We start from the raw sequence: 144,179 nt of genomic DNA on the forward strand, positions 1-144,179 counted from the left end.
TTCTCAAAGGCAGGGGAAGTATTGTGCAAGAGGAGAAATAGGCTCTGCCCTAACAGTGTCAAACTTTTTTTTATTTCTCAATAAAAAACAGTAAAATAGCCACTTTTTGTTTCTTCTTCACCCAGTTACACAAGCACATTTATTAACCACATAATCCAAGGATTCTTTTAAGTTGCATTGGTCTTCTATACCAGATGAACAAATAATACAGAAAATGTTATTACTATACAGATAGTTTTAAGTTAATTACATGTCATATATAGGTCTTTTAGTTATAATAATTCAACAACTCACTTACCGTGGCACCCACAACACGCTTAAACAGTATTTTATTGTAATACGTTGACTAATATTGACTCATATTACCATGAATTAACACATTATGGTGCATAAAAATATTATCAGCATATGATTTTTATTTGTGCACTACAGAGTAATATTACATCAATGAGGTGAGTGTTTCATCCAGTGAAGCTTCATCCCAGATACGGCTGTTGTACATTTTAGGATCCACTAGATGGCACTGTAATCGATACTCCAAGACTTTGAATATTTTCTTGATCCAGTTAGAGGAAAGCCTCATACACTGTAATAAAAAAAAAAAAACACACACACAGAAAAAAGTTGAGGAGCTGAGAAAGCTCAAAAATCGGCTGAAGTTGGTTGCCTTAAAATTTTAAGTTGGCTCAACTTTTTTTTTTTTTTCAGTGTAGCTTCATGAGGCTTCATTTCACCATCCCTATGTGGGAGAATCGTGATCTCTATTTGAGACAAAGAAATCGTGATTCTCAATTTATCCAGAATCGTGCAGCTCTAATACGAGACGTGAAAGGAGCGGTATATATACACACACAGACATGTCTTCTCTTTGTTGAAACAGAAGTAATGTATTAAGCGTAGAGGAGAGAAAATTGACCTAAAATATCGATCTCATCAGGCTCATATTGATCCGATAACAATACCAACGTTCATATCGATACTATCAATATTAGGATCAATCTGCCCTCCGCTAGAAGAAGAAGGGTTGCTAATGTAGACAAACTCATTCAATGTCACTCATGTGTGGAGTAAAATATAGTGTATTAGGCAAATAAAAGCTTTATTGAGAAATTTAAAAGCAATTATAATACTTCATAGCTTTTAGATATTAAAACTAAAATTATAAAATTACTTTTTTCTGATTCAAATACAATCAGCAGACAATAAAAGTTGTTGATAAAATATAAAAAGATAACAGTGTATTAACCCTCTAAGCGCCAAAGTCGCAAAATTGCGACAAGACGTCATACTTCATTAAACAAACTGTAGTTCCTAATATGGTGTAGTATCTCATTTGTATTCCCTACCACTAGATGGCAGACATGTAGTACTTCGATTCTAGAACAAAATTGTTCGAGGAAATAGCAGAGCAAGTGAGCTATCGTGTCATTGATGCGGAAGCAGTTCAGTTCTTAGCGTCTGAGTAAATTGTGAGATTTGTGAGAGAAAATCGCCAAATGGCTAATAAAAAGTTGTACTGTGAGGACGTGTTGCAAATGTTATTCGCCTGTTCTGACTCTGAAGGGGAATATTTGCCTTTGGAAATGACGATCGGCCGTCTAATGATCGCGCATCTCCCGGTACATCTTTGCAGCGCAATGGCGCCGCCGTAAATGGCGAGAATGTTCACAAAGCACCATCAAGTGATAATTTCGAGCCTTGCCCAACGGGGATGAGGGTGGCAGGGGTGGACGTGGTCTTAGTGTCCATAGGAGAGGCATCGCGTTACTGATGGTCGGCCAGACTGCGACTTTTTTCTGATCGCTACCAAAGGGCCGCCGCAGACAGTACAGGTGCAGTCAGTGAAGGGTAGGTCTGTGCGCTGTGCCATGCAATGAGAGGTACATACTCTCAAGAACTATAAACTGTCACCTAGATACCTGATTGGGCAGATAGCTGGTCAACTGATAAAAAAAATAGGTACATGTATTTTACTATGGCACAGTAATATAGTAATAATTTACTACTTTCTCCTGTTTTACTGTTGATTTCCTCTTTTCATGATCATTTGGAATGAGGATAAAAGACAAAAAAAAAAAACATGCAAATAAGTTCAAACATCCATTCAATATCTATTATTTCCTGAATATTACTGATGAACTGATCAAAAGTAGGCTACTGTTCACATGCTTTTACACATAGTATAGTAATATAGTAATAATTTAGTACTTTCTCCTGTTTTATTGTTGGTTTCCTCTTTTCCTGATCATGTGGAATGAGGATAAAAGACAAAAAACCTAAAAAAACATGCAAATAAGTTCAAATATCAATTCAATATCTACTATTTCCTGAATATTATGAAATTCAAGAGGACCGCCCCCTGATGACATCATAATATGCAAATTAGATGAGTATATTTACACCCCACATAAACTTTAGGTCATGCCCAACATTTTTCTAATTTACAGTAGATCTCTATCTTTAAACCCTTTCAAGCTACAAGCTTTTGAAATCTTGATGTCAAAATCCAGCATTTTTTCAAAAAAACCCTGGCGCCTAAAGGGTTAATAAAAGAAAGTAACATTTAATCAATAATTACATTTAGAGTGAAAACTAATGAGCTGGTTCTCTCTCCTACTGACAAGTATGGATGGGTATCGGTGAGGTTTTTATGGTATTACTATTCTTACAATCCTGCTTATTAAACTTATGGGTTTCATGTTATGTTCAATAAGAAAGTACAATGATATCATTTACATCATGAAGCAAAATGATACACAAGAATAAAACTTTTGGCATTGTTCTTTTTTTTTTTTTGTTATCAACATTTTTTATTTTTCATACATATCATCCAAAATAAAAATAAATAAATAAATTTAAAAAAACAAAACAAAAAAAAACACAACAGACATACTCAATATCTCAAAGTCCAGTCAAAAGGAGGGAGAGGGAAGGACAAGAAAAACACAAAAGTCACTGCTTTATACAGTCACGAATATCAAAGAGAAAGCACTGCCAAGCATCAATGGTAGAAGGCTTGGCCCCATTGATTCGTGCTGTTGTACATTCACAAGTCACTATTTGCAGGAGGCTACGGATCCAATATGTTTTTCCACACATGTGCTGTGTAAACCAGTTTTGTATTATTGTCTTCTTCGCAGCCATAAAACCAGCAAACAACATTCTCTTTTGCATTGAAGTTATACAGAGGCCAGAATCATCATTAAGAAGACACAAACTTGGATTAACAGACCAATCAATTTGTAGTAAGGATGATAAAACCAGGTTTACATGTGTCCATAGACTGACGACAACAGGACATTCCCAAAACATATGCAGAAAAGTACCTGATGATGTAGTATTACATATATGGCAGTTGAGATTCGGTTGTAATTTCATTTTAAATCTTTTGTAAGGAGTTATGTATACTCTATGAATGACTTTGAAGTGAATAAGCCGATGAGCTAGATTTTTAGATGTTAAACTGAGATTAGACCAGACTCTCTCCCAGTCGACAGATAAATTAAGGTCAGATAATTCCCTATTCCAAATAGTTGTAATAGAAAGAGGTTTTGTAATGCAATCAATAATCTTATTATATATTAAAGAAACAGACGGCCGACCAACAGATGGTGTAATCCAATCTTGCATAGGATGAGAGGAGATGGGAGATGCCCAAGGAACTCCATACGCTTTGAGAGCAGAACGTAATTGAAGAAAGACAAAATATGCGGATGCTGGTAGACAAAATTTAGTTCTTAATGTCTGAAATGAACATAGGCCCTAGTTATCATATATATCACCACACGTGTTTACACCTAAAGAGGACCAAGAGGGTTGGACAAATGGACGATTTCCGCATACAAAATTAAAATTGTGCCATAAAGATGTACTGTTACAAAATTTGAAGGTTCCTCCTATCCGACGTTCCACCGTTTTCCAGATTTTAATAGAGTTGGCCACAACCGGACCAAATTTATAATTATCCCCTTTTTTTCCTGTGCCAGTAAATAACATATCTTGGAGTCTATTTACTTTAACCTTGTCAGCTTCAATCACTCTCCAAGAAACTGTAGATTGAGGATCAACCCAATTATGAAGAGCCTTAAGCTGGAACGACCAATAATACAGTTCAAAATTTGGTACAGCCAGTCCTCCTGCGCTATTAGGATGTTATAATGTGGTAAGTTTAATTCTGGGGCATTTATCATTCCAGATAAATTTAGAAAAATTTATAGAAATTATAAAATAGAAATTACGGAGTTGATCTCCTTAAAGTAACCTGGAGGGGGAGAAAGTGGTAGCATAGAGAAAAAAAAATTAAATAGTAACAAATTCATCTTAACAGTGGAGATTCTTCCTTGAAGAGAGACTTTAAGATTCTTCCATCCTTGAATGTCATTTTTGACCTTAACTAAAATATTATTAAAATTGTCTCTGGCAATCTTATGAATGTTTTTATATATGGTAATGCCCAAATAGATGAAATATTCCTTAATAGGGATAAATGAGGGAATAGAAGAATCAACTTTAACATTGTTAATTGGCATTAAAGCAGATTTGCTCCAATTTATTTTATATCCTGATAAGCTACCAAAATTATCAAATTCCTTAATTATACTAGAGACTGAAACATCAAAGTGGTCTAAATATAGAATAATATCATCAGCGTATAACGAAATACTATGATTATGATCATGAATCTTAATCGATACTTCAGATTTCATGATGGCTTGTGCCAAGGGTTCAAGAGATAAACAAAATAATAAGGGGGAAAGCGGACATCCCTGCCTTGTCCCCCGCTGCAAAGGGAACCGGGGATAATATTAGTCATTAGTTATGACTGATGCTGCAGGTGAGTGGTATGTCTTGATCATAGAAATGAAGTGTTCACCGAAGCCAAAACATTGCAGAACTGCCCACATATAATTCCACTCTAGCCTGTCAAAGGCTTTTTCTGCATCAAGTGAAAAGACCGCACAAGGGGTCGGGTGGGAGTCTGCAAAGTCAAGAATATGAAGGAGTCGACGCATATTGTCAGATGCATTTCGCCCCTTGATAAAACCGGTTTGGTCCTCCTTGATCAGACTATGAATTACCTTCTCCATATGAAAAGCAAAAACTTTAGCATAGATTTTTAGATCACATGGGATAAGGGAAATCGGTCTGTAGCTGGAACAATCTAATGGATCTTTCCTGTTTTTAAGAAGTAATGAAATCAGTTATGTTTTTTGATCTCTATGAAATACCCCATGTTCAATTGCAAAATTAAATTAATCAAGCATAAGTGTCCCTACCAAATCCCAAATTTCCAAATATAATTCAGGGGGGAGACCATCTAGACCCGGCGATTTGCCCTTTTGAAGGCTTTTTAGAGAGACGTGAAGCTCCTCCAAACTTAATGGGGCCTCCAAAGATTCTTTATCCACCTGTGAGATCCGAGGCAATTCCAATTGATCTAAATACTGCTTACAAATTGGTTCATGAAAATCTGTTTCGGCTTTACACAGATTCATGTAAAAACCTTTAAATATGTCATTAATTGTCACAGGTTTCGTGGTGACCTGATCATCCGATGATTTTATTGCACTAATATATGACTTAGACTCGCATTCTTTCAACCTAAGGGCCAATAAATGATTAGGTCTCTCTGATTCAAAATAATATTTTTGCCTAGTTCTATGTAAAATAAATTCCACCTTTGAGTGTGAAAGTAAATCATATTCTTATGTTAAAGAGGACAACTGTGTAGCCTGTTGCTCAGTAAAATGTTGTTTTTGTAGGTTTTGCAATGATTGGATTTTATTTTCTAATTGTGTAAACTGGTGAGTTTTCGCTTTGGCAAGAGTAGAAGAAAAAGATATATCGAATCCTCGTATAGCACACTTAGTCGATTCCCACATTATTTGAGGATCCACATCAGAGGGCATATTGATTTCAAGAAATTCCTTAATATATTCTTTTAGTGAAGTAATGAAAGTCTGATTACTTAATAATGATATGTTAAAGCGCCATCTAGGGGCTTTGGCTTTAATATCGGAAAGAGGAACACTGCACAACACAGCAGAATGATCAGATAATAAAATTGGTAATATAGAGATGGAGGAATTAGACGAAATTAAAGATGGGCTGAGAAATATGTAGTCTATCCTAGAGAAAGTCTTATGTCTATTAGAAAAAAAAGTGAAGTCCTTAGCTTTAGTATTCTGAATTCTCCAAAGATCGAATAAGTTGAGCTCCGTGATAAATTTATTCAGTAATTTAGAGGATGGATTGGCTGTTGTATCAGATTGAGATTTATCCAAAGCAGGATTTATGACAGCATTAAAATCACCACCCACCACTAATGGGCAGTCAGTCTGCTCAAGTAATGTTGGTAACACTTTATTTTGATGGTCCCTTTTGAACATTCTGTTGACAATAAGTAATGTTGCAACTACATGTCAACAAACTCTCATAAGAGTATTAGTAGACTGTCTGCTTCATATCTACTAACTCCTTATTGTGTTGGTCTCCCAACAGATATTCTACTGACTATAAGTAACTTTGCAAGAACGTGTCAACTTAATCAAACCCTAAGCCTACCAGTCAACTAATACACTACTAACACTCTAATGAGAGTTAGTAGAAATGTAGGTGCAACATTACTTATAGTCAATAGAATTTGTTAAAGGGACCATCAAAATAAAGTGAAACCGTAATGTTTTGGAAATCTGTGTAAGGAACACAAAGGTCTGTCTCATTCGGACCATAAATAGAGACCTAACCTATTATTATATATTTTGCATCGGATAAAAACAAATCTACCCTTCTCATTACTACCAAGGTGTTCAATTGTTAAATTGAACTTTCGGTTAACAAGGATAAGCACCCCCTTAGTTTTATTTTGAGCGCAGGAAAAAGCCGCTAATTTATAATATTTGTTCTGAAAACGTGCCACGTCAGATAGTTTTAAATGTGTCTCTTGAATTAGGGCACAGGAAATAGATTTACGGTGTAAATATTCTAACACACAGGTTCGTTTAACAGCAGAATTTAGACCATTCACATTCAGTGATAAAATGTTTAGAGTATGCATTGAATATTCATAATCCCAAGATTGTATTCAATAAATGAAAAAAACCAGAAGCACTTCCATTCTGTAAGTAGCATGTAAATGCTGATGTGCATTTTAGATACCAAACTTCCTAGATGAAAAATCCCTTTAGAAATAAGGTAAAATAAATAAAAGTATAAATGTCTGTTGTAAAAAGTAAAAACAACATAAAAACATGAACAACCAACAACCATAAATATGGAACAACTCAGACCGCAGATTACCGAGAACATAGGTCTGACTGAGCAACAAAAATAGTGATGGTTCGTGACCGATCCACTCCAACGCAAGACATGTCTCCCGAAAAGGCCCACACAGCCCAAAAAATGTTTTAATTAAACCTACTCTCAATTAGTCCCCTCCAAAAGAGAGAGAGAGAAAAAAAAAGCAGTGTCAGTCTTACCAGCAACGAGATCGTTGTACTGGATATATAGACAATATCTCAGTAGTAGAGAGGAGAGAAGAAAAAGCAAAAAATAGATTTTAGCGAGCGGTCCATGTCCATCCTACCCTCATCCCCTACTAGGACAGCTAGAACCATGTCCATCCCGGCCATCAAGTTCCTCCCGCTGGGCCGGAGAGACAGCGGCCGCTGTTCCCCCGTCGCCGCCCCACAGAGCCACGGCATATGTCTTCTGCTGAGACAGGGAGCTGATAAAATCCTCCACTTTCTGAGGGGAATCGAAGCTTTTCTGTTCCCCTTTGTGCCGTAGTTTAAGTACCGCCGGATAGATGAGGAAGGGCTGGAGGCCAAGCGCTGTCATCTTCTTCAAAACCGGACCAAATGCCTTTCTCCTGATCGCTGTAGCTGGACTAAAGTCGGGAAAAAATAGTAGTGTGACATTGTTCTGTGTGCATTTCACCGGATAGGCCTGCCGAGCACCCTTCAGAATATCTGATCTGTCATGCCATCTCAGTACACGAAAAATAAGAGTGCGCGGCCGATCGGAGCCTCTCCCTCCGTCATACACGCGGTGCGCCCGGTCAATCTCAATGTCACGGCCCCTCAAGGAAGGAATCCACTTGGGAAGATTAACTCTGAGGAAACCAGCCGCGTCGGATCCCTCAGCCCCCTCTGGCAGCCCCACCAGTCATACGTTGTTCCTCCTGCACCTGTCCTCCATATCTATCATCTTCTCGGTGAGTCGCTCCAGCTGATTTCTTACATCCGTGACTGCCCTCCTATCCTCACATGCATCTGCTTGAACAGAATCAACGCGGTCACGTGTCTGCTTCGCCGCGGTAGCTATGGCCTCAAACTCCTCTCTTAGCTCTTTAACAGACTTGTTGGTTGCTTGTATGTCCTCACGCAGTTCGCGCAATGCTGGAATCAGTACAGAGTCCATCGCATCTCTTACTGCCGAATTCACAACCGAATTCAAAGTGTTTTGCTGCTCTTTAAATGCTAGTACAATATGGCTAGCAATAGCATTGTCGAGATCCTCTCTGGAGATGGCGGAATCTCTGAATTTTTTCTTCATTGGCGATTGCTCAATCTCTCTTTTTCGATCCCCTTTGTCTGCCTTAGCACTCATGATGGGTCCAATGCAGAGTGGTTCAAATTTTACTGACAGGATCGTATAATATGTGGCATAGTGAGCAGAGCGAAAGACTAAGCTTGCATCGCCGTCGAAGGGTCACGTGATCCCAACTTTTGCCATTGTTCTTTGAAGAGGAACTTCATCTTCGAGTTTATCTGAATCTGAATTGAATCTGCTGGTTTTGAAGATGAAGATGAACTTTATTCACTGTGAAAACTTTAGATAATGTTTCTTTGTCATGTCGCTTGTAATGACAAATTTATCCAGATGATATTTTATTTCACTGCTTGATGCATTATTGTGTCACATTTGGTGAGGAAGCAGCATCAGACCTGAAAGTGCTGGATCTGAAGATGATCTACTTACTGTGATTGTTTTTTATATGACTGTGTAGAGAATATGAACAAGTGAAACGCTTCCCACATGCAGTGCAGTGATACGGTTTCTCTCCAGTGTGGATCCTCTCGTGTTTTTTCAGGGATCCTGACTGATTGAATCTCTTGCCACAGTGTGAACACTTGTAAGGTTTCTCTCCAGTGTGAATCCTCTCATGCAGTTTTAAACAGCTTGCTGTAGTAAAAGTCTTCTCACACTCAAAGCACATGTATTCTCCCACACCAGTATGTATTTTCTGATGTAATTTCAAACTTTGTAGATGTGAAAAACTCTTTCCACACAAATTACATGAATGTGGCTTCTCCTTTATATGAACTCTCAGGTGATTCTTCAGGTCTGAAGCTCTCAAAAATGTTTTGCCGCATTGATCACATGTGTAAAGCTTCTCTCTAGTGTGGATGTTCATGTGTTTCTTTAGGCTTGATGAGTGTCTGAAACTCTTCCCGCATTGATCACATGTGTACAGTTTCTCTCTAGTGTGGATGTTCATGTGCTCCTTAAGGCTTGATGATTGTCTGAAACTCTTCCCGCACTGATCACAAGTGAATGGTTTCTCTCCAGTGTGAATCCTCTCATGCTGTTTTAAACGGCTCGCTGTAGTAAAAGTCTTTTCACACTCAAAGCACATGTAGTCTCTCACATCAGTATGTATTTTCTGATGCACTTTTAGATGTTCTGGACACGAAAAACTCTTTTCACACAAAAGACATGAATGTGGCTTCTCCTTTGTATGAACTCTCAGGTGTTTTTTAAGGTGTGAAGCTCTCAAAAATGTTTTCCCGCATTGATCACATGTGTGCAGTTTCTCTCCAGTGTGGATGTTCATGTGATCCTTAAGGGTTGATGATAGTGTGAAACTCTTCCCGCACTGATCACAAGTGAATGGTTTCTCTCCAGTATGAACTCTCATGTGAACATCAAGATTATATTTGCGTGTGAAACTCTTTCCACACTGAGTGCAGCTGAAAGATTTCATGGCCCCTTTTCTCTTTAAATCTTTCTGTTTGGGTTTTTCTCCACTTCTGGCATGATTTTTCTCCTCAGATTCACTCAATTCTTCTTTCGCTTCATTATCTCCAATCAACTCTGAAACAAAAACAAAAACAGTACATTTGTCAGTAACTCATTAAAAATTTGTTGTTTGGTAAAACACTACTTGTTGGATTTGTGGATATGCAACTAAGATTATTCAATAAACTTTGCTCCTTTTTATCATCATCACTTCGTCTCCTGCTTCTGCTCTTCTCTGGCTTTGCTCAGTCAACTTGTTGGTTGATAAAAGACTGTTAATACAGTTTTGGTACCAGACAAGACTTGATGTTAATGGGTTTTGGGTATCAACTACCCTACTGTCTATTTGTTCAGACACGAGTCAAAACTGATATTTTCTGACAGGATCTGGCATCCGGGACTGGATCTTAACTATCTGGCGTGGAGACTCTAATATGTTTTAATATAGAACTTGATCAATTTAAGTAATACAGGTTGTTATTGTTTTGGTGAAAGTCTGTTTATAAGATCATAAAAAAGTGTGCCCCCCTATGAAAACGAAATGCCCCCCCCATTGAAGATTTTCTGGCGACGGCCCTGCAGCAGGGGCGTAGTTTGTGGGGGGGATGGGGTTGAAATTTATGGAAACCTAGAATCAGGCTATTTATTAATTATTTGATTCGCACCTTCGGCACTTTTATAAACGCTAACCTCATATACGAACTGAACGGAGCACTTATCAGCACAACATGACTGAAGCGCAGCTCTTTTAATTGTGCACAAGCGGCACACAAAAAAAAGTATTCTCGTAGCGTCATCAGTTGAGCCACTGATGTCACATGGACTGTTTTACCGATGTATTTACTACGTTTCTGGATCTGGGAACATTTCAGTTACATTGCTGTCTATGGAGGGTCAGATTGCTCTCCGATTTCATCAGAAATATCTTAATTTGTGTTCTGAAGATGAACGGTCTTACGGGTTTGGAACGATATGAGGGTGAGTTTATTTAAAGACCGCATGTACCCTTTTTTTGTCACTGGTGTTACCTTACTTCTTTGGCAATTTTAAAGGTTTTTATGAAATATTATTTCTCTTTTTATTTCAGCACATGTAGTCAGAGTTACATAAAATAATGATAATGCAACAAATAAGGAGATTATGTTTTATTTATTTTAATCAGGTTTGTTAAAAGTGTGATTGAATGATGTTAGTTAATTTGCACAAACATGTATTTGCTATAACAATGAAAATATTTGAAAAAAACAAGTTATAAACGAGTAATGATACAATCCTTTAAATCTTAACTCTTGAGTTTAGCAGAATTCAATAGATGTAAAATTATTATCATGTCACATGTGACACATTTTATAGAATGTAACAGAAAAAAAACACACAGTGACACCAGTGACATACATAAGACCAAACATCCTTATTCTTCAACTATAATTAACAATTACTAAATTGTTACCTTTGGCATACATTTGCCAATTAATGCAAACTGTTAGTAAAAGAACAGAAACAACATTTTAAAACATTTGAACTAAAACAACTAAAATGTACAACAAACTACAGTACATTGTCTAAACTGCCATTGTCCGCTGCTATTTTATGTCAAGTCAAGTCAAGTCAAGTTGAGCTTTATTGTCATTCCGCTACATGCGGGGGCATACAGTGGAACAAAATGTCGTGCTTCACAGGACCATGGTGCTACATAAATACAGGAATACAGCAATGAAGTAAATCAATATAAACCTATACACAACTATCCTACTGATAGATTTGACTATAAATATACTATATATAAAAAAAATGTTTTACCTATACATAAACTAAAAAATATAAACAATACAAACTATACAAGTGCTTCAGATAAATACTGTACATGTGCGAAGAGTAACATTGTGAGTCAGCATCTGGCTGGGGAACAGTGCAGGATGATTTGTAGTGCATGATCATGTAAACATACGTATATTACTGAGTCTTTTTGTGGGATATGTATACACACAGCAGTGTGTGTGAAAAGTGACTAGTGCGCATAGAGGAGGAGAGTGTGCTACTACAGGTGGTTTGTACAGGCCCACTCACCTGTGTGTAGCACACTTCGATTTCACAAAAAAAGTTCCATAAGTTTCAGATGGTCCATGTTTCAGGAGGTAGGGGGTTTGTATGGGGGTTCAGAGAGGGGCGGGGTGATTTGAGTTCAGGGCTCTCACAGCCAGGGGGAAAAAGCTGTTGAGCAGTCTGGCAGAGCGGGCTTTGATGCTCCGGTACCGTCTTCCTGATGGTAGGAGCTGGAAGAGACTGTGGGAGGGATGTGTGGAGTCCTTCACGATACTATTGGCTTTGCTGGAGCATCGTGTGAGGAAAATGTCCAGGATGGAGGGGAGAGGATGATCCTTGCAGCTGTGTTCACTGTCCGCTGGAGGGGTCTTGCGGTCTGCTGCAGTACAGTTCCCGTACCAGACAGTGATGCAGCTGGTCAGCACACTCTCAATGGTGCCCCTGTAGAAAGTGGTGAGGATGGGTGGAGGGAGACTTGCTCTTTTCAGCCGGCGGAGAAAGTGTAGGCGCTGTTGTGCCTTCTTGGAGAGTGACATGGTGGTCCAGGTGAGATCCTCTGTGATGTGCACCCCCAGGAATTTAGTGCTGCTGACTCTCTCCACAGGCGAGCTGTCGATGGTTAGTGGGGGGGGGGTGATTACCGGAGTTCCTTCTGAAGTCCATCACAACCTCCTTTGTCTTACTCACATTGAGGGACAGGTTGTTAGTGCCACACCATTTCGCCAGCTGTGCCACTTCCTCTCTGTAGTGCGTTTCATCGTTGTTGCTGATGAGAACTACCACTGTTGTGTCATCAGCGAACTTGATGATGTGGTTGGAGCTGGACTTGGCAGTGCAGTCGTGGGTCAGCAGCGTGAAGAGCAGTGGGCTGAGCACACAGCCTTGTGGGACACCTGTGCTCAGTGTGGTAGTGCTCGAGGTGTTGTGGCCGACACGGACTGACTGAGGTCTTCCGGTTAGAAAGTCCAGAATCCAATTACAGAGGGAATTGTTAAGGCCCAGCAGGTTTAGTTTGTTGATGAGCTGTTGTGGGATTATTGTGTTGAATGCTGAGCTGAAGTCAATGAACAGCATTCTAACATAAGAGTCTTTGTTTTCTAGGTGGGTAAGAGCCAGGTGGAGGGTGGAGGAGATTGCATCGTCCGTAGAGCGGTTTGGACGGTATGCAAACTGGAGCGGATCGAGTGTGTTGGGGAGGCTGGTTTTGATGTTGTGCATGACTAACCTCTCAAAGCACTTCATTATGATTGGAGTCAGTGCTATGGGACGGTAGTCATTTAGACAGGACACAGATGATTTCTTTGGTACCGGTATGATTGTTGTGGATTTGAGACATGTGGGGATGACTGCCTGGCTCAGTGAGGTGTTGAAGATATCTGTTAGGACATCTGTCAGCTGTACAGCACAGTCTTTCAGTACACAGCCAGGTATGTTGTCGGGACCCGCAGCCTTGCGTGGGTTGATCCTAGATAGGGTCTTCCTTACGTCGGCTGGAGACAGACAGAGAGCCTGGTCGTTGGGAGGTGTGGGCAGTTTTTGTGCAGGTGTGTCATTCAGCATTTCAAACCGTGAATAAAAGTGGTTGAGTGAATCTGGGAGGGATGTGTCATCATCACAGGCCTGTGGCGGGGGCTTGTAGTCTGCGATGGTCTGAATGGCTTGCCACAGACTCTATGTGTCTCTGCTGTCTGTGAATTGATTGTTGATTTTTTGAGCATATGACCGTTTTCCATTTTTGATGCTGCGGGACAGATTGGCTCTTGCTGTTTTGAGGGCTGCTTTATCTCCTGATCTGAAAGCTTCATCTCTGGTCTTTAGCAGCCCGCAAACCTCTGCTGTCATCCATGGCTTCTGGTTGGCGCGTGTGGTGATGGTCTTGGTGACTGTCACATCATCAGTGCACTTTTTGATGTAAGCAGTCACAGTTTCAGTGTACTCCTGCAGGTCTGTGTGATTGTTGTAGGTGACCGCCTCTTTAAACATGTTCCAGTCTGTGTCCTGGAAGCAGTCCTGCAGTGCTGAGGTAGCATTTTCTGGCCATACCGTGATCTGTTTTTGAACCGGTTTGGCAAGTTTGAGAAGTGGTCTGTATGCTGGGATTAGCATAACAGAGATGTGGTCCGAGTACCCGAGGTGGGGGCGGGGTTCGGCTTTGTATGCATTCTTTTCTGTTGTGTAAACAAAGTCCAGTGTTTTATTTCCCCTTGTTGCAAAGTTCACATGTTGGTAGAACTTTGGCAAAACTGTCTTTAAGTTTGCGTGGTTGAAGTCACCGTCTACGATGAAAAAGCCGTCGGGGTTATTTGTTTGTTGTTCGCTGATGGCGCTGTACAGTTCACGAAGTGCGTCCTTAGCGTTTGCACACGGGGGAATGTAAACCGCGACAATAACAGTGGCCGTGAACTCCCGCGGCAGATAGAACGGTCGACACTTCACAACCATAAACTCCACCAGCGACGAACAGTGTTTTGATACTAACGCAGCATTGTTACACCATTCTTTGCTGATATACACACACAAGCCACCGCCGCGAGTCTTACCAGACAGTGATGAATCTCTGTCCGCTGGGTAGCAGGTTAGCCCGTGTAGCTGAATGGCGGAGTCCGGGATGTTGTCATTTAGCCATGTTTCAGTGGAAACAGACACACAACAATCCCTTGCCTCATGCTGTGTAGACCGACTGAGTTGAATTAAGTCCAGTTTTTTTTCCAGAGAGCGAACGTTTGAGAGCATGAGTGTTGGAAGAGCCGGTCTTGTGGGGTTAGCCCTTAGCCTGGCTCGTATACCTCCGCGCTTACCACGCTTCCGTCCTCTCTCACACCACTTGCGACGCCGCCTTGTGCGGGTAGCGTCAGTAGGCGAGGCCGCGGTCTTGAGGTCCGGCTCCAGCAGTAAACAAAGGCCTCGTAGCTTCTCAGTAGCCGCCAGCGAGAGTTTGTGTTTGTATGTGTTGTCGATATCCAAAAGGCTTTGGCGATCATAGATGTATCCCGGAGTGATCTCCCGATGAATTAGCGGTAAATTGACATTGTTTGGAGACGAACAGACGACATTAAAAGACATAAAAGCACCGTCTTTGGGACCTGGAGAAGCCGCTGCGTCTGACCACTTCGCCATCTTGGATGTCATGCTCTTATACTAGGTTAGGACTAAGAGGTGTTAACTTTGAACTGTCCTCATTTTACATTTCATGGTGCCTTAATTTACTTGCCCAACTGCCCCATAATGAACTCCCAGAATCGCTTATCAATTTGAACTGAACGCTTATTCAGTGCCTGGGGCTCTGAAATCAGGCATATGATCTGGTCATCACCGTACCAGTTAACATCATCTCTGAGGGTGGGCCAGAAAAATGTATTCACTCCGTTCCGGTGCATGCATTTGACTTTCACATTGTTTTCCTCCACCTGCAAGATGATGCCAGGGTAGGGATCATCATCATATTGCACAACACACCACTGCCCGCTGTGATGCTGTTCGATGACACTGGGTCTGAAATCTTTGCCTGTTTGATCAATTGCATCCATATCTACAAGAGTAACCTCCTCTAGGCTGTGGCATGGACAATCAAACACCCCGTCTGCAGCCTGGCAGAAACAGCTTATGTCCCTATATTTGAGAATGCTGGGAGAAACGCTGAGGACCTCATGCATTTTCATGGTGCCTTTAATGGTGAACAGAGGCACTTGTCTTAAACCTTCATCCTTCTTCTCAACTTCTTCCTCACTCACATAGTAGAGTTGCACCTTGCTCGTGTCCTTCAGCAGGTGGAAGAAGCTGTGTGCATCAGGGATATCTTTTCCTTGACGAACTAATGTGTCAGCTGTTCTCTTCAGTGCAGCCCCCACTCCATCTGGTGAACCCTTCCCATGGGATGCCTCGAAGAAGTTCCATGTCACTGTCGAGAGTGACATGGAATGAGGCTCCGTGGATATGATGTAAAAGTTTGAGCGGTTTTTGTATTGGGTGGCAGGGCCATCACTAAAAAAGTGAAGGTTTTGGACATCAGCGTGGTCCTTTTTCAGGAAATGAAGAATAGGGTCCAAATGAGCCCATATAGCTGGTGGACCATGCCTTCTACTGGGGGAGACGGTGCAGAAGGGCATGGGGGCCTGGTTTGCCAGATAAAGCACTCCAGTGTGGAGGGTAGCCTGATTATGTGATCCCCCAAAGTGGACCGACTGGATTTCATTGGAGTATGCTGCTAGGTATCAAACCACATGTTGTCAATCATGGTATACTCACTAAATTAAGTAGTTTAATCCATTTGTATTCTATTTTTTTTTACAATAAAGTAGGTCACACCAGTGATGTCAACTAAAAGCTTCATATGAAACCATGAGATAAATGAGAAAATTTCTGATAACTGAAAAGAGACAGAGGACTAAACATGGGCCTGCCTTCATACATATTCAGGAAAGAGGAAGGAAGAAGTCGAGTGATGCCATCAGTGTGATTTTTTTATTCCAAAATAAAACTTTTGTTAAGCGGTAACACCAGGGGACCACTGTTTTCATTATATATTTTATAATATTTATTTGGCTTCTTTTTTTTCTTTTTTTTATGCCATTTACATCATATATTTGATAGTTATGAATATACTTTTGTATTTAAATGGTAGAAAGTCCTGTTTTTGACCTCAAAATAAAGCATGTTCCCTCTGTACATGGCTGTGGGGACAAGCAGTTTTGTGGTGCTTGGAATTCTATATGACTATATAACTATAGTCAAGTAGAGTTCTATATGAATTCTACTTGACTATATAATTAATTAAAAAATAATAATAATAATGTCACATTGATGTAATTGTGTAAGGTGTAATTGTTCAAATAACATATTGTTTCATTTTAAAATATATATAAAAAAATTGTAACCCTGATGTGTATTTCAATTGTAATATTTCTGTAGTCTAGGGACAGAAAAGTGGCCGTTTCTGTAGAATGACCCATGTACAAAGTGCACAACCACAATACTTGAATACTTTACATCAATTATCTCTCTTTAGCAAAAATATATTTTTTTTTACGTTAATTCACCAAAATGTTGTAGCTCACTTCAGTATGTATCTAACTGAGAGCTAACGTTATGTGTTTAAGTAAAGGTGGATTTATTTTCCTCATTTGTGAAACTATTTGTCCTGAACAACTCCGTATTCAAGTCATCTTTTATGAACGGTGTTGTGTAATATTCAGTTCCTGTGAAAAACTGTTCCAGTGGGTGGAGTTAACGTGAATAGTCATTAGTTCCCCTGTTGTGGGCGTGTCCTTGAAACAACACGCAAACGAATGGAACTGACAATATGAGTGCATGCTCCTCAAATCGCTATGTGTTTAATGGATTATTTCGAAAAGGTAATGAAGTATCAATGTTCAGCATTAAAGCATTAACTGCAACGGTGTCAAAATGATGCATAGTTTTTGTAATAATATGATAAATTTTCTATAAGCTGATTTGCCTGACTGATTACAGGAATACAGCAAAACAAACAATAAGTGAATAACTTATGCTAACCTAGGCTAATATCGTTTGCTTTTTGTTGTTGTTGTTGCTGTTTTTTGATGTGTAGCTTTTATATTCATTTGTGGGGCTTTAATTTATTAATTAATTTATTTTTTAATAGATTAGCCTACATAGTTGTCATTGGAGACTATACTGCAGTGTGTAGCTACAACAATGCCTGAAACAAACCTCTACAAATGTATCTGTGGCCAAATGTATACAAGCTAGTCTCGTGTGAGTATCCTGTGTCATTCTTTCTTTCTTTCATCATCTTCTTTTTTATTTTTAATAGCCAGTATTTCCCAGCCTCCACAGCCCCATCAGTATCTTTATCAACACCAAACTACAAATATTCCTTTTTCTCATATTATATCATGTAAATGATAAAGTCACAAAGATAAATGCACATTTACTTCTATGTCACATATATTTTATTCTATTATTATTTTCTTTTATTTTAAGTTAAAAACAAAACAAAATCTTTGCACATACACATTTGGGAATCACAAATCTCCAAGTAGCCTATAATAAATTATAATATAAAGGTATACGTCCACCCAAAAAATGAAAACTGTGTCATCATTTACTCACCTGTTTGAAACCAGTGAGAACAAAACAGCATTGAAACATTTTTCAAAGTATCTTCTACAGAAGAATGAGTCATACAACATTGAAACAACATGAGAGTGAGTTAATTTTTGAATGAATTGTCCCTTTAAAATGGACCTAAAAAAGCATGTCATGTTTTCCTTAATTGTATTTAGTTAACAGTCAAATACAGAGCATTGCTTAACAGTTTAGATAATCTGAGAAAGAACTACTAATAATATAATAATAAATATAATATACTGTATAATCATACATTGTGTCTGTTCTTTGACCATATGTTGCAATTTAAAAATGGTGTGTGAAAACATCCACAATTTCATGATCCTAGTGTTGTGTTCAGAAGTATGTTTACACACACAAGGAATCTGACTTGGCGGCAGGATCTTCCAAGAAGAAAGTACGGATAGTGCAACACACATGATAGTGCAGATATACACAATCATGTTTAACATTTGAAAATCTATTAAACACTTTTAAATAAGATTTTCAAATGTTAATCACATTTTACAACAATGAAACCCAAATGTTTTTGTCAGCCAAACTCTGTTCTCCTGTCTCCTCCTGAGATTAATATCTTCTGAGATTAATTTAAAGTTAGTACTTCAATCATTTTAACACTTTCATGTTGACAGTTCTCTGATATGGGTTAATTTTAACATGACATGTAGGTTAACAAATAACGTTATCTTTTTCTGTGTTTTATTTTGACTGTTTATATAAAAATGCTACTCAAAACATTATGTTGTAGAGTATATAAATATTAGTTACATACATTAAATGTTACTATGACAAGTGCAGAAGTAATTGATTTATGAATACAACTCAAATTGAAAAGACAAGGGAAACTGTGTGAAAGTATGTGTATGTGGAATGAAGCAATGCAAAATTAAGTCAGTGTCTGAGATAAATGTTAAAACATGGCCTTGGCACTCAATGAAAACAGCCTCCATGTATGTCCAGTTCACACAATGGTCAGCTACCAGTGACTTAAGCTCCACATCCAATCTGAAACAAGACAGTGACTTTACATGATGATGAATATATGTGGAAACATCACAAAAGCAAATCAAGGCTATATTATGACACTATTGATGGTGACATATATATGATTTCTTATCCAAATTTAAAAATAATATTCTTGGAGTAGCTGCTGACCTAGAGTTGTATATACATTTGTAGAGGTTTGTTTCAGGCATTGTTGTATGCACACTGCAGTAGTCACCAATGACAACTAGGTAGGCTAATCTATTCAAATAAATAAATTAATTAATTAAAGCCCCACAAATGAAAAACTATATTAGCCTAGGTTAGCATAAGTTATTCACTTATTGTGTTTTGCTGCATTCCTGTAATCAATCAGGCAAAACGGCTTATAGACGATTTATCATATTATTACAAAAACTATGCATTATACTATGCATATATTAACACTGTTGCAGTTAATGCTTTAATGCTGAACATTGATACTTCATTACCTTTTCGAAATAATCCATTAAACACATAGCGATTTGAGGAGCATGCACTCATATTTTCAGTTCCATTCGTTTGCGCGTTGTTTCAAGGACACGCCCACAACAGGGGAACTAATGACTATTCACGTTAACTCCACCCACTGGAACAGTTTTTCACAGGAACTGAATAATACACAACACCGGAGGAACATTATACACAATATGATCGTTTTTAACAGTTGAACGAAGGGCATTTCTGGAATAAAAGTCTCTTTCTGCACTGACTAAACACTCCAGCGCTATTCATACGAAAAGCTGACATTTACCTCACATTCCTGCTGCCCTCAAACTTAATTACGCAAAATAATTCATGCACGACACCAAAAAGCAAACAATAGATAAGAAAGAGAAGAAAAAGAGGACTCACTCTCACCGTACAGCTCTCAGTCTCTCGCGCATGCGCACACCGAGTGATCCTCACGAGCGCTGCAGAGTGAAGCAGAGCGTCTCGAGCGCCTCCAGGCGGCTGGACTCAGTATAGTCACAAGCCCCGCCCCCTCCATCTAATCTAATGAGACGAGAGATAAACTAAATAATTACATTACATTAAATAATATTTGTTTCCAGTTTTAGATAGTTATTTGTTTTATTGCATAACAAGAACAGTAACACAACATACATATATAGAGGAACACAGTGTTTTCAACTATTATCTGTTACATTCATAATAGCATCAAAGGAACAAACTGAAAAAAAGAAAGGGGGCTACAGGGGATAATTTACACGATATTTCTATTAGAAAAGGATTCAAACATTCTGTACATCCTTTTTGCTTTTTTATTTCTTAGATATTTTAAGGCTTCAATGTGCTGCTTAAGTTCAATTTTAAATAATGTAATGTTATGTTTATTATTAGACCATTTTTGTTTGTGCATACGGTATTTCCCAAACATAATTAACAAATCAATCACCAAATTTTACTCCAAACTCTAATTTTTATACAACAAAAATATATATTTACCAGAGAATTGAATCTTTAATTTGATAAATTTAAATATTATATATTCAATATCAATCCTCAGGATTTTGTGAGTCTGTGGTGGGTGGTCCCCGGTCCCTGTAGGGGGGAATGTTTGTACATTTTAAAGTTAAATTCATCAATCTGGTGCACTTTGAGAGTTCAGAATGAAGAGCTTCAACACAGGTTCAGTGTGCAAACTCAACACAGAATAAAGCTGCTGAATTTACTTGTACTTGACATTTAAAGGACACTCAACTCTCTTTTTAGTTGTGATTTAGTGTCTCAGTCTCACTGGTGAATGTGGAAGACAAACAAATTAGAATAAAATAATAATAATAATTTTATATTATTATTCCTATTACAGTAATAGCCACATATTGTAAAACAATTGCACTCTGAAATAAATGAAAATGAGTATTTCACAGGTATATTATTATATTTTAAAGGTATATATTACCTCACTCTAAAGCAGGGAATTGCTTTTGTCCTAATTTCTACACTTGCAAGCAGGGCCTAAAATTAACTTTTTGCCACATCTGCCACACTGTAAAAAATAACGAGTTGATTCAACTTAAAATAATTTGTAACCTGGCTGCCTTAAAATCTTGTGTTAAATAAGCTAAAAAACTTTTGTTGTTTAAACATATGTTGGAGTTCCTTAAACCCATAATTAATATTTGGGTTAACAAAGGTGAAGCTGAATCAACTTTATACTTTGTCTAACCAACAAGTTTTTAAGTTAGCCCAACAAGACAAGACATTGTGCTAACCTAAATCCAAGTTGAAACAACATAAAATTAGTCAGACCAACAAACGTTTAGTTGTTTAAACTAAGCATCCTGTTGAGTTAACTTATTTTTTTAAGGTAGCCAGGTAACTTTTTCGAGAATAGTTCATCTTACTTGTAATGTTAAGCTCATTCAACTGGCTGAACTATGTAATGTGCCCACACAACTCAAGTTTCTATTTTCTAACAGTACTTCAGAAAAATGGCTCATGGACATTGAAGAACATGCAGAATGCTATTTTATTTGATTTCAAAATTGGCAGTATCCTACTTAGGATGTTTTAATTTTCAACACAGTAATGCTATCTTTAAAAAACATACATGAACACTGACATTTAATTTCTTTGGAACAATTGCAGTAAATATTCCTTTCACTAATGCACATTTAATCAATTCAAGTAATTCTGAAATTTTCCATTTCAGTATAAGTCAGAAGTCAGAACATGCATCAAAGTGCATTCAAAATTTTAAAAAGAGATGCCATAACATGGCATAAAACGGAGTTGAACAAAGAGCAAAAACTAACCAAAAAGCCTACTTTTTGCAGAGTAGCATGTTTCGTAGCCCGTAAACACGTGAAGAACAGTTACTCCCACCAATGTTCATGCAAAGTTTTGAGAACATCAGAACTGTACTGTGTTTTGTTAATGATGTAAAGACGACCCATCAGGAGCACAAATGCTTTCGGGACGTCACAGATATCGATGGCGACAAGACGGTCTTCCAAAATGATAGCAACGTCATTGGTTTATTTTGGAAGCACCTCCCATTCCTCCTCCTCAGTCACAATCAAGATGCCCATGTCACCTCAATTCATGAGATGGCTGAAAAAAAAAAAACAACAAAAGAAGAAATTCTTTACATACAATTCTAAAAATTTAATCAATATAGAATACTACTGTACATTACTTCAACTACAGTAATACATTCTGTTAAAAATATTCAATAACAACAAGCAGCAATAAAGAGGCTAAGTAAAAAAAAAGTTGCAAATTACATGAGCATGGCTAGGCGTATCAGACCAACTGCAACAAGTACTGCTATTTCAAGAATATAAGTAATTAAAGAGAATTTTTTATTTTTGGGTCAACTTTAACTGTGAAATAACCTTTAAACGGGTGAACTATCCCTTTAACACTATGTTGGCTTTATTTTAGTATTGTGACATTGTGTATCATGACATACATACAGTAAGTGCTGTGTACTATATTAAAAACTTACGTGTTACAACTGCAGATAAACAAGATTTCTTCTTCTATTACCGGGACCACATCACTGCTCATTTTGGTCACCCAACAACTATAATACTAACAGACTTGTCCTTGATGAATTCCTCTTGAGAACCTGTGTACTTTAATAAAAACAAAGGCAAGCGTTGAAATATATCTTACAATATTAACAGTCACAGACTCCAATAAACATGTGCACTTAAGTAAATAAATTAATTTACAATTTGTCTAAGCTCTACAATGTGACAGTCATTCCCATTGTGTCTGCATAGCACTTTGATGGATACAACTGCAGAAGGACTTGCTGAGGTCCATCCACAAGAACTCTGTGCTGATCTTTAGTCATTCCAGAATATCATAAACATGGAAAATACAGAAACATGTTAAAACAACACTATAAATAAAAATAAATAATCTTGACAGAGAAAGTCAAATGTCATTGCTAGTTTACGTTTCAATTACCAAAACCATATTTTACAATCCAGAAAAGGCTTTTAAATTACATAACACAGGAAATTAGAACAAAACAACAGAAAAGCTAATTTTACACATTTGTGATTATCCTTATCACAGGGCTTTTTATACAAGATACAGTATATGCCATTATTACTTTTCATACCTTAAATTTTTTAATCGATCATATATTCACGCAGCGTTGCCATGGGTTCCGGTGAGGCACTTCTATAATGTTACTTTAACTGAAAGAAGAGTTTGTACCGTTAGAACCTCATCTGAAAGATTATGTCAGACAAATGCACGCTCTCCAAACCAACTCTGAGAGGTGCTCGTTCGTTTCACTTACAACGTGCAGAAAAATGACAGTTCGAGCAGTAATTTTGTTTATTTCCCCTAATTTTAATCGTTCATAAGGTCATTTTTTAAAGTTCCCGCCATTCTAAATCCATACAGTTGTTCGTCGCGCTCCGTCTCGTGCTGTTTGAACGGTCTCTAATCACAGTTGCCAACTCTCGCGAGACAAATAAGCAACCGCAGCTTCAAAAACAAGCCCAAAACAAGCCCAATATTTTTTTTTTTATGATTTATTATCATCAATATTATTTATTATAAATTATTTATTACCAATAAATGAGCCTGCAACATATTAAACTGAAACCACTCTTTTATCTGAAAAGCAAAATCAGAAGCTATTTTACAAAAATTAGCAAACTGCAACAAAAGTGGGAACAAAACTCGTCTCCAATCACCTGTGAGCAGAATAGGATTGGAGAGATGGGAAAGGAGAAAACACAAGAGCTTCAAAGGGGAGCTGTAACATAGCCACACATTTATAGCCTAAAATATATAGGGGTCATTCTATGGAAATGTCATTTTTTCTGTCCCTAGCCTTTACAGAAATATTACACTTGAAAAACACTTTTGTTGGTTACATTCTTTTTTTAAATATATTTTAAAATGAAACAATGGAACAATATTTACACCTTCTTGAGCCATCAATGTGGCAATATTTGTTTTTAATTAATTATAAAGAATTCCAAGCACCACAAAACTGCTCGTCCCCAGAGCCATGTACAGAGGGAACGTGCTTTATTCTGAGGTCAAAAACAGGATTTTCTACCATTTAAAATAAAATAATGTATACATAACTATCAAATAAATGACATAAAAAAACAAAATGTGACATAAATATTATAGAAAAATATATAAAATATTATATTAAATTATAATATATATTATATTAAAAAAGAAAATATTATATAATATTATTAAAAGATTATAAAAAGATTTTCAAAAATCATTAAGCTTTTATGTGTATTCGTGAAGTCAAAAGGTAATCTAATAATGTGGTCTAAATTTAAATGTTAAAAAAATAAATACATTTTAAGACATCTTGCCATACCAGGCTATTCGAACCAAATGTATTTACTCAGCATTAAGATATGACTACTTGTTTTTTTTTATTACAGCCCGACGCCCGTGATAATTAATACATTACAAAAACATTATAAAAATTAGGCTAAAAGAAAGTCATCCCACTCCTTTACGTCTACTTCTGTCATCGCTTGGATTACAGCGTCACGCGCTTCTTTTTGAATGTGATTTTTATCCAATGAGGGGCGGAGCATATGGCAAATTACACTACAACACTTATATTATTGCACTGGTTGGCTATTAACTGCGAGCAGACAGAGTGTCAATCAATGCACTGGAGAATACGGCGAACATAAATAAAGAAACGACGTTGCTTGTCAGATTTCCCAAACAAGCAACCATATTTTTTAAAATAAACCCAAAAAACCGCAACCCGCGACCAGGGACTTTTTCCCGCAATTTTACAAAAAAAGAAGCCCAAAGTCGCGTATAATACGCGGACTTGGCAACTGTGTCTCTAATGCAGCACTGGGCTCAAATAATACATACTAAACAGTATATTCTCCAGATAAGTTCAGCTCAGTACAGCATGGGAGAATATTTAGTTTAATAATTATATGAAAAATACTGTGGAACCGCGTGTATTTTGAGGCTTAAGACGAAACTAACGCTGGTATCCATTTAACTACAAAATGCAATGCTTTAAACCATACTTGTACCACTGTTTTCATTATATATTATATATTTTATAATATTTATTTGGCTTTTTTTTATGCCATTTACATCATATATTTGATAGTTATGAATATACTTTTGTATTTTAAATGGTAGAAAATCCTGTTTTTGACCTCAAAATAAAGCATGTTCCCTCTGTACATGGCTGTGGGGACGAGCAGTTTTGTGGTGCTTGGAATTCTATATGACTATATAACTATAGTCAAGTAGAGTTCTATATGAATTCTACTTGACTATATAAATAATTTAAAAAAAATAATAATAATAATGTCACATTGATGTAATTGTGTAAGGTGTAATTGTTCAAATAACATACTGTTTCATTTTAAAATATTTAAAAAATAATTGTAACCCTGATGTGTATTTCAATTGTAATATTTCTGTAGTCTAGGGACAGAAAAGTGGCCGTTTCTGTAGAATGACCCATGTACAAAGTGCACAACCACAATACTTGAATACTTTACATCAATTATATCTCTTTAGCAAAAAGAAAATAATTGTAACGTTAATTCACCAAAATGTTGTAGCTCACTTCAAAGTGTCTAACTGAGAGAGTAAAGGTGGATTTATTTTCCTCATTTGTGAAACTATTTGTCCTGAACAACTCCGTATTCAACTCATCTTTTATCAACGGAGGAACATTAGACACAATATGATCGTTTTTAACAGTTGAACGAAGGGCATTTCTGGAGTAAAAGTCTCTTTCTGCACAGACTAAACACGTTAAGTAAATCACTCCAGCGCTATTCATACGAGAAGCTGATATTTACCTCACATTCCTGCTGCCCTTAAACTTAATTATGCAAAATAATCCATGCACGACACCAAAACGCAAATAATAGATAAGAAAGAGAAGAAAAAGAGGACTCACCCTCACCGTACAGCTCTCAGTCTCTCGAGTGAGCCTCACGAGCGCTGCAGAGTGAAGCAGAGCGTCTCGAGCGCTCACAAACCCCGCCCCCTCCATCTAATCTAATAATCCATTAGAAAAGGATTCAAACATTCTATAAATCCTTTTTGCTTTTTTATTTCTTAGATATTTTAAGGCTTCAATGTGCTGCTTAAGTTCAATTTTAAATCATGTAATGTTAGGTTTATTATTAGACCATTTTTGTTTGTGCATACGGTATTTCCCAAACATACTTATGAAATTAATCACCAAATTTTACTCCAAACTCTAATTTTTATACAACAAAAAATATATATTTACCAGAGAATTTAATCTTTAATTTGATAAATTTAAATATTATATATTCAATATCAATCCACAGGATTTTGTGAGTCTGTGGTGGGTGGTCCTCGGTCCCTGTAGGGGGGAATGTTTGTACATTTTAAAGTTAAATTCATCAATCTGGTGCACTTTGAGAGTTCAGAATGAAGAGCTTCAACACAGGTTCAGTGTGCAAACTCAACAAAGAATAAAGCTGCTGAATTTACTTGTACTTGACATTTAAAGGACACTCAACTCTCTTTTTAGTTGTGATTTAGTGTCTCATTCTCACTGGTGAATGTGGAAGCCAAACAAATTAGAATAAAATAATAATAATATTTTATATTATTATTCCTATTACAGTAATAGCCACATATTGTAAAACAATTGCACTCTGAAATAAATTAAAATGAGTATTTCACAGGTATATTATTATATTTTACAGGTATATATTACCTCACTCTAAAGTAGGGAATTGCTTTTTGTCCTAATTTCTACACTGGTGACTTGAGAAAATTTACCGGCCATAAATAGTTTTCCTTGCCATGCAAAAACAGGCAGTTGCTACTATTACAGTAACTAAACATATTTAAATAAATAAAAGCCATTTGAAATTACGACCAACCACTGCATTTTAATCATGATACAAACAAAGATAGCTACTACACACATGTAGCATCATATTACGTTTTCGGTTTTTAATTCATTGGTTTGATGGATACTTTGCCAAAGCAATGGCATGAAACACGTTAAAGACCTTTTATGATACAAGAAGCATAAATATATCATCGGTTTATTATGAAACTGTGGCAGGCCGCCACACTCTAGTTAATGAAGGAGAAACACTGATCCAAAACATTTGGGTAAATACACAATCATAAAATAAGTGGATTCTTTCTGTAAGTTAAAAAAGATTCATATAGTCTCCATGTCTCTAAAACAAATTTGCAACTACTTGTGTCTCTTGGTAAATCAAACGAATAACTTCTTTAACTTTATGTTACCCTTGGGAGATATTATCAGGAGACATGGTGTTAGCTTTCACTGTTATGCTGATGATACTCAGCTCTATATTTCTTCGCGGTCCGGTGAAACACACCAAATTGAGAAACTAACGGAGTGCATAGTCGATATAAAAACCTGGATGACGAGTAATTTTTTACTGCTAAATTCTGAAAAAACAGAGGTGTTAATTATCGGACCTAAAAACCCCACATGTAATAACCTAGAACATTATCTAATACTTGACAGCTGCTCTGTCAATTCTTCTTCATCAGTTAGGAACCTAGGTGTGCTGTTCGATAGCAATCTGTCATTTGAAAGCCATGTTTCTAGCATCTGTAAATCTCAAAAAAATTATCTAAATTGCGACCTATGCTCTCAACGTCAAATGCATAAATGTTAGTTCATGTGTTTATGACCTCAAGGTTAGACTATTGTAATGCTTTATTGGGTGGTTGTTCTGCACGCTTGATCAACAAACTACAGTTGGTCCAAAATGCAGCAGCTAGAGTCCTTACTAGAACCAGGAAATATGACCATATTAGCCCGGTTCTGTCAACACTGCACTGGCTCCCTATCAAGCATCGGATAGATTTTAAAATCTTGTTAATTACTTATAAAGCCCTGAATGGCTTAGCTCCTCAGTACTTGAGCGAGCTCTTATCGCATTATAGTCCTCCACGTCCGCTGCGTTCTCAAAACTAAGGCCATTTGATAATACCTAGAATATCAAAATCGACTGCGGGTGGCAGATCCTTTTCCTATTTAGCACCCAAACTCTGGAACAATCTACCTAACACTGTTCGGGAGGCAAACACACTCTGTCAGTTTAAATCTAGATTAAAGACCCATCTCTTTAGCCTGGCGTACACATAACACACTAATACGCTTCTATTATTCAAATCCGTTAAAGGATTGTTAGGCTGCATTAGTTAGATCAACCGGAACCGGGAACACTCCCCATAACACACGATGTACTCGTTACACTGTAAGTAGAACGGCATCTACGCTAATATTTGTCTGTTTCTTTCCTATTCTTTTTCTCAGTCCGTATCCGATCAGATGGTGGATCAGCACCAAGAGATGATGTCTACAGCCCTGATCGTCAGCGGAGACCAGGACACCCAGATGAGCCCCAGAGACATATCACCAGTGAAAACCTCAATTAAAATACAATAAAACTAAAAATATAACAAAATAACTAAAAATATAATAAAATACCTAACTACATAATACTATTATTGTTAGAAATTGCAACAAAATAAAAAATAGAAATATCAACTTTTGAACTGCGGGTTTCGTCTGGCCAGAGGAGAACTGGCCCCCGACTGAGCCTGGTTTCTCCCAAGGTTTTTTTTCTCCATTCTGTCTCAGAGGGAGTTTTGGTTCCTTGCCGCTGTCGCCTCTGGCTTGCTCATTTGGGGACACTTCATTTCTAGCGATTATCGCCGATTTGGTTGCACAGATACTATTTAAACTAAACTGAGTGTCACGTGTCGGCCCGTCTGAGTTCCTGTTTGTCCTTATTTGGTTTAGTTCCTGTTCTTGTTTGTTAATCATTCATTGTCCCCACCTGATTTGTATTACCTTGTTTGCTCTTTTGTTCTCTTCGATTTATAAGTCCTTAGTTTTCCCCTTGTCTTTGTCTCGTCTAACGTCAATAAATGGAAAAGTGTGTTTATGTTTATTTCGTTCTCCAAGTCTTTTATTTATGTTCGCTAAAACCACAAGTCCGTGACAGAAGACGAGACCGACCAAAATATGGAGTTTGCGGAATATTTCGCTCCGGAATCTCCCATTTTATGATTACGCCGGGGAATTCTGCAAGCTCGCCGCGGCAACGACGTGGGATGACGCCACCATTATAAAACTGTTCCGGCTTGGAGCCAATCTCCACCGTCCAGTAGACCTCCCAGACCTGTTGGAGAGAGGCTGTTCTTCGGAGTCTGGGAAGCGTCCGAACCCGAGCCGGAACCAACCCGTCAGCCACAGCTCCCCCTCGTCAGTCGTCATCCCGGCACTCCGAAATCAGCCGCCGTCCACGAACCTCCAAAACCGTCCGCGGCCACCGCAAACCCGCCACCCGAGAGTATGGCAAGCCCGCCCCCAAGGAGTATGGCAAGCCCGCCGCCAAGGGGTATGGCAAGCCCGCCGCCAAAGAGTATGGCAAGCCCGCTGATGGAGGCTCAAGTGCCTGTAGGGGTTTTGGTGGAGTATGAGGGGATGTCGTGCCCGCCAGTGCCAGCTCCTCGCAAGTGCCCGCCAGTGCCTACTCCTTGCAAGTGCCTGCCAGTGCCAGCTCCTCACAATAGCCCTCCTGTGTCTCCGCTGGTCCCGTCCAGCCCTCCTGTGTCTCCGCTGGTCCCGTCCAGCTCCGCGCTTCCAGAGCGCCCCCAAGAGTCCGCGCTTCCAGAGTGCCCCCCAGTGGCTGTGCTTCCAGAGCGCCCTCAAGAGTCTCCGCTGGTTCCATCCAGCCCCGCGCTTCCAGAGTGCCCCCTAGAGCCTGTCCCTCCAGAACGCCCACCAGATTCCTTCCAGAGGCGGAAGGGCCCCAATTTCACCTTTGAATTTTTTTTTGGGGGCTATACCTGACAATCCTGCTCCGTCTTGGGCACCCAAGCTCCCTGCTCTGCCATGGTCGCCCGAGTCCCCGGATCTGCCATGGCCGCCCAAGCTCCCTGCTCCGCCATGGCCGCCGGAGTCCCCTGACCCGCCATGGCCGCCTAGAGTCTCCTGTTCCACCCTGGATGCCTCCCCAGTATCCCTGTCCTGCACCGGCTTCCAGGGCGCCCACCCCGGTGGTAGTGTTACGGTGCGGGATGCGCCTTCCGGGAGTGGGAGGTACTGTCACATGTCGGCCCGTCTGAGTTCCTGTTTGTCCTTATTTGGTTTAGATCCTGTTCTTGTTTGTTAATTATCATTCATTGTCCCCACCTGATTTGTATTATGTTGTTTGCTCTTTTGTTCTCTTCGATTTAAGTCCTCAGTTTTCCCCTTGTCTTTGTCTCTAAATGGAAAAGTTTGTTTATGTTTATTTCGTTCTCCAAGTCTTTTATTTCTGTTCGCTAAAATCACAAGTCCGTGACACTGAGCTAGACAATGACAACTCTGAATTCAATAATGAAATGCCTTTAATTGAAAATTGAGTGTTTAATCTTATCATTATACATTACTGACACTCTATCTTCCAATTTGATACTGTTAAGTGCTTTGACACAATCTCTATTGTTAAAAGCGCTATATAAATAAAGGTGACTTGACTTGACTTGACTTGATTGTGTTACCTCTTCATTCACTGCTACGAACTGATGGCAGTCAGATAAGTACGATTTGAACCATGCTAAGGCGCTTCCACTAATGCCAACAAAGTTTTCTAGTCTATTCAAAAGAATGTTGTGGTCGATAGTGTCGAACGCAGCGCTAAGATCCAGTAGAACTAATAAAGAGATACAACCACGATCAGATGATAGAAGCAGGTCATTTGTAACTCTAATGAGAGCAGTCTCAGTACTATGATACGGTCTAAATCCTGACTGGAATTCCTCACAGATACCATTTTTCTCTAGGAAGGAATATAATTGTGAGGATACTATACCTTTTCTAGTGTCTTTGACAGAAAAGGGAGATTTGAGATCGATCTGTAATTAACTAGATCTTTGGGGTCAAGTTGTGGTTTTTTAATGAGAGGCTTAATAACAGCCAATTTGAAGGTTTTGGGGACATATCCTAATGACAATGATGAATTAATAATAGCCAAAAGAGGATCTATGACTTCTGGAAGCAGCTCTTTTAGTAGTTTAGATGGGATAGGGTCTAACATACATGTTGTTGGTTTAGATTATTTAACAAGTCTATACAGTTCTTCCTCTCCCACAGTAGAGAATGAGTGGAATTGTTCCTCAGGGGATCTATAGTGCGCTATCTGATGCGATACTGTAGCTGACGGCTGCATGGTTACAATTTTATCTCTGATAGTATCAATCTTGGAAGTGAAGTAGTTCATAAAGTCATTACTGCTGTGCTGTTGGGAAATTCCAGCGCCTGTTGATTCTTTATTTTTCATTAACTTAGTCACTGTATTGAATAAATACCTGAGGTTATGTTTGTTTTCTTCTAGAAGAGACGAAAAGTAATCAGATCTAGCAGTTTTTAATGCTTTTCTGTAGGATAGGGTACTTTCCCGCCAAGCTAAACGAAATACCTCTAGTTTAGTTTTCCTCCAACTGCGCTCCATTTTCCGGGCTGCTCTCTTTAGGGCGCGAGTGTGCTCATTATACCACGGTGTTGGACTCTTATCCTTAATCTTCCTTAAGTGTAAAGGAGCAACCGCATGCTAGAAAAGAGAGAGTCCACAGTTTCTCTTACATCATCAAGTTGTTCTGAGCTATTGGATATACTGAGGAACTGAGATAAGTCAGGAAGATTATTTATAAAGCAGTCTTTTGTGGTAGAAGTGATGGTTCTACCATATTTGTAACAAGGAGTTGGCTTTACAGCTTTAGCTATATGGAATATACAGGAGACTAGATAATGATCTGAGATATCAGAAATCTAGAGTAAATCTAGAGCATGATTTTGACAATGAGTAGGTCCTGACACGTGTTGTTTAACACCAATAGAGTTTACAATGTCTATAAATGCTGATCCCAACAAATCTTTTTCATTATCAACATGGATATTAAAATCACAAACAATTAGGACTTTATCTGCAGTCAGCACTAACTCCGATAGAAAATCAGCAAATTCTTTAATAAAGTCTGTATGGTGCCCTGGTGGCCTGTATACAGTAGCCAGTACAAACATCACAGGGGATTTATCATTAATACTTGTTTCTTTGGATAACATTATATGAAGCACCATTACTTCGAATGAATTATACTTGAAACCCGACCTCTGAGAAATACAGAAAATATTGCTGTAAATTGTAGTAACACCTCCCCCTTTACCTTTTGGACGCGGTTCATGTTTGTAACAGTAATCTTGGGGTGTAGACTCGTTTAAAGTAATGTTATCATCTGGTTTTAGCCAGGTTTCTGTCAAACAAAGCACATCTAGTTTATGGTCAGTAAACATATCATTTACAAAAAGTGCTTTTGTAGAAAGGGATCTAATATTCAATAAGCCAAGCTTTATCATGTGTTTATCTGTATTATATCTGTTTTTTTATTAGTTGAACATCAATTAAATTGTTACTATTACTTTGGTTTGGATGTTTTCTGTATTTTCTAGTTCGGGGAACAGACACAGTCTCTATAGAGTGATATCTAGGTGAAGGAGTCTCTATGTGCTGAGAGTTAACTGACTTCTGTGACGTGAGGCGGCTAGCAGACGGTCGGTTTAGCCAGTCTGTCTGCTTCCTGACCTGGGCTCCAGTTAGTCAAATACGAACTCTAAGACTATGTGCCATATTTCTAGAGAGAAGAGCGGCACCACCCCAGGAGGGATGAACACCATCTCTTTTCAACAGGTCAGGTCTGCCCCAAAAATTCTTCCAATTGTCTATAAAGCCTGTGTTATTTTGCGGGCACCACTTAGACATCCAGCCATTGAGTGATGACAGTCTGCTATGAATCTCATCGCCCCGGTAAGCAGGGAGCGGACCAGAGCATATTACAGTGTCTGACATCGTACTTGCAAGTTCACACACCTCTTTAACATTATTTTTAGTTAATTATTTTTTTTTAAATTCAAAATAAAATGACTGAAGCTGTTAGAAAGCCAAAAGGGGAATGTGCCACCATCATCAGAATCCAAGAACAAACCCCATCAACGTCAAGCACTGATTCAACAGAAACTTCATCTCAACAGGCAACAAGTCAACAGGCTGCAACTACTTCAGTATATATTTTTTATTGTTTTGGGAAAAAAAAACTTTTGTGAATATTTCATGACATAAATATTAGCGTGTGATGCATTCACATTTGCAGTCATATTTAGATGTTTTTCCTTCTAATTGATTAGGTGGAAACGTGTGGTACCTGCTAGATAGTGCTGTGGACCAGAGTACAAAAACCTGTAATGCCACAACTGCTGCAGTAATAGAGGTTGACCGATACTTAATGGAAACTAACATACCCAGAACCCATGATCCGCTTGAATACTGGAAAGAAAAAAAAACATGTGTTTCCCGATCTATATGTGACGGCACTGCAGTTTTTGTGTACACCAGCCTCCTCTGTGCCCTGTGAGAGAGTGTTCTCAAAGGCAGGGGAAGTATTGTGCAAGAGGAGAAATAGGCTCTGCCCTAACAGTGTCAAAAAATATATATTTCTCAATAAAAAACAGTAAAATAGCCCCTTTTTGTTTCTTCTTCACCCAGTTACACAAGCACATTTAATAACCACATAATCCATGGATTCTTTGAAGTTGCATTAGTCTCCTATACCAGATGAAGAAATAATACAGACAATGTTATTACTATGCAGACAGTTTTAAGTCAATTACATGTCATATATACTGTAGGTCTTTTAGTTATAATAATTCAGCAATTTCCCACTTACTGTGGGCACCCACAACACGCTTAAATAGTATTATATTGTAATACGTTGACTAATATTGACTCATATTTCCATGAATTAACACATTATGGTACATAAAAATATTATCAGCATATGATTTTTATTTGTGCACTACAGAGTAATATTACATCAATGAGGTGGGTGTTTCATCCAGTGAAGCTTCATCCCAGATACGGCTGTTGTACATTTTATGCTCTTGTTTTCTTCTGTGTAAGATGGCAGAAGTGATGCATCAGGAAACTGTAACTATAGTATCTCGTGCGCACGAGAAAGTCTTTTTTTTTTTTTGCCAATGTGCCTTTAGGGGCTCCGTAAAAGCCTCATACACTGTAAAAAAAAAAAAAAAATAAAAAAATTGAGCCAACTTAAAATTTTAAGGCAACCAGCTTCAGCAGATTTTTGAGTTTTCTCAACTTGTTGTTTTAAGTTTATACAACAAAAAGTTGAGACAATTCAAAAATCACCTAAAAAAAGTAACATTTAATCAATAATTACATTTAGAGTGAAAACTAATGAGCTGGATCTCTCTCCTACTGACAAGTATGGATGGGTATCGGTGAGGTTTTTATGGTATTACTATTGTTACAATACTGCTTATTAAACTTATTGAACATAACATGAAACCCATAAGAAAGTACAATGATATCATTTACTTCATAAAGCAAAATGATACACAAGAATAAAACCTTTGGCATTGTTCTTCGAGGAGGAACTCCATCTTTGAGTTGATCTGAATCTCAGTTGAATCTGCTGGTTTTGAAGATGAAGATGAACTTTATTCACTGTGAAAACTTTAGATAATGTTTCTCTGTCATGTCGCTTGTAATGAAAGATTTATCCTGATGATATTTTATTGCTTAATGCATTATTGTGTCACATTTGGTGAGGAAGCAGCATCAGATCTGAAAGTGCTGGATCTGAACTTGATCTACTTACTGTGATATCTTTGTGTATGTGTGTATAGATTAGATAATTGGTTGAAACGCTTCCCACATGCAGTGCAGTGATACGGTTTCTCTCCAGTGTGAATCCTCTCGTGTTTTTTCAGATTTCCTAACTGACTGAATCGCTTGTCACAGTGTGAACACTTGTAAGGTTTCTCTCCAGTGTGAATCATCTCATGCAGTTTTAAACTCTTTGCTGAAGTAAAAGTCTTTTCACACTCAAAGCACATGTACTCTCTCACACCAGTATGTCTTTTCTGATGTTCTTTCAAACTTTGTAGACGTGAAAAACTCTTTCCACACAAATGACATGAATGTGGCTTCTCATTTATATGAACTCTCAGGTGTTTCTTCAGGTATGAAGCTCTCAAAAATGTTTTGCCGCATTCATCACATGTGTGCAGTTTCTCTCTAGTGTGGATGTTCATGTGACCCTCAAGGCTTGATGAGTGTCTGAAACTCTTCCCGCACTGAACACAAGTGAACGGTTTCTCTCTAGTGTGGATGTTCATGTGATCCTTAAGGCTAGATGAGTGTCTGAAACTCTTCCTGCACTGATCACAAGTGAATGGTTTCTCTCTAGTGTGGATGTTCATGTGACCCTTAAGGCTTGATGATCGTCCGAAACTCTTCCCGCACTGATCACAAGTGAATGGTTTCTCTCCAGTGTGAATCATCTCATGCAGTTTTAAACTGCTCGCTCTAGTAAAAGTCTTTTCACACTCAAAGCACATGTAGTCTCTCACACCAGTGTGTATTTTCTGATGCACTTTTAGATGTTCTGGCAGCGAAAAACTCTTTTCACACAAAAGACATGAATGTGGCTTCTCCTTTATATGAACTCTTAGGTGATTCTTCAGGCGTGAAGCTCTCAAAAATGTTTTCCCGCATTGATCACATGTGTACAGTTTCTCTCTAGTGTGGATGTTCATGTGATGCTTAAGGCTTGATGAGCATGAGAAACTCTTCCCGCACTGATCACAAGTGAACGGTTTCTCTCCAGTATGAACTCTCATGTGAAGCTCAAGATGTTGTTTGCGTGTGAAACTCTTTCCACACTGAGTGCAGGTGAAAGATTTCATGGCCCTTTTTTTCTTTAAATCTTTCTGCTTGGGTTTTTCTCCACTTCTGACATGATTTTTCTCCTCAACTTCACTCAATTCTTCTTTCTCTTCATTATCTTCAATCAACTCTGAAACAAAAATAAAAACAGTACATTTGTCAGTAACTCATTAAAAAAATTGTTGTTTGGTAAAACACTACTTGTTGGATTTGTGGATATGCAACTAAGATTATTCAATAAACTTTTTATCATCATCACTTCGTCTCCTGCTTCTGCTCTTCTCTGGCTTTGCTCAGTCAACTTCTTGGTTGATAAAAGACTGTTAATACAGTTTTGGTACCAGACAAGACTTGATGTTAATGGGTTTTGGTTATCAACTACCCTGCTGACTATTTGTTCAGACACCAGTCAAAATTGATATTTTCTGACAGGATCTGGCATCCGGGACTGGATCTTACCTAGTTTTTTGCTACTTTTGTGCCCTTGTTGTATACAGTACATACACTGGCATTCACACATTAGCATGCACAAGCAGGTTGTTTTAATATTCAAAATCTGTTTGTAAAAACTGCAAGAAAAATAAATAAATAAATGTTGTTTCAAATAGTATTTTTTTTTTATTTGTGTTTAAAATAAAGTTTCCATTATCATAACTTGAAAATGAATGTTAACTTTTTAAACTTAATGTAATAAGTTGAAACAGCAAATATTGGAAAGTCAAATGAACTTAAATAAAGCAACTCAGCACTAGGCAAGATTTAAAATCATGAGTTGGTATGACTTGTGCTTTTAAGTTGATATAACTTAAAATTTTAAGGCAACCACAAAACTTAAGTTTTTAAGTTGAAATGGGTGAAACCTTTTTACAGTTTGGATCTTAACTATCTTCCGTGGAGCCTCGATCTAACATATATTTTCTTGAAAAAAAGTACCAAGTTCATAGGAAACTTATTATTTGATGCTTCAGCAAAATTATTCAACAGCTTTAAAGATTTTTAAAACCAAAATGAAGAATAAACAGCAACCTGTTTGCTGTTCAGTATCTTCAGTGTGTTTGATTCTGCAGGGTTCTGGATCTCTCATCTTCTCTCTGTCTTTAATAAACTCAGTCTCTGCAGATTTCAGCTCTTCCTGATGCTCTGATGCTCGTCTTCACTCGTAAACTGATGGGAATATTCCAGCATTTATTGCTGTATAGCTGAGTGTGTGATTGTTGTGGGTTTCACTGAACATGAATTTCTGTGTGGAAGAAGCAGATTTACCAAAATAAACAATAAATCAAAGAGTCGCAAAGTTTTCCATTAAATTACATTGTATTTGTTAAAGGGTTAGTTCACCCCAAAATGAAAATTCTGTCATTAATTACTCGCCCTTGTGTCGTTCCAAACCCATAAGACCTTCGTTCATCTTCAGAACACAAATTAAGATGTTTTTGATTAAATCGGAGAGCTATCTGACCCTCCATACACAGCAATGTAACAGAAATGTTCCCAGCAGGGGCGTAGTTTGGGGGTTGAAATTTATGGAAACCTAGAATCAGACTATTTATTAATTATTTGAATCGCTAACCTCACATACGAACCGAACGGAGCACTTATCATCACAACATGACTGAAGCGCAGCTCTTTTAATTGTGCACGAGTTCCAAAATAAAAGTTTTCGTTTATATAATATATCTGTGTGTACTGTGAATATTTATTATGTGTATATAAAGACACACACATACAGTATATATATTGAAAATATTTACATGTATTTACATGTATATATTTATATTAATATAATTTATATGATATATAAATATATTTAATATATAAACATAACACATTTTTCTTAAATATATACATACATGGGTGTGTATTCATATATACATAATAAATATACACAATATACACACATATATTATGTACACAAAAACTTTTATTTTGGATGAGATTAATCTAGATTAATCTATGCCCAGCACTAATTATTTCTCTTTTTATTTCAGCACATGTAGTCAGAGTTACATAAAATAATGATAATGCAACAAATAAGGAGATTATGTTTTATTTATTTTAATCAGGTTTGTTAAAAGTGTGACTGAATGATGTTAGTTAATTTGCACAAACATGTATTTGCTATAACAATGAAAATATTTGAAAAACAGTTATAAACGAGTAATGATACAATCCTTTAAATCTTAACTCTTGAGTTTAGCAGAATTCAATAGATGTAAAATTATTATCATGTCACATGTGACACATTTTATAGAATGTAACAGAAAAAAACACACAGTGACATACATAAGACCAAACATCCTTATTCTTCAACTATAATTAACAATTATTAAATTGTTACCTTTGGCATACATTTGCCAATTAATGCAAACAGTTAGTAAAAGAACAGAAACAACATTTTAAAACATTTGAACTAAAACAACTAAAATGTACAACAAACTACAGTACATTGTCTAAACTGCAATTGTCCGCTGCTATTTTATGTCATGCTCTTATACTAGGTTATGACTAAGAGGTGTGAACTTTGAACTGTCCTCATTTTACATTTCATGGTGCCTTAATTTACTTGCCCAACTGCCCCATAATGAACTCCCAGAATCGCTTATCAATTTGAACTGAACGCTTATTCAGTGCCTGGGGCTCTGAAATCAATCATATGATCTGGTCATCACCGTACCATTTACATCATATATTTGATAGTTATGAATATACTTTTGCATTTTAAATGGTAGAAAATCCTGTTTTGACCTCAAGCATGTTCCCTCTGTACATGGCTGTGGGGACGAGCAGTTTTGTGGTGCTTGGAATTCTATATAATTAATAAAAAATAAAAAAAATAAATAAAAAAAAATAATGCCACATCGATGGCTCAGGAAGGTGTAAATGTTCAAATAACATATTGTTTCATTTTAAAATATAAAAAATTGTAACCCTAATGTGTATTTCAATTGTAAAAGTCTATGGACAGAAAAGTGGATGTTTCTGTAGAATGACCCATGTACAAAGTGCACAACCACAATACTTGAATACTTTACATCAATTATCTCTCTTTAGCACAAAAATAAAAAATAAAAAATTGTAAAGTTAATTCACCAAAATGTTGTAGCTCACTTCAGTATGTATCTAACTGAGAGCTAGCGTTATGTGTTTAAGTAAAGGTGGATTTATTTTCCTCATTTGTGAAACTATTTGTCCTGAACAACTCCGTATTCAAGTCATCTTTTTTGAACGGAGGAACATTAGACACAATATGATCATTTTTATAAAGTTGAACGAAGGGCATTTCTGGAGTAAAAGTCTCTTTCTGCACAGACTAAACACGTTAAGTAAATCACTCCAGCGCTATTCATACGAGAAGCTGACATTTACCTCACATTCCTGCTGCCCTCAAACTTAATTACGCAAAATAATCCATGCATGACACCAAAAAGCAAATAATAGATAAGAAAGAGAAGAAAAAGAGGACTCACCCTCACCGTACAGCTCTCAGTCTCTCGCGCATGCGCACACCAAGTGATCCTCACGAGCGCTGCAGAGTGAAGCAGAGCGTCTCGAGCGCTCACAAACCCCGCCCCCTCCATCTAATGCACTGGTGACTCTGGTCTGCTTTGTACGGCCAAACTTCTCTTTCACCTTTCTGATTTCACTGTCGCTGACAAGTGCTGCACGTTCTGCTTTAAATTTCCGCTTTAGTGACATGTGCCAGGTGTGCTAGTAAAGAAATACACATTTGACAATTTGCCATTTTCTGTAGTGTCTTCCGCCGCTCGTTCGAATGATCACGCACAATCTTGGAGTTTGATAGCAGAAAATAGACTTTATTATCTATACAAGAATAAAGCCGAGGCCCCTTCTGCAGAAGAGTCTCTCAAATGTCTCTCGGCTCTGGTATATACACAAGTTTTTAGGGCGGGTTGTAATTCTATCTCTCCCTCAGGAGAAGAGGCCTCCTAGACTTGTTATGGTAAAGGAAAAAGCCCCCCTTAATTATTCCAGATGTTTTCTTGTCTGGACCATTTTAGCCACGTAGACGCTTTCTACACAGGTGCCTTGGAACATAATGGAAGATTAAATAGATATATTAATGGCAAGATTCACCTTGATTATACTTGATTAATTGATTAATGCACCAAAACGAGTCGCTGTGAACAGAGCTGTTTTTGACCAGGTAAAAAGGGTGTTGTTTTACACGAACACTGGGACCATTTCAAGAAGACCCTAAATAATCATAGCAACTTGTGGAAAATGGCCATCCAATGTCCCTTTGAAGCATAGACTCCACAAAATCATACTTATTTTAAATACATATTTAAAAGCATAATAGTTTAATAGTTATGATGCTGTTTTTGAAATAAAATCTTTGCATAGCTATGACAGGAAACTATGCACAGTTTCCACTGGAATCTAACAATGCCTTTAAAAAAAACAAAAACGTGAATGACTATTTCTCCACTGTATCGTGGCTTAGTAAAAACTAATAAAAATGACAAAAGCACATATCAAAAGTAACAAGACTAAAACTTGGAATAAAATGAAAATGATAACTGAAAACGTAATAAAAGAAAAGCTAATTCAAAATATTTAAAAATACGGTCACACTTTATTTTAAGGTTCAATTCTCGCTATTAACAAACCATTAACTATGACTTTTGCCACAATAATCAACTAATTTGCTGCTTATTAATATTGGGGCTCCTGACGATACATTGAGGTCTTATGAAGTGAAGTGAGTAAATTAACAGCAAATTTTCATTTTATAAAAAAAACACCCAAAAAAACCACTATAGAATTTTCATATCAGTCGATATTGATAATTGCCATGATAAATGTCAAATCTTTCAAGATTAGTGCCATATTTTTTTGCTCCTGGGTGAAAGTTAATTATTGGTTTTTATTATCGACTACTCTATACAAATAACACAAATACACAAAACACTGATATAGCTTAATAACAATACTGTAATTATATTCCATTACTCCTTTAATACCTACACAGCAAAATCCCCGATATACAAGACCAACATATCCTACCAAAAAGTAATTACAATAGTTTACAAAAAAAAAAGGATTGCTACAAATCTAAAATAAATGAATACATCATTGGTCCTTGTAGCTCAACAGAAAAGTAAAAATTGGTTCCCATTACATTTTGTCCAATTTTTCAGAGTTCCCAGAGATAATATATCTGATTCTTTCAAGATGTAACGTAGAAGTAAGTCCAGTTAACCAGTCAGAAAAGAGAGGCCTGACATTTTTATTCCACAAAAGCAAAATAACTTTCTTAGCTACAATCGTACCGTATTGGATAGGTAACCGAACCTTCGGGCTGAGAGACTCGAGCAAATCTGACCAACCAAGAATTGCTATCATTGGGTCGGGGAGTAAAACACAGTTATAGACCTTGGCAAAGAACTGGAATATTTCTATCCAAAGACTCTGAATTTGTACACAGAACCATAAAGATGTGCCAGGGTACCCTCAGCAACTTTACACTTGTCACACATGGAGGGAGACGGAAGGATAGAATTTGCTGAGCTTTGTTTAAGAATAGTGAAGTCTGTGTAAAACCTTGTATTGAATAAGTTGATTTCTCAAATTTATAGAACATGAATAAACAGATGAAAGACATTTATCCCAGTCAGTCTCGTTAATCTGAATTCCTAGGTCTTCTTCCCAAGCAGCTTTCAAATGAAGGGAGGAAAAGTTTATTTCATCTTTAAAAGCATTAACGAATAAAGAGGTTAAACCCCTAGCATCTGGAGAATTTGAAAATAAATCAAACATTTTGCTTTTTAAACACAAAACTGCAAAATATGAGATATTTGAACTAACATACAGGTGCTGGTCATATAATTAGAATATCATCAAAAAGTTGATTTATTTCACTAATTCCATTCAAAAAGTGGAACTTGTATATTATATTCATTCATTACACACAGACTGATATATTTCAAATGTTTATTTCTTTTAATTTTGATGATTATAACTGACAACTAAGGAAAATCCCAAATTCAGTATCTCAGAAAATTAGAATATTACTTAAGACCAATACAAAGAAAGGATTTTTAGAAATCTTGGCCAACTGAAAAGTATGAGCATGTACAGCACTCAATACTTAGTTGGGGCTACTTTTGCCTGAATTACTGCAGCAATGCGGCGTGGCATGGAGTCGATCAGTCTGTGGCACTGCTCAGGTGTTATGAGAGCCCAGGTTGCTCTGATAGTGGCCTTCAGCTCTTCTGCATTGTTGGGTCTGGCATATCGCATCTTCCTCTTCACAATACCCCATAGATTTTCTATGGGGTTAAGGTCAGGCGAGTTTGCTGGCCAATTAAGAACAGGGATACCATGGTCCTTAAACCAGATACTGATTGCTTTGGCACTGTGTGCAGGTGCCAAGTCCTGTTGGAAAATGAAATCTGCATCTCCATAAAGTTGGTCAGAAGCAGGAAGCATGAAGTGCTCTAAAACTTCCTGGTATACGGCTGCGTTGACCTTGGACCTCAGAAAACACAGTGGACCAACACCAGCAGATGACATGGCACCCCAAACCATCACTGACTGTGGAAACTTCACACTGGACCTCAAGCAACGTGGATTGTGTGCCTCTCCTCTCTTCCTCCAGACTCTGGGACCCTGATTTCCAAATGAAATGCTAAATTTACTTTCATCAGAGAACATAACTTTGGACCACTCAGCAGCAGTCCAGTCCTTTTTGTCTTTAGCCCAGGCGAGACGCTTCTGACGCTGTCTGTTGTTCAAGAGTGGCTTGACACAAGGAATGTGACAGCTGAAACCCATCTCTTGCATACGTCTGTGCGTAGTGGTTCTTGAAGCACTGACTCCAGCTGCAATCCACTCTTTGTGAATCTCCCCCACATTTTTGAATGGGTTTTGTGTCACAATCCTCTCCAGGGTGCGGTTATCCCTATTGCTTGTACACTTTTTTCTACCACATCTTTTCCTTCCCTTTGCCTCTCTATTAATGACCTTTTGTGTCTTGCCCTCCTTGTGCAACGTGTCAGTGGTCGTCTTTTGGACAACTGTCAAGTCAGCAGTCTTCCCCATGATTGTGTAGCCTACAGAACTAGACTGAGAGACAATTTAAAGGCCTTTGCAGGTGTTTTGAGTTAATTAGCTGATTAGAGTGTGGCACCAGGTGTCTTCAATATTGAACCTTTTCACAATATTCAAATTTTCTGAGATACTGAATTTGGGATTTTCCTTAGTTGTCAGTAATAATCATCAAAATTAAAAGAAATAAACATTTGAAATATATCAGTATGTGTGTAATGAATGACTATAATATACAAGTTTCACTTTTTGAATGGAATTAGTGAAATAAATCAACTTTTTGATGATATTCTAATTATATGACCAACACCTGTAGTTCCGGACCTGAAGATATCGGAAAAAATGAGAAGAAGGAAGGTTGAATCTCTCACCAAGCTCTGAAAAAGAGGCCAAAAGACCTCATGTATAAATCTTTAACAATGAAAATTCCTAATAGCTATTGCCAAAGGTTCTATGGCAATGGCAAACAACAGGGGTGAAAGTGGACACCCCTGTCGTGTGCCCCTATGCAGATTAGTTAAAACAGATGCACATGGATGATGATACAACATACTGACCCAAGAGGGAAACCTATTTCCTAAATTAAATTCTTTAGTAGTTAAGATATATTTCCATTCCACTTGATCAAAAGCTTTTTCTGCATCTAATGCAATAATTGCCAATTTAGAGTGAGATTTTTGTTTGGAATAGATTATGTTTAGAAAACTTTTGAACTGAAGTAAAAAATTTTGGTGAACACTTTTAAATCAGTATTAAGAAGAGCAATTGGACGATATGAGGACACATTAGTCTCGTCCTTGCCTTTCTTAAGAAGTAAAGAAATACTGGCGAAGTATCGAGAAGAAGGAAGAAGGAAATTTCTGCTTACAAGAAGAATGACTGAACATCCGCAACATAAGAGGTGCAATTTTACCAGCATATTGCTTATAAAATTCGATACAAAAGCCGTCACCAGGACGTTAAACGCATCCAGCATCTCTTGAATAGTAATGTCGGCATTTAACATTTCCTGGTCAGCCTCACTTAGTTTTGGAAGGGGAAGCGAATGAAGAAAGTCTACAATAGCTTCTGAAGATACAGATGTCTTGGAATTATACAAATCTGCGTAGAATTCCATAAAGCGATTATTAATGTCTTTTGGATTAGTCAAAATTTTACCATCTTTATCAGCAATATTGATCTGATAGCATACGAACCCCTTAACTGCTGAGCTAATAGTTTATCTGGTTTATCCCCAATCTCGAAATGTCTTTTGTAATTGTAATGTAAATGTAATTTTTAACAACATCTTATTCACCTGATCCACAGTAATCTTATTGTATTCATATTTAAGTGACATAATATAATTTAAGACACATGAGTCTGCGGTATCCCTATATAATTTTTCCAGTTGGGTAAGTGTTTTTGTCTGAGTTTCTTTGCTGTTGACTCATAAGATATTATATGTCAACTCATTACTACTTTAAAAGTTTCCCATAACACAGAGTCAGAAACATCACCTTTATCATTGATCTCAATAAATTCTGTCAAAGAATCTGAAATATGCTGGCAAAATTTCACATCTGAAAGGAGGTAAGTATTAAATCTCCAATTATAACTTGGCTTTGCCCAGCCAAAGTCAAAAGATACTGTAACAACGGAATGATCAGAGATCAGTATGTTGTAGTATTTAGATGCAGAGACATTAGATAATAATTTAACAATGGCCCTATGTTACTGAACCAATGTGGCAACTAGCAAGTTCGTTTCCAAAACAATGCATCGTACTATGGTGGTTAATCAGTGAGTTACGTCATTGTTCAGGAAACGCACCCCAGGATGGGTGTGGGGGGTTTTACATTTACATTTATGCATTTAGCAGACGCTTTTATCCAAAGCGACTTACATTGCATTCAAGTTACAGTTTTTACATTTTATCAGCTCTTGCTTTCCCTGGGAATCGAACCCATGATCTTGGCGTTGCTAGCGCCATGCTCTACTATTTGAGCTACAGGAAAGCCTAAATCTACAATAAAATCTACAATAAAACTCATTCAGGTGTTCAGTAAGTTGATTCGCCTCAGTGCTGGGGGATGGTGTCTTGTTCTTGGTGATGGCTTTCAGGCCTTTCCATACAGAAGCGGAGTCATTGGAAGTGAACTGATCTTCCAAGTTTTTAGCGTAGGTCCTTTTAGCCACTCTAATCTCCTTATTCAGTGTGTTCCTAGCCTGATTGTACAAGACTCTGTCCCCATTTCTGTAGGCATCCTCTTTGGCCTGACGAAGGTGTCTGAGTTCTGCTGTAAACCATGGCTTATCATTGTTGAATGTTACATAAATCCTGGTGGGAATGCATATATCCTCACAGTAACTGATATATGACGTTACAGTCTCTGTGAGCTCGTCCAGATCGTTTGCAGCAGCTTCAAAAACACTCCAATCATTAAGGTTGAGACAGGCTTGTAAAACCCGCTCTGTCTCGTTGGTCCATCTCTTTACAGTCTTTACTACAGGTTTAGCAGATTTAAATTTTTGCCTGTAGGTTGGTATAAGATGAACCAGGCAGTGATGAGAGAGCCCCAACTTAACTGGCGCTTAACTGGGAGTTTGACCTCACCCAGGTTAGCAAAGTATCCTTTCTTTTTCTATATTGGTAAAATGTATTACTTTTGGACATTTAAACATCAATTTCCAAATTTATCTTTTGCTTTTCAGCATGATATGGCCCATATAAGGAGTTGGTGGGCGAATCTGCTCTTATCCAAAATGACACATGGTAGGTATAGAATATGGGAATAAAATCCATTTTTCACCAGTAATGTTTAGTAATAAGTCACATTTGAGTGGTCTCCAAGGAGGAGACAACAGCAGGAAGTTTTACCGGATGCTTTTGATACTGTTTACATTGTACAGCACTGACTTTTACTAAATACCAAGATTGTTACGAATTTAAAGGCTACTTTATCAAACAAGAACAAAACAATGTTGTTTCTTGAAATACAACAGCTGTAAAACTGAACTTTCATAACACAGCAAAATATGATTTTAAATAAAGGTCATTAATGAGCCCATGTTCTGTTGTCATTTACGCAGGTCTTTCATTATTATAAGTTTACTGAATGTTTGAGTATGTTATTGTAGGGAGTGAAATTATTTCCTTTATGAAAATAACTCCTCGTGAAGCCAAAACTTAGGAACTCTTACAATGCAAATGTCAGGCCACAAAACAAACTCTTCAATCAGGCTTTGATCTCTTTGTGAAGCCAAACACCCAGGAACCCTTACAATGCAAATGTCATGCCGCAAGACAATCAACTCTCTAATCAGACAAGAAGATCTGAGAGAAAGACCATTTGATCATTGGTCCACTCACCCATCCTTCCACCCTGGGCTCATGGTACTGGTCACTGAAAGAAGTCAAGTTGCTACTCTTACATAAATATTTACTATATCTTAAGAATGAATGATCTTAACCCTTTCATGTTTGGTATCATTTTAAAGGTCTCGGTGTGATGGGTAAACTGGTCTCAATTTCACAGCAGTCACTTGTATTATGAGAAATATTGAAAACTTAAGTTAACTCTGTGCTTCTGTTCTGGGCGGTCTCCTTTCAAAACCTGATAAACATTGCTCTACAGGTGTGACAATTTGGAGCACGAGAACAGCTTCTACTGAGGTTTCTCATCCCCCATACACAGATCTAATCTGTTTTGGGGCAGAGAATAAATGTTTATGGGCCTTTTGTTCTGGTAGTATTTAAGGGTAAGTTGCAAATTAGTTGGGGCGATTCTGTAGTCAGAATGAGCCCATAGTGTGGTGTGTCTCTACACTCCATACTATGTATTTTCTAAGGTCTGGTATGCATCATTTACTCTTAGATTAATCTTTGAGAATTTGATGTTCTGTATTGAGATGATTTGATATTTTTAATTTGTTATATAATTGGCGTGATACAATTTTACCTGACCAATAATAAATTGTTATATTTGACTTATTCTGATCTCTTCTGAAATCATTTTTTTCCAGTAGATTAGAGTTGTAGTCTAGTGTTTCCACAAATCTGCGTCCAGGACAGATCATACTTAAGTACCAATGAATAAAGCGGGGGCTCGTCATTAGGGATCTTCTGATTTCTGTCTGTCACTGACTTAACAAGTTACAGTATTCGTGATTATAGAAAAAATACACTTTTTATTATGTGCTAGCAGGGTGCAGCCTATTTAAAGGTATTATAGTCACCCTGTATTCTCTGAGTAAGATCAACTGGCAAGTTTGTGTCGTGCGTTCGCAGTTGGCCAGTGAATTGCTAAGTGACTAGGTCGCTAATGAATGAATAATTGAAAGTATAGGATTTTCAGAATAATCAAATATCTAAGTTAATGTACAATCGATATCTATGATCAGTTTAATTATAAATATTGTCTAAGTTTAATGATCACTTGAAATTGGAGTCAGATCAAGCACGGAGCTAGACTAAAATTGAAACTAGATCCTGATAAATTCAGAAGCGCAAGTAAAAGACAGAAAATTCATTAAACCTTCGACCAGGCCGCTGGATTCCATGGGTGGATCCTTACATTATGTATAATACAAATTAAACATGCACTATGAATACATAAGTATCTCTCTCTCTCTGTGTGTTAGTGTATATCCTTTATGTAACACAAACATTGATATTTATACGTACACACACACACACACACACACACACTTTTATATACATAATCAGTTGGAATTTTATTTTTGACCTCGATAAAACTTTTAATCAAATAATACACAATACAGAATAATATATACTTATTTAAATAAGTATTAACATTTGTTATAAACTGATATACTCATTTATTTGACTTCCGGCCACTGGCTGCAAGCAACAGCCTCTTTCGACTTCCGAATTTCGGTTCAGCTGCTGATTTTTCGCTGAACCCCTTCTGAACTAATGAGCTGGATCTCTCTCCTACTGATTTACAAGTATAGATGGGTATCAGTAAGGTTTTAATGGTGTTACTATTCTTACAATCCTGCTTATTAAACATACTTAACATAATATGAAACAACTGAACATAATATGTAACCCATAAGAAAACAAAATGATATAATTTATATTATGAAGCAAAATGCTTGAACTTTTTGGCATCGTTCTTTGGGGAGGAACTCCATCTTTGAGTTTATGTGAATCTCAGTTGAATCTGCTGGTTTTGAAGATGAAGATTAACTTTATTCACTGTGAAAACCTTAGATAATGTTTCTTTGTCACGTCGCTTGTAATGTCTGGTTAGAACAGATGGATCCAGATGATATTTTATTGCTTGATGCATTATTGTGTCACAATTGATGAGGACGCGGCCTCAGACCTGAAAGTGCTGGATCTGTAGATGATCTACTTACTGTGATATCTTTGTGTGTGTGTGTGTAGAGCAGATAAACGACTGAAACACTTCCCACATACAGTGCAGTGATACGGTTTCTCTCCAGTGTGAATCATCTCATGTTTTTTCAGGTCTCCTGACTGACTGAATCTTTTGTCACAGTGTGAACACTTGTACGGTTTCTCTCCAGTGTGAATCCTCTCATGCAGTTTTAAACAGCTCGCTGTAGTGAAAGTCTTTTCACACTCAAAGCACATGTATTCTCTCACACCAGTATGTATTTTCTGATGTAATTTCAAACTTTGTAGATGTGAAAAACTCTTTCCACACAAATGACATGAATGTGGCTTCTCCTTTGTATGAACTCTCAGGTGTTTCTTCAAGACTAAAGCCCACAAAAATGTTTTCCCACATTGATCACATGTGTACAGTTTTTCTCTAGTGTGGATGTTCATGTGATCCTTAAGGCTTGATGACTGTGTGAAACTCTTCCCGCACTGATCACAAGTGAACGGTTTCTCTCCAGTATGAACTCTCATATGTATCGTAAGGTTTCTTTTTAGTGAGAAACTCTTCCCGCACTGATCACATGTGTAAGGTTTCTCTCTAGTGTGGATCCTCTCATGTGTTTTCAGATTTGATGACACACTGAATCTCTTGTCACAGTGTGAACACTTGTACGGTTTTTCTCCAGTGTGAATCCTCTGGTGCTGTTTTAAATATTGCTCTGAAGTAAAAGTCTTTTCACACTCAAAGCACATGTACTCTCCCACAGCAGTATGTATTTTCTGATGTTCTTTTAAATATTCTGGATGCAAAAATCTCTTTCCACACAAATGACATGAATGTGGCTTCTCCTTTGTATGAACTCTCAGGTGTTTCTTCAGGTCTGAAGCTCTCAAAAATGTTTTGCTGCACTGATCACATGTGTACAGTTTCTCTCTAGTGTGGATGTTCATGTGTACCTTAAGGGTTGATGATCGTGTGAAACTCTTCCCGCATTGATCACAAGTGAACGGTTTCTCTCCAGTATGAACTCTCATGTGATTCTCAAGATCAGATTTGTGTGTGAAACTCTTTCCACACTGAGTGCAGGTGAAAGATTTCTTGGCTCTTCTTTTCTTTAAATCTTTCTGTTTGGGTTTTTCTCCATTTTTGACATGATTTTTCTCCTCAACTTCACTCAATTCTTCTTTCTCCTCATTGTCTTCAATCAACTCTGAAACAAAAGTAAATACAGTACATTTGTCAGTAACTCGTTAAATTAGGGGCAGTCATGGCCTAATGGTTAGAGAGACTGACTGGTAACTCAAAGGTTGCGGGTTCGAGTCTCTGGTCCGGCAGGGATTGTAGGTGGGGGGAGTGAATGTCCAGCACTCTCTCCACCTTCAATACCATGACTGAGGTGCCCTTGACCAAGGGACTGAACCCCCAACTGCTCCCCGGGCACTGCAGCATTGGCTCCGGGTGTGTGTGCACTTTGGATGGGATAAATGCAGATCACAAATTCTGAGTATGGGTTACCATACTTGGCCTCATGTCACTTTCACTTTAAAAAAACAAAAAAGTGAAAGGACATAAAAATTAACCCTGATATAACAGCAGTAAGTAGATTAATCATTTTGATGCAGTTTTATAAATTATACATCCCTGAAACTTTTCATGAATGAGGTACACTGATCTTCAAATTATTTGTTTTAAAATATTAGAAGTTAAGTCGTGACGTATTGTCAAGTATGGTGACCCATACTCGAAATTGGTGCTCTCCATTTAACCCATCCAAGTGCACACACACAGCAGTGAGTAGTGAACAAATACACACACACACACACACACACACAGTGAACACACACCCGGAGCAGTGGGCAGCCATTGCTCCAGCACCCGGGGAGCAATTAGGGGTTTGGTGCCTTGTTCAAGGGCACCTTAGTCATGGTATCGAAGGTAGAGAGAGTGCTGTTCATTCAAAATCCCCACCTTCAATTCCAGCCGGCGCGAGAATCGAACAAGCCCGACTCCCTAACCATTAGGCCACGACTACCCCCCAGGCTTCCCCTATAATGTCAAAAAATTAATGCTCAAATATGTACTGTGTTAACATTTTATTGACTAAAAATGTGTTAGAACACATTCATCTCGAAGACGAGTTCGTTCAGAATCAGCTACATATAGCAGGTCGGCTGACTCGATTTCCTTCTCATACATTCCTGTAGCGTCAGTGTATTTCCCTGTTGAAGCCTAGCGTCCATTGACTTCAATGGGGCTGCTTTGACGCTCAGCGTCTCTGGGGGTGAGTGGAGGAGTGGGCTGGCCTGGAATCCGACTGCATCTCCTTTTGATTGACAGCGATTTTGTACTATAAAAAAAAATCACTGACACTGAAGCTGTTCGAGCTCAGTCCCATACAACCCTCTACAATGCGAGTAAATCACTTGCATATGCGACTAAATTTCATACTGGGCAAAAAAGCACCACCACCAGTCCTATGTTCAGTTAAAATGACTAATATGCATTCATACATGGTTTCCAAGTTTTAATTCTAATTACTAAAGTTCTATCATTAAATAATAGGCCTACTTGATTATCATATTATAATGCTTGACTGACTGATGTTAAGAGTATACTTTCAGATATTTAAAAAGCTATATATGGGTAGTTGACAAATACAAATTGGACTGTGTCCTATGGTGTGACATAGCAAAAATGTAGAAAATAACATGAGAAAAAATGTATCTTCATTCTTAGAGTTACAAATAGCATGAGAGAGGTTTATCTGCTGCAACCTATTTCTTGGTATTAGCTTGGTGAAACTGCAAGCCAATTTTCATCATACATTATCATACACAATTATACACCACATTCCTTGTTTCAGTTTAACCTAATTCCCACATTTTCCTCCGTCGAGTTTAATATCTTTTTTTTAGATCGTTTGTTCATTCATTCATTCATACAGTAGGCTAGGCTAGCGTCGTAGGGGTGAACTAGCCAGCTAGCAAACTGCACACGATGGCAGACAGTGCTAATATTGTCGACATGATTTTGGCGAAGCCATTTGAAAATCTTCCTTACGAGGAGAAACTTAGAATTAAACAGCTCAACACCTAAGATTGATTTACGTATAAATAAATGGACAATTTTTATGATGTAGGCCGAAAATGAGCTTCCCCTCTTTGAAAGACCAGCAGCCGCCACTGCAAGCGCCGTATACTTCCCTACTCTCAACTAACATGATGATGGCGTTCACCTCTTACCTGGGGTTTCTATACACAGAGTTACCTAAATCGTACACAATGGAAGTCGTACGACATCTTCCCTATCCACCTTCCTCTTGAGTAAAGAGTAAACGTCACAGAGCATCAGCTCATGTGGTGACTTCTGCCGCTGTTGTGAAGAATCATTCTCAAAGTCTTGGAGTTTTGATGCCAGAAGATAAGACTTTATTATATGTGATAATGAAGCCTGAGAGACCCTGCAGAGAATCTCCCGAATCTGGGTTTGCACCCGCTTATATACAGATTTTTCTCCTAAGGCGAAAAATAATCAATACATTTCCTATATCTTATTGTTTACCTTTTTTGGATGTGCTTCTAGTCTGCTTTCAGGAAGCGGACAGGAGGCCTCCATATACGCTAAAGAAGAGGCACCATTGTATAGTTTTTGTCTAATGTCACAACAGGATGTGCAGTTTCAGCACAAAATGTATGTCTGCGCATCCTCTTCTCGTGCTGGCCTCTACACACAGGCAGAAACATGTTTACAATGGTAGAATAACTTGATACATATATGGCTATATTCACATTGATTATACTTGATTAATTTATATTTTGATTAATAAAACTCTTCTACACTCATCAAAGCTCAGAGAGCAACGCCATCTGAGTTACAAAGTAACCGCAAAACAATCAAACGAAAAGGCAAATCAAAAAGTGGTAAAGATCAAGAATGTCAGAGCAAAACAAAAAGGATTTTGACATAAACGAATAACAAATAAGTCAAGTCAAAACGAGTAAAATGACAGCAAAAACAAGGAGCAAAGAGGTCTCCATTCACTCCTTTCAGCATCCTTTTATCTGTCATCATTTATTCATACAATCATTTATAACCATTAGTCATTTATGTAATGTATACATTTTTTAAATCATTTACCATTAATATAATTTTATTATTTGATTATTCATTCATTTATTATTTTATATCTCTTATTATTTCCTTGCTTATATATTTACGTTGTTTAAGCTGATGATTGTGAGGTTTCATTAACTGTTTTGTAAATAAGAGATAAGAGGGAATGTTTATGGAAACTCAAGGTGTATTATGGGATGTTGTTGTGTTTGGTAAAACAGTACTTGTTGGATGTGTGTTCGTCAGACGAAGTCTGAGCATTGAAACACACACAACTAAGATTATTCAATAAACTTTGCTCCTTTTTATCATCATCACTTCGTCTCCTGCTTCTGCTCTTCTCTGGCTTTGCTCAGTCAACTTCTTGGTTGATAAAAGACTGTTAATACAGTTTTAGTACCAGACAAGACTTGATGTTAATGGGTTTTGGGTATCAACTACCCTGCTGACTATTTGTTCAGACACCAGACAAAAATTATAGTTTCTGACAGGATCTGGCATCCGGGACCGGATCTTAACTATCTGGCGTGGAGACTCGATCTAACATACATTTTGTTGTAAAAAAAAAAAAAGTACCCCGATCATAGGAACTTATTATTTGATTCTTAAGCAAAATTATTCAACAGCTCTAGAGTTTTTCCTGTTACAAAAAAACAAAAACCTAAAACCGCCTGAAGTTTTTTAACTGTCAGCATTATTAATGAATGAATGAAGAATAAACAGCAACCTGTTTGTTGTTCAGTATCTTCAGTGTGTTTGATTCTGCAGGGTTCTGGATCTCTCATCTTCTCTCTGTCCTCTTTAATAAACTCAGTCTCTGCAGATTTCAGCTCTTCCTGATGCTCTGATGCTCGTCTTCACTCGTAAACTGATGGGAATATTCCAGCATTTATTGCTGAACTGCTGAATGTTTGTTTGATTGGAGCTTCACTGAACATGAATTTCTGTGTGGAAGAAGCAGATTTGCCAAAATAAACAAATCAAAGAGGCATTAAGTGTTTGTAAATCATTACATTACTATATTATATTACAGTAGTGAACCGTGACTCTTGAACCTTGGCCCTCTCCTCTATCCTCGTCCGTGGACTTGGGTAAAGTTGGTTTCATAACATTCACACATTTCAGCGTTCAATAACTTTATAATTATATGTGCAATAAAGTTATTTTTTGCAAATTCTAATCAGCGACATCATTGTCAACCTACTACATTTTTTTTCACAATCGATCAAAACGGCCAAGTATTGTTTTAATGTCATACTTACTTTTGAATGTCCGCTGAATGTCCGATGTAGTGCGGTTCACAAAGTAATTGAATGCAATAGTCCGAATGTGCGAATATAAAACCAACTTCACCCAAGTAGTCGGTGGATAAAGCAAACTACCAGCCTAGCTTACAGTGTCTTCTTCTAAAATTAATCTTTGACAGTTCCACCAATGAAACGAGGCTATTCCAGCCTTAATGCGGTCACATACCGGACGAGAAGCACAGTGCTGCTCCGCACCACGTCTTAAAGGGATAGTTCACCCAAAAATTTAATTTGATGTTTAACCCCCAGGGCATCCAAAAATTATATAAATGCTGTTCAGTTTCTTGCACAAACCCATCGTTTCGTGTCTTGGGACATCAATGTATCGCCACGAGCCACAAGGTTTATTTTGGATTTGTCTGTGCATGTTTTTTTCTCTCAAAGATTGTGTGCCCATTGACTGCCATTATATGACTGACAGACTACAACGGTTTGAGTTAAAAATCTTCATTTGTGTTCTACTGAAGAAATAAAGTCACCTACATCTTGGATGCCCTGGGGATAAGCAGATAAACATCACATTTTCATTTTTGGGTGAACTATCCCTTTAATAAACATGTAGGCCTAACTATCTTCTGTACCCTCTGAAGGGCAGTACTAAATAAAATATGACATATAGGCAAAATAAGTAAAATGTACACATCTTCATTCTGTTCAAAAGCTTTCACATAATTTATTTAAAATAATTTAAAAACACACAGGCTTGACTTTTATATTCGCACATTCGGACTATTGCATTCAATTACTTTGTTAACCGCACTACATCGGACATTCAGCGGACATTCGCAAGTATGACATTAAAACGATACTTGGCCATTTTGATCGATTGTGAAACAAAATGTAGTAGGTTGACAAAGATGCCGCTGATTAGAATTTGCAAAAAATAACTTTGGTCCCACTTTATATTAGGTGACCTTAACTACTATGTACTTACATTTAAATTAATTATTTGGTACAATGCACTTATTGTGTACATACATGTTTTTACATTGTACTTATATTTTTAAAAATACCTATATGTAATTACATCTGTAATTAATTTCTGTAATTACATTTATAATTACACTGTTGACCCATCCCTTACACCTTAACCCACCCTTAAACCTACCCATACCACCCTAACCTGTCCCTAACATTACCCGTATCCCACCTCAATAGCAGCAATAGAGTACATTGTACTTATTTTTGATTCAAGTACATAGTAGTTAAGGCCACCTAATATAAACTTTGACCATAACTTTATTGCAGATATAATTAGAAAGTTATTGAACGCGGAAATGTGTGAATGTGCGAATATAAAACCAACTTTACCCAACTACAGGCTTGTAGCAGGTTTCTAGTGACAAGAATGACTTACTACAGGTGAGACTTTAAAAAAATATATAATTCAACAAAATATTTTCCTGTTCTGAAGTTTGTAGTACATTTCTAGTGTCCAGACTGAATTAATACAGATGACACACAACCACAATATTTTAATATGTTACATCAATTACCTCTCTTTATCAAAAAAAATAATAATAAAAATAAAAACAACAATTGTAAAATGAATTCACCAAAATGTTGTAGCTCACTTCAGTAAGTGTCTAACTGAGAGCTACAAGTTTAAGTAAAGTGGATTTACTTTCCTCATTTATTCAACTCATATTTTATGAACGGAGGAATATTAGACACAATATGATCGTTTTTAAGGGCATTAAAAAAGTAAAAGTCTCTTTCTGCACAGACACGTTAAGTAAATCACTCCAGCGCTATTCATACGAGAAGCTGACATTTACCTCACATTCCTGCTGACCTCAAACTTAATTACGCAAAATAATCCATGCACAACACCAAAAAGCAAATAATAGATAAGAAAGAGAAGAAAAAGAGGACTCACCCTCACCGTACAGCGCTCAGTCTCTCGCGCATGCGCACACCGAGTGATCCTCACGAGCGCTGCAGAGTGAAGCAGAGCGTCTCGAGCGCTCACAAGCCCCGCCCCCTCCATCTAATCTAATGAGACCAGAGACAAACTAAATCATTACATTACACTCCCAATATTTGTTTCCAAAGATGGGTTTCAAGTGTTTGTTTGTTAAATAAGTTTGGTTTTAGTTAGTTATTTGTTTTATTGTATTACAAGAACAGTAACACAACATACATATATAGAGCATCACAGTGTTTTCAACTATTATCTGTTACATTCATAATAGCATCAAAGGAACAAACAGAAAAAGAAAGAAGGGGGGACTACAGGGGATAATACATTTCTATTAGAAAAGGATTCAAACATTCTATAAATCCTTTTTGCTTTTTTATTTCTTAAATAATTTAAGGCTTCAATGTGCTGCTTAAGTTCAGTTTTAAATCATGTAATGTTAGGTTTATTATTAGACCATTTTTGTTTGTGCATATGGTATTTCCCAAACATACTTTTCAAATTAATCACCAAATTTTACTCCAAACTCTAATTTTTATACAACAAAAATATATATTTACCAGAGAATTTAATCTTTAATTTGATAAGTTTAAATATTATATATTCAATATCAATCCACAGGATTTTATGCACTTTGCACAGGATGCACAGGATCTGGTGCACTTTGAGAGTTCAGAATGAAGAGCTTCAACACAGGTTCAGTGTGCAAACTCAACACAGAATAAAGCTGCTGAATTTACCTGTACTTGAAATTTAAAGGACACTCAACTCTCTTTTTAGTTGTGATTTAGTGTCTTAGTCTCACTGGTGAATGTGGAAGCCAAACAAATTAGAATAAAATAATAATAATAATTTTATATTATTATTCCTATTACAGTAATAGCTATATATTGTAAAACAATTGCAATGAGTATTTCACAGGTATATTATTTTACCTGAAGATTTCTGTGCAAGTAGTAGATGCAGGAAGTTGAATCTACCATCAGTGGTAGAAATGGAAGGAGAAGAGTCAGGCGAAGAAAAAAAAAATATTAGTGTAAATTTAACAACAGCTGGACGGAAGAATATAATTTCTTGTCTCAAAGCCATAAACAACGCCCACGCCTTTTCAAAAGTGTGTCGAACTAATTTTAAAATAATTGCTAGTAGTAAATATGGAATGGCCTTTGTGACCTCATAATAATATTAATGATAACCATATGTGACCTTCAGGGGCAGACTTAACCAATAAGCGAGGTAAGCGGCCACTTAGGGCCCCGGGGAATCAGGGGGCCCCATCTGATATTGGCGAAACTTATTTGCAGCGTTGAGCAATGTAGCCGTTCACAGACATATCCGCTGATTTCTTGAACGCAGTGACCAGAAGTGTTTAAGTTAGAATCCACTTACCGATCAAAATGCCGAGTTTTTGTCAAGTGCTAAGTTCTGCAAGTTTGGGGATCATCTCATTATAACAAAGTGTAGATACGATGTAAATAAGAAATTCATTGTGCAGTGTAGAGCTTATTAACGGAACGTCGTGAGATCGCAATGAACTGAAGTGAGAGACAGCTACTACAGTGATTATGAGGGAGCGCTCTTTGCGCGCATTCTAGGCTGTCTGACTGTCTCAGAACAGAGATATTCTCCTCAGTAAAGAAAGTATTGTGTTTCAAGTCACAATTTTATTTATCTTGATGTTTCAAAATGACTCTCTTGTGTGCTTCTCCTAGGCGCACCGGCGCGAACTGCCGCGTACTCGTGTAAATGCAGGAATGCAATGACTGGAGATTTTCCCTTAATAATAGGTTTCATTTTCGATTTGTTTCTCGGCAAAGCCTACAGTATGCCTTCAGAACACTTGGAATATATAATGAATTGCCTGGGACAATTTTATGTTTGTAAAAAGATTGGAAAGGTTTACAATTTATTAAATGGGCAAGTTTTTTTTTTTTTTTTTTGGATAATGTCTTCATTTGTAATCTCAAAAAATAAGGTAGCCAAATTTGGCTTTAGAACAGCATCAGGTTGACAAATTACTGGTTGTGACGGTACAAATAAACTATAAACTAGAGCGATCAAGCAATATAAGGGTTATAAACACTTGGAATATGGAATGTGTTGCATGGTATAGTTTTATGTTTGTAAGAACATTTTTACAATTTATTAAATGGACAAGTGCACACATTTTTCTTTTCTTTCTTTCTTTACTTTTTGATAATGTCTTCCTTTTGTGATCCGAAAAAAAAATAATAATAAAGTAGCCTAATTTGGCTTTAGAACAGCAGCAAGTTGACTAATTACTGGTTGTGAAGGGATAAATAAACTAAAAACTAGAGCGAGCGAGCAAAATAGGGGTTAAGCATAAAAGGACACATAGTTATTGTATGGGGGCCCCATACCTGGAATTTGCTTAGGGCCCCCAAATCGTTAAGTCCGCCCCTGGTGACCTTTGATCTCATAATGAGTTTCAGATGCGGAAATCGAAGAAGCGTGAAATTCCCGACGTCATCCGGGGCTGAGTTATGTTGTTTGTACGTGTCTGTCCGGAGACAGGAGATAAAATGAAGCCCTGAGGAATGTTTTGAAGTTTTTATGGATTTTATTAATCTGTCTCATCTGCGGTGCGCGTGTCAGGTTGTGTTCCAAGGCGCGCTCTCTCTCTCTCTCTCTCTCTCTCTCTCTCTCTCTATGGGAGGTGTGAGAAAAACAATAACAGAATAAATAAACAATTTTAACAGATCAGTTTTAAGACACGCATATATTCTGTTGGTTGTATAAAAAGAATTTAAATAAAAGGTGTAAAGTGGCAATCAATGAGAAGGAATTAAAACAATAAATAAAGAAATAAAACCCCCTTACATTTTTCTTTGAGAAAAAGATTTCCTCCTTGTGCAAGCATCACCATTTTTCGAATGACAGGTTTACAATTTTTTTTACTTAGTTTAAGCTGGAAAAGGTCCTCTCTCACCCTTCTCTCTCCGCAAGCGCGAGCATGCTCATGTGTGTGTGCGCGTGTGTTTGTTTGTGTGACGCTGGCACCCCCCGCTCCTGCCATTTCGGCCCGTTGTGAGAGAGAAAAACGGATAAGCTTTGCAAACATTTGAAATGATGTGTATAACTTTACTTTAATGTTTAAATAAACAGATTCCTATACATATGAAGTCCTTATATTTTAACGTATTTCGTATTAAGCACCTACTTATTGAGTATGCTGTTTCGGACACAGCCATAGTATTTGTCATTGCATCATTCATTCAAACCACTTTTTCATCATTTTAATATTAAAAATTGGTGTATTAAATATTTTAAATACATATTTAAAAAAAATACTTCATTCAAATTATTTTTAAATAGACTGCAGAAATAATATTTTGTCACACATTATTTTGTTTATTTCAGAATCGTGATCTCTATTTGAGAAAGAAATCATGATTCTCAGTTTATCTAGAATCGTGCAGCTCTGAGACAGGAGCTTCTGTTACTCTTTGTTGAAACAGAAGTAATGTATTAAGCGTAGAGGAGAGAAAATGGATCTAAAGTATTGATCTCATCAGGCTCGTATTGATCCGATACCAGTCGCGTAGCTATGGGTGGGCCTGCACTTTCATCTGTGGCCCACCCAATGAGAAGTTTGTAATTTTCCAAATGGATGTAATTTATTAAATGATACTAATAAACATCTTATTTCACTGTAACTTTATTTATTAACAATATTAAACGCTTGTTTTCATGGTCAATTACAGGTCGTTTCTTAGTTTTTTTTCCTATAGGTGCATATCGCTTGTCAAAATGATTCGTCCGTTTCTGTTAGTCCCACCCACAATGTTATGTTTATGACGTAAGGATATAAGAGTAAACTGCGCACATTTGTGAAGTTAAATTTGAAATTAGCCGAGTTAAGCAAACATAAATCAGACCAATTCTTTTAAAAAGTAAAAGTCTTAGCAATAAATCTAATCCGTCTACAAATGAAACCCGACAGACCACCTGAGGGTGCTGGATTTATGATCGGAAACTTCTGAACAAGCGTGTTTGAAACATCATATTAGCATAGGTACAGTGATTGATCCGTTAAACAAATGCGTCCTTTGTGGAAAGAAACACATTAACATTGTGCTAGATCCTGGTCGCCACAACAAACTGCATAATTTGCAGCTGCGCACATTTCTGCGGTCCTCGATGTGCGTGAACTGACAGAGACGTTTGATTATGAAATCATCAGCGAAGCCCCGTTGTTTCACACAGAGGTAATGCTTTTTAATAAACTTCCTTTAGTTAACGTTGGTTAAAAAGACGGTGCTTTTATGTCTTTTAATGTCGTCTGTTCGTCTCCAAACAATGTCAATTTACCGCTAATTCATCGGGAGATCACTCCGGGATACATCTATGATCGCCAAAGCCTTTTGGATATCGACAACACATACAAACACAAACTCTCACTGGCGGCTACTGAGAAGCTACGAGGCCTTTGTTTACTGCTGGAGCCGGACCTCGAGACCGCGGCCTCGCCTACTGACGCTACCCGCACAAGGTCGGCGTCGCAAGCGGTGTGAGAGAGGACGGAAGCGCGGTAAGCGCGGAGGTATACGAGCCAGGCTAAGGGCTAACCCCACAAGACCGGCTCTTCCAACACTCATGCTCTCAAAGGTTCGCTCTCTGGAAAACAAACTGGACTTAAATCAACTCAGTCGGTCTACACAGCATGAGGCAAGGGATTGTTGTGTGTCTGTTTTCACTGAAACATGGCTAAATGACAACATCCCGGACTCCGCCATTCAGCTACACGGGCTAACCTGCTACCCAGCGGACAGAGATTCATCACTGTCTGGTAAGACTCACGGCGGTGGCTTGTGTGTGTATATCAACAAAGAATGGTGTAACAATGCTGTGTTAGTATCAAAACACTGTTCGTCGCTGGTGGAGTTTATGTTTGTGAAGTGTCGACCGTTCTATCTGCCGCGGGAGTTCACGGCCACTGTTATTGTCATGGTTTACATTCCCGCATGTGCAAACGCTAAGGACGCGCTTCGTGAACTGTACAGCGCCATCAGCGAACAACAAACAAATAACCCCGACGGCTTTTTCATCGTAGACGGTGACTTCAACCACGCAAACTTAAAGACAGTTTTGCCAAAGTTCTACCAACATGTGAACTTTGCAACAAGGGGAAATAAAACACTGGACTTTGTTTACACAACAGAAAAGAATGCATACAAAGCCGAACCACGCCCCCACCTCGGGTACTCGGACCACAACTCTGTTATGCTAATCCCAGCATACAGACCACTTCTCAAACTCGCCAAACCGGTTCAAAAACAGATCACGGTATGGCCAGAAAATGCTACCTCAGCACTGCAGGTCTGCTTCCAGGACACAGACTGGAACATGTTTAAAGAGGCGGCCACCTACAACAATCACACAGACCTACAGGAGTACACTGAAACTGTGACTGCTTACATCAAAAAGTGCATTGATGATGTGACAGTCACCAAGACCATCACCACACGCGCCAACCAGAAGCCATGTATGACAGCAGAGGTTCGTGGGCTGCTAAAGACCAGAGATGAAGCTTTCAGATCAGGAGATAAAGCAGCCCTCAAAACAGCAAGAGCCAATCTGTCCCGCAGCATCAAAAATGGAAAACGGTCATATGCTCAAAAAATCAACAATCAATTCACAGACAGCAGAGACACACGGAGTCTGTGGCAAGCCATTCAGACCATCACAGACTACAAGCCCCCGCCACAGGCCTGTGATGATGACACATCCCTCCCAGATACACTCAACCACTTTTATTCACGGTTTGAAATGCAGAATGACACACCTGCACAAAAACTGCCCACACCTCCCAACGACCAGGCGCTCTGTCTGTCTCCAGCCGACGTAAGGAAGACCCTATCTAGGATCAACCCACGCAAGGCTGCGGGTCCCGACAACATACCTGGCCGTGTACTGAAAGACTGTGCTGCACAGCTGACAGATGTCCTAACAGATATCTTCAACACCTCGCTGAGCCAGGCAGTCGTCCCCACATGTCTCAAATCCACAACAATCATACCGGTACCAAAGAAATCACCTGTGTCCTGTCTAAATGACTACCGTCCCATAGCACTGACTCCAATCATAATGAAGTGCTTTGAGAGGTTAGTCATGCACAACATCAAAACCAGCCTCCCCAACACACTCGACCCGCTCCAGTTTGCATACCGTCCAAACCGCTCTACGGATGATGCAATCTCCTCCACCCTCCACCTGGCTCTTACCCACCTAGAAAACAAAGACTCTTATGTTAGAATGCTGTTCATTGACTTCAGCTCAGCATTCAACACAATAATCCCACAACAGCTCATAAATAAACTCAACCTGCTGGACCTTAACAATTCCCTCTGTAATTGGATTCTGGACTTTCTAACCGGAAGACCTCAGTCAGTCCGTGTCGGCCACAACACCTCGAGCACTACCACACTGAGCACAGGTGCCCCACAAGGCTGTGTGCTCAGCCCGCTGCTCTTCACGCTGCTGACCCACGACTGCCCTGCCAAGTCCAGCTCCAACCACATCATCAAGTTCTCTGATGACACAACAGTGATAGGTCTCATCAGCAACAACGATGAAACGCACTACAGAGAGGAAGTGGCACAGCTGGCGGAATGGTGTGGCACTAACAACCTGTCCCTCAATGTGAGTAAGACAAAGGAGGTTGTGATGGACTTCAGAAGGAACTCCGGTGATCACCCCCCACTGACTATCGACAGCTCGCCTGTGGAGAGAGTCAGCAGCACTAAATTCCTGGGGGTGCACATCACAGAGGATCTCACCTGGACCACCAACACCATGTCACTCTCCAAGAAGGCACAACAGCGCCTACACTTTCTCCGCCGGCTGAAAAGAGCAAGTCTCCCTCCACCCATCCTCACCACTTTCTACAGGGGCACCATTGAGAGTGTGCTGACCTGCTGCATCACTGTCTGGTACGGGAACTGTACTGCAGCAGACCACAAGACCCTCCAGCGGACAGTGAACACAGCCGCAAGGATCATCGGTGCCCCTCTCCCCTCCATCCTGGACATTTTCCTCACACGATGCTCCAGCAAAACAAATAGTATTGTGAAGGACTCCACACACCCCTCCCACAGTCTCTTCCAGCTCCTACCATCAGAAAGACGGTACCGGAGCATCAGAGCCCGCTCTGCCAGACTGCTCAACAGCTTTTTCCCCCAGGCTGTGAGAGCCCTGAACTCAAATCACCCCGCCCCTCTCTGAACCCCCATACAAACCCCTACCTCCTGAAACATGGACCATCTGAAACTTATGGAACTTTTTTTTGTGCAATCGAAGTGTGCTACACACAGGTGAGTGGGCCTGTACAAACCACCTGTAGTAGCACACTCTCCTCCTCTGCGCACTAGTCACTTTTCACACACACTGCTGTGTGTATACATATCCCACAAAAGACTCAGTAATATACGTATGTTTACATGCTCATGCACTACAAATCATCCTGCACTGTTCCCCAGCCAGATGCTGACTCACAATGTTTCTCTTCGCACATGTACAGTATTTATCTGAAGCACTCGTATAGTTTGTATTGTTTGTATTTTTTAGTTTATGTATAGGTAAAACATTTTTTTTATATATAGTATATTTATAGTCAAATCTATCAGTAGGATAGTTGTGTATAGGTTATATTGTTTTTAATTCATTGCTGTATGCCTGTATTTATGTAGCAACGTGGGAATTGTAGGTTTTTTTGCTAAAGATTTTACACAAACAGCCATGTTTTACTATAACAATATAAGTGTAAGACAAGCTTATATTTCTCAATTGCACAAATCCTTCAACATGAAAAACACAATTCTGCACAAAACAGTATAAGTTATCAGAACTTAAATAAATATACTCTATATACATAATAAACACAGAGTGTTTATTTGGCACTCGATAATCAACAGATTTCCCATCCCCCAACACTTTCACTCATGACCAGAAGTCAAGACTAAACCACAAAGTGAAAATAGCAGTATTCTTTAGTGATATGTTATTTACACAGTGCAAATAGCTTTAGATTCTATTTATTCTATGCAGTACCGCGGGAAGTAGGGGTGCTGAGGGTGCTGCAGCACCCCCTGGCTCGGAGCTAAAGAAAAAATGGGGGTGCTGGGGGTGCGGTGTTAAAAATAATTCAATTTAAATTTTGTAACAAAAAAGAAATAAAACTAATTTTATTAATTTGAATATTCATTAAAAATCATACGGGGGGAAAAAAGCTTAGGGCTATAATGACAATAAGCAACAATTGTCGTGGCGTCACCACGTCCGCATCCGTCATTGAAGATTTAAAAATACACCAGGCAACATGGCGCAAAACGCATTTCTGATTTTTTCACGAAGCCCAAACAAAATAAAAAGAGACCGAGCCTTGAGCTGGCGGATCAGTCGGATAAGGAAGCAGACCTGGTCCTGGAGCCTATGCCTAGTGGGCAGCCAACCAGCAGCAGCTGCAACAGCTCCTCAAAGCGACCACCACATCAGCCCGGATCTGGGCCCAGGAGCCGCTAATTCAAGGTAACATGAACGTCGCCGCCGGCAGTACCACCAGCACAAAATACTAGGGTTATTGATTTGGTCGAGGCAATCACTCCCCACCAACCAGCCGACTTCATTTTTCCTGGAAGGCAGTTCGGAAAAGAAACATTTTCTCGTTCATTCAATACAAACTGGTTTGACAAATGGAGGTGGCTGCATTACATTGAGGAAGGTGATCGCGTTGTCTGTTTTAACTGTGTGAAAGCAGTGGAAAAACGTCTCATTAACATAAAACTTGAACAAAACGGATAAACTGATGACGTGTAACCGCGTTGCAACATAAAAATAAAACGTCTTTGTATTTTCCCCTTTGTGGCTCATTATTATTATTATTATTGTTAATAATAAATAAATAAAAAAACATATAGGCCCACAATAAAATAGTATCATTAAGAAATTCATTTTTAATTAAACTGAAGAATATTAAAATAATATTAAACTTTGTTAATAAAACTTCAATTACAATTTTGTGTATAAAATTTGTAACGCAAATAAAATGGATTTCCCCTTTTAAAACGATCGTTTGTGGTTCGTTATTATTGAAACAGATCAGTCATAAAGTAGTACAATGGCAAATTTGCATTTATTAAACATGCAACTAGGCTACATCTTCTTCAATTTGTTAATATTAACTACTTGCTAGGCCTACTTGGTTTCCCTTATTTAAAACGAATGCTTAGTTTGTGGTTCATCATTATTTTTTTTAATGAAAACACAGCAACAATAAAGACCAACTCAGTTATTTTAAACGAAATGAAACGTTTATTAACAAAAATCTTCACGCCTTGAGTTTTCCCTCTTTTCCTCGCTTTCCTTCAGATTTAAATAAGCGCCGTGAGCGTTTTACTTTCACTTTCAAATTAGGGCAATTCGATGTCAAGCAGTTGTTTGCTTTTAGTTCGTTTGAGTTTTCTCTCTTTCCCTCACTTTCCTTCAATTTTAAATAGCCTAGTTTGAAAAAGCACCGTGCACATTTTACTTTCACTTTTAAATTGGCGGTTCTGTATCAAGCAGTTGTTCGTTTTTAGTTTGTTTGTGTTTTCCCTCTTTCCCTCACTTTCCTTTGCTTATATAGCTTATAAAAGCATCGTGCGCATTTTACTTTCACTTTTAAATTAGCGGCAATTCGGCATCAATTGCTTGAATTCAATTCAAGCAACAACAAAATACAATGTATTACATATAACATATAACTTTTACTAAAAAAAAAATGAATAAAAATAAACCATGATATGCCTAATATAGAAATAACAAATAGCTTACTGCTGCTTATATAAAGTTTAAATATGTATAGAAAAACTAAAAATCAGTGAAGAATGAGGAACAAATAATTATGAAATGTAGAAGCAAAACGAATAAGAATGTTTGGAGGCAATGACACCTAACACCTTGATGCAAAATAATGAAAAAAAAAAAAAAATACATAGTTTAAATAAAATAAAAATCAGCAAATACTGTGGAACCAAATAAATGAGAAACTAATGTTTAAAAAAAACGTCTATTATTACGTAGATTAATGGCAGAAATCAACAGGCTTTCAAAATCCAAAATATTTTTTAAAACAGGCGTTTTACATTTCATTTGAAACTCTTCTGCCATCGTCTTGTCTGTCTCACCTCACTGTTCTTGTCAGTCAGCTCGATTCACTCTCCTCACGTGATAAATTAAATCTGATCTGTGATGCGCGACTGTCGTTCTTTCGGTGTGCTGAGCAGCCACGTTCAGTTTTAATTGTAGTGTCCTCTAACTGAACTAAAATAATTGTATTACTATTAAAAAAAATAAAAATAAAAATAAAATCAAAACGACGGTGGGGGGGACGGTGCCGCAGTGGACAATTGGTATCACCGCCAACACCGTCTATCGCAGCAAGCGGCAAGCCTGATGTCCAGCTGAACTAAATTGATTTTATTTCTATAAAAAGGCCCTGTAACACCGACTACAGGACCAAGCCTGTGTATTGCACACTTATAACTTCGCTACTGGCAAAACTCTCCTCCCCTCCCCTTCCCTTTTTTTTTCCCTCAGCCCCCCCTGCTCAAAATACGTTCCCGCGGCACTGATTCTATGTTAAAATAAAATAAAAACATGGCGAAAAAAATTATTAGAGAAAAACATTACTTATTGCAAAAATAGTGGTAATTATCCGCACTTCTGCATTGTAATACATTATAAAATAGTATGCAATAACTTATTGAGTGTAATTTTTAAATTTTATTTCTAATTATTAAATGGATGCCACCTTATTGGGACAAAAGCCCTCTCTACACCTACCCTAACCCTACCCGATACGTTATGTTCAACTTTTTGATTATCTCCTTCATTTTTGTTAAAAAAATAAATGCTTTTCTGATGTGATTTGAAATTTAAAAAGGGAGAAATTTTTTTTTCCAAAATGCAGATTAGAACCCCGGTCGATCGTGTCAAAAGAAGTGTAACGCGAACTTTACCATCTGCACCACTGAATCTGACAACTAGCAACCGTCTTTTGCAAATTTGACTATCCCAATCATACGTTTGTGGGTGGAGTTAATGTAAATAGCCTCTGCCAGCAACATAGCTATTTGCACTTAAATAGACACTCCGATATTTTTCTTGAGCCAGTCACTCAAGAACTCTCACAATGCAAATGTCATGCCACAAAACAATAAACTCTCCAATCAGACAAGAAAATCAAGGAGAAAGACCATTTTCTCATTGGTCCACTCACCCTTTTTCCCCCCTGGGCACATGGTCCTGGTCACTGAAAGTTGACAAAGAAATGCCAAGAACTCAAGTTGCTACTCCTACATAAAATATCTCAGAATTCATGAGCATAAACTTTTCATGTTTGGTATCAATTTTACAGTCTCGGTGCGATTGGAGATGTGATCTCAGTCCTACATCAATGGAACAGACCAAAAATAAAGATCTCAAACCTGAGAGAAAGTCTGTTCTTCTGGTATGGGTTGTGCTCCTGATAAGGTCTTTTGTTGTTCTTATACCCCAGGTCAGATAGGGCCTTCAGATCATTTCATGTCCCAGCAAAAGGCCCTGTGAAGCTTTTATTATGTTAAATTTATGATAGTTTTGTTCTGATTTGAGTATTTAAAGAGGATTGACGAAACATTCAAGGAAGCATCTGTAAACAGAACTTCCCGCACGATTACCGTGTTTCTCTATCTGCCAGGTATGCTGACTCTTTGATATTATTTTAATATTCTAGGTTTGTGTTTCATGCTGATCAGTTGTGTAACCAAGTTTTAATACATTTCCTGTAAATGATGTATTCTCGTTTTGAATTGATTGAATTTGTTCTTTATTGATTTCTACTATCGTTTGATTATGCCTGGCAAAAAATAAATGTTAAGTTTGATTTACGCTGGGGTTTCCAGGAATCATTTTTTCAAGTAGATTATTGTGTAGTCTAAACATTTCCGCAAATCTGTGTCCAGGACAGATCATATTTAAGTACCAATGGTCGGCAGGGGGCTGTCCATTAGGGATCTTCTGATTTCTGTCTGTCACCGGCTTAACAAGTTACAGTCTTCGTGATTATGGAGTAAATTTACGCTTTTTGTTATATGCTTGCGGGTGCAGCCTACATAAAGGTATTTAATCACTCTGTGCCCTCTGAGTAGGACCAGGACTGGCGAGTTTGTGTCCGTGAATTCACTAAAACGGCCGAGTGCATTTCTAAGTGATGTTAGGTCCTTGATGAATGAATAACTGAAAGTATGGAATTTCCCAGAATAATCAAATTTCTAAATTATAATCAATCACTATGATCAGTTTTAAATTATAAACACAAGACAATTGAGTCAGACCAAAATAATTCATGGAGTCAGATTTTTGATTGAAAACCAAAATATTAATGATTTAAGATAATTTCTTGTCCCAGCAAAAGGCCCTGTGAAGGACTGGATCTTAGCGCTATGCTCGACACTATCGACCACAACATTCTTTTGAATAGACTACAAAACTTTGTTGGCATTAGTGGAAGTGCCTTAGCATGGTTCAAATCGTACTTATCTGACCGCCATCAGTTCGTAGCAGTGAATGAAGAGGTATCATATCGATCACAAGTGCAGTATGGAGTACCTCAAGGCTCAGTACTAGGGCCGTTACTTTTCACGCCTATATGTTACCCTTGGGAGATATTATCAGGAGACATGGTGTTAGCTTTCACTGTTATGCTGATGATACTCAGCTCTATATTTCTTCGCGGCCCGGTGAAACACACCAAATTGAGAAACTAACGGAATGCATAGTCGATATAAAAAACTGGATGACGAGTAATTTTTTACTGCTAAATTCTGAAAAAACAGAGGTGTTAATTATCGGACCTAAAAACCCCACATGTAACCTAGAACATTATCTAACACTTGACGGCTGCTCTGTCAATTCTTCTTCATCAGTCAGGAACCTAGGTGTGCTGTTCGATAGCAATCTGTCATTTGAAAGCCATGTTTCTAGCATCTGTAAACTGAACTTCCCGCACGATTACCGTGTTTCTCTATCTGCCAGGTATGCTGACTCTTTGATATTATTTTAATATTCTAGGTTTGTGTTTCATGCTGATCAGTTGTGTAACCAAGTTTTAATACATTTCCTGTAAATGATGTATTCTCGTTTTGAATTGATTGAATTTGTTCTTTATTGATTTCTACTATCGTTTGATTATGCCTGGCAAAAAATAAATGTTAAGTTTGATTTACGCTGGGGTTTCCAGGAATCATTTTTTCAAGTAGATTATTGTGTAGTCTAAACATTTCCGCAAATCTGTGTCCAGGACAGATCATATTTAAGTACCAATGGTCGGCAGGGGGCTGTCCATTAGGGATCTTCTGATTTCTGTCTGTCACCGGCTTAACAAGTTACAGTCTTCGTGATTATGGAGTAAATTTACGCTTTTTGTTATATGCTTGCGGGGTGCAGCCTACATAAAGGTATTTAATCACTCTGTGCCCTCTGAGTAGGACCAGGACTGGCGAGTTTGTGTCCGTGAATTCACTAAAACGGCCGAGTGCATTTCTAAGTGATGTTAGGTCCTTGATGAATGAATAACTGAAAGTATGGAATTTCCCAGAATAATCAAATTTCTAAATTATAATCAATCACTATGATCAGTTTTTAAATTATAAACACAAGACAATTGGAGTCAGACCAAAATAATTCATGGAGTCAGATTTTTGATTGAAAACCAAAATATTAATGATTTAAGATAATTTCTTGCAGAAGCGCCATTTAAGACATACACGCAGATAAACTTCAACCAGGCCGCTGGATTCCGTTTTTGGACCGGCGGGTGGATCCTTATACGATTTCTCTCCAGTGTGGATCATCTCATGTGTTTTCATATTTGCTGGATCACTGAATCTCTTGTCACAGTGTGAACACTTGTAAGGTTTCTCTCCAGTGTGAACTCTCATATGTGACATAATGCGTCCTTTTCGTGTGAAACTCTTCCCGCACTGATCACATGTGTATGGTTTCTCTCCAGTGTGAACTCTCATATGTGACATAATGCGTCCTTTTCGTGTGAAACTCTTCCCGCACTGATCACATGTGTATGGTTTCTCTCCAGTGTGAACTCTCATATGTGACATAATGCGTCCTTTTCGTGTGAAACTCTTCCCGCACTGATCACAAGTGAATGGTTTCTCTCCAGTGTGAACTCTCATATGTGACATAATGCGTCCTTTTCGTGTGAAACTCTTCCCGCACTGATCACAAGTGAATGGTTTCTCTCCAGTGTGAACTCTCATATGTGACATAATGCGTCCTTTTCGTGTGAAACTCTTCCCGCACTGATCACAAGTGAATGGTTTCTCTCCAGTGTGAACTCTCATATGTGACATAATGCGTCCTTTTCGTGTGAAACTCTTCCCGCACTGATCACAAGTGAATGGTTTCTCTCCAGTGTGAACTCTCATATGTGACATAATGCGTCCTTTTCGTGTGAAACTCTTCCCGCACTGATCACATGTGTATGGTTTCTCTCCAGTGTGGATCCTCTCATGTATTTTCAGATTTGCTGACTGATTGAATCTTTTGTCACAGTGTGAACACTTGTAAGGTTTCTCTCCAGTGTGGATCATCTCATGTGTTTTCATATTTGCTGGATCACTGAATCTCTTGTCACAGTGTGAACACTTGTAAGGTTTCTCTCCAGTGTGGATCCTCTCATGTATTTTCAGATTTGCTGACTGATTGAATCTTTTGTCACAGTGTGAACACTTGTAAGGTTTCTCTCCAGTGTGGATCCTCTCATGTATTTTCAGATTTGCTGACTGATTGAATCTTTTGTCACAGTGTGAACACTTGTAAGGTTTCTCTCCAGTGTGGATCATCTCATGTGTTTTCATATTTGCTGGATCACTGAATCTCTTGTCACAGTGTGAACACTTGTAAGGTTTCTCTCCAGTGTGGATCCTCTCATGTATTTTCAGATTTGCTGACTGATTGAATCTTTTGTCACAGTGTGAACACTTGTAAGGTTTCTCTCCAGTGTGAACTCTCATATGTGACATAATGCGTCCTTTTCGTGTGAAACTCTTCCCGCACTGATCACAAGTGAATGGTTTCTCTCCAGTGTGAACTCTCATATGTGACATAATGCGTCCTTTTCGTGTGAAACTCTTCCCGCACTGATCACAAGTGAATGGTTTCTCTCCAGTGTGGATCCTCTCATGTATTTTCAGATTTGCTGACTGATTGAATCTTTTGTCACAGTGTGAACACTTGTAAGGTTTCTCTCCAGTGTGAACTCTCATATGTGACATAATGCGTCCTTTTCGTGTGAAACTCTTCCCGCACTGATCACATGTGTATGGTTTCTCTCCAGTGTGGATCCTCTCATGTATTTTCAGATTTGCTGACTGATTGAATCTTTTGTCACAGTGTGAACACTTGTAAGGTTTCTCTCCAGTGTGAACTCTCATATGTGACATAATGCGTCCTTTTCGTGTGAAACTCTTCCCGCACTGATCACATGTGTATGGTTTCTCTCCAGTGTGGATCCTCTCATGTATTTTCAGATTTGCTGACTGATTGAATCTTTTGTCACAGTGTGAACACTTGTAAGGTTTCTCTCCAGTGTGGATCATCTCATGTGTTTTCATATTTGCTGGATCACTGAATCTCTTGTCACAGTGTGAACACTTGTAAGGTTTCTCTCCAGTGTGGATCATCTCATGTGTTTTCATATTTGCTGGATCACTGAATCTCTTGTCACAGTGTGAACACTTGTAAGGTTTCTCTCCAGTGTGAACTCTCATATGTGACATAATGCGTCCTTTTCGTGTGAAACTCTTCCCGCACTGATCACAAGTGAATGGTTTCTCTCCAGTGTGGATCCTCTCATGTATTTTCAGATTTGCTGACTGATTGAATCTTTTGTCACAGTGTGAACACTTGTAAGGTTTCTCTCCAGTGTGGATCCTCTCATGTATTTTCAGATTTGCTGACTGATTGAATCTTTTGTCACAGTGTGAACACTTGTAAGGTTTCTCTCCAGTGTGAACTCTCATATGTGACATAATGCGTCCTTTTCGTGTGAAACTCTTCCCGCACTGATCACATGTAAGTACCAATGGTCGGCAGGGGCTGTCCATTAGGGATCTTCTGATTTCTGTCTGTCACCGGCTTAACAAGTTACAGTCTTCGTGATTATGGAGTAAATTTACGCTTTTGTTATATGCTTGCGGGTGCAGCCTACATAAAGGTATTTAATCACTCTGTGCCCTCTGAGTAGGACCAGGACTGGCGAGTTTGTGTCCGTGAATTCACTAAAACGGCCGAGTGCATTTCTAAGTGATGTTAGGTCCTTGATGAATGAATAACTGAAAGTATGGAATTTCCCAGAATAATCAAATTTCTAAATTATAATCAATCACTATGATCAGTTTTTAAATTATAAACACAAGACAATTGGAGTCAGACCAAAATAATTCATGGAGTCAGATTTTTGATTGAAAACCAAAATATTAATGATTTAAGATAATTTCTTGCAGAAGCGCCATTTAAGACATACACGCAGATAAACTTCAACCAGGCCGCTGGATTCCGTTTTTTGGACCGGCGGGTGGATCCTTACAATACGATTTCTCTCCAGTGTGGATCCTCTCATGTATTTTCAGATTTGCTGACTGATTGAATCTTTTGTCACAGTGTGAACACTCGTAAGGTTTCTCTCCAGAGTGAACCCTCTCATGCAGTTTTAAACGGCTCGCTGTAGTAAAAGTCTTCTCACACTCAAAGCACATGTACTCTCTCACACCAGTGTGTATTTTCTGATGTTCTTTCAAATGTTCTAGATGCGAAAAACTCTTTCCACACAAATGACATGAATGTGGCTTCTCCTTTGTATGAACTCTCAGGTGATTCTTCAGGTCTGAAGCTCTCAAAAATGTTTTGCCGCATTGATCACATGAGTATAGTTTCTCTCTAGTGTGGATGTTCATGTGCTCCTTAAGTCTGAATGATTGTGAGAAACTCTTCCCACACTGATCACAAGTGAATGGTTTCTCTCCAGTGTGAACTCTCATATGTGACATAATGCGTCCTTTTCGTGTGAAACTCTTCCCGCACTGATCACATGTGTATGGTTTCTCTCCAGTGTGGATCATCTCATGTGTTTTCATATTTGCTGGATCACTGAATCTCTTGTCACAGTGTGAACACTTGTAAGGTTTCTCTCCAGTGTGAATCCTCTCATGCCTTTTTACACACTTTGCTGTAGTAAAAGTCTTGTCACACTCAAAGCAAATGTACTCTCTCACAACAGCATGTATTTTCTGATGTTCTTTTAAATTTTCTGGACGTGAAAAACTCTTTCCACACAAATGACATGAATGTGGCTTCTCCTTTGTATGAACACTCAGGTGTTTCTTCAGGATTGAAGTTCTCAAAAATCTGTAACCGCACTGATCACAAGTGAACGGTTTTTCTCCAGCATGATCTCTCATGTGAAGCTCAAGATGACATTTGTATGTGAAACTCTTTCCACACTGAGTGCAGGTGAAAGATTTCTTGGCTCTTTTTCCTTTAAATCTTTCTGTTTGGGTTTTTCTCCATTTTTGACACAATTTTTCTCCTCAACTTCACTCAATTTTTCTTTCTCCTCATTATCTTCAATAAAGTCTGAAATAAAAGTAAAAACAGTACATTTGTCAGTAACTCATTAAAAAAAAAACTGAAAAGTGAAAGTACATAAAAGTTAATCCTGACATAACATCAGAAAGTTATGGAATAATGAGAAACTTTCTCGTAATAATGACTTACTCCACGCATGCGCAATGCATGAGTGACGGCACGCTAGCAACATCTGCTGGTCAAAGCCATGTAGGAACACTGCAAACATTGCTTGTTCTGTAATCTAAAGTGTATAATATATCGTTAAATAACTATTTCAGATAAATTATCTGCATGTAGTCTTTTGTTAATTTGTAGCACTTACCAGCAGAAACAGATATAGAGGAATATATTCCAACAAAAATCACACGCATTTGATGAAGAAATGAAAGCCATTACACATACAGTGGGGCAAAAAAGTTTATATTAGTATTTAGTCAGCCACCAATTGTGCAAGTTCTCCCACTTAAAAAGATGAGAGAGGCCTGTAATTTTCATCATAGGTATACCTCAACTATGAGACAAAATGAGAAGAAAAGAAATCCAGAAAATCACATTGTAGGATTTTTAAAGAATTTATTTGCAAATTATGGTGGAAAATAAGTATTTGGTCAATAACAAAATTTCATCTCAATACTTTGTTATACACCCTTTGTTGGCAATGACAGAGGTCCAACGTTTTCTGTAAGTCTTCACAAGGTTTTCACACACTGTTGCTGGTATTTTGGCCCATTCCTCCATGCAGATCTCCTCTAGAGCAGTAATGTTTTGGGCAACTCGGACTTTCAACTCCCTCCAAAGATTTTCGATGGGGTTGAGATCTGGAGACTGGCCTTCGTTGCGTGGGCGGTGTGTTTGGGATCATTGTCATGCTGAAAGACCCAGCCACGTTTCATCTTCAATGCCCTTGCTGATGGAAGGAGGTTTTCACTCAAAATCTCACGATACATGGCCCCATTCATTCTTTCATTTACACGGATCAATCGTCCTGGTCCCTTTGCAGAAAAACAGCCCCAAAGCATGATGTTTCCACCCCCATGCTTCATAGTAGGTATGGTGTTCTTTGGATGCAACTCAGCATTCTTTCTCCTCCAAACACGACAAGTTGAGTTTTTACCAAAAAGTTCTATTTTGGTTTCATCTGACCATATGACATTCTCCCAATCCTCTTCTGGATCATCCAAATGCTCTCTAGCAAACTTCAGACGGGCCGGACATGTACTGGCTTAAGCAGGGGGACACATCTGGCACTGCAGGATTTGAGTCCCTGGCGGCGCAGTGTGTTGCTGTGTGTGCGCAGGACAAAGAAGGCGGCGAGAGTTATTCTTGCAGATGGCTCTCATCCTCTTTTTAGCCAGTTTGAGCTCTTGAAGTCAGGTAGACGTTATAGAGTTCCACTAGCAAATAAAAATGTGTATAAGAGGTCCTTTATCCCCAATGCAATTAGAATCATTAATTCAGCAACTTTTTAATTAAGCAGTGTGTAAGGCTTGAATTGTATCCATTTTTTCTTTGTGTTGTGTGTGTAACGTGACTAGTTATTGTGATTTTATTCTATTTGTATGTTGTTATTAATCTTGTTGTGTTGGTGAGCCAAAGACAATTTTCCACTCAGGTGGACAATAAAGTTGTACATTAAACATTAAACATTACTGATGGTAGCCTTTGTTACTTTGGTCCCAGCTCTCTGCAGGTCATTCACTAGGTCCCCCCATGTGGTTCTGGGATTTTCGCTCACAGTTCTTGTGATCATTTTGACCCCACGGGGTGAGATCTTGCCTGGAGCCCCAGATCGAGGGAGATTATCAGTGGTCTTGTATGTCTTCCATTTTCTAATAATTGCTCCCACAGTTGATTTATTCACACCAAGCTGCTTACCTATTGCAGATTCAGTCTTCCCAGCCTGGTGCAGGTCTACAGTTTTGTTTCTGGTGTCCTTTGACAGCTCTTTGGTCTTGGCCATGGTGGAGTTTGGAGTTGGACTGTTTGAGGTTGTGGACAGGTGTCTTTTATACTGATAACGAGTTCAAACAGATGCCATTAATACAGGTAACGAGTTGAGGACAGAGGAGCCTCTTAAAGAAGAAGTTACAGGTCTGTGAGAGCCAGAAATCTTGCTTGTTTGTAGGTGACCAAATACTTATTTTACCAAGGAATTTATCAATTAATTCTTTAAAAATCCTACAATGTGATTTTCTGGATTTTTTTTTCTCATTTTGTCTCTCATAGTTGAGGTATACCTATGATGAAAATTACAGGCCTCTCTCATCTTTTTAAGTGGGAGAACTTGCACAATTGGTGGCTGACTAAATACTTTTTTGCCCCACTGTATAAACTTAATGAATAGATGTTCATTTCTATGATTTGTTAGTTTTATTAGCCGTCACTTTCATGTAATCACATGCATAAACCCACAATGTTTATACAGTAGCCCAATCTCATCTCGCTAGCAAAAGCATAGTTGTTCGTTACCACGGCAACCGCTTGGTCTTCAGCGTCCAACACTGCTTCTTGCAGGACATGTGGACGTGAAAAATGCTTAATGTGGCTTAAAGTACAATGACTAATTCAGGATACTGTATTATTGATCAAGCATACAGGCAAGCATAAGAACCCAGAATTTGAACACAACACCCAAAGTGGCATGTTAAGCATTTTCCTTTAGAAAACCGTTATAGAAAATGCTGCATAAGCGTTGCTGTTTTGCATTGCATTCATATTTTGGGTCCACCTGAATGCCTGTATATACAGTATCAGGGCTCCAAACTGCGACTAAAATATAAATTTGTGAGTGAAGTTTTTGCTGAGGTCGACGCTGGCGACAATGTATATTTACATGTTATGACTTTATTTATTTATTTTCCTGATTGTTTTGCATTAAACTGAGATGATGCGCATCAAAGTTTTAGTGGAAAAAAGTCCTCATCTCTGCAGAAATGCTGCTAAACGCAGCACGAGAGAGATCAAAATGATGGAGACGTGTAAAGTGAAAGTGCAGAAAAGCAGTGTCTATTTCTTGCACAACTTGAACAAACTTCAACAGGTAAAGCTGTCAGCTGTGTGGATATTGGCAATATCGTTAACAATTCTCGTTTATAATCATTACTAATATGGCTTCTTGTTATCAAGATCTTAGTCTATATGCTGTTCTGTTAATGCGTGAACTTCATATTAGCCTGTTTGCAGCGCACTTGCCGTCCAGTAATCACAATAAGCTTTGTGTTTTGTTACTTTTTAATAAACAAAGGATCAGCTTTAGCATTCTGCCAAATTCATAATGAAATTCATTCAATAAATACGGTTTTGTCGCTCTTTAATGAGGCAGGCGAATGAATTAACATCAAAAGGAAGGCTATTTTATAAGAGAGCCTACAGTACAACATATTGAAATGTCTCATGTAATCGCTCATTCTGTGTCAAACTGTGGAAAATGTGCAACGCTTGTAAACAATGCCACGTAACAATACATTTAACTCAGAATAACCATTGGGCATCCACAAGCTCATCAGTCAGCTAGAAAAATAACTATAAAGAAGAGCATTTTGCTATATTTATTCGGTATTGCATATTAATGTTTTTACTTAACCTATTGTCTACATGATAAAGAATGCAAGCTAAAGATCAAATTCAACAAGTCCTATAAAATTGCATGTTACTAATGAAGAAAAACCGACTGGATGTGTGAGAGATTTGACAACATCTCTATAGGATGCATTGAGGAGGAGCCCAAACTAACACTGTAAAAAGCGATCAGTTTTCTTTAAAAAAAAAAAAAAAAGAAATCCATTGCCTTTAAATGATTAAGTAAATAAATTTAATGCGTAATTAAAGAAACACAATAAGTGAACTTGACAATTCTGAGTTACACTGACAATCAGTTTGAAAATATGTTGTCTTCACTTTTTATTTTAAGTTGGAATTTAAGTTCTAACATAAATTTATTAAGTTGCAATTACTTAAAATAATTCTTTGTGACTGTATATTTAAGTTGGAAAAGACATTTAGTTCCCACTTTAATTGAACCTTAGTTCCATCTACAAGATGGATTAAATGTCACGATAGAAACGCGGAAACAAGTTGCAAGTAAACTCTCCGTTTATTGAATCGGATAAATGATGATGGAAACAGTTCAGAGAGAAACAGGATAGTGATGCAGGGACGTCGATGGTCAGATGAGTGTCGTGAAGAGAAGTGCTGATGGTAGGTGACAAATCCAGAGTGATAATCCACAGGAAACACGAAAACAGGAAAGACGAAGACACCAGGCTGGAATGAAGACGGGCAACACAACCGGAGACTCACAAACAACGATCTGACAAAGGAGAGGAGAAGGTGGTGAGTATTTGAAGGTGTTGTGATGAGCTGCAGCTGGTGCTGATGATTGGATCGTGATCAGCGCAGATGAGTCGGCACGCCCACATACTCTAAACAACAACAACGAGCACAAGACGAGAAAGAGGCATAGGATTTAAGAACCGTGACAGTACCCCTCCCCCTAGGAACGCCTCCTGGCGTTCCCAGGCTCCCTTACCTGTCGATTGTAATCATCAATAAGGGTGTGGTCCAGTATGTCTCTAGCCGGTACCCAACTTCTCTCCTCCGGACCGTAACCTTCCCAGTCCACCAAGTACTGAAATCCGCGTCCCCTCCGTCTTGAGTCCAGAATACGATTGACCGAATAAGTAGGTTCCCCATCTACGAGTTGCGGCGGAGGGGGAACCGGGGCCGGCGGATTAATACGTGAATGAAAAACGGGCTTTATTTTAGATACATGAAAGACGGGATGAATTCTCCTGTACACTGGAGGGAGGTTGAGGCGGACTGCCACCGGACTAATGATCTTGGTGACAGTGAACGGGCCAATGAATTTGGGTGCAAGTTTATTAGACACGGAGCGGAGAGGAATGTTCTTGGTAGAAAGCCACACTTTTTGACCAGCGACGTATACGGGAGGCCTAGACCGGTGGCGGTCGGCTTTGGCCTTGGTGCGTGACCCCATTTGGAGTAGAGTCTCACGGGCTCTAGTCCAAGTGCGGTGACACCTCTGGACGAAAGCGTGGGCGGAGGGGACCGCGACCTCGGATTCCAGACTAGGAAAAATTGGTGGCTGGTAACCTACGCTACACTCAAACGGAGATAGGCCCGTGGATGACACTGGTAACGTATTGTGGGCGTACTCCACCATAGAAAGTTGTTGACTCCACGAGGAAGGATTCTTGGATACCATACATCGCAGCGTTCTTTCTAAATCTTGCTTGCTCAGTTTGACCATTGCTCTGGGGGTGGAACCCTGAGGACAGACTGACAGTCGCCCCCAGTAACTTACAAAATTCTCGCCAAAATTTGGACACAAATTGGGGTCCTCTGTCGGAAACCACGTCCATCGGGAGGCCATGTAACCGAAAGACGTGGTCAACGACAATCAACGCTGTCTCCTTGGCTGAGGGTAATTTGGGCAAGGGAATGAAATGGGTTGCCTTCGAGAACCGGTCCACCACGGTCAAAACTACTGTGTGACCCTGGGAGGGTGGGAGGCGGTGACAAAATCTAGAGCGATATGGGACCAGGGTCTCAAGGCACCGGCAGCGGTTGAAGTAACCCATCTGGGGTCGATTGGAAGACTTACCAGTGGCACAGACTGAGCAAGCCAAGACAAAATTGTGAACGTCACGAGCCATGAGAGGCCACCAGAATCGTTGCTTGACTAAAAAATTAGTACGACTGACTCCTGGATGACAAGCCACATTGGAACAATGTCCCCACTGAATAACGCTGGACCGTAACTCCTCAGGCACAAATAAACGGTTCGGTGGGCAACGTGCCGGAGGCGTTACCCCTTCTAAGGCCGCTTTGACCTTCGATTCGACCTCCCATGTGAGTGTAGAGACAAATATGGTCTCAGGTAAAACGCACTCGGGAGTAGACGGGCGTTCGGAACGGTCAAAAATACGTGATAAAGAATCGGGTTTGATGTTCTTGGAACCCGGGCGGTACGAGAGTAAAATCAAACGACCGAAAAAAAGAGACCACCGAGCCTGCCTGGAGTTTAATCTTTTAGCCGTTCTAATGTATTCCAAGTTCTTATGATCGGTCCAGACGATAAAAGGTACTCCCGACCCTTCTAACCAGTGGCGCCATTCCTCCAATGCGAACTTGACTGCCAACAACTCTCTGTTACCAATGTCATAATTGTGTTCGGCTGGGGACAGACGAGGAGACAAAAACGCGCAAGGGTGCACCTTGTCGTCTGAGGGAGAGCGCTGGGATAGCACTGCACCTACCCCCACCTCTGACGCATCGACCTCCACCACGAACTGACGTGAAGGATCAGGGGTAATAAGGATGGGGCTGAAACAAAGCAGCCTTTCAGTTTGGTTAACGCAGCCTCGGCTGCGTCTGACCACCTGAACGTCGTTCTGGGGGAGGTCAAGGCGGTCAGAGGCGCGGCTAGTTGGCTGAAATTGCGAATGAAACGCCGGTAAAAATTGGCGAATCCCAGAAACCTCTGCAGGGCCTTACGGGAATCTGGGCTTGGCCTTTCCACCACAGCCTTAATCTTCTCAGGATCCATGCGTACTCCCTCAGTCGACACGATGTAACCTAAAAAAGGAACAGACTGTGCATGAAAATCGCATTTCTCCGCCTTGACAAAAAGCCCATTCTCTAGCAACCTCTGGAGCACTTGTCGGACATGCTGCACGTGTTCCTGGAGAGACGCAGAAAAAAAGTCAATATGTCATCCAGGTAGACATATATGAACTGATGGACCATGTCTCGCAGCACGTCGTTGACAAGTGCTTGGAAGACCGCTGGAGAGTTGGATAGCCCGAAAGGCATAACCAAGTATTCAAAATGCCCCCTGGGAGTGTTAAAGGCGGTCTTCCATTCATCCCCCTCCCTGATGCGAACCAAATGATAAGCATTACGTACATCCAACTTTGTGAAGACAGAGGCTCCCTGCAACCTCTCGAAGGCTGAAGACATCAACGGCGAAGGATAAGTATTCTTTACCGTGATGTTGTTCAACCCCCGGTAGTCAATACAATGTCGCAGAGACCTGTCCTTCTTCCCCACAAAAAAGAACCCCGCCCCCGCTGGAGAAGAGGAAGGACGGATGAACCCTGTTGCTAGAGAATCAGAAATATATTTCTCCATAGCCTCCCTCTCTGGAGCAGAGAGTGAATATAACTTGCCTTTAGGCGGAGATGTACCTGGCAGTAACTCTATGGCACAGTCATAGGGACGATGCAGGGGAAGAGAAGCAGCCCGAGACTTACTGAACACCTCCTTCAGGTCCAGGTACTCCGTGGGCACGTTAGATAAATCCACTGCCTCCTCCTGAAACACAGGGACAGAAACAGACGGACAGGCAGACACTAGACAAGACTTATGACAATGACTGCTCCATGCCGACACAGACTTTAATTGCCAGTCCACTTTAGGGTTGTGACGGGTGAGCCAAGGGTGACCAAGGACGATGGGTGCAAGGGGGGTGTCCAGTATGTAAAAGGAAATAGTCTCGGTGTGATTGCCTGATGTGATGAGGGTGATGTCCTCTGTGATGAATGAGATGGTGGGGAGTTCTTGGCCGTTGAGAGCGTGTACTGCGATCTTGTGTGTGAGGGGTCTGAGGGGAACTTGGAGTTTGCGTGCAAATGTGTAATCCATAAAATTACCTTCTGCCCCAGAATCCAGAAGTGCTTGACAGTCGTGAAGGTGAGTTGACCATCTCAGTCTTACCAGAAGGAGAGTAGATGTGGATGAGGTCTTCACGGAGATCCCACCCGACAGTAGCCTCATACTTACTATCGGGCTGACCCTTTAACGGACAGTTGTAGGCAAATGACCCGCTCCTCCACAGTACATGCAGAGGCCCTGGGACCTCCGCCTCCTTCTCCTCCCGGGAAAGCCGAGCTCGCCCCACCTGCATAGGCTCGTGATCGTAGACAGGGCTGACCACGTCCCGCCTCCAAACCGTTGGCCTCGGTCCCTCCGGTGGGACGACTGGGCTGTGAGCGGCGATCCATTCGTGACAACCGTCCGTCCACTCTTAATGCCAGAGCGATCAGGTCGTTGAGAGATGTGGGAAGGTCCATGGCATAGATCTCCTTTGGACGCCGGTCAGCCAGCCCATGCAGGAACATGTCCCACTGCGCTTCCTCGTTCCATTGACTCTCCGCCGCTAGGGTCCGAAACTCGATCGAAAAATCCGATACGGACCTCTCTCTCTGTTGTAAATCGGCCAACATCCTTGCTGCCTCTCTACCAGCAACGGCCCGATCAAACACCCGTCTCATCTCTGCGGAGAGATCCTGGAACGAGGAACAGCACGGATCTTGATTCTCCCACACCGCCGTTCCCCAGAGTGCTGCTTTCCCAGTCAGCAGTGTTAACACAAAGGCGACCCTGGCCCGCTCATTATTAAATGTTCTGGGTTGGAGAGAAAAATGCATGGAACATCGTGTTAGGAATGCTCGACAGTAGTTCGGTTCACCTGCATATGATTCTGGAACTGGTAGGCGGGGCTCCGCCTGATAGGGGTTCTCTGGTGGTGGTAGGGGAACCGGCGGTGCGGGGGGATGTTGGAGCTGTTGGGTGAGCTCGGACACCTGCACCACTAGAGCCTGAACAGCGCGAGCTGTATTGTTGAGATTATTCTCCTGGGAATCCATACGAAGTAGGCTGCTGTTCACGAATCCTTCCAGCGATCCGGTAGAGCTACTCGCTGCTTCCATCTGTTGGTCAGATCGTTCTGTCACGATAGAAACGCGGAAACAAGTTGCAAGTAAACTCTCCGTTTATTGAATCGGATAAATGATGATGGAAACAGTTCAGAGAGAAACAGGATAGTGATGCAGGGACGTCGATGGTCAGATGAGTGTCGTGAAGAGAAGTGCTGATGGTAGGTGACAAATCCAGAGTGATAATCCACAGGAAACATGAAAACAGGAACGACGAAGACACCAGGATGGAATGAAGACGGGCAACACAACCGGAGACTCACAAACAACGATCTGACAAAGGAGAGGAGAAGGTGGTGAGTATTTGAAGGTGTTGTGATGAGCTGCAGCTGGTGCTGATGATTGGATCGTGATCAGCGCAGATGAGTCGGCACGCCCACATACTCTCACACGCACATAAACAACGAGCACAAGACGAGAAAGAGGCATAGGATTTAAGAACCGTGACATTAAAATGCTGATAAAGTCAAGAAAAGATTAGACACAAACACATGACAGTATGATTGAAATGTCAAAATGTTAAACAAAACAAAATAAAACACGTTTATTCTGTGGCAACTAAAAAAATAATTTGGCACCTAAGTTTTTTTCTTATAGGAGCCAATGGCTCCTTACTCGATTTTTTTTGTCTGGAGCCCTGCAGTATGCATGTCATTAAGTTGTGTACTGAATTTGGTTCAATCTGTCTTTGTACTTAAAGCAACGTTAAGCATTTATCACGTTAAGCGTTTGTCCTGCAAGAAGCGGTGTGGGACGCTGAAGACCAAGCGGTTGCCGTGGTAATGAACAACGATGATTTGTGCTTTTGGAATGAGATGGCTTACTACTGTATGAAGCATGTGATGCATGAAAGGGACAGCTAATAAAACTAATAAATCATTGAAATAAACATCTATAAATTAAGTTGATATGCGTAATGGCTTTCATTTCTTCATAAAATGCCTGTATTTCTTAACTGAAATATTAGTCTGGAATGTTTGAAGCCATAACTATCTGGCAGAGTAACAAATTAACAAAAGACTACATGCAGATAATTTACCTGAAATTGTTATTTAATGATATTCAGTGTTCCTGCATGGTTTTGACCAGCAGATGTTGCTAGGGTGCCGTCACTCATGCATTGCGCATGCGTGGAGTAAGTCATAATTTTGAGAAAGTTTCTCATTATTACGAGAAATTAAGTCATTATTACGAGAAAGTTTCTCATTATTATGATTTACAGAATTATATTTTTTCTCAAGGTGGCGGGAACGGGCTTCCATAGAAAGTAGACAATTGTATCAAAAAAATTTATCCTTTTGATGCAGTTTTATAAATTATACATCCCTGAAACTTTCCATGAATGAGGTACACTGATCTTCAAATTATTTTTAAAACATTATAGGCACAAATCTCATGTTTCTATATACAGAACTATTAAATATGTTTGATCAACTACATGAAGGATCTGAGGATCGTCAAATACAAACTGTGTGTTGCATCAAGAGAGCAACCATATATGTTATGTTTTTATTTTCTTGTTTTTATTGATTTATAATCATTTATAACCATTAGTCATTTATGTAATGTATAAATTAATTTTTTTTAATCATTTACCATTTATATAATTTTATTATTTGATAATTCATTCATTTATTATTATATGTTTTTATATTTTATATTTCTTATTTATCCTTGCTTATGTAGTGTCATTGTTTAATCTGATGATTGTGAGGTTTCATTAACTGTTTTGTAAATAAGAGATAAGAGGGAATGTTTATGGAAACTCAAGGTTTATTATGGGATGTTGTTGTGTTTGGTAAAACACTACTTGTTGGATGTGTGTTCGTCAGATGAAGTCTGAGCATTGAAACACACGCAACTAAGATTCAATAAACTTTGCTCCTTTTTATCATCATCACTTCGTCTCCTGCTTCTGATCTTCTCTGGCTTTGCTCAGTCAACTTCTTGGTTGATAAAAGACTGTTAATACAGTTTCTGACACCAGACAAAATAGATATTTTCTGACAGGATCTAGCATCAAGGACTGGATCTTATTTATTTGGCGTGGAGACTCGATCTAACGTACATTTAGTTGGAGAAAAAAAAGTACCCAGTTCATAGGAAGCGCCCCTTATTATTTGAGGCTTCAGCAAAATTATTCAACAGCTTTAAAGATTTTTCCTATTACAACAAACCAAAATATAAACTGGGTGAAGCTTTATAACCGTCAGCATTATTAATGAAGAATGAAGAATAAACACCAACCTGTTTGTTGTTCAGTATCTTCAGTGTGTTTGATTCTGCAGGGTTCTGGATCTCTCATCTTCTCTCTGTCCTCTTTAATAAACTCAGTCTCTGCAGATTTCAGCTCTTCCTGATGCTCTGATGCTCGTCTTCAATCGTAAACTGATGGGAATATTCCAGCATTTATTGATGAATTACTGAATGTATGATTGTTGTGGGAGGAGCTTCACTGATGATGTGATTGCAGTGGGAGGAGTTTCACTGAACATGAATTTCTGTGTGGAAGAAGCAGATTTACCAAAATAAACAATAGATCAAAGAGTCGCAAAGCTTTCCATTAAATTACATTGTATTTGTTAAAGGGTTAGTTCACCCCAAAATGAAAATTCTGTCATTAATTACTCGTCCTCGTGTCGTTCCAAACCCGTAAGACCTTCGTTCATCTTCAGAAAACAAATGAAGATGTTTCTGATGAAATCGGAGAGCTCTCAGACCCTCCATAGACAGCGATGTAACAGAAATGTTCCCAGATCCAGAAACGTAGTAAATACATCAGTAAAACAGTCCATGTGACATCAGTGGCTCAACTTCAGTTTTGCGACGCTACGAGAATGACTTGTCTATAAATCTAGATTTAAATTCGAAAAGACACGATATTGTCAGACCTGACGTTTTTTTTATTATCCAAAACAACTAGATGCAACGATACATATCTATACTACCAGTCAAAAGTTATTGAACAGTAAGATTTTTAAATGTTTTTTTAAAGAATTCTCTTCTGCTCACCAAGCCTGCATTTATTTTATCCAAAATACAGCAAAAGCAGTAATATTGTGAAATATTTTTAATAAAATAACTGCTTTCTATTTGAATATATTTTAAAATGTAATTTATTCCTGTGATCAAAGCTGAATTTTCAGCATCATTACTCCAGTCTCCAGTGTCACATGATCCTTCAGAAATCATTCTAATATGCTGATCTGCTGCTCAAGATTTTATTTGATGAAAAGAAAGATCCAAACATCAGCATTTATCTTAAATAAAAAAGCTTTTGTAACTTTATACAATACACCATTCAAAAGATTGGAGTCTTGTTGATTGGAATTTTTGTTTTGTTTTTTGGGAAATTAATTATGGAAATTTATAATTTTATTTAGCAAGGATGCTTTAAATTGATCAAAAATGATGATAAAGACATTTATAATGTTACAAAAGGTTTCTATTTCAGATAAATGCTGTTCTTCTGAACTTTCTATTCATCAAAGAAACCTGAAAAATGTTTCAACATAATAATAATAATAATAATAAATGTATTTTGAGCAGCAAATCAGAATATTTGAATGATTTCTGAAGGATCATGTGACACTGAAGACTGGAGTAATGATGCTGAAAATTCATCTTTGATCACAGGAATAAATTACATTTTAGAATATATTCAAATAGAAAACAGTTATTTTAAATAGTAAAAATATTTCACAATATTACTGTTTTTGCTGTATTTTGGATCAAATAAATGCAGACTTGGTGAGCAGAAGAGACTAATTAAAAAAAAAAAAAAAATCTTACTGTTCAAAAACCTTTGAATGGTAGTGTATATCAAATATATATATATATATATATGGTGGTGGGCCACCAGAACCAAAAAATGCCGATTTTTTGTCCCAGTCCAGCCCTGATTAATATAATAACCTAGGCTACTAACCGTCCTTTAATATATAGGCGTATAGCCTATTCCGCGCTCGAGCACACGTATAAAACTTGCAATGGCAAAAGTAGGCTAATGATTATGAATATGTTGGGGGAAAGGGAAAAGAAAACATTTTAATTATTTGTTAATAATCTAGTGATTTCTCAGTCAGTGCAGGCTGAAAAGATAAAGTTGCCGAATGCGACGCTGCACTCGCCATCTCCACCTCCACATGAACTTTAATAAAGAAATGCACCTTTTCACTCGGACTACGTAATTAGAGATGTTATATATTTTTACAGGCTATATCAGCCCAGTCTGTTCTGTAACGTTAGTAATACACAGTCTTGGTGTTTGTTTGTTTTTTTGGGGGCATGCGCACACCGAGTGATCCTCACGAGCGCTGCAGAGTGAAGCAGAGCGTCTCGAGCGCTCACAAACCCCGCCTCCTCCATCTAATCTAATGAGATGAGAGACAAAGTAAATAATTACATTACACTCCCAATATTTGTTTCCAAAGATGGTTTTTGACACTGTATGTATTTATCACGCTGCTGATGTAAGTTCAAGTGTTTGTTTGTTAAATAAGTTTGGTTTTAGTTATTTGTTTTATTGTATAAAAAAGTACAGTAACACAACATACATATATAGAGGATCACAGTGTTTACAATCAGTTACATTCATAATAGCATAAAAAGAAAAGAAAGAAGGGGAAAAAACTACAGGGGATAACTTACACAAAATTTCCATTAGAAAAGGATTAAAAAACCAAAACAAATCCCGCACACTATATATGCAAAAAATATCAAAATATTTATTAACAACGTTTCGGTCGCATGACCTTCATCAGGAATGTTTTTCTTTTCAAACATGACAATCACAAAGTGAACCACATTTAAAAACAAATTCATGACCAATCTCTGTAGAGATCCATTGATTAGTAACGACCCACCCTGGGTACATCATTAACAACATTAATCCATATACATATGCACATAAACACATCCTGTACATACATACATACATACTAACACACATATCAAGAACAAATTACATTATAACATCACATTGAATAGAGCTTCATCATTCATGCCATTAGGTGATAATGTCTGAAGGGTAAAAATCCAAAACAGCTCACATTGCTGTAAAAGCAATTCAATATCCCCACCTCTAGGTGGCACATTAACCCTTTCAATACCACAAAAACGTAACGTAGAAACATCGTGATTCAAGGCATGAAAATGAGCTGCAACTGGATAGTTCAAATCTTTTCTCCTAATAGAACTCTTGTGTTCACTAATTCTTTGTTTAAGTTGACGTGATGTTTTTCCAACATAAGCTAAACCACAAGGACAACGAATCAAATAAACAACATACGTAGAAACACAAGTGATAGAATTAATTCTATATTTCTTACCGGTTCTTGGATGACAAAAGGAGGAAGTTTTTGATGTATTATTGCATTGAGCACAATTACCACATCGATAATTACCATTTGGTATCGGGGTAAGTAATCTCTGAGTAGACTCAAGCGTATCTGTCTGAAAACGAGCATGTACCAAAGAATCTTTCAAATTTTTGGAACGTTTGTAGACAATCAAAGGAGGATGTCGAAAAATGGTACCCAACTCCGGATCAGAGGACAACAAATACCAATATTTCTTAAAAATCGATCTCATTAAATAAGACTTAGTTGAATGTGTTGTAATAAACGTAAAAGAACATTTTTTTGCTTTTTTCGTTTTCGTCATGCGACCGAAACGTCGTTAAGGCAAGGCAAGGCAAGGCAAGGCAAATTTATTTATTTTTTTTGGTTTTTTAGTTTTTTGACCTGGCTGGTCTTTGTTTCCAACGCACCTATTTATTGCCGTCAGGTGTGCGGAGGTTTTGTTAATTGAATCATTAGAAAAGGAAAAAAATTGGTTAAAAAATCGTTCGACCAAGTTTCTGCCCTCTGTGACATCCACACCAAGGCAAAGAAAATTTTCACCCATTTCAGATCCAGCACATTGCCAAAGAGAAGCTGGCCCAGATGCAGCAAAAAATGTGCAGACCTGCCCTTAAACTTATCAATGAAGTGGAAACACGGTGGAACAGCACTTTTCAGATGCTTCAACGCCTATATGGAGAAAGGCAAGCTTTGGGAGCATCCCTAGCCTCTCAAGACAGACATCAGTCCACTTCATCCACAGGAGAATGAAGCAATAGAGGAAGTCCTCCGTGTGCTCTCACTATTCCAGCAGGCTACGGTAGAACTGTCTGAGGAGAAACGTGTCTCAGGTTCAAAAGTCATTCCTCTGATGAAAATGATACACCATTCTTTACAGGGAGAACAAGTCTATGAATGTAATGACCATGGCAAACGTGCTGGACCCAAGGTTTAAAACCTTTGGATTCCTCAAAATAAAATGACTGAAGCTGTTAGAAGGCTAAAAGGGGAATGTGCCACCATCATCACAATCCAAGAACAAACCCCATCAACGTCAAGCACTGATTCAACAGAAACTTCATCTCAACAGGCAACAAGTCAACAGGCTGCAACTACTTCAAGTATATATTTTTTATTGTTTTGGAAAAAAAACTTTTGTGAATAATTCATGACATAAATATTAGCGTGTGATGCAGTCACATTTGCAGTCATATTTAGATGTTTTTCCTTCTAATTGTTTAGGTGGAAACCTGTGGCACCTGCTAGATAGTGCTGTGGACCAGAGTACAAAAACCTGTAAAGCCACAGCTGCTGCAGTAATAGAGGTTGACCGATACCTAAAGGAAACTAACATACCCAGAACCCATGATCCACTTGAATACTGGAAAGAACAAAAACATGTGTTTCCCCATCTATATGTGATGGCACTGCAGTTTTTGTGTACACCAGCCTCCTCTGTGCCCTGTAAGAGAGTGTTCTCAAAGGCAGGGGAAGTATTGTGCAAGAGGAGAAATAGGCTCTGCCCTAACAGTGTCAAAAATATATATTTCTCAATAAAAAACAGTAAAATAGCCCCTTTTTGTTTCTTATTCACCCAGTTACACAAGCACATTTAATAACCACATAATCAATGAATTCTTTGAAGTTGCATTAGTCTCCTATACCAGATGAAGAAATAATACAGACAATGTTATTACTATGCAGACAGTTTTAAGTCAATTACATGTCATATATAGGTCTTTTAGTTATAATAATTCAAGAACTCACTTACCGTGGCACCCACAACACGCCTAAACAGTATTTTATTGTAATACGTTGACTAATATTGACTCATATTACCATGAATTAACACATTATGGTGCATAAAAATATTATCAGCATATGATTTTTATTTGTGCACTACAGAGTAATATTACATCAATGAGGTGAGTGTTTCATCCAGTGAAGCTTCATCCCAGATACAGCTGTTGTACATTTTAGGATCCACTAGACGGCACTGTAATCGATACTCCGAGACTTCAAATCTTTTCTTGATCCAGTTAGAGGAAAGTACGGAGCCCCTAAAGGGACATTGGCAAAAAAAAAGATACCTATCGCGTGCGCACGAGATACTATCGCGTGCGCACGAGAAACCTATCGCGTGCGCACGAGATACCTATCGCGTGCGCACGAGATACCTATCGCGTGCGCACGAGATACCTATCGCGTGCGCACGAGATACCTATCGCGTGCGCACGAGATACCTATCGCGTGCGCAAGAGATACTATAGTTACAGTTTCCGGTTGCATCACTTCTGCCATCTTACACAGAAGAAAACAAGAGCATGCATGTGCATGAATTAGCCTAATTGAGATCTATTTTGGCCTTCAATACTAAAACATTGTGTCTGTTCTTGCATTCGGACACAGATAAATCATCACTGAACAGCATAAGAACGGCTTTTTCTCTCAGGCTATATTCCACCTGAGCAATAACTAACATCTCAGGACTGTCCATCTGTACATAACTTCTCAAAACTTTTCATCTGTAAAATAGCACATTCATAATTCTTTCTATTTTCTCTATAGGCCTATGTTGTACATAACCTAAAACATCTGCACATTCATAATTCTATTTTATCTATAGTTTTATTACCATAGTTATTGTTTTTTAATGCATTGTCTATTCTGTTTATTATTAGCCTTATATTTCACTCTATTACCTTAAATTATATGCATGACTACACTCTCTCTGTACTTTCTCCACTGGATGCTCCTGTCACCAAGACGAATTTCTTGTGTTTTTGTGCGTGTAAACACACTTGACAATAAAGCTCTTTCTGATTCTGACATTTAAAACGCATTTTGAGGTCTGGAAGGATTGGTAGCTACAGTATAAAAGCTCAAATTTTAGATTTCGATATGGCAATAGCCTATTGTCCCACATAAAACTTTAATAGCCAGTCAAATATGTATATAATCGAAAGCGATTAATTTATTTTTGATAATTATTACTTTACTTCAGTTTGGTTTTCAATAACTGCTGTTAGTTTCGTTTCATTTTCGTTTTTATTTCTTTGACATTTTCTTTGACATTTTCTTTCTTTCTTGATAAATAAATGCCTTTATTTTCGTTAAATACAGTTCCTAATATAACATTTTACCGTTTAAATATGTATACGATATTTCATTTACTTCTAAAATGCTTGTTAAACGAGTTTAAATGTAATAAATATTGTATTCATGTTTAAACAGTAAAATATGTTGTATTAAGAACTGTATTTAACGGAAATAAAGGCATGCAGGCAAATAAAGAAAGAAAGAAATCTCAAAATAAATGAAAAACTAAAATGAAACACAGTTATTGAAAGCCTATAACTACAATAAAGTAATAATTCTAAAAATGAATGTGACGAACATTCTAAAATGAGTAAAATGATATAAAAAATAAAATATATATAATATAAAACAATTATATATGACTTGTTGGAATCAGACAAAAAATGACTGAGCTACAGCCGTTTGAAGGCAATAGAGGCGGGCAGCAGATCTGATTTTGAGAAAAATCGAGTTAAAGATTACAAAGCAAAATCACCAAGCAACGTTGCATATTTTCCTCCAATTCTTTTCTTAATAATAATGACTATATATTTATCAATCACAATATAGCTATTTTTTATCTTTGTTATTCAATATAAGAACAAATATGCAAATAAACGGTAGTTTAATCAAGAGCATGCAAGTGATTCCACATTTTCTTTTATGTATGATTAATATTGAGACAGATCTATATTAAGACCTACTGTAATGCATAGATCAATACGCAATAATTGTACTTTATAAGGAGATTGCGCACTCGAGGAAAGGCACTCGCTTTGCAAATGTCAGCCGATCGTATTGTTTTCGTCAGCATATGTTTGAAAATCTTAAGACATGTTATATTAGGAACTGTATTTAACGAAAATAAAGGCATTTATTTATCAAGAAAGAAAGAAAAATGTCAAAGAAATGTCAAAGAAATAAAAAACGAAAATGAAACGAAACTAACAGCAGTTATTGAAAACCAAACTGAAGTAAAGTAATAATTATCAAAAATAAATTAATCGCTTTCGATTATATACATATTTGACTGGCTATTAAAGTTTTATGTGGGACAATAGGCTATTGCCATATCGAAATCTAAAATTTGAGCTTTTATACTGTAGCTACCAATCCTTCCAGACCTCAAAATGCGTTTTAAATGTCAGAATCAGAAAGAGCTTTATTGTCAAGTGTGTTTACGCACAAAAACACAAGAAATTCGTCTTGGTGACAGGAGCATCCAGTGGAGAAAGTACAGAGAGAGTGTAGTCATGCATATAATTTAAGGTAATAGAGTGAAATATAAGGCTAATAATAAACAGAATAGACAATGCATTAAAAAACAATAACTATGGTAATAAAACTATAGATAAAATAGAATTATGAATGTGCAGATGTTTTAGGTTATGTACAACATAGGCCTATAGAGAAAATAGAAAGAATTATGAATGTGCTATTTTACAGATGAAAAGTTTTGAGAAGTTATGTACAGATGGACAGTCCTGAGATGTTAGTTATTGCTCAGGTGGAATATAGCCTGAGAGAAAAAGCCGTTCTTATGCTGTTCAGTGATGATTTATCTGTGTCCGAATGCAAGAACAGACACAATGTTTTAGTATTGAAGGCCAAAATAGATCTCAATTAGGCTAATTCATGCACATGCATGCTCTTGTTTTCTTCTGTGTAAGATGGCAGAAGTGATGCAACCGAAACTGTAACTATAGTATCTCTTGCGCACGCGATAGTTTCTCGTGCGCACGCGTTAGTTTCTCGTGCGCACGCGATAGTATCTCGTGCGCACGCGTTAGTTTCTCGTGCGCACGCGTTAGTTTCTCGTGCGCACGCGATAGTTTCTCGTGCGCACGCGTTAGTATCTCGTGCGCACGCGATAGGTATCTTTTTTTTTTTTTTTGCCAATGTCCCTTTAGGGGCTCCGTAGGAAAGCCTCATACACTGTAAAAAAAAAAAAAAAAAAACACACACAAAAAAGTCGAGCCAACTTAAAATTTTAAGGCAACCAGCTTCAGCAGATTTTTGAGTTCTCTCAACTTGCTGTTTTAAGTTTATACAAAAACAAAAAGTTGAGACAATTCAAAAAGCACCTACAAAAATAAGTTGAGAAAACTCAAAAATCTGCTAAAGCTGGTTGCCTTAAAATTTTAAGTTGGCTCAACTTTTTTTTCTTTTACAGTGTAGCTTCATTTCGCCATCTCTACATGGGAGAATCGTGATCTCTATTTGAGACAAAGAAATCGTGATTTTCAATTTATCCAGAATCGTGCAGCTCTGAGATGTGAAAGGAGCAGCATATAAACACACACAGGCATGTCTTCTCTTTGTTGAAACAGAAGCAATGTATTAAGCGTAGAGGAGAGAAAATGGACCTAAACTATCGATCTCATCTGATTCAAATACAATCAGCAGACAATAAAAGTTGTTTATAAAATATAAAAAGATAACAGTGTATTAATAAAAAAAAGTAACATTTAATCAATAATTACATTTAGAGCGAAAACTAATGAGCTGGATCTCTCTCCTACTGACAAGTATAGATGGGTATCGGTGAGGTTTTTATGGTATTACTATTCTTACAATCCTGCTTATTAAACTTATTGTACATAACATGAAACCCATAAGAAAGTACAATGATATCATTTACATCATGAAGCAAAATGATACACAAGAATAAAACTTTTGGCATTGTTCTTTGAAGAGGAACTCCATCTTTGAGTTGATCTGAATCTGAATTGAATCTGCTGGTTATGAAGATGAAGATGAACTTTATTCACTGTGAAAACTTTAGATAGTGTTTCTGTGTCATAGAAATGTGTCATTCGCTTGTAATGTCTGGTTAGAACAGATTGATTCAGATGATATTTTATTTCACTGCTTGATGCATTATTGTGTCACATTTGGTGAGGAAGCAGCATCAGACCTGAAAGTGCTGGATCTGAAGATGATCTACTTACTGTGATATCTTTGTGTATGTGTGTGTAGAGAAGATTCATGTTTGAAACACTTCCCACATACAGTGCAGTGATACGGTTTCTCTCCAGTGTGAATCCTCTCATGCAGTTTTAAACAGCCCGCTGTAGTAAAAGTTTTTTCACACTCAAAGCACATGTACTCTCTCACACCAGTATGTATTTTCTGATGTAATTTCAAACTTTGTAGATGTGAAAAACTCTTTCCACACAAATTACATGAATTACACTCCTCCTTTATATGAACTCTCAGGTGTTTCTTCAGGTATGAAGCTCTCAAAAATGTTTTGGCGCACTCATCACATGTGTACAGTTTCTCTCTAGTGTGGATGTTCATGTGTTTCTTAAGGCTTGATGATTGTCTGAAACTCTTCCCGCATTGATCACATGTGTACAGTTTCTCTCTAGTGTGAATGTTCATGTGTTCCTTAAGGCTTGATGATTGTGTGAAACTCTTCCCGCACTGATCACAAGTGAATGGTTTCTCTCCAGTGTGGATCCTCTCATGTGTTTTCAGATTTGATAACACACTGAATCTCTTGTCACAGTGTGAACACTTGTAAGGTTTCTCTCCAGTGTGAATCCTCTCATGCAGTTTTAAACACGTTGCTGTAGTAAAAGTCTTTTCACACTCAAAGCACATGTACTCTCTCACAGCAGTGTGTATTTTCTGATGTACTTTTAAATGTTCAAGACATGAAAAACTCTTTCCACACAAATGACATGAATGTGGCTTCTCCTTTGTATGAACTTTAAGGTGTTTCTTCAGGACTGAAGCCCACAAAAATGTTTTCCCGCATTGATTACATGTGTACAGTTTCTCTCTAGTGTGGATGTTCATGTGATGCTTAAGGGTTGCTGATTGTGAGAAACTCTTCCCGCACTGATCACAAGTGAACGGTTTCTCTCCAGTATGAACTCTCATGTGAACATCAAGATTATATTTGCATGTGAAACTCATTCCACACTGAGTGCAGGTGAAAGATTTCTTGGCCCTTTTTTTGTTTAAATCTTTCTGTTTGGGTTTTTCTCCACTTCTGACATGATTTTTCTCCTCAGATTCACTCAATTCTTCTTTCTCTTCATTATCTTCAATCAACTCTGAAACAAAAATAAAAACAGTACATTTGTCAGTAACTCATTAAAAATTTGTTGTTTGGTATGGATTTGTGGATATGCAACCAGAGGTGGGTAGTAACTAGTTACATTTACTTCGTTACATTTACTTGGGTACATTTTTTGGGTAACTAATACTTTTAGAGTATATTTAAAAATGGGTACTTTTACTCTTACTCAAGTACATTTTTAGTGAAAAAAACGGTACTTTTACTTTGTTACTGTGGGCGACGCTCCTCTTGTTACTTTATCTTAATCCAATACAAGTTAAAAATCCTTCAATTTATTCCAAGCGCGCCGTCTACTTTTTTTCTGGGCAATGAGCGAATGATTCATTCTTTTGAGTCGATTCTGTTCGAAGGCTTGATCAGACCAGTTGGCAGACCAGTGAATCGGTTCGTGAATCAGTTTGAATGATTCGTTCAGTTCCCTGCCGCACACACTGAGTCGCCTGAAGCGGTTGTAACATCAAGAGCGCTGAAGACATGTCTTTGAATCTACAGTCAGTTGAAAGCAAATCTGCAAAGGCTATTGCTAGCTATGAAGATCTTTATTAGACGAACACGGCGTGTGCTGTCGGTTCCACAGGTATAGATTCGATTACAGTACACAATACCACTATGACATTACCAGTTTGTTGTACATGTACCTTACACATTAAATACATTGTATAATTTATTCATTAAATAAGCTGTCACAGAGTATGAAATAAACACCCGCCAAACCCGCGTTAGTTCCAGGAGGAATGCCTTGCCTAGACAATTAATATTGATATTTTCACAATATTTACGCTTGCAGAACAGACGGAAGAAGATCCGTCAATGTGCATTTGTTTCGTTATGTTCAGATGTTCTGTAGCGGTCATGTGAGAAGTTTTCACTCTTCTCCGTGTCAGAGGTTATATACATTTATAATACATAATTAAACTTTAAAATATAATTTAATTTAACTCAGTGATGCAAATCAGAATTTGTATCAGCTGTTACTCCAGTTTTCAGAGTCATATGATCTTCAGAAATCATTCAAATACATTGATTTATTACCAGTGTTGTTGAAAAAACAAAAACAAAAAAACAGCACATATGCTGGTTAGGTATGTTTTGAAGCTGGGATGCTGGTTTATGCTGGTCTTGAGCTGGTCGGACCATCTTAGGACCAGCACATGACCAGCTTAAATCAGCTCAAACCAGCATCCCATGCTTCAAAACATACCATACCAGCATATGCTGGTTTTTTCAACAGGGAACAGTTTTGCTGCTTAATATTTTTTGGAACCTGAGACATTTTGTTCAGGATTCTTTTATGAATAGAAAGCTAATAAAGAACAGCATTGATAATAAATCAGGCTGATTCAAATTCTGATTTGCATCACTGAAATAAATTACATAAAAAAAAGCAGTGTGTGTGTATGTGTGTATATATATATATATATTAGGGTGCATCAAATTTGAATGGGAAATTTTTATTTCAAAATATCAATTTGGCTGGCATTGCATTTTGTTCCAATTAACATAAAAATTACTTTTGCAAAGTTTTGAGGAATTCCACTGAGATTTAGGGGTGCCACCTAACACATGAACTTTGGCGAAATTTCGAAAAATGTGCAATTTTTTGTCTAATTGCCAAAAGGTTGACCTGGAAATGTTGAGTACAGTGAACTTTTATACAGTAACATGTTCTATAGGGTTATCAAAGTAAAGTTGTTTGTTTGCCCTTTGTGCAACTTGGGCATTTCTCAGAATTCAACTTTCAAGATTCTCCATTAATTTGTCCTATAGACAAAATGAATGGAGGTCAATGGGACATGTTCACGTGGTCTTACCCTGAATTTTGTGCAGCAGTGATGGATGTCGGACACACATATAAAGTTTAATTGACTTTATTGTTAAACACAAGGGGCGATACTGACACACTTAAAAGAACAAACCCTCTCTAGTGGCTAACTCACTGGCAACTAACAGGGCCTAAATCGTAAGAGCTGACACTAACTAAACTTAAAACTTAATTGCTCAGTCTGTGCCAGAGTCTGCTCCAATGAGCAACATCATGTTAATTTACTGTAACAAATACAATGCTACTCTCAATAAACATGAGACATCTACAGTGGGTACGGAAAGTATTCAGACCCTCTTAAATTTTTCACTCTTTGTTATATTGCAGCCATTTGCTAAAATCATTTAAGTTCATTTTTTTTCTCATTAATGTACACACAGCACCCCATATTGACAGAAAAACACAATTGTTGACATTTTTGCAAATTTAATAAAAAAGAAAAACTGTAATATCACATGGTCCTAAGTATTCAGACCCTTTGCTCAGTATTTAGTAGAAGCACCCTTTTGATCTAATACAGCCATGGGTCTTTTTGGGAAAGATGCAACAAGTTTTTCACACCTGGATTTGGGGATCCTCTGCCATTCTTCCTTGCAGATCCTCTCCAGTTCTGTCAGGTTGGATGGTAAACGTTGGAGGACAGCCATTTTTAAGTCTCTCCAGAGATGCTCAATTGGGTTTAAGTCAGGGGTCTGGCTGGGCCATTCAAGAACAGTCACGGAGTTGTTGTGAAGCCACTCCTTCGTTATTTTAGCTGTGTGCTTAGGGTCATTGTCTTGTTGGAAGGTAAACCTTCGGCCCAGTCTGAGGTCCTGAGCACTCTGGAGAAGGTTTTCATCCAGGATATCCCTGTACTTGGCCGCATTCATCTTTCCCTCGATTGCAACCAGTCGTCCTGTCCCTGCAGCTGAAAAACACCCCCACAGCATGATGCTGCCACCACCATGCTTCACTGTTGGGACTGTATTGGACAGGTGATGAGCAGTGCCTGGTTTTCTCCACATACCGCTTAGAATTAAGGCCAAAGTTCTATCTTGGTCTCATCAGACCAGAGAATCTTATACAGGTGTTTTTATCAAACTCCATGCGGGCTTTCATGTGTCTTGCACTGAGGAGAGGCTTCCATCGGGTCACTCTGCCATAAAGCCCTGACTGGTGGAGGGCTGCAGTGATGGTTGACTTTCTACAACTTCTCCCATCTCCCGACTGCATCTCTGGAGCTCAGCCACAGTGATCTTTGGGTTCTTCTTTACCTCTCTCACCAAGGCTCTTCTCCCCCGATAGCTCAGTTTGGCCGGACGGCCAGCTCTAGGAAGGGTTCTGGTCGTCCCAAACGTCTTCCATTTAAGGATTATGGAGGCCACTGTGCTCTTAGGAACCTTAAGTGCAGCAGAAATTTTTTTGTAACCTTGGCCAGATCTGTGCCTTGCCACAATTCTGTCTCTGAGCTCTTCAGGCAGTTCCTTTGACCTCATGATTCTCATTTGCTCTGACGTGCACTGTGAGCTGTAAGGTCTTATATAGACAGGTGTGTGGCTTTCCTAATCAAGTCCAATCAGTATAATCAAACACAGCTGGACTCAAATGAAGGTGTAGAACCATCTCAAGGATGATCAGAAGAAATGGACAGCACCTGAGTTAAATATATGAGTGTCACAGCAAAGGGTCTGAATACTTAGGACCATGTGATATTTCAGTTTTTCTTTTTTAATAAATCTGCAAAAATGTCAACAATTCTGTGTTTTTCTGTCAATATGGGGTGCTGTGTGTACATTAATGAGGGAAAAAAATGAACTTAAATGATTTTAGAAAATGGCTGCAATATAACAAAGAGTGAAAAAATTTAAGGGAGTCTGAATACTTTCCGTACCCACTGTATACACTGAATATGACATTGTCCACTCTAGAATACTGTTGATGTTAAGCTATTAAGCTTAGCTAACATAGATAGCTAACTGTGGTTGGCAAACTAACGTTAGCTAGATGTAATGAGCACCAAATACCTATAAATATGACTTAAATGACTTATTTATCATAAGTATATAAAGACACAACTACAGATATGATAGTAATATGTAATAATACATACCCAACACAGAAAGATCACCTCAAACAGAAAGATCACCTCAGTTTTCTTGAGCTGTAGTATTGTTTTCCTCAGATCTCAATGGCGATCATTAAGCACTGTTAACCAGTTTATCCAACAAAAACAGATGTGTGGTGGCACCCCTAAATCATCATGTACTGGAAAACTATTTTGCATGTGTTGTTTCTACATATATTGGAACACTTTGAGCACCCAGCCATATCAAAATTCAAGAATTGTGTTTTTGATGCACCCTAATATATATATATATATATATATATATATATATATATATATGTGTGTGTATATGTATATATGTGTGTATATGTATATATGTGTGTGTATGTGTATGTTTCTATATACAATTTTATCTAAATATCTTTGTATCTAAATAAAAATAGACTATATTCAGTATATGATCCAAAGTAACTAGTAACTAACTACTTGAGTAGTTTTTTTATCCGATACTTTTTTACTCTTACTCAAGTAACTATTCAGACTATTACTTTTAATTTTACTTGAGTAAATATTTCTTCAAGTACTTTTACTTTTACTTGAGTAAAGTTTTTGGGTACTCTACCCACCTCTGTATGCAACTAAGATTATTCAATAAACTTTGCTCCTTTTTATCATCATCACTTCGTCTCCTGCTTCTGCTCTTCTCTGGCTTTGCTCAGTCAACTTGTTGGTTGATAAAAGACTGTTTATACAGTTTTGGTACCAGACAAGACTTGATGTTAATGGGTTTTGGGTATCAACTACCCTGCTGACTATTTGTTCAGATATCAGTCAAAATGGATATTTTCTGACAGGATCTGGCATCCGGGACTGGATCTTAACTATCTGGCGTGGAGCCTCGATCTAACATATATTTTCTTGTAAAAAAGGTACATAGGAAACTTATTATTTGATGCTTCAGCAAAATTATTCAACAGCTTTAAAGATTTTTCAAACCAAAATGAAGAATAAACACCAACCTGTTTGTTGTTCAGTATCTTCAGTGTGTTTGATTCTGCAGGGTTCTGGATCTCTCATCTTCTCTCTGTCCTCTTTAATAAACTCAGTCTCTGCAGATTTCAGCTCTTCCTGATGCTCTGATGCTCGTCTTCACTCGTAAACTGATGGGAATATTCCAGCATTTATTGCTGTATAGCTGAGTGTGTGATTGTTGTGGGAGGAGTTTCACTGAACATGAATTTCTGTGTGGAAGAAGCAGATTTGCCAAAATAAACAAATCAAAGAGTCGCATCGCTTTCCATTAAATTACATTGTATTTGTTAAAGGGTTAGTTCACCCCAAAATGAAAATTCTGTCATTAATTACTCGTCCTCGTGTCGTTCCAAACCCGTAAGACCTTCGTTCATCTTCAGAACACAAATTAAGATGTTTTTGATGAAATCGAAGAGCTCTCAGACCCTCCATAGACAGCGATGTAACAGAAATGTTCCCAGCAGGGGCGTAGTTTGTGGGGGGGATGGGGTTGAAATTTATGGAAACCTAGAAACAGGCTATTTATTAATAATTTGAATCGCGCCTTCGGCACTTTCATAAGCGCTAACCTCACATACGAACCGAACGGCGCACTTATCAGCACAACATGACTGAAACGCAGCTCTTTTAATTGTGCACGAGCGGCACGCATAAAAAAAGTATTCTCGTAGCGTCGCAAAACTGAAGTTGAGCCACTGATGTCACATGGACTGTTTTACTGATGTATTTACTAGGGTTGAGCCGGATACTCGGCTGAAACGAGTATCCGGTACGGATAAAGCACTTTTGCCGAGTACAAGTATCATACGAGTAATAGGAGTCAATATCTGTGCTCGGATTGAATAAAAATTCTCATTGGGTAGCTGACTGTGTCTGCGTTCTGTGATAGGCTAGTCACAGCGCCCCTCCCCTACACACATACAGATTTATTGTGTTGCTGTGTCCCGCTCAGTGTTGCCAATTTAGCGACTTTGTCGCTAGATTTAGCGACTTTTCAGACCCCCTAGCGACTATTTTTCCAAAAAAGCGACTAGCGATAAATCTAGCGACTTCTTGGACAAACCTTAGCGAGTACTGCCGCAACGGCGCGAGGTCAGCGCGCATGCACCTCTTTCTCTGCATCTGCTCTGTTCAGCGAGCGGCTGAGAGGAGCAGCGCGTTCAGTTAAAATAGATATGATGTTGTTTCTCTAATTTTACATGCAAATATAGCCGATATCAAAGCACAGGAATTGTCTTGTCTTTTGTGTATTTGATTTAATCAGAAGACGGCTCAATTATAAATCAGGATTTTTGTGCAGATTAATGTCTTGAAAGGAAGACATGTAGTCTTAAAAGGCAGCGTTTCAGTCACTATTTCATATTTATTATTTTGTCTGACAACAGAAACAGTAAAATATATGAATGAAAACGGTTATTATGAATTTGGCTGCATTAAAATACAGTATGTGAGCACAGAGAGACAAACAATGTAAAAGGCAATACGACGTGATGACGTCATGAATATGCTAATTAGCGTATGATGCCATCTAGCGACATTTAGCGACTTTTCAAACTGGCTTTAGCTACTTTCCATTGAAAGAAGTTGGCAACACTGGTCCCGCTCTGCTCACTCACACACAGAACACTGAGAAGAGAAGAGAACAGCGCGCTCTCTCTCTCTGTCTCTTCCTCAGTCACTCAGGTTCGCGGGTTTTTTCCGTTAACGTTTAGGGTTTCTTCAGCTTCAGGTTTGTTTTTTACTTTGGTTTGTTTGTAGTACTTACTTATTAACCAGTAGAGTTTTGGTAAACGTGGGGTTTGTTCAGACGTGGTGCTTGGTAGAATGCGACTCGCGTCTCTGCCTGTCGGAGATTTTTTTTTCTTTTTTAAACCGTCAGCTGGCTCTAACCAGTTTTTTTTACTTCACGCACTGAGTGTCTGACACTTTCTTGCTGTATTTCAAAAAAAAAAAAAGGAAGTAGTGGTATAAAACTATATTACAAATTAATTAGCTACACACACACTCTTCTCTCTCCTCTCTCTGCCGGTCATCAGAGTTTTTTTTTTAAACCGTCAGCTGGTTCTAACCAGTTTTTTTTACTTCACGCACTGAGTGACACTTTCTTGCTGTATTTTCTAAAAAAAAAGTTATGTTGAGATGAAAACTCTTGTTCATTACATTTTACTTCATAATTGCAACCGCATGTGTTGTATTCATTGTTGCAAAACTTGTTCTGTATATAGTTCGTTTGTTATCGTGATCAAAACCATTGATCTGAAGCTCAATGCTGATGCTGTCATGTAAATTGTTTTCTAATCAGCAATAAATATAACAATTTCTGATCAACCCATATCAATTGCATGCTTAAAATAACATACCGGTTAAAGCCCCGCCCATTTCGAGACAACCCGACCCACTACCAGGTTAAATCCCGCCCACTTCCGGGTTAGGCACCGCCCAGTCCGAGTACAGATACAGATAATTCATATGGTTAACAGATACAGATACAGATAACGCTGTACTCGCTCATCCCTACTATTTACTATGTTTCTGGATCTGGGAACATTTCAGTTACATTGCTGTCTATGGAGGGTCAGATAGCTCTCCGATTTCATCAGAAATATCTTAATTTGTGTATGCTGCTAGGTATCAAACCACATGTTGTCAATCATGGTATACTCACTAAATTAAGTAGTTTAATCTATTTGTATTCTATTTTTTTTTTTACAATTCCCTAACAATAAAGTAGGTCACACCAGTGACATCAACTAAAAGCTTCATATGAAATCATGAGATAAATGAGAAAATTTCTGATAACTGAAAAGAGACAGTGGACTAAACATGGGCCTGCCTTCATACATCTTCAGGAAAGAGGAAGGAGGAAGTCGAGTGATGCCATCAGTGTGATTTTTTTATTCCAAAATAAAACTTTTGTTAAGCGGTAACACCAGGGGACCACTGTTTTCATTATATATTTGGCTTTTTTTTTTTTTTTTTATGCCATTTACATCATATATTTGATAGTTATGAATATACTTTTGTATTTTATATACTTTTATCCTGTTTTTGACCTCAAGCATGTTCCCTCTGTACATGGCTGTGGGGACGAGCAGTTTTGTGGTGCTTGGAATTCTATATATTTAATAATAAAAAAAAAATAATAATAATAATAATGCCACATCGATGTCTCAGGAAGGTGTAATTGTTCAAATAAGATTGTTTCGTTTTAAAATGTAAAACAATTGTAACTCTAATGTGTATTTCAATTGTAATATTTCTGTAGTCTAGGGACAGAAAAGTGGCCGTTTCTGTAGAATGACCCATGTACAAAGTGCACAACCACAATACTTGAATACTTTACATCAATTATATCTCTTTAGCAAAAAAATAAAATAATTGGAAAGTTAATTCACCAAAATGTTGTAGCTCACTTCAAAGTGTCTAACTGAGAGAGTAAAGGTGGATTTATTTTCCTCATTTGTGAAACTATTTGTCCTGAACAACTCCGTATTCAACTCATCTTTTATGAACGGAGGAACATACACGATATGATCGTTTTTAAAAGTTGAACGAAGGGCATTTCTGGAGTAAAAGTCTCCTTTCTTCACTGAACACACACGTTATTTAAGTAAATCACTCCAGCGCTATTCATACGAGAAGCTGACATTTACCTCACATTCCTGCTGCCCTCAAACTTAATTACGCAAAATAATCCATGCACGACACCAAAAAGCAAACAATAGATAAGAAAGAGAAGAAAAAGTGGACTCACCCTCACCGTAAACTCAGTCTCTCGCGTATGCGCACACCGAGTGATCCTCACGCGCGCTGCAGAGTGAAGCAGAGCGTCTCGAGCGCTCACAAGCCCCGCCCCCTCCATCTAATCTAATGAGACGAGAGACAAACTAAATAATTACATTACACTCCCAATATTTGTTTCCAAAGATGGTTTTGACTTTGTATGTTATTTTTATCAAGCTGCTGATGTAAGTTTAAGTGTTTGTTTGTTAAATAAGTTTGGTTTTAGTTTGTTTAATGTATAACAAGAACAGTAACACAACATATATATATATATATTTACCAGAGAATTTAATCTTTAATTTGATAAGTTTAAATATTATATATTCAATATCAATCCACAGGATTTTGTGAGTCTGTGGTGGGTGGTCCTCGGTCCCTGTAGGGGGGGAATGGTTGTACATTTTAAAGTTAAATTCATCAATCTGGTGCACTTTGAGAGTTCAGAATGAAGAGCTTCAACACAGGTTCAGTGTGCAAACTCAACACAGAATAAAGCTGCTGAATTTACTTGTACTTGACATTTAAAGGACAATCAACTCTCTTTTTAGTTGTGATTTAGTGTCTCAGTCTCACTGGTGAATGTGGAAGACAAACAAATTAGAATAAAATAATAATAATAATTTTATATTATTATTCCTATTACAGTAATAGCCACATATTGTAAAACAATTGCACTCTGAAATAAATGAAAATGAGTATTTCACAGGTATATTATTATATTTTACAGGTATATTATTTTACCTCACACTAAAGTAGGGAATTGCTTTTGTCCTAATTTCTACACTTGCAAGCAGGGCCTAAAATTAATTTTTTGCCACATCTGCCAGTGACTGGTGACTTGAGAAAATTTACCGGCCATAAATAGTTTTCCTCGCCATGCAAAAACAGGCAGTTGCTACTATTACAGTAACTAAACATATTTAAATAAATAAAAGCCATTTGAAATTACGACCAACCACTGCATTTTAATCATGATACAAACAAAGATAGCTACTACACACATGTAGCATCATATTACGTTTTCAGTTTTAATTCGTTGGTTTGATGGATAAAAGCACACTGCACAACAACAGACATGTTTGTCACCAACATTAATGTATTTAACAGAAGGGGAAGGGGAGGGATGGGGGAGCAGGGGAAGGGGAGGGATGGGGGGCCAGGTCCGTGTGCTGGTGGGGGAACTGGGGACTGAGGCAGCGCCGGCGGGATGGGGACCCAGGGCAGAACCAGCGGCCACCACAGCAGTGTGTGTGGAGCTGCCACCCTGGAACGGGCAATGGCTGGCTCCGCTGCCTCAGAAAGGCCTGAGATGAGTGTAGAAGATTTTTATGGATATTAATCAGAATTATTTAGACATAATCAAGGTGAATTTTGCTTATAAGGTATCTGTTGAATCTTCCAATATATTCTGAAGGCCTTGGTGTCAAAATGTGTACGTGGCAAAGCAAGGCCTTTGTGTCAAAGTGCGTACGTGGCAAAGCACATCTGGAAGAAATGAGGAGGGGGCTTTCTCCCCCATAACAAATTCTAGAGGGTCTCTTCTCCTCTGGGACAGATAGAATTACATACACAAGTGAAATGTATGCATATGACTTAACCTTAGAATCCGCCTTAAATGGCTTGTATATAAACCAGAGACAAAGAACAGTCGAGAAGCTTTTCTGAAGAGAGAGCTTCGGTTTTATATCGGCCGAATAAAATCTAATTTTCTAGAATCAAAACTCCAAGTCTTTGTTTCATTCTTGAACTGCGGTAGCGACACTTCATTTGGCGTCACGAACAGGATCTGGAAAAGAGCCACAAAGTGTACCACCGCTTGAAGCAGATTTCAAACAACACGTAAAGGTGGACACCTTTTTTAATCAGGTAAGCATTTTTTGCTTATATAAGATTGTGTTGTTTGCTAAATCTGTTCTTGGTGGTAAGGTCACTTAAATTTTGCTCTTCCAAAATACTAAATTTAAAGATGAGAAGATTTAAAAAAGAGGAGTTTTTATTCCAGAAAAAAATAACTGCATGCATTATCTGGTTTATTGTTTGAGGCTTTGATGAGTAACTTAAACTGAACTGAGATGATGCAGGCAAAACTACATTGCTAGCAATGGTCTGTGTTTATTTGGGCTGGGCCTGAAGAGACGGAGATAGACGTGAAGTAGATATAGTATAGAGAGCGCGCAAGACCTACGATACCGCCCTGATTAAATTAAAAAAGACAAAAAATATTGTAAGGTCACAGGGGACAGCTTGGGTAGGTTAAAATTCCTGACAGAATTTTGTTCTTTTACTGCGAAAAGAGAATACAGAGAGGTTACAGTACCAGAACCAGTATTTTGGAGCAGGTGGATACTCGAGAGAAAAAAGCTTTGTTTTGTTGTTTTGTTTTGGAGAATGTTTGAAACTGTGTCCGTGTCTGAATGCATGTGTGTGTGAAAGACTGAGAGTTAAGAGAAAACACATAAGTTCCGATTGGGTTTGGGGAGAGAAGTGTGCCTTTTTCTAAATGGAGAACGGCCGCAGCTCGTGTCACACTCAAGAGGGACTTAGAGGTGTGCATGTTGCTAGGGAAATAGGGTCAATAGAGATTGAATCCAGATGTGTGACAAGATCCTATGTTGGGTGTCTGTGTGAGAAAAAGCAAGAGGAGAGAAAAATTTCTGAGAGCAGCGCTGTGCAGAAGAGATATTAAGTGAGGAAGTTCAATAAAGAACATTAAAAATAATAAGTGCGCACTAAATAAAACGATAGAGACGAGAGATAATTAAGAAATGAATAAATAAAAATCATTATTAAAGATATTATGAATACTATGTGATCATAAAATAAAGAAAAAGCATATAGAAAGTGTACATGCATCAGATATAATAAAAGGTCATAAAATGAAGAATAAAAATTAATTGAAAAATAGTGGCAACATTATTATAAAAAATTAATAGATGAATAAAAATATTACACGTGCTTATAACTGAAGACTTCCAAAATTTGTATCTTGTTGTCCCTGGGAGACAGTATGAAGGTTAATCCATTACAGAATTAGAGATTTGGGTTTGAGCTAACCAAATATAACTAGTGTAGTGCAATGTTGAATGAGAGCAAGATTGGGTGACCAAGTTCATAGAAATTTTGAATCAAAAGCTTTAGGATATTTAAAAATAATAATGGAATTTGTTGATTAAATAATTAAATTAAATAAAAGGAATTATTTTATGTTGGTTGGGAAAATTCATTCACCATTACTGGATTATTTTAAACCATGCAAATATAGAAGAAAAATTATGATCGATGTCTTTAGTTTGCCATACATACTGTTGTAACAGAAAGGATTTTTTTTTTTTTTTGGATTATAATACATAATAAAGGTAGATTACTGCTGCTTTCTGCATTTTGCAAAGAAAAAACTGCTTGCTATTTTCCTGCAATGAAGAACTTGCTTTACTAAAAAAGAATAAGGGAACTGCTGTTTTTAACCAGATTACCTTTTTATTTATTTTATTTATTTACTTATTTTTACCTTTTATTAAGGGGCCATAGAAAGAGATGGTTGAAAAGTGAAAATTAGATAAAGAGCTGATTGCTCAGAGACAATTTGCTCACAGTTTACAAAGGTTCAGTTTGATTAATGCAGTCTCTGAGTGTTAAGATTACAGATGGCTTCTGGATCAGTGCCTTGACAAAGCAATGGATTCTGTCTAACAAAGTGGCGAAGAAGCAAAGACAGCTGTAGAGAGAAGAAGGGGGAGGGGCTGATGGATTTTCAGCTACCCTCCGAAAAGAGGAGTGCACACTTCTGCATGGAGAAAGGCTGACTTAAAGCAGGAAAAGTTGAATCTTTCACTTGAGACTTTTCCTGAGTGTGAAGAGAACATCCTGAAATGCAAAACTCTGGCAAGAACAATCAAAAGCCAGACTGAGGAGAGGCAGAGAAACAACGGAGATCATACACCACAACATCGGGCCTTTGAGTGCCATCACAGACTGACAACCCAGTGCTACAGCTAAACAGCTTCAACAAACTGATGATCTAACCAGAAGCACTTCCATCCCTTCCCATTGTGTGCACAGGTGAAGCACATTTATTTGATCACTTTAGAGACTGTTTCAAAATTTGTTAATCATTTTATTAACTTTATTAATCTTGATTATTCACTGGTCTCACAGCAGTTCTTTGAATTCTGTGTTTTAACTAACATTCTGAATCTGCTTTTCAATAGGTACCAGTCCAGCCTTATGTCTTAAGAAATAAGAAATTTTGACAGACAGAAGTGGGTGCTTGACTCAACAATTTAGGAAAAAAATCGAGCTGGATTTGGCATAGTGAGGGCTATTTCATTAACCAACGAGGGAAAAATGCACAACTGAATTATTGACAACAATGCTGAACTCTTTGGGAAAGAAAAAAAAGTAGACAAGATGTCTAATAGAAAAATATATATGGCTGATAAAATAAAAATATTGGTCACTCCATTTTGTTTAATGGTAATTTTCTGGGGCTGGATTGCCTAAAAGCATAAAAAAATTACGCCAAAGATCCAAAATCACATATGCTGCCGTAACTGAGGATAAGAAGATAGAAATATTGATGGCCATGGATCCTAAATTATGCAGAGATTTCTAAGCATCATCTCAAAAGTAGCTCATGAGCAATAACAAAAAATTATGACTAAACTTTAAATTAGACAAACAAGTGGCATTTGAGAAATTACAATTGACTCTCTCAACTGCACAATGCCTAAAACAAATAATCTAAACCAATTAATCTATTAGATTTTGTTTGAGACAAAGAAAAAGGAGGTTTATACGGCAGTGTTAAAGCAAACCTTATAGTGACTGACGTTGTCCAGTTGCATAATGACATTTAGACACTATGTTGAATGCTACCAGGTCTACGCTCAGTAGAGTGTAACAAAAAACGTCATGTTATATTCAGAATCCGTAGCATTCCACAACTAAAACCATTCAGTTCACAATCAGCTGAAATCTCAAGACAAAGTATGTTTTTGGCCAAAAAGGGGGGTGTGAAAGGGTGTGAAAAAGTATGAATGATGGTGTTGTATGGAGTGAAAGAAGGTGTCTGACGAGACACTGAAATAAATCAATTATTTTGCCAAATAGCTGTATGCAGATTTGAATACAGTATGTGGGCCCACAGGGCAAATAACGCCCAGTAAAATAAAGACCATGGATGAATTCGGTTAAGTTTCCTGGTCAGTACCTAGGTTATTGTTGTGGCAGAAAGGAAAACAGTGCCACACTTGCGCAGCGCATTACATGGGAAGGCAAAGCAAGCAAGCTTGCTCTGTCCACCCCACATCTAACTTTCTTTTCAGCATAACATGATGGAGCTGATTCTGTCTCAAAAGGATAAAATATTGCCTTTCTGACTGTTAACATAAAGTGGGTTGAGTGTTTTCCAGGTCAAAAGGCCAACACTACTGAGCTAGATAGGCCTAGGAAATTATCTAGTGATATAGTGGAACTCAGTTTATAAAACAAAGAGATAACTGAATTAGTAAATTGTTAGGAATAAATTTGAAATGAATTGAAAAATTGTAAGGATGCAGATAACTGAGTAAAACCAAATTCTTTATCATATTATAGAAAATAATATACTCATTTTATTAACAGCAATGGAGTTCTGAGAGCTCAAAAATGGGGCCAGGACAGCCCTCAACCCACATGACACTTCCACAGGTCACACCAAGAAGGATAACTATCCAGATGAGCAAATGTGCATGCTTGATATCACTAACAAAGACTCTGAAAGTTTCCATTTACAGGTGACAGCAGTTATATCAAGGCCCAGGAATGGTTTGCTCCACCAGTAAGAACCAGTGAGTGTGCAGTTGTGGCCTCAAGGAAGAATCTTGCATTGATCAGCAAAATAGTTACAAAGTGTCACCCAGGTCCACATCTCTCACCTTAAAATACGCCAACCAGCTTCAACAACCCCACACAGCATGAAGTGAGGGATGAAGGGCGTGCTAGTAACGACCCTCCCTTGCCAACGAGGGAAAGACCATTGCAACGATTCGCAAAGAGTCACCCTGGTGAAGATGGAATGAGTGATGGGACAGCTAACGAGACGATCAGAATACTTGGGAGCCAACAAATGGAAAAGAGGAAGTGGAAAGATATCTGATGATCATCACATGCCTAATGCATATTGTCATTCTACAAGCTCGAGCTGAAGACAACGGCAACCAGACTTCCTTTCAATTGCAAATGCAAACGAGAACCAACAGCAACCAGACTTCCCAAGAATTAACTTTTCAGCCCTCAAATAAATCTAACAGTGACTTCAACTTAATCCAAAATGAACAAGCACAAATAGAGGAGGAAAAAATATCTAGACAAAATAGACACATTGCAGATGACAATCATAACATCACTATTAAAAGCAATTCAGATATATTATGGGAAAAGGCAGAAGATAATAGTTGGTATAAATGGGTAAATTACACAGCCGAAAAAGAAGAATGGGAAAACTGCATAGTTTGCCTTGAAGCGAGACCAATTTTATATATTGTACCAATACCTATACACAGTTCTAGTTGCAAAATATTTCATGATGAATGGTTGAAGACATGTCCAGGACTGTCTAATGCAATGGGGTTAGATGTATTAAAAATGGGAAGTAAATGTTTAGTAGAACGAGGCAAAGCGATAAATGTCTTTAGAAACTGTACCCAAAAAATGGCATCTTTGCCCATATTGGGGCCAGTTTCTCCAATCCACAACGATCTACAGAGAAGCTACTGAATTGCAGTGTGAACGTACCCGTAAATGGCCTATTATACAAGAAACAAAAATCCAAAAGCCGCAAGGAAGAATACAATTAATGGCAGATCAGGAATTTGAATGTTATGAGAAAAAGGGAAATGTTGGCGTAGGAAGGTTTAAAGGAAAGTGTAGCAAAATATGGCAAATACCGCGATGTACAGTTGACTATTTAGTGGTAAAAGAGGGCCCACCACCTATATTTGATGACATTGATATTCCATTAGTAGACATATGGTGGATGTGTGGATTAGAATATGGCCTTTTGACAACAGTACCAGAAAATGGTCAGGATTATGCACTAGGGTTATGTTGACACATAAAATGAATCACATCTCTTTAGAAGAAGGAGAAACAAAAGAAGAGAAATCTAGATCGAGAAGGGCCTATGAAAAAGACCCTGCAGTTTATATAGATGCTATTGGTCAACCAAGAGGGATACCTCATGAATTTAAGGTAAGAGATGAAGTTAAATCAGGATTTGAATCAATATTCATTTAGATTGCGCAAAATAAAAATACAGAATGGATCAACAAGCCAAATGACATGGCAAAACAGAATAGCTTTAGACTATTTGTTAGCTGAAAAGGGAGGAGTCTTTATACCAAGTAATACTGCGCCAGAAGGAGATCTGAACTATTGTTTCTTGGAATATTCGATGTATTATGTTTTGAATGTGTTTTTATGTTTTTGATATACATAACTGTGACAACCACAGGCAAGCGCTGAACCAATCGCACGCTCATGCTTTTAACATTGTATTTTACTATAAAGGGGGAAAGGAGACAGAATCTTTTACTCTCTTCTAATTAAAAGTGGAGAGAGATGTTTGGTTCTGATTTTCTTCCAGAGTGCTGCCGCATCATTTAGTCGTTGATGGTAAACCTGCGTGACTTACTTAGTCACTAGATAGTGTTAGCTGAAAGGACTGAATTATGAAGTAGCACTCTGGGTAGATGTAAACAAATTGTGAGACTTAATGAAGTCTCAAAGGGAGGAATGTAGAAGATTTTTATGGATATTAATCAGAATTATTTAGACATAATCAAGGTGAATTTTGCTTATAAGGTATCTGTTGAATCTTCCAATATATTCTGAAGGCCTTGGTGTCAAAATGTGTACGTGGCAAAGCAAGGCCTTTGTGTCAAAGTGCGTACGTGGCAAAGCACATCTGGAAGAAATGAGGAGGGGGCTTTCTCCCCCATAACAAATTCTAGAGGGTCTCTTCTCCTCTGGGACAGATAGAATTACATACACAAGTGAAATGTATGCATATGACTTAACCTTAGAATCCGCCTTAAATGGCTTGTATATAAACCAGAGACAAAGAACAGTCGAGAAGCTTTTCTGAAGAGAGAGCTTCGGTTTTATATCGGCCGAATAAAATCTAATTTTTCTAGAATCAAAACTCCAAGTCTTTGTTTCATTCTTCGAACTGCGGGGCGCGACACTTCATGAGCCCCGCCTCCTCGGAGGAAAACTTAGCGGACACCTCCGCTTCGGGAGCTTTGTGAGCGGCCTCGCCGTTTCGGGAGGATCGTGAGCGGCCACCGCCACTTTGAGAACCTTGTGAGCGGCCTCTGCCGCCTCGGGAGGATCGTGAGCGGACACGATCCTCCGCTGATGTCGGCCTGGAACGAGCCCCACCCCCTCGGAGGAAACCTCAGAGTCAGCGGACACTGCCGACTCGGGAGCTTCGTGAGCGGGAGCCGCTGCTTCAGGAGGATCGTGAGCGGCACCGCCGCTTCGGGGAATTCATGAGCGGACCCCGCCGCTTCGGGAGCTCCGCAAGCGGGCGCTGCCACCTCGGGAAGGCCTGAGATAAGCATCCTGTACCTCAACTGGGACATTCACAACTAAAAAATAGGCCTATACACTTTTTTTCTTTAATTCAGGTATGCTTTCAGGTATGTTACCGAAATATAATAATCAAATGTAAAATAACTGCATAGTCATCATTGTATAAATTAAATATAGATTATTCATTTTTTATGTTACAAAGGTTATTTAGTCAGGAGCAGTAAGCACTTGTATTTATCTTTGACAGTATTAGATTTATTATTAGTTTGCTTTCACTTTAAGAACGAAAGCACGGATTTAATGTACTGATACACATGCTTTTCTTTCTCAACTGTTTACGTTAAGACATCTGCCTAACCGGCTGTGTTTACTAGGATATTCGCCAAAATTCGCATTTTGATGTAATTTTGTCTATTCATCCATGCGCAAAAAAGCGGAAGAGAGCTCAATTTAGTATTTGCGTGGTTAGACGCGGCAGTCTCTGTGCTTGCACTTCAGATCTGTGCGCAGAAAACTTCTCACAGCGCTTGACTGTTCCGCCAACAATCCCGAGCGTCTTTTATGCTTGCCTTGCACCTTCGGGCAGTCCTTATATTGAGTCCTGATACGTGAGTTTGAATGAGAATGCACGCGTTGGCGGTAATGCATAGACAGACATTATGTGAAAATGTGGACAGTGCCAAAATAAAGGTGCCTATTTATACTACAGATATCGATATTTTACGTGTGGCATCGATGCATCGTATCGTCAGACATCGTATCGATGTATTGATTCATATCGATGAATCATTACACCCCTAGTCTCTTGTAGGAAAATTATGTCAGCGGAAATGGAGCGCAAATATGAAAAAACTTTAGCTCGCTTCACCTGACTATTCAAGCCGCGCACATTCCAGCTTGCTAAGGTAACCTTGAGATGAAGTTATATTACACTGAACAAAATTATAAATGCAACACTTTTGTTTTTGCCCCCATTTTTCATGAGCTGAACTCAAAGATCTAAGACTATTTCTATGTACACAAAAGGCCTGTTTCTCTCAAATAATGTTCACAAATCTGTCTAAATCTGTGTTAGTGAGCACTTCTCCTTTGCCGAGATACTCCATCCACCTCACAGGTGTGGCATATCAAGATGCTGATTAGACAGCATGATTATTGCACAGGTGTGCCTTAGGCTGGCCACAATAAAATACCACTCTAAAATGAATGCTAGTAAATACTATAGTGTTTTTGAACCATACAATAGTAAAGATTGTGTTTGAATTTTGGCACATGCGCAGAAGTGGCATTGTCAGGTTCAAGCATAATCGCGCTGATTCGCTCATGTAGTATAATGAATTGCATTTTAGTAGAATGACAATAATTGCAATGATGAGAGCGCATATGGACAAAAGTGTTTTTACCCCATAACTCTATAATACATTCCTTTTTCTACAACAAGTAACTTATCCAATCATTGACATTTAGGCTTAGTATATTGGCATTTTTTGAACATGTTACATATTCATCTCTACTTTTTCCCCAGAAAACTGAATTGAAACAATTGAATAAAGTTAAAAAAGTAAAGTTGTTATATGATTTACAATAAGCAGTATCTTAGGCATATATAATAAACTTGCATATATAAATTCAATATATATTGTTAACAAATGGTTAAAACATATAGTACCGTATACAATTTTGATATATACAGTTAACATATATGGTCATAACATGCAATACCATATAAAAATTAACCATATACATACTTTAAAAATATGTTTGTATACAAATTTTACTATGGGAATTTCATATATGTTATAAACATATATCTACATACAGGTGCTGGTCATATAATTAGAATATCATCAAAAAGTTGATTTATTTCACTAATTCCATTCAAAAAGTGAAACTTGTATATTATATTCATTCATTACACACAGACTGATATATTTCAAATGTTTATTTCTTTTAATTTTGATGATTAGAGCTTACAGCTCATGAAAGTCAAAAATCAGTATCTCAAAATATTAGAATATTTACATTTGAGTTTGAATAAATGACCATCCCTACAGTATAAATTCTGGGTATCTCTTGTTCTTTGAAACCACAATAATGGGGAAGACTGCTGACTTGGCAATGATCCAGAAGACGAACACTGACACCCTCCACAAAGAGGGTAAGTCACAGAAGGTCATTACTGAAAGGTGTGGCTGTTTACAGAGTGCTGTATCAAAGCATATTAAATGCAAAGTTGACTGGAAGGAAGAATTTGGGTAGGAAAAGGTGCACAAGCAACAGGGATGACCGCAAGCTTGAGAATACAGTCAAGCAAAGCCGATTCAAACACTTGGGAGAGCTTCACAAGGAGAGAACTGAAGCTGGAGTCAGTGCATCAAGAGTCACCACGCTCAGACGTCTTCAGGAAAAGGGCTACCAAGCCACTTCTGAACCAGAGACAACGTCAGAAGCATCTTAACTGGGCTGTGGAGAAAAAGAACTAGACGGTTCCTCAGTGGTCCAAAGTCCACTTTTCAGATGAAAGTAAATTTTGCATTTCATTTGGAAATCAAGGTCCCAGAGTCTGAAGGAAGAGTGGAGAGGCACAGAATCCATGTTGCTTGAAGTCCAGTGTGAAGTTTCCACAGTCAGTGATGATTTGGGCTGCCATGTCATCTGCTGGTGTTGGTCCACTGTGTTTTCTGATGTCCACAGTCAACGCAGCCATCTACCAGGAAGTTTTAGAGCACTTCATGCTTCCTTCTGTTGACAAGCTTTATGGAGATGCTGATTTAATTTTCCAGCAGGACTTGGCACCTGCCCACACTGCCAAAGGTACCAAAAGCTGGTTCAATGACCATAGTGTTACTGTGCTTGATTGGCCAGCAAACTCGCCTGACCTGAACCCCATAGAGAATCTGTGGGGTATTGTCAAGAGGAAGATGAGAGACACCAGACCCAACAATGCAGATGAGCTGAAGGCCACTATCAGAGCAACCTGGGCTCTCATAACACCTGAGCAGTGCCACAGACTGATCGACTCCATGCCACGCCGCATTGCTGCAGTAATTCAGGCAAAAGGAGCCCCAACTAAGTATTGAGTGCTGTACATGCTCATACTTTTCATTTTCATACTTTTCAGTTGGCCAAGATTTCTAAAAATCCTTTCTTTGTATTGGTCTTAATAATATTCTAATATTTTGAGATACTGACTTTTGACTTTCATGAGTTGTAAGCTCTAATCATCAAAATTAAAAGAAATAAACATTTGAAATATATCAGTCTGTGTGTAATGAATGAATATAATATACAAGTTTCACTTTTTGAATGGAATTAGTGAAATAAATCAACTTTTTGATGATATTCTAATTATATGACCAGCAGCTGTATATCCAGAAGATGGATATATGTCATAATAATATATTGCCTTATATGTAACATATATGACAACATCGCTACTGCTATAGGGACATATATGTCATATATTACATTTCCGTATGGGATAGACCACTTAGCCTGTTCGAATCATGCCCTCAATTTTAATTTAATTTGTTTTGTGTTCACATTTCCAATGCCATAAAAGTCACCAAGTTTCTTACCATTCCGATGAAGCTGTGATTTAAAAAAAATTCAAAACTTCAGTCAAAAGTGGGTTAAGCTACAGATAGTCCAAAATGCAGCTGCTAGAGTCCTTACCAGGTCTACAAAATATGATCATATTACCCCAATTTTACAATCACTGCACTGGCTACCTATTAATTTCTGTATCAGCTACAAAATATTACTACTTATAAGGCCCTTAATAGTTTAGCTCTTGCGTACCTAACTAGTTCCATATCACATTACAATCGATTACGCTCCCTAAGATTGCTAAACTCTGGCCTTTTGGTAGTACCTAGAATAACAAAGTCCACTAAAGATGGCAGAGCTTTTTCGCATTTGGCTCCTAAACTCTGGAATAGCCTTCCTGATAATGTTAATGTTCGAGGCTCAGAGACACTCTCGCAGTTTAAATCTAGATAAAAGACACATTTTATCAACACATTCTCACTCCCAACTCGTTACATATTGATGCTTGGTCAGGACCCCTTTCTTTCTTTCTTTCTTTCAGAAAAAAAGAAAGTCATATGAATTGTAAACAACATGAGGGTGAAGAAATGATCAAATAAAACTGTCCCTTTAACAGCTGTGAATAAAGTGCTCATGGAGACGTCATGTCTTTAGTCCTCTCATATGGAGGTGGTGGAGCAAAACAATGACGGGTGTACACGAGAGATGTCATAGGAATATTTTGGTACATGTCAGTATCACAGTAAGTCAGGTGGCATTTCAAACTGGCATGACCAGTTCTGTGTGCAGAACTTGCTTATCTGAAACTAACCCAATAGTTCAGCTATTTTAGTTGCTGTGATCGTGTCAAGGATATCATCACACACACAACTTAAATATCAACTTCACACTTGAGATAAAACATGGAGAGGAAAGATACAACCTGCAAGTAAGACCACCACCAAACTTTCTCCTGTAGACATTTAATGTGTTGCTATATTATTTTTAATATATTCGTTATTATTGTTATTATTCCCAGAAAACAAGACTTAATATCTTATGTTGTTTTGCTTATCTAGTAAATGCATCTTGATTTATTTATTTAATGCAGTGTTTGTGTTCACCACTTTAATTCAAATGACTTGCCTTTTTTTCCATGCGTAGTACATCAAGAGTGCTTTGCTCACAGGAATGTCCAGATCATATAGTTTTATAGACTTTTCCGTCTTTCTGTAGATATTACATGCATGGTGCTTGTAAAAAGGGGAATGACTGTGAGTTCTCTCATGATCTTAAAAACAGCAAGAGTGACATGAACTGTAAATACTACAGGAAGGGAACATGCTTCTATGGTGACCAGTGCAGGTGAGTTCTACGGCAAGGTGGATTACAAGCCAAGCATATTCCATTATTCTTGTGGTTGAAACATGCCTCTGTCTGTTGGTAATGCAAACCTTTTTTCAAATATTTGCCTGTAGAGATCAGTGATAATCAATTATAACGTATGGTTTAACAGTGGCATTAAATTGCCAATTTAAAGCTTCTTGTGTTTCTCTATTAGATATGACCACAATAAACACCACCACCACCACCAGCAGTCTAAGTAGTGACCAGCAGATCACATGAACAAAGCTAGCAGTGCGGGAGCCTAAGTTCCAGGATCCGGACATAAAGAAGAAAATCATGACTATTTACACAACCTTCATGTTATAAATGGGCCCATTCAAGCATCATCCCAATATCACTTTGACATAAAATATACCGATCATATCTATAAATCAAAAGAGACATGTTATTGTGAAACAATGTTGTGCTATTTTGTTATGATGTCATGATCATGAAAAGTAACAATAAACATTTTTAAGACTGGATAAAATTGATTTGTATACATGAGTCGTCGTGTCTATTTCATTGTGACATGACTACCATTGTTTCATTGTACAGAAAGAGAGCAAAGAACATTAACATTATCAAAGAACATTTTCACTGACAGTCTAGAGTTCAAGCACTCTCAAAAACCACTGAAGCTGTTTACACTGTGAAATTAATATCTTACCTATAGATTTGTACAAACATTTGCATTTAGTTGTTTCTGACGAGAGAATTCACCAGAAAGATGTATTCAGTCAGCGAGCGAGTGAAGAAAACACTGGCATTTTAGCGATGACTCATCTGAACGCGTCTGATTAGTCATTGCATTCATAAGCTCAATAGAATCGTGTGTGATTGGTTAGAATGCACAGTGCTGTACAAACTCGTCTGTATCTGGCTCAGCACCAGTGAACACAGATTTGAATTTAGCAGCTGATGATATGATGCGCTTGACGTTCTAATCACGCCGGTGTGATTGTATTGAATATAGAAAATATTAATCGGCAATTTTTTGTCTTTTGGAAGCTGCATTCAACATCCACTTGGCTCAAAAATCTGAGGGGGCATGTGCCCCTCACTTTAAATGGGCATGACGCCTCTGGATACATGTACTGGTCGTACAGGCCCAATTATCATTCAAATTTATGTGTGAAGATCCTTTCACAATGCATATTGTTTCAAAGCAGCTTTACAGAAAATGCAGGTGACTTCATTACAAATTAGAGTGATTTGTTATCAGAGGCAGTGGTGTGCACGGGGGTGTCCACGGACCACAATTTCTACCTAGAGGGACCCAATCCCCACACACACCCCCACCCTGCACTAAGATTTCTACTGAGGGGGAGTTATTAGCAGTAGTAGTATGAAAATGCAATATTAATAAATGCAATAAATTTTATAGAGGTTTTGCCTGTGTAGTGAATTGCTTTGTGATTGTGTTTTGTAAGAAATCAGCTTCCGATAGTTACCCCACCACCACTCTAGTGCCATGCGATAACTTACCTTAGTTTTTATATTTTATATACAGTACTGTATGTGTGCCTCCTCAGCATACTGTATATCATTATTACCATTAATTCAATTCCTGTATGTAAGGCAAGGACTGAGGGAAAGTGAAAATACAGGTAACCAATTAGTAATTAATAAAGAATTATCAAATAATTCTGCAGGACTTATTTCCAACGTGAAACAGTAGGCCTATTCTAAAGTGAAAATATAGGGAACCCATTAGTAATTAATAAATAATTATTATCAGGAAAATCTGCCTCAAAACCCGTATCTGCGTTTGTCGACCCCAGAGGATTAAGAAGTAAAGAAATATTGGCGAAGTAGAGAAAAGAAGGAAATTTCTGCTTACAAAAAGAATGATTGAACATCCGCAACATAAGAGGTGCAATTTTACCAGCAAATTGCTTATAAAATTTGACACAAAAGCCGTCACCAGGACGTTAAACGCATCCAGTATCTCTTGAATAGTCGGCATTTAACATTTCCTGGTCAGCCTCACTTAGTTTTGGAAGGGGAAGCGAATGAAGAAAGTCTAGAATAGCTTCTGAAGATACAGATGTCTTGGAATTATACAAATCTGCGTAGAATTCCATAAAGCGATTATTAATGTCTTTTGGATTAGTCAAAATTTTACCATCTTTATCAGCAATATTGATCTGATAGCATACGAACCCCTTAACTGCTGAGCTAATAGTTTATCTGGTTTATCCCCAATCTCGAAATGTCTTTTGTAATTGTAATGTAAATGTAATTTTTAACAACATCTTATTCACCTGATCCACAGTAATCTTATTGTATTCATATTTAAGTGACATAATATAATTTAAGACACACGAGTCTGCGGTATCCCTATATAATTTTTCCAGTTGGGTAAGTGTTTTTGTCTGAGTTTCTTTGCTGTTGACTCATAAGATATTATATGTCAACTCATTACTACTTTAAAAGTTTCCCATAACACAGAGTCAGAAACATCACCTTTATCATTGATCTCAATAAATTCTGTCAAAGAATCTGAAATATGCTGGCAAAATTTCACATCTGAAAGGAGGTAAGTATTAAATCTCCAATTATAACTTGGCTTTGCCCAGCCAAAGTCAAAAGATACTGTAACAACGGAATGATCAGAGATCCATCAGATCCATTTCTGTAGGCATCCTCTTTGGCCTGACGAAGGTGTCTGAGTTCTGCTGTAAACCATGGCTTATCATTGTTGAATGTTACATAAATCCTGGTGGGAATGCATATATCCTCACAGTAACTGATATATGACGTTACAGTCTCTGTGAGCTCGTCCAGATCGTTTGCAGCAGCTTCAAAAACACTCCAATCAGTAAGGTTGAGACAGGCTTGTAAAACCCGCTCTGTCTCGTTGGTCCATCTCTTTACAGTCTTTACTTCAGGTTTAGCAGATTTAAATTTTTGCCTGTAGGTTGGTATAAGATGAACCAGGCAGTGATGAGAGAGCCCCAACTTAACTGGCGCTTAACTGGGAGTTTGACCTCACCCAGGTTAGCAAAGTATCCTTTCTTTTTCTATATTGGTAAAATGTATTACTTTTGGACATTTAAACATCAATTTCCAAATTTATCTTTTACCTCTCCTTACCCATATAAGGAGTTGGTGGGCGAATCTGCTCTTATCCAAAATGACACATGGTAGGTATAGAATATGGGAATAAAATCAATTTTTCACCAGTAATGTTTAGTAATAAGTTACATTTGAGTGGTCTCCAAGGAGGAGACAACAGCAGGAAGTTTTACCGGATGCTTTTGATACTGTTTACATTGTACAGCACTGACTTTTACTAAATACCAAGATTGTTACGAATTTAAAGGCTACTTTATCAAACAAGAACAAAACAATGTTGTTTCTTGAAATACAACAACTGTAAAACTGAACTTTCATAACACAGCAAAATATGATTTTAAATAAAGGTCATTAATGAGCCCATGTTCTGTTGTCATTTACACAGGTCTTTCATTATTATAAGTTTACTGAATGTTTGAGTATGTTATGTATAATACAAATTAAACATGCACTATGAATACATAAGCATCTCTCTCTATGTGTGTTAGTGTATATCCTTTATGTAACACAAACATTGATATTTATACTATTCAGTTGGAATTTTATTTTTGACCTCGATAAAACTTTTAATCAAATAACACACAATACTGAATAATATATACTTATTTAAATAAGTATTAACATTTGTTATAAACTGATATACTCATTTATTTGAATTCGAATTTCGGTTCAGCTGCCGATTTTTCACTGAACCCCTTCTGAACTAATGAGCTGGATCTCTCTCCTACTGATTTACAAGTATAGATGGGTATCGGTAAGGTTTTAATGGCGTTACTATTCTTACAATCCTGCTTATTAAACATACTTAACATAATATGAAACAACTGAACATAATATGTAACCCATAAGAAAGCACAATGATATAATTTATATTATGAAGCAAAATGCTTGAACTTCTTGGCATTGTTCTTTGGGGAGGAACTCCATCTTTGAGTTTATCTGAATCTCAGCTGAATCTGCTGGTTTTGAAGATGAAGATTAACTTTATTCACTGTGAAAACCTTAGATAATGTTTCTTTGTCACGTCGCTTGTAATGTCTGGTTAGAACAGATTGATCCAGATGATATTTTATTGCTTGATGCATTATTGTGTCACAATTGATGAGGACGCGGCCTCAGACCTGAAGGTGCTGGATCTGTAGATGATCTACTTACTGTGATATCTTTGTGTGTGTGTGTGTAGAGCAGATAAACGACTGAAACACTTCCCACATACAGTGCAGTGATACGGTTTCTCTCCAGTGTGAATCCTCTCATGCAGTTTTAAACAGCTCGCTGTAGTGAAAGTCTTTTCACACTCAAAGCACATGTATTCTCTCACACCAGTATGTTTTTTCTGATGTAATTTCAAACTTTGTAGATGTGAAAAACTCTTTCCACACAAATGACATGAATGTGGCTTCTCCTTGGTATGAACTCTCAGGTGTTTCTTCAAGACTAAAGCCCACAAAAATCTTTTCCCGCATTGATCACATGTGTACAGTTTCTCTCTAGTGTGGATGTTCATGTGTACCTTAAGATGTGCTGATCGTGAGAAACTCTTCCCGCACTGATCACAAGTGAACGGTTTCTCTCCTGTATGAACTCTCATATGTGTCGTAAGGTCTCCTTTTAGTCTGAAACTCTTCCCGCACTGATCACATGTGTAAGGTTTCTCTCCAGTGTGGATCATCTCATGGTTTTTCAGATTTGCTGACTGACTGAATCTCTTGTCACAGTGTGAACACTTGTACGGTTTCTCTCCAGTGTGAACTCTCATGTGAACATCAAGATGAGGTTTGTATGTAAAAGTCTTTTCACACTCAAAGCACATGTACTCTCTCACATCAGTATGTATTTTCTGATGTTCTTTCAAATGTTCTGGATGCAAAAAACTCTTTCCACACAAATGACATGAATGTGGCTTCTCCTTTGTATGAACTCTCAGGTGATTCTTCAGGTCTGAAGCTCTCAAAAATGTTTTCCCGCACTGATCACATGTGTACAGTTTCTCTCTAGTGTGGATGTTCATGTGCTCCTTAAGGGTTGATGATTGTGTGAAACTCTTCCCGCACTGATCACAAGTGAATGGTTTCTCTCTAGTGTGGATGTTCATGTGCTCCTTAAGGCTCGATGATCGTCCGAAACTCTTTCCGCACTGATCACAAGTGTACGGTTTCTCTCCAGTGTGAATCATCTCATGCAGTTTTAAACTGCTCGCTCTAGTAAAAGTCTTTTCACACTCAAAGCACATGTAGTCTCTCACACCAGTGTGTATTTTCTGATGCACTTTTAGATGTTCTGGCAGCGAAAAACTCTTTTCACACAAAAGACATGAATGTGGCTTCTCCTTTGTATGAACTCTCAGGTGTTTCTTCAGGTGTGAAGCTCTCAAAAATGTTTTGTCACATTGATCACATGTGTACAGTTTCTCTCTAGTGTGGATGTTCATGTGATGCTTAAGGGTTGATGAGTATGTGAAACTCTTCCCGCACTGATCACAAGTGAATGGTTTCTCTCCAGTGTGAACTCTCATGTGAACATCAAGATCAGATTTGTATGTACAACTCTTTCCACACTGAGTGCAGGTGAAAGATTTCTTGGCTCTTCTTTTCTTTAAATCTTTCTGTTTGGGTTTTTCTCCATTTTTGACATGATTTTTCTCCTCAACTTCACTCAATTCTTCTTTCTCCTCGTCTTCAATCAACTCTGAAACAAAAGTAAATACAGTACATTTGTCAGTAACTCGTTAAATTAGGGGCAGTCATGGCCTAATGGTTAGAGAGACTGACTCTCATCAGTGTACCTCATTCATGAAAAGTTTCAGGGATGTATAATTTATAAAACTGCATCAAAATGATTAATCTACTTACTGCTCTTATATCGGGGTTAATTTTTATGTCCTTTCACTTTTCTGTTTTTTTGAAGTGAAAGTGACGTGAGGCCAAGTATGGTAACCCATACTCAGAATTTGTGATCTACATTTATCCCATCCAAAGTGCACACACACCCGGAGCCAATGCTGCAGTGCCCGAGGAGCAATTAGGGGTTTGGTGCCCCCCAGGCTTCCCCTATAATGTCAAAGAATTAATGCTCAAATATGTACTGTGTTAACATTTTATTGACTAAAAATGTGTTAGAACACATTCATCTCGAAGACGAGTTCGTTCAGAATCAGATACATATAGCAGGTCGGCTGACTCGATTTCCTTCTCATACATTCCTGTAGCGTCAGTGTATTTCCCTGTTGAAGCCTAGCGTCCATTGACTTCAACGGGGCTGCTTTGACGCTCAGCGTCTCTGGGGGTGAGTGGAGGAGTGGGCTGGCCTGGAATCTGACTGCATCTCCTTTTGATTGACAGCGATTTTGTACTATAAAAAAAAATCACTGACACTGAAGCTGTTCGAGCTCAGTCCCATACAACCCTCTACAATGCGAGTAAATCACTTGCATATGCGACTAAATTTCACACTGGGCGACTAAATGATGTCTAATATTAGCCACTGGCTAATAAATTCTCAGATTTCACTCGACAGTGTGCTAGTTGTAGGCTAAGTATATAAGTTTAGCACAGATATATTTTAACTCGCCGAACACTCTGACTGAGTGCTTCAGAGTTTCACTCTCAGTCAAGCGATCTGTGCTTTTTTTCCTTCAGTTCATCTGAATGAATACGCAGTGCACTTGTATTTGACGTACCGTAAACTCTAGCGTGAAGGCACATGACTCACCGTTGCAAGCAAAGAAAGAAAGAGTGAGAGAGTCTTTTACATAACATGCAGAATTGACGCGCTACATGTAAAGCTTTTAAGAACTGCCGTCTTCTCTGGTAGTGGGCGGAACTAATGCGCAAACGGCAATCTCATTGGCTGGCGCTCACCTACTATTGTCCCTGTTTTGATTTCAGCAAATCAGTTCGAGCGAACGCACACAACCTGATTAATATTCATGAATCCAGCAGCTCATTAATCCTTAGTGCTTTTTATGTTGTTCTTATTAGTAGAATTTGTATTATTATTATTATCATCATCAGTATTATTATTCCGAATTTTCCCTTTTTTTTTTTTTTACAGAAACACAGAATGACCAAAAAAGCACCACCACCAGTCCTATGTTCAGTTAAAATGACTAATATGCATTCATACATGGTTTCCAAGTTTTAATTCTAATTACTAAAGTTCTATCATTAAATAATAGGCCTACTTGATTATCATATTATAATGCTTGACTGACTGATGTTAAGAGTATACTTTCAGATATTTAAAAAGCTATATATGGGTAGTTGACAAATACAAATTGGACTGTGTCCTATGGTGTGACATAGCAAAAATGTAGAAAATAACATGAGAAAAAATGTATCTTCATTCTTAGAGTTACAAATAGCATGAGAGAGGTTTATCTGCTGCAACCTATTTCTTGGTATTAGCTTGGTGAAACTGCAAGCCAATTTTCATCATACATTATCATACACAATTATACACCACATTCCTTGTTTCAGTTTAACCTAATTCCCACATTTTCCTCCGTCGAGTTTAATATCTTTTTTTTAGATCGTTTGTTCATTCATTCATTCATACAGTAGGCTAGGCTAGCGTCGTGAGGGTGAACTAGCCAGCTAAGCAAACTGCACACGATGGCAGACAGTGCTAATATTGTCGACATGATTTTGGCGAAGCCATTTGAAAATCTTCCTTACGAGGAGAAACTTAGAATTAAACAGATCAACACCTAAGATTGATTTACGTATAAATAAATGGACAATTTTTATGATGTAGGCCGAAAATGAGCTTCCCCTCTTTGAAAGACCAGCAGCCGCCACTGCAAGCGCCGTGATACTTCCCTACTCTCAACTAACATGATGATGGCGTTCACCTCTTACCTGGGGTTTCTATACACAGAGTTACCTAAATCGTACACAATGGAAGTCGTACGACATCTTCCCTATCCACCTTCCTCTTGAGTAAAGAGTAAACGTCACAGAGCATCAGCTCATGTGGTGACTTCTGCCGCTGTTGTGAAGAATCATTCTCAAAGTCTTGGAGTTTTGATGCCAGAAGATAAGACTTTATTATATGTGATAATGAAGCCTGAGAGACCCTGCAGAGAATCTCCGAATCTGGGTTTGCACCGCTTATATACAGATTTTTCTCCTAAGGCGAAAAATAATCAATACATTTCCTATATCTTATTGTTTACCTTTTTTGAATGTGCTTCTAGTCTGCTTTCAGGAAGCGGACAGGAGGCCTCCATATACGCTAAAGAAGAGGCACCATTGTATAGTTTTTGTCTAATGTCACAACAGGATGTGCAGTTTCAGCACAAAATGTATGTCTGCGCATCCTCTTCTCGTGCTGGCCTCTACACACAGGCAGAAACATGTTTACAATGGTAGAATAACTTGATACATATATGGCTATATTCACATTGATTATACTTGATTAATTTATATTTTGATTAATAAAACTCTTCTACACTCATCAAAGCTCAGAGAGCAACGCCATCTGAGTTACAAAGTAACCGCAAAACAATCAAACGAAAAGGCAAATCAAAAAGTGGTAAAGATCAAGAATGTCAGAGCAAAACAAAAAGGATTTTGACATAAACGAATAACAAATAAGTCAAGTCAAAACGAGTAAAATGACAGCAAAAACAAGGAGCAAAGAGGTCTCCATTCACTCCTTTCAGCATCCTTTTATCTGTCATCATTTATTCATACAATCATTAGTCATTTATGTAATGTATAAATTTTTTTAAATCATTTACCATTAATATAATTTTATTATTTGATTATTCATGCATTTATTATTTTATGTTTTTATATTTTATATCTCTTTTTATTTTCCTTGCTTATATATTTACGTTGTTTAATCTGATGATTGTGAGGTTTCATTAACGGTTTTGTAAATAAGAGATAAGAGGGAATGTTTATGGTAACTCAAGGTTTATTATGGGATGTTGTTGTGTTTGGTAAAACAGTACTTGTTGGATTTGTGCTGGTCAGATGAAGTCTGAGCATTGAAACACACACAACTAAGATTATTCAATAAACATTGCTCCTTTTTATCATCATCACTTCGTCTCCTGCTTCTGCTCTTCTCTGGCTTTGCTCAGTCAACTTCTTGGTTGATAAAAGACTGTTAATACAGTTTTGGTACCAGACAAGACTTGATGTTAATGGCTTTTGGGTATCAACTACCCTGCTGACTATTTGTTCAGATACCAGACAAAAAAATTATATTTTCTGACAGGATCTAGCATCAAGGACTGGATCTTAACTATCTGGAGACTCGATCTAACGTACATTTTGTTGTTAAAAAAAAAAAAAAAGTACCCAGTTCATAGGAACTTATTATTTGATTCTTAAGCAAAATTATTCAACAGCTCTAGAGTTTTTCCTGTTACAAAAAAACAAAACCCTAAAACCACCTGAAGTTTTTTAACGGTCAGCATTATTAATGAAGAATGAAGAATAAAGACCAACCTGTTTGTTGTTCAGTATCTTCAGTGTGTTTGATTCTGCAGGGTTCTGGATCTCTCATCTTCTCTCTGTCCTCTTTAATAAACTCAGTCTCTGCAGATTTCAGCTCTTCCTGATGCTCTGATGCTCGTCTTCACTCGTAAACTGATGGGAATATTCCAGCATTTATTGCTGAATTGCTGAATGTTTGTTTGATTGGAGCTTCACTGAACATGAATTTCTGTGTGGAAGAAGCAGATTTGCCAAAATAAACAAATCAAAGAGGCATTAAGTGTTGTCTCTTTGTAAATCATTACATTACTATATTATATTACAGTAGTGAACCGTGACTCTTGAGCCTTGGCCCTCTCCTCTACCCTCGTTGGTGGACTTGGGTAAAGTTGGTTTTATATTCGCACATTCATAACATTCACACATTTCCGCGTTCAATAACTTTCTAATTATATGTGCAATAAAGTTATTTTTTTGCTAATTTTTTGCTACTTGGGTAAAGTTGGTTTTATATTGGCACATTCGGAATATTGCATTCAATTACTTTGTTAACCGCACTACACTGTTAGACATTTCTGTAATTTCCACAGTTATTTACTGTATATCACCCAGTATAATACTGCAAATTCCCTTTACAGTAAATAACTGTAATACCCTTTGCATCATGGGAATTTTCTGTGACGTCAGACCCCACATACAGAGACTTACTGTATTTTTTAAATTGCTGTATACTACTGTAACTGTCTCTTTGGTGCCATTATACTGAGGTCGTTTTATTTTCCTCATTTCTTACATTTGGATTGACACAATTTGCCCTGCACCGTGTCTACAACGCCACAACAGCTTGGGGCTGACTACACTGGACGTGTTACATCGCTTGTAATGATTGGAAAATCCGTTTGTGCTTCGTGTCAGAAACAGCGCGAGCGCTTGGAGTGCATCTGTACATCAGAAATATACCGGGGCATCACATTACTGTCCGCATCCACTGTAGATAATATATATATAATGGGTTCTATATTGTTTTTTTATCGAGTCGCGCCTCGCCACGCCACTCGCGTCCGAGAAAGACACAGAAGCAGCGGGGCAGCGCCGGGATGAACCCGCGAGAGTGGAAGAGCTCCAGAGAACATCTGCGCTGTGTGTCGATGCACTTTACGAGAGAAAAAGACCAGCAAGCAAGGTAAAAACATATGTACGTTTGTCTGTGTGTTTGTGTCAGATTTTTGCACACCAGTTTACCTAACATTTAGTAACATTTACTCGTCAACATGGCGGTTACAGAACTTTACCATGGTAAACTGCGCTGTCGTTTCAAACGACTTTTGTCAGCTTATTGAATTAAGTTACCGAATTAAAATTGTTTATAACGAGCAACACTTATCTTATATTAACATTAGTTTAACTAATGTGAAATTTAGTTCAGGTGTTAGTAGTTAATGTTTGCCAGTAGCCTGAGAAAATAAAATCGTATGTTAGCTAGGTTAAACTAGTTTTATGGCTAGCTGCCTTTCTAGTTTAAGAATTAGTTTGTTATAGTTTTTAATGGAATTTAAGATTTACTTAATAAATTTTTTGTATTTGTGTTTTAAAGGCAACTGCAATGAAGCATCAATAAAGACATGAGCAGGCCAGCCACCCTGAGACTGATAATTCATGGTAAGAGAACAGCTATGGTTTTGAGAGATTTGTGTTTTCTATATGAGGTTTGCCTTTTAAAAGTGTGCCATTTCTTCTACTTGTTTTTCAGAGAAGACATTTCTGTCAAAGTGGATGGTGAGCAAAGATGGTGGCCACGCTTTGGAGCAGCACCTGGGTTTTGCAGGCCGCTATGTATTCTTTGGCTGTTTGTCTTTTTTCCGCATTTTGTTTCTGTTGCCTAAAGTTTCTTTGTGAGGATAAATCACAACATAATGCACTGCAAAACGTCCTAAGACAGGAAATGGTGAGGATGCACTGTTCCAGCATTGGAAGACTGTATTTTTATGTGTTATACATGCAATGTTTTAAATAAAGAATTTGATATTTTGTAATTATTGTGTCTGTTTTAATTGAATGCCAGTAGTACCTATGTAGAGTAAAAATAAAATGAATTCTATATAAAAATGATAAAATCTAATGAAATCTATATTAAAATGAATGAATTACAGTAGTATACTGATAAATCAAATACAGTTTGCTACTGTAAATTGTAATTACAGTAACTTACTGGCAACAGTGTTGTAAAAACCCTTTGAAATGTCTAACAGTGTACATCGGACATTCAGCGGACATCCGCAAGTAAGTATGACATTAAAACGATACTTGGCCATTTTGATCGATTGTGAAAAAAATGTAGTAGGTTGACAAAGATGCCGCTGATTAGAATTTGCAAAAAAATAACTGGTCCCACTTTATATTAGGTGGCCTTAACTACTATGTACTTACATTTAAATTAATTATTTGGTACAATGCACTTATTGTGTACATACATGTTTTTACATTGTACTTATATTTTTAAAAATACCTATATGTAATTACATCTGTAATTAATTTACAATAACTGTCAACCCATCCCTTACACCTTAACCCACCCTTAAACCTACCCATACCACCAAACCTGTCCCTAACATTACCCATATCCCACCTCAATAGCAGCAAAAGTGTACATTGTACTTATTTTTTGATTCAAGTACATAGTAGTTAAGGCCACCTAATATAAACTGTGACCATAACTTTATTGCAGATATAAATAGAAAGTTATTGAACGCGGAAATGTGTGAATGTTGTGAATGTGTGAATATAAAACCAACTTTACCCAACTACAGGCTTGTAGCAGGTTCCTAGTGACAAGAATGACTTACTACAGGTGAGACTTTAAAAAAATATATAATTCAACAAAATATTTTCCTGTTCTGAAGTTTGTAGTACATTTCTAGTGTCCAGACTGAATTAATACAGATGACACACAACCACAATATTTTAATATGTTACATCAATTACCTCTCTTTAGCAAAATAATAATAATAATAACAATAATAACAATAACAATTGTAAAATTAATTCACCAAAATGTTGTAGCTCACTTCAGTAAGTGTCTAACTGAGAGCTACAAGTTTAAGTAAAGTGGATTTACTTTCCTCATTTGTGAAACAACTCCGTATTCAACTCATATTTTATGAACGGAGGAATATTAGACACAATATGATCGTTTTTAACAGTTGAACTGGAGTAAAAGTCTCTTTCTGCACTGACTAAACACGTTAAGTAAATCACTCCAGCGCTATTCATACGAGAAGCTGACATTTACCTCACATTCCTGCTGCCCTCAAACTTAATTACGAAAAATAATCCATGCACGACACCAAAAAGCAAATAATAGATAAGAAAGAGAAGAAAAAGAGACTCACCCTCACCGTTCAGCGCTCAGTCTCTCGCGCATGCGCACACCGAGTGATCCTCACGAGCGCTGCAGAGTGAAGCAGAGCGTCTCGAGCGCCTCCAGGCGGCTGGACTCAGTATAGTCACAAACCCAGCCCCCTCAATCTAATCTAATGAGACCAGAGACAAACTAAACAATTACATTACACTCCCAATATTTGTTTACAAAGATGTTTTTTGACTTTGTATGTATTTATCACGCTGATGCACGTTCAAGTGTTCGCTTGTTAAATAAGATTGGTTTTAGTTAGTTATTTGTTTTATTGCATAACAAGAACAATAACACAACATACATATATAGAGGAACAGTGTTTTCAACTATTATCTGTTACATTCATAATAGCATCAAAGGAACAAGCAGAAAAAAGAAAGAAGGGGGGAAAATCTACAGGGGAGAACTTAACAACACAGGTTCAGTGTGCAAACTCAACAAAGAATAAAGCTGCTGAATTTACTTGTACTTGAAATTTAAAGGACACTCAACTCTCTTTTTAGTTGTGATTTAGTGTCTCAGTCTCACTGGTGAATGTGGAAGACAAACAAATTAGAATAAAATAATAATAATAATTTTATATTATTATTCCTATTACAGTAATAGCCACATATTGTAAAACAATTGCACTCTGAAATAAATTAAAATGAGTACTTCACAGGTATATTATTTTACCTGTAGATTTCTGCGCAAGTAGTAGACACAGGAAGTTGAATCTACCATCAGTGGTAGAAATGGAAACAGAAGAGTCAGGTGGTGCTCCGGCGAAGAAAAAGTGTGTTGAACTAATTTTAATATCGGACACGGTGGGAAAATGCCGAGGCACAGAAGGGCAACACAGACTATAAACACACAATGTTAATGTTATGTGCAATGTTACAATGTAATGTAATGTAATTGGTTCCACAGTGTTTTCTGTTTAATTTCTTTAAAACAAATATATGTAACAGTTATAATAATAATAAAAAAGAAACACGAGTAAGTCACGTTATTATTCTTTTTATTTTCATTAATAATTTATTATGTATGTACCTGTGCCCCCCTATTATGTTTATGTGTGTGTGTGTGTGTGTGTGTGTGTATATATATATATATATATATATATATAGAAATAATAGTTTAATGTATAATTTTATAGCTGCTAATTTTGTTATTCTTGTTCTGTAATATTGTTAAATGTAAAGGATTTGTTGTGGACTGAAAGGAACTAAGGCTAAATACTGTTTATGTTTGTAAAGGTTTCCTTATATTTATCTGTATTTAATATACATAAATTAATGTAATTGTTTGCAGTTACAATGTTAATGGGTGTTTTTGGACTAAGATCAATTTCTCTTTCATGAGATTCTCCTTGTCATAAACTCTAGGGGCGAGGTAGTCTCGCGTAGCCAGATCTTCAGACTGACTGCTGAAGGTCTGGAATCCATGGCAGCTTTCATTGGCCAAGGCCCGCTCATGAGGTCGTTTGACTGACATGTCAAACAACCAATCACAGTTCGTTTCGTTCAGCATCATGTTTCGGGGCGTGGAAATGTTTCCACAATAACAGACAATATAAAACGGACGTATTTTAAAGATTCTAAGCCACGAACTTTAAATATTTCACATACTTTTGAAAATCCAGCGTTTATTTGATCCTGATAAGCGCTCGTCGTCACAGTTGTAAACACAACGGCTTTCTTCTTTTAGGAGGAGTTCAGCGTCATGGCATCTTTGTTTCCAGGTGGAACATTAAAAAACACGACACACACGTCTCCCGGAAATCCTGAATAATTCAACCAATCTGATGACAACTCCTCTCTCACCCTTCTCTCTCCGCAAGCGCGAGCATGCTCATGTGTGTGTGCGCGTGTGTTTGTTTGTGTGATGCTGGCACCCCCCGCTCCTGCCATTTCGGCCCGTTGAGAAAAACAGATAAGCTTTGCAAACATTTGAAATGATGTGTATAACTTTACTTTAATGTTTAAATAAACAGATTCCTATACATCTGAAGTCCTTATATTTTAACGTATTTCGCATTAAGCACCTACTTATTGAGTATGCGGTTTCGGACACAGCCATAGTATTTGTCACTGCATCATTCATTCAAACCACTTTTTCATCATTTTAATATAAAAAATTGGTGTATTAAATATATAATATTTTAAATACATATTTTTTTTAAAAATACTTCATTCAAATTATTTTTAAATAGACTGCAGAAATAATATTTTGTCACACATTATTTTGTTTATTTCTGAATCGTGATCTCTATTTGAGAAAGAAATCGTGATTCTCAGTTTATCCAGAATCCAGCAGCTCTGAGACAGGAGCTTCTGTTACTCTTTGTTGAAACAGAAGTAATGTATTAAGCGTAGAGGAGAGAAAATGGACCTAAAGTATTGATCTCATCAGGCTCGTATTGATCCGATACCAATATCAACGTTCGTATCGATACCAGTCGCATAGCTACGGGTGGGCCTGGGTGGGCCCACTTTCATCTGTGACCCACCCAATGAGAAGTTTGTAATTTTCCAAATGGATGTAATTTATTAAATGATACTAATAAACATCTTATTTCACTGTAACTTTATTTATCAACAATATTAAACGCTTGTTTTCATGGTCAATTACAGGTCGTTTCTTAGTTTTTTTTCCTATAGGTGCATATCGCTTGTCAAAATGATGATTCGTCCGTTTCTGTTAGTCCCACCCACAATGTTATGTTTATGACGTAAGGATATAAGAGTAAAATGCGCACATTTGTGAAGTTAAATTTAAAATTAGCCTAGTGAAGCAAACATAAATCAGAACAATTCTTTTAAAAAGTAAAAGTCTTAGCAATAAATCTAATCCGTCTACAAATGAAACCCGACAGACCACCTGAGGGTGCTGGATTTATGATCGGAAACTTCTGAACAAGCGTGTTTGAAACATCATATTAGCATAGGTACAGTGTTTGAACCGTTAAACAGATGTGTCCTTTGTGGAAAGAAACACATAAACATTGTGCTAGATCCTGGTCGCCACAACAAACTGTATAATTTGCAGCTGCGTGCATTTCTGTGGTCCTCAATGCGCGTGAACTGATAGAGACGCTTGATTATGAAATCATCAGCGAAGCCCCGTTGTTTCACACTGAGGTAATGCTTTTTAATAAACTTCCTTTAGTTAACGTTGGTTAATGCATTAACTAACATTAGCAATACATTTGTTACCGTGTTTATTCATCTTTGTTAACCAGCTCAGGCAAATGTTAACAGAAACAACTTTTAATTTTAATAATGTCCTATTAGTAAATTTTGAAATGAACATTATCATGACTTACTAATGTCAATGCATGCTTTAGAAGTACATGTAATGAACCTTGGTGCTGTATTTTTTGTTGGCAATTTGACATGCAGTTTTCATATGCTACACACCTGGCCCACCCAGTTTTATATAGGCCCACCCACTTAAACATTTCTGGCTACGCTAGTGATCGATACTATCAATATTAGGATCAATCTGCCCACCGCTAGAAGCAGTGGCGGTTCTACATTGAATTACTCTCCGGGCGAGACCCTCTCTGAGCGCCCCCTCCCCCCCACCCTCCGAGAAAAAAAAAAAAAAAAGTATTTTTTTTTGCGAAAAATTTTGCACAAACAGCCATGTTATACTATAACAATATATCGATCGTGTCAAAAGAAGTGTAACGCAAACTTTACCGTCTGCACCACTGAATCTGACAACTAGCAACCGTCTTTTGCAAATTTGACTATCCCAATCATACGTTTGTGGGTGGAGTTAATGTAAATAGGCTCTGCCAGCAACATAGCTATTTGCACTTAAATAGACACTCCGATATTTTTCTTGAGCCAGTCACTCAAGAACTCTCACAATGCAAATATCATGCCACAAAACAATAAACTCTCCAATCAGACAAGAAAATCTGAGAGAAAGACCATTTGCTCATTGGTCCACTCACCCTTTTTCCCCCCTGGGCACATGGTCCTGGTCACTGAAAGTTGACAAAGACATGCCAAGAACTCAAGTTGCTACTCCTACATAAAATATCTCAGAATTCATGAGCATAAACTTTTCATGTTTGGTATCAATTTTACAGTCTCGGTGCGATTGGAAATGTGATCTCAGTCCGATTGGAAATGTGATCTCAGTCCCATGTCAATAGAACTGACCAAAAATAAAGAAATCAAACCTGAGAGAAATTCTGTTCTTCTGGTATGGGTTGTGCCCCTGATAAGGTCTTTTGTTGTTCTTATACCCCAGGTCAGATAGGGCCTTCAGAGTAATTATTATTATTATTAATTATTATTAGGGGCCAAGCCCAGAATGGGCTGTAGCCCCTATTGTAATCGTATGTTTTATTATTAGGGGCCAAGCCCAGAATGGGCTGTAGCCCCTATTGAAATCGTATGTTTTCTTTATTAGGGGCCAAGCCGAGAATGGGCTGTAGCCCCTATTGAAATCGTATGTTTTCTTTATTAGGGGCCAAGCCCAGAATGGGCTGTAGCCCCTATTGAAATCGTATGTTTTATTATTTTTATTATAATGGGCTGTAGCCCCTATTGAAATCGTATGTTTTATTATTATTATTAGGGGCCAAGCCAGAATGGGCTGTAGCCCCTATTGAAATCGTATGTTTTATTATTTTTATTATAATGGGCTGTAGCCCCTATTGAAATCGTATGTTTTATTATTATTATTTAGGGGCCAAGCCCAGAATGGGCTGTAGCCCCTATTGTAATTGTATGTTTTATTATTATTATTAGGGGCCAAGCCCAGAATGGGCTGTAGCCCCTATTGAAATCGTATGTTTTCTTTATTATTATTATTATTATTATTTTCGTCCAATGGCAGTCTATGGCAGCCCTATGAAGGGAAAATAGGAAAATGATGAAAATTGGCACAGTTGTAGAGATGGCCATGACTAGTGATCTGACCAACTTTGGGGTCTCTAGAACCAACTCTATAGCGCCACCACCAGTTCAAAAATTCAACATTGAAATGGTAATAACTCACAAACCCCTAATTCTAGAAAAATGAAACTTAGTACACCTGATTAAGCTCTTCGTGCTGAACACATTCAATAGCTTACATTAAGACTCCACCCATTACAGTAGCGGCCATTTTGAAAAGTACAGTATTCTGTCTTTTCGCTACTCCTCCTTCAAAATTGATCCAATTCTTCCCAAAATTGGCTCAGATGATCTTTGGACTGAGCCGCACAGAAATGACTGAACAGATTTTTTATTCATGTTTGTTCAAAAGTTATGATGTTGTGAACTTAACGAGGTTGACCCATAATTGGTTCAGAGGCTGTATCTCGGCCAAACTTTGATCAATCGAAACGAAACTTGGTACGCATCATCAACACCATGATCTGAGGGTCCATGCCAAAGTTGGGAATAGCGCCACCTATGGGTCGTGACATACCAAAATTCACATTTTCGCTTATAACTTTTGAACAGTCAGTCAGAAAAATATAATATTTATGTCTATGGATTCCTTGGGTCATGCCGATTCTGACGTTGTCTCATTTGTCATTTTCCATTAATGTACGTATCAGCCATATTGAATTAAATGAAAAACAGTTTTATTGCTACTCCTCCTTCAAAATCTGTCCAATTCTTCCCAAACTTGGCTCAGATGATCTTTGGACTGAGCAGCACAGAAATGACTGAACAGATTTTTGATATTCACTACCGTTCGAGAAATTCCTCTGGAAAGTTGACTGTGCCCGTGTTTGTCGCCTTTTGCTCGTAAGCTTATCATGCTAATAAGTTACGGGCTAACCAGTTACCATACTATTTAATGCGACTCTTCAGCTATCAAGTTAACCATAAGCTGCGTTACAATTAAATTAACTTTGCATATTACGCTGGTTAAAATGCTAAAGCACTATATTGGGGAGCTCATTCTCACATCTAAACCTTTCCTCTGCAGCCCAGTAAAAGTGCTTCAACTGAGTGGCGCGCTCTGCTAAGCCGCTGTTTCGTGAACCGTTGGGTCGTGGGTTTGAATCCGTGTCACACATGTCCAGACCAGCATATTTGCTGTGGCAAGAAATTATGCTGAAGTTGCTTCTTTTCCAGATGTTGTGCTTTTCAAAGTATGATCTCATCTAAGCTTATTAAATAGTACATATCTATATACAAAATCTTAATTTTGAGTTGAGTCACTTGAATTATGGAGCTTCAGAATCTGTGTAAATCAAAAGGCCATAGCTCTGAAGATTCTATACAAATTCAATGTGTAGCAAGTCACTTACGAAAATTAACTCACAAACCCTAATTCTAGAAAAATGAAACTTAGTACACCTGATTAAGCTCTTCGTGCTGAACACATTCAATAGCTTACATTAAGACTCCACCCATTACAGTAGCGGCCATTTTGAAAAGTACAGTATTCTGTCTTTTCGCTACTCCTCCTTCAAAATTGATCCAATTCTTCCCAAAATTGGCTCAGATGATCTTTGGACTGAGCAGCACAGAAATGACTGAACAGATTTTTTTTTATTCATGTTTGTTCAAAAGTTATGATGTTGTGAACTTAACGAGGTCGACCCAAAATTGGTTCAGAGGCTGTATCTCGGCCAAACTTTGATCAATCGAAACTAAACTTGGTTTGCTTCATCAACACCATGATCTGAGGGTCCATGCCAAAGTTGGGAATAGCGCCACCTATGGGTCGTGACATACCAAAAATTCACATTTTCGCTTATAACTTTTGAACAGTCAGTCAGAAAAATATAATATTTATGTCTATGGATTCCTTGGGTCATGCCGATTCTGACGTTGTCTCATTTGTCATTTTCCATTAATGTACGTATCAGCCATATTGAATTAAATGAAAAACAGTTTTATTGTTACTCCTCCTTCAAAATCTGTCCAATTCTTCCCAAACTTGGCTCAGATGATCTTCGGACTGAGCTGCACAGAAATGACTGAACAGATTTTTGATATTCACTACCGTTCCCAAGAAATTCCTCTGGAAAGTTGACTGTGCCCGTGTTTGTCGTCTTTTGCTCGTAAGCTTATCATGCTAATAAGTTACAGGCTAACCAGTTACCATACTATTTAATGCGACTCTTCAGCTATCAAGTTAACCATAAGCTGCGTTACAATTAAATTAACTTTGCATATTACGCTGGTTAAAATGCTAAAGCACTATATTGGGGAGCTCATTCTCACATCTAAACCTTTCCTCTGCAGCCCAGTAAAAGTGCTTCAACTGAGTGGCGCGCTCTGCTAAGCCGCTGTTTCGTGAACCGTTGGGTCGTGGGTTTGAATCCGGTGTCACACATGTCCAGACCAGCATATTTGCTGTGGCAAGAAATGATGCTGAAGTTGCTTCTTTTCCAGATGTTGTGCTTTTCAAAGTATGATCTCATCTAAGCTTATTAAATAGTACATATCTATATACAAAATCTTAATTTTGAGTTGAGTCACTTGAATTATGGAGCTTCAGAATCTGTGTAAATCAAAAGGCCATAGCTCTGAAGATTCTATACAAATTCAATGTGTAGCAAGTCACTTACGAAAATTAACTCACAAACCCCTAATTCTAGAAAAATGAAACTTAGTACACCTGATTAAGCTCTTCGTGCTGAACACATTCAATAGCTTACATTAAGACTCCACCCATTACAGTAGCGGCCATTTTGAAAAGTACAGTATTCTGTCTTTTCGCTACTCCTCCTTCAAAATTGATCCAATTCTTCCCAAAATTGGCTCAGATGATCTTTGGACTGAGCCGCACAGAAATGACTGAACAGATTTTTTTTATTCATGTTTGTTCAAAAGTTATGATGTTGTGAACTTAACGAGGTCGACCCAAAATTGGTTCAGAGGCTGTATCTCGGCCAAACTTTGATCAATCGAAACAAAACTTGGTACGCATCATCAACACCATGATCTGAGGGTCCATGCCAAAGTTGGGAATAGCGCCACCTATGGGTCGTGACATACCAAAAATTCACATTTTCGCTATAACTTTTGAACAGTCAGTCAGAAAAATATAATATTTATGTCTATGGATTCCTTGGGTCATGCCGATTCTGGCGTTGTCTCATTTGTCATGTTCCATTAATGTACGTATCAGCCATATTGAATTAAATGAAAAACATTTTTATTGCTACTCCTCCTTCAAAATCTGTCCAATTCTTCCCAAACTTGGCTCAGATGATCTTTGGACTGAGCAGCACAGAAATGACTGAACAGATTTTTGATATTCACTACCGTTCGAGAAATTCCTCTGGAAAGTTGACTGTGCCCGTGTTTGTCGTCTTTTGCTCGTAAGCTTATCATGCTAATAAGTTACGGGCTAACCAGTTACCATACTATTTAATGCGACTCTTCAGCTATCAAGTTAACCATAAGCTGCGTTACAATTAAATTAACTTTGCATATTACGCTGGTTAAAATGCTAAAGCACTATATTGGGGAGCTCATTCTCACATCTAAACCTTTCCTCTGCAGCCCAGTAAAAGTGCTTCAACTGAGTGGCGCGCTCTGCTAAGCCGCTGTTTCGTGAACAGTTGGGTCGTGGGTTTGAATCCGTGTCACACATGTCCAGACCAGCATATTTGCTGTGGCAAGAAATGATGCTGAAGTTGCTTCTTTTCCAGATGTTGTGCTTTTCAAAGTATCATCTCATCTAAGCTTATTAAATAGTACATATCTATATACAAAATCTTAATTTTGAGTTGAGTCACTTGAATTATGGAGCTTCAGAATCTGTGTAAATCAAAAGGCCATAGCTCTGAAGATTCTATACAAATTCAATGTGTAGCAAGTCACTTACGAAAATTAACTCACAAACCCCTAATTCTAGAAAAATGAAACTTAGTACACCTGATTAAGCTCTTCGTGCTGAACACATTCAATAGCTTACATTAAGACTCCACCCATTACAGTAGCGGCCATTTTGAAAAGTACAGTATTCTGTCTTTTCGCTACTACTCCTTCAAAATTGATCCAATTCTTCCCAAAATTGGCTCAGATGATCTTTGGACTGAGCCGCACAGAAATGACTGAACAGATTTGTTTTATTCATGTTTGTTCAAAAGTTATGATGTTGTGAACTTAACGAGGTCGACCCAAAATTGGTTCAGAGGCTGTATCTCGGCCAAACTTTGATCAATCGAAACGAAACTTGGTATGCATCATCAACACCATGATCTGAGGGTCCATGCCAAAGTTGGGAATAGCGCCACCTATGGGTCGTGACATACCAAAAATTCACATTTTCGCGTATAACTTTTGAACAGTCAGTCAGAAAAATATATTTATAATATATAATTCCTTGGGTCATGCCGATTCTGACGTTGTCTCATTTGTCATTTTCCATTAATGTACGTATCAGCCATATTGAATTAAATGAAAAACAGTTTTATTGCTACTCCTCCTTCAAAATCTGTCCAATTCTTCCCAAACTTGGCTCAGATGATCTTCGGACTGAGCTGCACAGAAATGACTGAACAGATTTTTGATATTCACTACCGTTCCCAAGAAATTCCTCTGGAAAGTTGACTGTGCCCGTGTTTGTCGTCTTTTGCTCGTAAGCTTATCATGCTAATAAGTTACAGGCTAACCAGTTACCATACTATTTAATGCGACTCTTCAGCTATCAAGTTAACCATAAGCTGCGTTACAATTAAATTAACTTTGCATATTACGCTGGTTAAAATGCTAAAGCACTATATTGGGGAGCTCATTCTCACACCTTAACCTCTCCTCAGCAACCTATTGAACGTGAAGTGACCGAGTGGCGCGCTCTGCTAAGCCGCTGTTTCGTGAACCGTTGGGTCGTGGGTTTGAATCCGGTGTCACACATGTCCAGACCAGCATATTTGCTGTGGCAAGAAATGATGCTGAAGTTGCTTCTTTTCCAGATGTTGTGCTTTTCAAAGTATCATCTCATCTAAGCTTATTAAATAGTACATATCTATATACAAAATCTTAATTTTGAGTTGAGTCACTTGAATTATGGAGCTTCAGAATCTGTGTAAATCAAAGGCCATAGCTCTGAAGATTCTATACAAATTCAATGTGTAGCAAGTCCCTTACGAAAATTAACCATGGTTTTACTATAGTAAAACTGTAGTTAACCATGACTGTAGTAACCGTGGTTTTTTGGTGCAAACCATGGTTCTGATACCATGGTTTTACTACAGTTATATAAACCATAGTTTATTTTGCAATTATGGTTTTCTACCAAAACTATAGATAAATCATGATTACTGCAGTAAAACCATGATTAATTTCGTAGTTGCTATGGTTTTACTACAAACACCATAGTTAAACCATGGTTACTACAAAAAAACAAACAAAAAAAAAACATGGTTAATTTTCATAAGGGGTGTTTAACCGTGGAAACCGTGCGCAACGTTTAAAAACATCCGAATAAAGTCCCAACTTTCAAACAGGCCAAAAACAGCCCAAACGGGCTTGGCCCCGGTAATCGCTGCTAGCAGCTATATTTATTATTATTATTATTATTATTTTCGTCCAATGGGAGTCTATGGCAGCCCTATGAAGGGAACATAGGAAAATTATGAAAATTGGCACAGTTGTAGAGATGGACATGAATAGTGATCTGACCAACTTTGGGGTCTCTAGGACCAACTCTATAGCGCCACCACCAGTTCAAAAATTCAACATTGAAATGGTAATAACTCCTAAACCCCTTGTTCTAGAAAAATTAAACTTAGTACATCTGATTACTCTCTTGGTGCTGATCACATTCAATAGCTTACATTAAGACTCCACCCATTACAGTAGCGGCCATTTTGAAAAGTACAGTATTCTCTCTTTTCGCTACTCCTCCTTCAAAATTGATCCAATTCTTCTGAAAATTTGCTCAGATAATCTTTGGACAGAGCTGAACAGAAATGATTGAACAGAATTTTTTAACAACTAGTGAAAAAAAAGTTATGATATTGTGAACGTAACAAGGTTGACCCAAAATTGATTCAGATTCTGTATCTCGGCCAAACTTTTATCAATCGAAACGAAACTTGCAACGCTTCATCAACACCATGATCTGAGGGTCCATGCCAAAGTTGGGAACAGCGCCACCTATGGGTCATGAGTTACCAAAATTGCACATATATGCTTATTTCGTCCTATTAGTTTGTTTTGTTGGTCGTGAATAGTCATCTGACCAACTTTGGTGTCTCTAGAACCGACTCTATAGCGCCACCACCAGTTCAAAAATTCAACATTGAAATGGTAATAACTCCTGAACCATTTGTTCTACTGAAATGAAACTAAGTACACCTGATTAAGTTATTCGTGCTGAACACATTCAATAGCTTACATTAAGACTCCACCCATTACAGTAGCGGCCATTTTGAAAAGTACAGTATTCTGTATTTTTGCTACTCCTCCTTCAAAATTGATCCAATTCTTCCCAAAATTGGCTCAGTTGATCGCTGGCCTGAGCCGCACAGAAATGACTGAACAGATTTTTTTAATTCATCTTTGTTCAAAAGTTATGATGTTGTGAAGTTAACGAGGTTGACCCATAATTGGTTCAGAGGCTGTATCTCGGCCAAACTTTGATCAATTGAAACGAAACTTGAAACACTTCATCAACACCATGATATGAGGGTCCATGCCAAAGTTGGGACCAGCACCACCTATGGGTCGTGAGTTACCAAAAATGCACATATATGCTTATATTGTCCTATTTGTTTGTTTTGTTGGTCGTGAATAATGATCTGACCAACTTTAGGGTCTCTAGAACCAACTCTATAGTGCCACCATCAGTTCAAAAATTCAACATTGAAATGGTAATAACTCCTGAACCCCTTGTTCTAGAAAAATTAAACTTAGTACACCTGATTAAGCTCTTCGTGCTGAACACATTCAATAGCTTACATTAAGACTCCACCCATTACAGTAGCGGCCATTTTGAAAAGTACAGTATTCTGTCTTTTCACTACTCCTCCTTCAAAATTAATCCAATTCTTCCCAAAATTGGCTCAGATGATCTTTGGACTGAGCCGCACAGAAATGACTGAACAGATTTTTTTTATTCATCTTTGTTCAAAAGATATGATGTTGTGAACTTGATGAAGTCAACCCATAATTAATTCAGAGGCTGTATCTCGGCCAAACTTTGATCAATCGAAATGAATCTTGGTATGATCCATCAACACCATGATCTGAGGGTCCATGCCAAAGTTGGGAACAGCGCCACCTATGGGTTGTGAGTTACCATTTATAACGTTCTATTAGTTTGTAGTGATGGTCGTGAATAGTCATCTGACCAACTTTGGGGTCTCTAGAACCAACTCTATAGCGCCACCACCAGTTCAAAAATTCAACATTGAAATGGTTATAACTTCTGAACCCCTTGTTCTACTGAAATAAAACTTAGTACAGCTGATTGCCCTCTTCACGCTGATCACATTCAATAGCTTACATTAAGACTCCACCCATTACCGTACCGGCCATTTTGAAAGGTATAGTATTCTGTCTTTTCGCTTCTCCTCCTTCAAAATTAATCCAATTCTTCCCAAAATTGGCTCAGACGATCTTTGGATTGAGCCGCACAGAAATGACTGAACAGATTTTTTTTATTCATCGTTGTTCAAAAGTTATGATGTTGTGAACTTGATGAAGTCAACCCAGAATTAATTCAGAGGCTGTATCTCGGCCAAACTTTGATCAATCGAAATGAAACTTGGTACGCTTCATCAACACCATGATCTGAGGGTCCATGCCAAAGTTGGGAACAGCGCCACCTATGGGTCGTGAGTTACCAAAAATTCACATTTTTGCTTATAATGTTCTATTAGTTTTTTGTGATGGTCATGAATAGTCATCTGACCAACTTTGGGGTCTCTAGATCCAACTCTATAGCGCCACCACCAGTTCAAAAATTCAACATTTAAATGGTAATAACTCCTGAACCCCTTGTTCTACTGAAATAAAACTTAGTACAGCTGATTACACTCTCCACGCTGATCACATTCAATAGCTTACATTAAGACTCCACCCATTACAGAAGCGGCCATTTTGAAAGGTATAGAATTCTGTCTTTTCGCTACTCCTCCTTCAAAATTGATCCAATTCTTCCCAAAATTGACTCAGATGATCTTTGGACTGAGCCGCACAGAAATGATTGAATAGATTTTTTTTTTAACTTCTTTGTTCAAAAGTTATGATGTTGTGAACTTAATGAGGTTGACCCAAATTGGTTCAGAGGCTGTATCTCAGCCAAACTTTGATTAATCGAAACGAAACTTGGTACGCTTCATCAACACCATGATCTGAGGGTCCATGCCAAAGTTGGGAACAGCGCCACCTATGGGTCTTGAGATACCAAAAATGCATAATTTTGTTAATATCTTTTGAAAGCATTGTTCAAATTTAGTTATTTTTATGTTCTTTCGTTCCCTGTGATATACCAATTCTGACGGTGTCTCATTTGTCATTTTCCATGAATGTGCCTGTCAGCCATATTGAAGTAAATGTAAAATTGTTTTTTCGCAACTTCTCCTTCAAATTTTGACCAATGTTGTCCAAAATGTAATCAAATGATCTGCAGACCGAGCCGCACAAGAATGACTGAACAGATTTTTGATATTCACTACCATTCCCGAGAAACACCTCTCGGAAGATGACAGTGCCTGTGCTTGTTGTCTTATGCTAGTAATCTTAACATTCACAATTACAATACTGTTTAATGTGACTCTTCAGCTATAGAGTTAACCATAAGCTGGGTTACAATTAACAAGGCAAGGCAAGGCAAGGCTAGGCGAGGCGAGGCGAGGTAAGACTAAGAAAACTAACAGGCTCTGTAGGGCAGCGATAATGCATACAATACTCGGCCATGACGGAAGGAAAGTCCAGGGCTGAAATAGAGTGTGTGATTAGTGAGAACTGTATGTGCAATCAGTGCAATTGTAATATGTGATGGTTGTGTGATCTGTGCGATGGATGATGGTGAGTGAGTGACCTCTGGTGGCGAGCGAATGGAAGTACAGACCAGATTCGTGACAGTTACGCTGGTTAAAATGCTAAAGAACTCTTTAGTCTGCTCATTCTCACACCTTAACCTCTCAACAGCAGGCTGTTAAACATGTGTCAACCGAGTGGCGCACTCTGCTAAGCCACTGTCCCCGAATCTTTGAGGTCGTGGTTTCGAATCCAGGGTGGCACACACCCAGACCGCAAGAAGTACTGTGTCCAGAAGCGGTGTGAACGCTGCTTTTGTTTTCCGGACGTCGGATCTTCCGTGCGCGTTCGTCTTGAATCAGAAACGTGCGTTTGTTCATTCTCGTCTGAACTTCTGTTCGTTTTTGAACTTCTGTACTTCCGAACCTCTCTGCTTTTTCAACGTACGTTCTGTTTCTGCCGTTTTTCTTCTTCCCGCTCTGCGCCGCGCTACGGCCCGTTCGCGGGCTTG

The 144,179-nt window shown here is 38.1% G+C and overlaps 4 protein-coding genes and 3 long non-coding RNA genes across 7 annotated transcripts; 2 read left to right on the plus strand and 5 right to left on the minus strand.

The window, feature by feature from the left end:
* Window positions 1–8,628: 8,628 nt before the first annotated feature.
* On the minus strand, window positions 8,629–16,172 carry LOC131535828 (zinc finger protein 345-like). Its single transcript, XM_058768334.1, has 2 exons — window positions 15,278–16,172; window positions 8,629–10,098 (listed from the first exon to the last, which is right to left on the minus strand). The coding sequence occupies exons 1-2, from the start codon at window positions 16,170–16,172 to the stop codon at window positions 8,975–8,977; spliced, it is 2,019 nt and encodes a 672-aa protein (XP_058624317.1). The 3' UTR covers window positions 8,629–8,974.
* Window positions 16,173–21,974: 5,802 nt separating this feature from the next.
* Window positions 21,975–23,251, minus strand: LOC131536595 (uncharacterized). The gene is made up of 3 exons (XR_009270011.1): window positions 22,884–23,251; window positions 22,655–22,784; window positions 21,975–22,257 (listed from the first exon to the last, which is right to left on the minus strand). It is a non-coding gene; the product is annotated as an uncharacterized LOC131536595 (long non-coding RNA).
* Window positions 23,252–34,322: 11,071 nt separating this feature from the next.
* Window positions 34,323–73,611, minus strand: LOC131536470 (zinc finger protein 721-like). Its single transcript, XM_058769409.1, has 6 exons — window positions 73,565–73,611; window positions 72,381–73,423; window positions 69,680–71,867; window positions 48,722–49,495; window positions 35,859–35,969; window positions 34,323–35,606 (listed from the first exon to the last, which is right to left on the minus strand). Exons 2-6 carry the CDS (start codon window positions 73,246–73,248, stop codon window positions 34,886–34,888), a joined length of 4,662 nt encoding a protein of 1,553 aa, XP_058625392.1. The 5' UTR covers window positions 73,249–73,423; window positions 73,565–73,611; the 3' UTR covers window positions 34,323–34,885.
* A 19,140-nt stretch (window positions 73,612–92,751) lies between these two features.
* On the minus strand, window positions 92,752–103,416 carry LOC131536524 (zinc finger protein 239-like). The gene is made up of 3 exons (XM_058769517.1): window positions 103,321–103,416; window positions 99,554–99,775; window positions 92,752–94,642 (listed from the first exon to the last, which is right to left on the minus strand). The coding sequence occupies exons 2-3, from the start codon at window positions 99,609–99,611 to the stop codon at window positions 93,519–93,521; spliced, it is 1,182 nt and encodes a 393-aa protein (XP_058625500.1). The 5' UTR covers window positions 99,612–99,775; window positions 103,321–103,416; the 3' UTR covers window positions 92,752–93,518.
* A 12,734-nt stretch (window positions 103,417–116,150) lies between these two features.
* LOC131536599 (uncharacterized) lies at window positions 116,151–117,346 on the plus strand. Its single transcript, XR_009270014.1, has 3 exons — window positions 116,151–116,400; window positions 116,688–116,816; window positions 117,013–117,346. It is a non-coding gene; the product is annotated as an uncharacterized LOC131536599 (long non-coding RNA).
* Window positions 117,347–120,095: 2,749 nt separating this feature from the next.
* On the minus strand, window positions 120,096–129,884 carry LOC131536495 (zinc finger protein 658B-like). Its single transcript, XM_058769467.1, has 3 exons — window positions 129,757–129,884; window positions 126,380–126,596; window positions 120,096–122,606 (listed from the first exon to the last, which is right to left on the minus strand). The coding sequence occupies exons 2-3, from the start codon at window positions 126,435–126,437 to the stop codon at window positions 121,066–121,068; spliced, it is 1,599 nt and encodes a 532-aa protein (XP_058625450.1). The 5' UTR covers window positions 126,438–126,596; window positions 129,757–129,884; the 3' UTR covers window positions 120,096–121,065.
* Window positions 127,520–128,221, plus strand: LOC131536608 (uncharacterized). Its single transcript, XR_009270024.1, has 3 exons — window positions 127,520–127,550; window positions 127,962–128,026; window positions 128,118–128,221. It is a non-coding gene; the product is annotated as an uncharacterized LOC131536608 (long non-coding RNA).
* Window positions 129,885–144,179: the final 14,295 nt, after the last annotated feature.

The sequence above is a fragment of the Onychostoma macrolepis genome, chromosome 03 (genome assembly GCF_012432095.1).
Source record: "Onychostoma macrolepis isolate SWU-2019 chromosome 03, ASM1243209v1, whole genome shotgun sequence".
Lineage (NCBI taxonomy): Eukaryota > Metazoa > Chordata > Actinopteri > Cypriniformes > Cyprinidae > Onychostoma > Onychostoma macrolepis.

Bases quoted from the DNA above. Each gene is read 5' to 3' on its own strand.
- LOC131536495 (XM_058769467.1), bottom strand. From the start codon at position 126,437: ATGAGAGATCCAGAACCCTGCAGAATCAAACACACTGAAGATACTGAA. The intron at 122,607-126,379 runs GTTGGTCTTTAT...CTTTTGTTTCAG, and splicing joins AGATACTGAACAACAAACAG to AGTTGATTGAAGACGAGGAG.
- LOC131535828 (XM_058768334.1), bottom strand. From the start codon at position 16,172: ATGCCCTTCTGCACCGTCTCCCCCAGTAGAAGGCATGGTCCACCAGCT. The intron at 10,099-15,277 runs GCAAGTAAATTA...TTTTTGTTTCAG, and splicing joins GTTCATTATGGGGCAGTTGG to AGTTGATTGGAGATAATGAA.
- LOC131536524 (XM_058769517.1), bottom strand. From the start codon at position 99,611: ATGAGAGATCCAGAACCCTGCAGAATCAAACACACTGAAGATACTGAA. The intron at 94,643-99,553 runs GTTGGTGTTTAT...TTTTTGTTTCAG, and splicing joins AGATACTGAACAACAAACAG to AGTTGATTGAAGATAATGAA.
- LOC131536470 (XM_058769409.1), bottom strand. From the start codon at position 73,248: ATGAGAGATCATGCTGGAGAAAAACCGTTCACTTGTGATCAGTGCGGT. The intron at 49,496-69,679 runs GTGTTCACACTG...AAAGAAAAGAAG, and splicing joins ACTGGAGAGAAACCTTACAA to AGCCAAGAAATCTTTCACCT. The intron at 35,970-48,721 runs ATGTCATTTGTG...GAAATCTTTCAC, and splicing joins ACAAAGGAGAAGCCACATTC to CTGCACTCAGTGTGGAAAGA.